At 38.5% G+C, this 144,179-nt stretch overlaps 5 protein-coding genes across 5 annotated transcripts; 3 read left to right on the top strand and 2 right to left on the bottom strand.

The window, feature by feature from the left end:
- Nucleotides 1-3,762: 3,762 nt before the first annotated feature.
- Nucleotides 3,763-17,063, top strand: SLC17A3 (solute carrier family 17 member 3; the record flags this gene model as incomplete). Its single annotated transcript, XM_079712685.1, is given in 14 exon segments — nt 3,763-3,874; nt 7,398-7,614; nt 7,800-8,052; nt 8,134-8,190; nt 8,194-8,221; nt 10,882-10,931; nt 10,935-10,968; nt 14,579-14,697; nt 14,821-14,970; nt 14,972-14,983; nt 15,262-15,409; nt 15,483-15,630; nt 15,924-16,014; nt 16,929-17,063. Coding segments are annotated over 14 exon segments (1,527 nt in total). The 5' UTR covers nt 3,763-3,789.
- Nucleotides 17,064-23,808: 6,745 nt separating this feature from the next.
- On the top strand, nt 23,809-85,200 carry SLC17A1 (solute carrier family 17 member 1; the record flags this gene model as incomplete). Its single annotated transcript, XM_079712686.1, has 12 exons — nt 23,809-23,967; nt 25,091-25,385; nt 55,333-55,505; nt 60,257-60,490; nt 60,577-60,664; nt 61,003-61,089; nt 67,207-67,325; nt 67,429-67,590; nt 68,592-68,724; nt 68,816-68,963; nt 77,412-77,502; nt 85,066-85,200. 12 exons carry the CDS (start codon nt 23,809-23,811, stop codon nt 85,198-85,200), a joined length of 1,824 nt encoding a protein of 607 aa, XP_079568812.1.
- A 17,312-nt stretch (nt 85,201-102,512) lies between these two features.
- Nucleotides 102,513-118,047, bottom strand: SLC17A4 (solute carrier family 17 member 4; the record flags this gene model as incomplete). Its single annotated transcript, XM_079712687.1, is given in 11 exon segments — nt 102,513-102,659; nt 104,016-104,106; nt 104,944-105,091; nt 105,164-105,308; nt 111,748-111,750; nt 111,754-111,909; nt 112,021-112,139; nt 114,076-114,162; nt 114,604-114,691; nt 114,773-115,006; nt 117,847-118,047. Coding segments are annotated over 11 exon segments (1,353 nt in total). The 5' UTR covers nt 117,982-118,047.
- A 17,134-nt stretch (nt 118,048-135,181) lies between these two features.
- LOC307059003 (histone H2A type 1-A-like) lies at nt 135,182-135,750 on the bottom strand (the record flags this gene model as incomplete). The annotated part of the gene is made up of 2 exons (XM_079712688.1): nt 135,182-135,595; nt 135,715-135,750. 2 exons carry the CDS (start codon nt 135,748-135,750, stop codon nt 135,182-135,184), a joined length of 450 nt encoding a protein of 149 aa, XP_079568814.1.
- Nucleotides 135,751-135,863: 113 nt separating this feature from the next.
- Nucleotides 135,864-136,244, top strand: LOC307059415 (histone H2B type 1-A-like; the record flags this gene model as incomplete). The annotated part of the gene is made up of 1 exon (XM_079713364.1): nt 135,864-136,244. One exon carries the CDS (start codon nt 135,864-135,866, stop codon nt 136,242-136,244), a length of 381 nt encoding a protein of 126 aa, XP_079569490.1.
- Between the last annotated feature and the right edge of the window lie 7,935 nt (nt 136,245-144,179).

The raw sequence follows: 144,179 nt of genomic DNA on the forward strand, positions 1-144,179 counted from the left end.
AAATAAGGTAGCTGTTAAAAAATATGTGTGCGTGTGTGTGTGTGTATACACACACATATACAAAACATATATAATATATAAATATATATGTGTAGTTTCTTTTGTATAGTCCTATGCCTTGGAGGCTAGCGGGAGTGGAATTGTATTACCCTTGCAACCTCACTGCCAGGGCATCCAGCCAGAAAACTTTCTTGAGGTCACCAACCTTCCCTGGAATTCAGATGTTCCCTTGGCAGCCACTTGCTCTCAGAACCTTCCCTTATGTGGATCCCTGTTTGTTGCCTATACTCAACCACCTGTTTAGCTGTGTGAGTGAATGCTTGTAAAATCTCCTGGGAGAATGATCTCTGTGTATTGAATATATGGTCACATCTGCTGGGACTGGGCACTCAGGTTTCCGAGACAAGGCATGCCTGGTTGTCTAGAGCAGAGATTAATAGAAAAATGGAAGTAATCTGACATTCAGAATGTTCCAGTTCAAACAGTCCCACAGCAGGGGGATGGTAAGGTCTCACAGCCACAGAGTTATATTGACTGACATCATAACAGAACATGGAAGTGAGAATAAATATCACTTATGGGAAAAGGTGTTAATAAAAACAACATATTACTGTTCAGCATTGCCAGGTTGTGCAAGACAATGCAGGTGGCCACATCTTTGTCTTTAGTAAAGTATCTCCCAAGCAATCTTTGCAATTAAAATCAGGGCAATTTCCCTAGATACAAAAGGCCTATTTTTTTCAATTGAAGTATACTTGATTTACAATGTTGTGTTAGTTTCACACTTAAAAGGCCTATTTTTGAAATGTTCTGGCCACACCAGGGAATTAGAATGCCCAGTGCCGAGATTTGAAGAGACACCTCTCCAAAGAAGATATATTGACAGCAAATAAACACATGGAAAGATGCTCAACCTCATTAGAGAAATGCAAATTAAAACCATGATGAGATATTACTATGCATCCTTTAGAATGTCTAAAACTAAAAAGACTGACCACATCAAATTGTTGAGTATGTAGAGGCTCTGGAACTGTCTCATACACTGTTAGTGAGAGTGTAAAATGGTACAACCACTTTGGAAAACAATTCAGCATTTTCTCAAAAAGTTAAACATATACTTACCATATGGTATTTATCTACTCATAGGTACCACTCATAAGTATTTATCTAAGAGAAATGAAAGCACATGTCTAAACAAATACCTGTACATGAATGTTCACAGCATCTTTATTTGTAATGGCCATGAATGGCAAACAATGCAATTTTCATCAAAAGATGAATGGATAGACAAATTGTGGTATAACCGTGCAATGAAATATTACTCAGCAATAAAAAGAAATGAAGTATTAATGTACACAACATAGATGAACTTCAAAATAATTATGCTGAGTGAAATAAGCCAGGAAAAAAGTGAGGACATACTATATGATTCCATTTCTATCAAATTGCTAGAAAATGCAAGCTAATCTATAGCACAGAAAGCAGATCTTTTGTTTCCAGGGGTAGAAGAGCAGGATGAATGGGAAGGAGCTGAGAAATGCTGCTGAGAAGGATTACAAAAGGACAGGATGAAACTTACAGAGGGTAATGTATAAGTTACTATTTTGATTGCATTGATTGTCTCATGGGTGTACATCCTTCACAACTTATGGAACTGTACACTTTAAATAAGCATAGTTCATTGTCAGTTATACCTCAATGAAGCTGTTTAAGAAAAACAATGAATAAAAATAGAGAGGAGACATCCAAAGGCCACACTCTGAACTTGACCTGCACCCAAGTAGGATAATTATAACATGAAAAGAAAATAGAATTACATTGAAATGGAGTCGTTTTAAAACCATGATTCCATAATAACTCTCTAAAAAGAAGGTATTAATGTAAGAAATGCTCATATAATGGTTATAACACAAAGAAGGATAGCATTATTAGGGCTATTTTTAAAAGTAAAATTTCAATATGTAGAGGGGAATAGACAGAAGCGTGCCCCATTGTTTAAAGTACATATGTCTTCCTACAAAGTTCGTTTATACAAAGAATGGTTGGATTTGGGTAAGGAGGGCAAGCAGTTGAGGGAAAGTGGGATCAGGAATAGGAAAGACCAATCAACCCTGATAACCCCACACTCTCACAAAGTGAGAAAGAGAAGCAACACTGCTGGCCGTGTGCCACCAGAGAGGGTCTAACTTTATATCCTAAGGGGGCAGCCTATGGCACGTGCAGTCATGAAACTTTTACTGCACTAATGAAACTTTTAATTTTTATAAATGCTAAGAAGCCATGCCTTAGTTTGCAACACTGGTTTTAGACCAGGTCTAGTTAAGTGCCAGTGTTTAAATGTTTAAGAGGATATTATTTATTGAACCAACAACTTTGATTTATTAGTGGCATAAATAGTTATATGTTTGAAACTTTTCCTTTAAGAGGTTTAACATTTAATAAATTGAGCACTAAACATAGCACAAATATTGTAATTCTACACACAGTACCATACAAAAATCCCCTTGGGTATTAAAAATCTTAATATTGTATGTAGGAAAGATGTTTTACTTCTCTTATAAGCAGAAAGGTCAAGATCTCTGTGTTAGTTTTTTTCTATACCACTGTAGACATATCATCAACTTGTGGCCAAAAATGATCAGGATTAGAATTGTATCATCTTGCATATATACACAATGGCATATTATTCAGCTATGAGAAAAAAGGATATCCTGCCTTTTGCAACAGCATGGATAGATACTGAGCACATTATGCTGAATCCGATAAGCCAGACAGAGACAGACAAATACAGTATGATATCACTTATACGTGGAATCTTTAAAATCAAACATGTAAAAAAACCACAGAGCATAAAACAGTGGTTACCAGGGGATGGAGGGTAGGGAGTAACATTGATGGTATTTAAGGGTACAAATTTGTACCAAGTACTAAAATAGCCATAGAGATTTAATGTACAGTTTATTGAACATAGGCAATAATATTGTACTAAGTATATAATGTGATAAATATCATCACAACGGCAACCATTTTACAATATATAAATGTACCAAAGTAACACGAGATGTACACCTTAAATTTACACATTACATGTCAAATTTATCCAATTAAAACTTGTATCATCTCATACAAATTTGGTCTCCAATTATTGATGACACATGTTAGCGACACTCACAATGGGTCAAACGGGGAAGCAGTGTGGGAGTCATCAGGGGTACCAGAAGCCAGGTTCTCAGGTACAGTAGAGGATGCCAGAAGGACACAGCTCCTAGGTGACCCACATCTGTAGTAGCTCCAACAACGATGGCAATAAAGAACATAGCAACCACTTGCTGAGCGCCAGGCACGTGCAGTCTATTGAATCCTTACAGATCCTTGATGAAGGTGCTGCTGCCGCGCTGTTGTTGTCATTGTTCTTATTAACAGCAGGTGGGAAACTGAAACACACAAATTTGTTCCTGGTAGCACTCAGCACATTAGGTAAATCACAAGCCTGGATTTGAACTTAGAAATGCTTAGCTCCAAATCCAGCGTTCTTAAATTGGCACACAGTGAGTACTCCAGATCCTAAATAATAAACAGTTCCGTGCCTTAGGCACAGTACACCTGTTGTATTGAGCCAAGATTAGGTAATGATCCTCCTTATACCCCATCCAGATGGAATGGCCCAGCTTCTGTTTGCCTGTTACCCACTTTTTAAATGTTTCAAAGAAGTATCATTTCTCGTGGCTGACACCTTGGATAACATATCACCCTGTAGGTGAAAAACAGTCATCAGGAGAGAAGAACGCAATGGCCACCATGACAGAATTGAGTCCCACGGCAGGGAAGTACTCCCAAGATGTACAAGGGGATGAGAAGCTCAGTCCTGGGAAAGGTAAACTCAACCTTGACTATGTGGTTTTAGGGTGGATTTTTACAATATCGTAATACAAAGAAATGAATTCATGTCTTTTAAGGTGTTTAATTGTTTTAAAAATCAAGTACTATTAATGTACAATTCTGAAAAAGTATTTTATTTTTGATGATTACCTCCTAATCTTAGTCCATATGCACTTGCGTTCTTGAAAATGCTACCAAATCGTCTACACATAGTATTGTGTATTCTGCTTGTTATTGCATGTAATATTGTAAGCATAATTGTATTGCTTAATTAAGTAAAGTATAAAAAATTATATACAGAAACCTCAAAAAATCAAGATACGAGAAAAGATGTTACTAAGCTTAATGTAACCACTGTAATTTGTTTTTATTGCCTTCCTTTACATGTGTATTTTATATAGTTCTGTGCTGTATGTATTATGTTGTATGTTTTGGACCACACATACTTTTCAATTTGCTTTATTATACAATCATTATTCTTAAAGGATACATATTATTATTCCAATATATCCAATAGATAAAATATTATTTTTCTGAAAAATCCCTGTGGTTGGATATTTAAGTTGTGGAGTTTTGGGGGGTTTTGCTTACCTATCATACAGATAGATTAATTGATAGATATAGTTATATAGATATAACATTGTATATGTTATATATAACATATCTATCTATATATCTCTCTCTCTCTCATGATATCCTGTAACATAACACTTGTCTACAGTTGGAATTATTACTTCCTCAGGGCTTTTTCCTAAGAAAAATAAAAATTTTAAGCAATGGTTATAAATACTTCATTTCCATTGACCACTATAGAGACCTTAGTTTTTAATCTGAAAAAAAGTGTGGCCACGTAGAGAATTTTGAGCAGAAAATGGCATAATCAAATTTATGGTATGACTAGAGCACTCCAAATGCTGTAATGAGAGTAGACTGGAAGTAGGAAGTCAAGTTGAAGGCTATTGCAAAAATCTAGGCAAGAGATGTTGGTAGCTAGAACCACATGGAAGAGGCTTTAAACAAAAAGATAGCAGTGGCCCTGGTGAGAAGTGGTTGAATTCTACATACATTTTGAATGTAAAGAAAGCAGTATGTTCTAGATAGATTGGATGTAGGCTGTGAAAGAAAGAAATCAAGGATAAATTGCAAAGTGTTCGGAAGAATGGAATTTCTATCACCTGAGGTGGGAAGGAATTTGGGTGGAGCAAGATTGGGACGGGGAACTTAGGAGTTTAGTTTTGGATCTATTAAGTTTGATTTGTTGATTAGTTGATCAATTGATTTTTAGTAGAGCAAAAAATGATGCATCTTAAATCAATGACTTCAATTTGACAAAAGGCAGTATTATTGTATTATATATTGAGTTTTTAAATTTTAAGACATGAGATGTTGTACCAACATTATTTTTCATATATTTTAAATAGACACGGGAAACAAATAACTTTTAAGGACACATGTAGTAGCCTGTAGGGAACGCTTAATATGCAGCAAGCACCAGACTAAGCCTTTTAAATACAGCCTCTAGTGGATCTTTCAGCAATCTCATGAGGCATTCACCCCACCCATCTGTGAGCCATTAGTCTCCTGGTTTGCTGATACTCGCTTTCTGTAGCCTTTGGCCTCTAAGATCCCAGAGCAAGTTGGGGAGATCAGAGGCCAAAGAACTGATAAATTATTAGTTGATTTGATTGACATAGGAAGTCATCACCCAGCTCCAAAAAAGAAAGGAAAACCTTTACAAAGATATTAGTTTTTAGCTCCTTGCTCTAATTACAGTACACTTACCAGTTTCTTCCAAATTCTTCCTTCCCCACTGCATTCACTGCAAAGATGTGTGTTCTACTTAAGGAGAAGAGAGTATGGTCTTGAGGGAAAGGCTCTTTTGTAAACCTCAAGGCACCTCTTTTCTTGAAGTTTTGAAGACTTCTTGATGATGCATGGTGTTGTTCTCCTCTCCTACACCATACAGCCATACAAACCCCATAGATGAGTGCACTTGGATTGTGGCAAAGGTATTCTCATGGAATCATCTGGGACAAAATAAAAGCCACCGTACACATGCAGTGCAGTGGTTAAGAGCATAGACACTTGAGCTATACTATTAGCTGACCTCTCTGCACCTGGAAAATTGGAATAGTAGTAGTAGCTGCTTCATAGGATTATTGTGAGGATTAAATGAGTTAATACTCAGTCAACATGTTACATAACCTATCAGAAACATCTGACACACCTACTGACTCCCTCCTCCCTGTAGCCCTTTTCCCCTTGGCTTCCAGGACACCACACTTTCCTGGTTTTATTCCTACCCCACTGATCATTCCTTTTCAGTTTTCATTGACAGTTTCTTCCCATGTATCCAACCTCTAAGCATTGGAAAACTGTAGAGTCAGTCCTTGGTTTTCTTCCCTATTTATTCTCATTTCCTAAATACCATGGCTTCAAGTATCATCTTGAAGGTTATTAACTCCCAATGTTTTACCTCAGCCTCTACCTCTATTCTAAACTCTAGAGTTTTATATGCAACAACATTCTCAACATCTCTTGGGTGCTTAAAAGGCATCTTTGTCTTAACTGTCCAATAATAAGCTCTTTATCACCCCACTGCCCCCAAACCTGCTTTCTCTGCAGAACTCTCTTCCTCATTGAGCATCAACTCCATTCTTCCAGCTGTTTAGAACAAGAACCTCTCTAATGCCCTTCCCTCACCCATTGGTAAAATTGAAACCAAGATTCAGTTATTCCCCTACTGCAATCTATCTGGGATCTTATCACATCTTAGTTCCTTTACTGCTACCACCCTAGTTCACAGTTCTTCACTTCTTTTCTGGATTGTTGCAATAGTTTCTTCCTGGCAATAGCTGTCTTTCCTGGAAGTACAAAAACAGATTATTTTAATTTTGTGCTCATTTCTTTTTCTGTTATTTTTTCACTTTCACTATATTTTTTCATAGTTTTTCAGTGTCAATTTTTCTCTAATGAGAAAATCTTTCTAGAGGTTTAATTTCAAAGTTTAAATGAAAGTTTGCCCTCATTGACTGAGACATATGAGAAGAATAATAAATCTATACCAATGAACAACTCCTTCAATGTTTAAAATTTACATTATATATGTATATAATATAGTACATATAATATAAATTATATAATTTAAATATGTATACTACACATATTTCACTTATATGTATATACTTACTTTTCATATATATATTCTATATATCCATATCTATATATATTTAAATATGAGTAATTTTATCAACCATAGAATACAGTAACCTAGGAATGGGAGAGACAAAATTGCAGGAAGAACAGAGCACCCCAGAGCAAGTCAGGGTCTATAAAGCTGTGGTATAAAACACCCTTTGACTCAACTCAGTCATTTTCTGCTTTTGTAATCTTTCTTTCCCAAAGCCGATAGAAGTGCCATTTAAATTGTCAGGAGATACCTTTCTGTATTATAACTTGTGAAAAATAAATGATGGTTCAATAAAGAAAGCACTAATATAATGTCATAATATTTCCAGCTCCAAGCTTATGTTCCACTCGCTATGGAATAGCCTTCATCACACATCTCTGCAACTTCATAATAATGGCACAAAATATTATCATGAACATCACCATGGCCATGGTAACCATGGCCAATGGCACAAACCATCAGTCCCAGTTTAACAGCTCCACCGAGGGGCTGCCTGTTGACTCATTTGATGACCCAAATAATTCCCCTAAAAGTCTTCCTGCGGGGTTAAGCAATGCAAGATTTAAGTTGTGTTCTTGTTTTTGCTATTTGTTTGTTTGGATATCTATTTTTTCTAGACTTTATATGTTAAAAAGTTTTAATTGAGGAAATAGTGATTTGAAAGCAAGTGGAAGATCTAAAGAGGCTTCTTAAGTTATGCAACAGCCTTCCTGTAAATGGCTTACCAAAGCATTCTCTGTTTCTTTAAGGCCCCTGTGTATGATTGGAGCCCTCAAATCCAGGGCATCATCTTTAGTTCTATCAACTATGGCATGATCCTGACACTGGCTCCCAGTGGATACCTGGCTGGAAGTGTAGGAACAAAGCGAGTGGTTGGTGCTGCTCTGTTTGGATCCTCATTTCTCATTCTCTTCACCCCTCTGGCAGCTGACCTTGGACTAGGTTTCCTCATTGCAACTCGAATACTTCAGGGCATGAGACTGGTACCCAGATATTTTATAAATATGTGCTGGATATGAATTTCTCTATAGGACCACATGTCAAGAACTCTATTTTTATTTCAGGGGTTAGGATATGGGGGTCAGTTTGCACTCTGGGAAAGATGGAGTCCTCCAAATGAATGAAGCCGACTCTGCAGCATTGCTTTCTCAGGTAAAAACATATAACGGAAATGAGTCCACTACAATCCAACCTTCTTTCACTGAGTTCTTCGACTTTTTTTATTGCAAGGTTCTTTGTCTTCTACTCAATGTCAATCAAGTATTTATAAACTAGGGGGATGGGTCCTTTGTGGCATGACTTTTAGTTATTTTCCCCAGGTTGTCATTTGTGATTTGACTTTGCTTATAATGCCTTTTGCCATTTTTTAAAAATACATTTTTATGTAGTCAAATTGATAATTCTTTTATTTTATGGTTTGAGTCATAGTTAGAAATGTTACAAAAGCATCCAACCATGGCTTTTAACGAATATGTATGGTTTCATTTTTTATATTTAAATTTTTGACATATTGGAGTTTATACTAGTGCTCAGTGTGAGGCATGAATCCAACTTAATCTTCTTTGGAATTGCTCTCAGTTGTCCTGAGAACTGCTTTCTGATAATGATCTGTCTGCACAGTGTACCTGGAAGGAATAATCTGGAGGAAGAAAGTTTCAGTTACATTGAGTCAAAATGAAAAATGGAAAGAGTAGGGCTAACAAACTGGAAATTGCCTAAGTATGGGTGCTGGGTAAGGAGAGAAGGGTAGGAGAGCCAGGGATTCTTCAAGTCCAGAAAACGAGTCACGTGCACACACATACACACCCTGCCTGACCTTATGCCTCTCTAGAGCCCTTCACAACCCTGGAGGATTAGTCTTTGTCATCAGAGCTCATATCCACTGATAGGGGAATGGAGGCTCCAGTTTGGACTAAGGAAACTCACTTTGGTTATGACAGCTGACTAAGGGATATCCTCAAATATAAATAAGGATTGGCTGGGCTTCCCTGGTGGGGCAGTGGTTGAGAGTCCGCCTGCCGATGCAGGGGACACGGGTTTGTGCCCCGGTCCAGGAAGATCCCACATGCCGTGGAGTGGCTGGGCGTCCAGAGCCTGTGCTCCGCAACGGGAGAGGCCACAGCAGTGAGAGGCCCACGTACTGCAAAAAAAAAAAAAAAAAAAAAAGATTGGTTTTCCCAAATCCTCAAACATTTGAAGGAAATCAAGAGCATGAAAGAGAGAAACCAAACTCAAAAACTGCAAGAACTAACCCAAATGAAAAAGAAATTAATAAAGGAATTGAAAGAAGATTTGAAATAATTAATAAATAACATCAGAGAGATCCACAGGAATATGTGTAGATGATATTCATTTTAAAAGAACATACTGCTATAAAAAACAGTTGTTGCTGGGACTTCCCTGGTGGCACAGTGGTTAAGAATCCACCTGCCGATGCAGGGGACACGGGTCCAAGCCCTGGTCTGATTTTTTTTTTAAACTGTGAGATCAGGAAAGCCCTTTTAAGCAAAGGAGTAAGTCTAGAAATCATTACAGAGGAAACTTACAGATCTGACCCCATGAAAACTCACAACTGCTAGATTACAAAAGACACCATAAACAAAGTTTAAACCGGGAGAATAGAATTGCAGCCAGCATGACAGACAGAGGGTTATTATTCACAACACATAAAGATTCTATAAATTGAGACAAAGTTAAACAAGTGAAAGAAACAAACAAAAAGATTATGAACAGTTCACAAAAGAAATAAAAATGAAAAAAATGTTCAACTTCACTATAAAAAGAAAAAATTATATACCGTTTTGCATTCATATTTGGAAAACTATTTAGGAGCTTTGAGGATGTCCAATGTTGTCAAGAGATGAGGAAAACAATCTTTGTTGGCAGTTTAATTTAGTATGGCCTTTTAGCAGGATACTTCAGCAGTTCTGTCAAAAAATGCACAGTCTTTGGTTTAGCAAGCCTACTTCTGATATTTTACTGTACAGAAATAAATTATGTTTAAGTTCAGAAGTGATAATTAAGTTTATGTTCATAAATAACAACTAGGTAGAATCTACAGTGACATGGAAATATTTACAAGATCAATTGTTAAATAAAAAATAAATGTCACAGGACAATAGGTACATTATGGTCCTGCTTATTTAAAATTAATAACAACTCACATACATATATATAAAAGTTGACAAGTTTATGTTAATGTTCATCTGGAAAATTTAAAAAAAACATAATAGTCTAGTTCTGAAGAAGTTGTAAAATGGATATGTGCTTCACTATATATGAGAATACTCGGTAAAGCCATGGAAATTAAAAGTGTTATTAGCACATTAGTAGACAAATCTATCTAACTTTCTGTCTACATATTACATAAATGCATTTACCAAGAGATGCATGTATGTACAGATATACATTATGTATGTGTGCAGAGAGGAAAATGTATGCAATTATACATCATATAATAAATTGTAGCTGTTGGTTAACATTCGAGTGGGGATGGATTGGGGGGCATGTGAGGGGAACCTTGGTTCTTTGCAGTAATTTACTTTTACAATAGCATATGTTATACGAATTGTGTAATTAAAAATTAAAATAGCATAAAAGGAAGCATGGTTGTCATCTGCAATGTTACTAGGGAACTGCCAGGAAAATGGGTCCTCAGAAGAGCATATGAACTCAATCACAAGTTTGAAGTTCATATATTCTACTATGCTTATCTCTTTAAGGTGATACTGCTCTGTAACATGTCATCTGTCATCCTGTAGGCATCTATCAGGTGGCAGTCCAGAGCCCCACAGCTTATTCTCTCTTTTCAGGAATGATGCTGGGAAGCTGCATTGCCATCCTCCTGGGTGGCATCATCAGTTAAGCCCTTGGGTGGCCTTTTGTCTTCTATATCTTTGGTAAGCTGCTGTCTCCCCACTCCTAGGTTTTCATATTCAGGGAGATTCTTCTGAGTATCTATCTGTGTGTATTTTTCTGGAGGAAATGAATCGAGACAGAAAGATCCTAGTAAAAGAAAATGTCTTAATATAATAGTAGGGAAGAATTAACTTATACCATCAAAGGATTTGGAAGTCCTCCTGCCTATGATGCTGTTAACCTGCCATGATGCATTATTAACACAAAGTGATTGGGCAAAATCTATTGCCCTAGCAGGCAGTAGGGGACAGACTTGCAGAGTGGTGGTTTGTGAGAGACAGAAGTATCAGAGTTGAGGAGATGGAGGTAAGAGCCCTGAGAAAGTTAGGCAGGTAGAGTTCACAGGAAAGAGTGCCTAACAGGAGACAACTGCACACAGAGAAAACCCTGGCTATCTGCAGAGTCCCCTTGATACTCACCAGAGCACTGATTAGAATACCTGTGTGGAGACATCATCTGAGGCCAGTGGGGGCGGGGGGAGGTGCCGGAAATCATTGGAAAAATTTAAAGAACAGTGTCCAGTACTTATAGAGAATCAGGGATAGTGCCTGTTTCCACAAGACAGAATGAAAAACTGTATAATTCTTGGGCCATTGGGCAGAATACTAATAAATGTCTTTCCTCAATAGTGAGAAATAATTAGCTCTAGAGGACACACTATTGTGGAGCCCTCTAACAAATGATGATGACCAGACCCAAAGGGTCAGTGTTTCCATGTAATTTAACTGTACCCCAAACAAAGCTCAAAAATATATAATAGGAATACAAAAATATTCAGCACCCAACAAGATATAATTCGTAATGTCTGGCTCAAAGCATAGGTTACCAGGTATGGACAAAGGCAGGAAAACACAATCCATAATAAGGAGAATAATCAACCAATCAAAACCAACCCAGAACTGACACAAATGTTAGAATTAGCACACAAGGATAGTTACTATAACTATAACTTTATTTGTTCAAAATTTAAGTAGACACATGCAAAATATATTTTTAAAGACCCTAAATCAAACTTCTAGAGATAAAAACTACAATATAAGGATTGAATTAATGACAGATGATACAACAGAAGAAAAGATTAATGAACTTAAAAGTAGCAATAGAAACCATCCAGAATGACCTACACAGAGAAAAAAGTAATAATAAAATTAGAACATAAGTAAGGTGTGCAGTACCCAAAGGAGAGGAGTGGGATGGGGGAACAGAAAGAAACCTTTGAAGAAATGATGGCTGAAGGTTTTCCAAGTTTGTTGGAAACTATAAACTCACAGATCCAAAAAAGTCAATGAATCTCAAGCACAGGAAATATGAAGGAAGCTGTACCAAGTTATACCATAATAAAATGGCTCAAAACCAGTGATAAAGATGAAATCTTAAAAGCAGCCAAAGTTTAAAAATAGAGAGAGAAGAACAAAGATATGATGACTGCAGCTTTCCCATCAGAAGCAATAAAATCAAGAAGGCAGTGGAACAACATCTTTCAAATACTGCAAGAAAAAATAAAAAAAATCTGTTAACATAGAATTCTAGAGACAAAGAAAACCTTTTCGAAAACAAAGGCAAAATAAGGACATTTTTAGACATACAAAAATTGAAAGAATCAGAAATTTAAATTAAAGAGAACAGTACCATTTTCAATAGCATCAAAAATATGTAACAGTGCTAAATCTGACAAAAGATGTGAAACATGCACTGAAAACTAAATTATCATGAAAATAAAAAGATCCTAGAATAGCCAATTTTGGAAATTAATGACAAAGTTGTAAGACTAACACAGCCTCATGTCAAGGTATATTATAAAATTACAGTCATCAAGACATTGTGGTATTGGCATAGAGACAAACAGATCACTGAAACAGAATAGAGTCATAAATAGACTTACACATTAATGATAAACTGATTTTGACAAAGATGCAGAAGCAATTCAATGGAGAAAGGATAGTCTTTTTAACAGATGGTGCTCAAAAAAAAAAAAAGAATTTTGATCCATATCTTGCACTCTACACAAAAACTCAAAATGAATGTTGGATATAATTGTAAGATCTGAAATTATCATTCTTTTAAAAGAAAACATATGAGAAAATCTTTGCTCTTTATTTAGGCAAAGATTTCTTAGCTATGACACCAAAGGCTTGATGCATAAAATAACAAGTTGATAGATTGGATTTCATCAAAATTAAAAACTTTTGCTCTTCAAAAGGCATTATTAGAATAATAAAGAGACAAGTTGAGACGGAGAGAAAATACTTGCAAAACACATATACAATAAGGACTTTTATCCAGAGTGTGTAAATAATTCTCAAAACTCAATAACAAAACAAAAACCCAATTTAAAAATGGGCAAAGACACCTCACTAAAGAGGATAGGGAGAGGGAAAATAAGGATGTGAAAAGGTGGTCAACTCAACATCCTTAGTCATTAGGGAAATGCAAATAAAAACAATGAGCTACCTCTGCACATCTATTAGAATGGCTAATTGTGACATAATAAGAAATATATAGATATGGTTTCTGCCACCAGTTCCTGACACAGAGCTCCTAAAACTCTTGTAATTTCATGTTGAGTGGTGGGGATGATAGGAGCATCTAAGCAGAGTTCCTAAATCCCTTGGAATTTCTTGAGTTATAGGAACATCTTTTGTCTAATGAGGTGACTCTTGGTATCCTCCTGGATATCTTCAGGCTAGAGGCCACCAGAAAGACCAAGTGGTGATTAGAAGCTTGGAACTTTTAGACCCACCCTCCATCCTCCCAGGAGGAGAGGGTGCATCAGATTGTGTTAATAATCAATTATGCCGACATGATACAGCCTCCATAAAAATCCCTAAACTATGGGGTTCTAAGAGCCTCCAGGTTGGTGAACACATCCACGTGCTGGGACGGTAGCATATCCCCAACTCCACAGGGTCAGAAACTCCTGCACTCAGGACCCTTCCAGACTTCACCCTATGTATCTCTTCATCTGGGTGTTCATCAGTATCCTTTATCATATTTTTTATAATAAGCCAGTAAACATAAATGAATATTTCCCTGACTTTTGTGAGCTGTTCCAGCAAATTATCAGACTAAAAGGGAGTTGTGGGAACCTCTGAATTTGTAGTAAAGTTGAACAGAAGTGTGGGTAATTTGAGGACTCATTACTTGCAATTAGTATCTGAAGTAGGGGGCAGCCTGTGTGACTGAGCCGTTACTCTGTAGGGTCTGTGCTAATGCCAGATAATGTCAGAACTGAGCTAAACTGTAGGATGCCAGGTTGGTGTCTGTAGAGAATTAGAGAATTTCTTAGTGTGAAAACCCCACACATTTGGTGTCAGAAGAGTTGTGAGTAGAGAAATAGTTTTCCTTTATTAGTATTAAAAAGGTTGAGATATCAAGTTTAGTGCCATTCCTAGGGTCTGTGATTTTTGTGCACACAAATAATCAAGAAATATAAAGGAATGGGTTCTAGAAAGCTGTGATATTCATGTGAATATTTTGAGAAATGGGAAGAAGATATTAAGAGCAAGAGCTTTTACCAGGAACCACACCAGAAAATATCCCAATGTAAAAGAAATTCACACAGAAGTTTACCAATTTTACCTCTGCTAGCAGGAGGTGTTGGCTGTGTCTCCTGCCTTCTCTGGCTTGTTTTGATTTATGATGACCCCATCACTCACCCATGGATAAACATCACAGAAAAAGAACACATCATATCCTCCTTGGCCCAACAGGTACACATAAAAACTCTAACCTTCTCCAGAGATCTTGTATCAGCATCTGGATTTATCAGGGTAACTAAGAACGTGTGAGCATGTCTCAGATCTTACTCTTCTAATCAGTAAATTTGTTTTCAGGTCAGCTCTTCTAAGCAGCCTCTTCCCGTCAAAGCTATGGTCAGATCTCTACCCCTCTGGTCCTTGTGTTTTTGCTGTTTCAGCCATCAATGGTTAATTAACGTCATGGTTGTATACACACCAACTTACATCAGCTCTGTGTTCAATGTATGATATCAGAGATGTGAGTATATTTCCCTCCACCCGTTTCTCCTGTTTGCATGACTCTCGAATTACTCTGCCTTCACAAATCATCCCATTTAGAAAACTTTATGTTTTATAACCAAGAGATAATGTGACAGTCATGTGAGTAGCTTTTCTGAGGGTATGATGGAAGAGGCTACTGATTTTCTTAGGAAAGTATGATTTCAGAGTTGTCGGTATGATTATTAGTGCTTTATCAATACAAGGTGTGATCTCACAGCCTTTATTATGATGGTTTACTCAAGTTTTTCCCCTCAGAGTGGCTTCCTATCTGCGCTTCCTTTTATTTTTGCCTGGGTCGTTGGCATCCTGGGAGGTTACCTGGCAGATTTCCTTCTGACCAAGAATTTTAGGCTTGTTACAGTGAGGAAAATTGTCACAGTTCTAGTTAAGAACAGGACCAAAAGCTCTGATAATTCATAAGGCATACAACAACCAAAGATGTATCTTGGTTAATTCATCTGTTCCTCGTTCCATAGGAAGTCTCCCCTCTTCAGCATCCCTTGTGGTTCTGCCATACGTTGCCTCCAGCTATATCACAGCAGTGAGCCTTCTGACGCTCTCCTGTGGACTAAGCTTGTTTAGTCAGCCAGGGATCTATACCAATGCCTTAGATATTGCTCCAAGGTAGCACTATAATTTCCACTCTCATTTTCATATTTCCTGAAAAAGATTTAGCCTGCAGCCTTCCAGGAGCCCCAGACTTTGTGAAGTTATAAATCATGGGCAAGGACCACTGATAGCCTGTGGCCATTTTTTCAAGTATGTGGGAGGAGGGTGTTGTTGATTTGTCTCAGTACCTTTCATTGAATATACACAGAGAGAGTCCTTTTTGACATAATTACTATATGATGGATTCATATGCTAAGCAGGGCTGAAGTGTCTATGGATCTAGCCTGGGACATTCCTGTCACCCACAGGCATTCCAGCTTTCTCATGGGAGCCTCGAGGGGGTTTGCACAGATATCTGCTATCCTGGCACCCACTGTCAGTGGATTTCTTCTCAGTCAGGTAAAGTTTTCTTGTTAAGGATTCTTAAAACAGTCTACTGAATCCATTCATAAAGGTAATAGCATAAAAAAATGTTTTCACATTTTGGATAATAAAATTAAATTGTGGATAACTTTGTCATGAAGATCAACTTGGCAAAGAAAAATATAAAAGAATTTCCTTCATGTCCTCAATCTTTACTTATTCTGAAACCAAAGCACTCACTAGTGATCCACTGGTAATATCCAGTCTTTGAAATCACACAGCCACATAGATGTCCTATGAGAAGATGATGAATCCATGCATATATGCAACTTGCCATGTCTTCTGCAACACTTTGAAATTTTCATTTGCATAACCATACAAAAGCAAAGAGATAATAAAATCAAATATATTTAAGTGCCTGATACATGTAGGTATTATTACAGGTATTTCATATGCAGTAATCTCATTTAAGTATTGATTCTCCTACCAATTATGAAAATGAAACATTATTATCCTCATTTCCTGATGACTAAAATCTGATAGAATATGTCTTTCCACTAAGAGGGTGTAGAATTGGAATTCTCCTAACTTAGACCTGTCTAGCTCCAAAGCCCACAATCTTCTTCTTGTAAGATTCTTCTTGCACTTCAAGAAGAAATATTATTAGCATATATATAGTCATGATTCGCACAAAAGAGAAAATGTATGGCACTTTGATAAATAGGGACAAATACAATTCTGGAGGTTAATTGCAACGGTCCTTAAGTCCATTTTATGAAGAACATTCTGACTCCATTTTGAAATTCTTTCCATCAAACTATTAAGCTGTGTTCAGGAAATGAATTTCTACACAAAAACCCACTGGTGAACATTGTCTTCTGAACTATTAATGAGTTTCATAGAGAAAGGGATGAAAGGAGTAATATTTACATGAAGTTTTGTCTCCTCAGGACCCTGAATTTGGGTGGAGGAATGTTTTCTCCTTGTCATTTACCATTAACACATTAGGACTGATCCTCTACCTTATATTTGGAAAAGCAGATGTCCAAGACTGGGCTAAAGAAAGGAAACTCACTCGTTTATGAAGGTAAAGAGAAATGATTTCATCTATGGTTATAACCAGAGAAGCACTATTTAAATTTTTTTAATTTTTATTTTATATTGGAGAATAGTTGATTTACAATTTTTTTTAATTTTTATTTTATGTTGGAGTATTAAATTTTTAATTCTATGCTATTTTTCCTTCTTAGTTACCCCACCTTGCATGGAAAGTCATTAGGCACCTTATTTCATAAACGAGAAGCCTTCAGTGACGAAAATACCAACAGAAAAAATTTTCTTTGCTGTAGCTCTTTTCAAATCTGAGATCAGTTCTTTATTTTACTCAGATTTCATTTTGAGAAAAATATAAGAGGAATGAAAATTCAAATAAAATGATAGCCAAGAACAAAGTTGTCATCTTCATAGAATTAACAATGAATTCAGAGGAGCTGCTCTATGGGAGCCAGCAGGCTAGATTCACAGTTTTTGAATCTCTAAACAGGAAACTATGTTTTGAAACTCTTAATCGAGGGCAGTAACCTCCCTAGGGCAATGATTCCTCCTATTTGTGAAAATGAATATTAATTTATATATTTCTTGGGCTGGATATTGTCCATGTGTTCCTCCCTTTGTGTGCTCCACTCTCCTGCATCCTGCTCGGGCCCCAGGAGGCTGACCTGAGTGGTTTGCCTCCTACACTTTCTTGTCCACTGCCTTCTGCTGGATTTTCAGTGGATGCAAGAGAGTGAGGACAGGGAGTATTTATCTCTAAAGTTCCTCCTCGCAGGGACTGCAGGTGGCTGATCCTTCCTGTATAGTTCACAGCTCCTAGCAGACAGCCCTCTCCACATAGTCTGGTAATTTCTCTCTTCCCATGTCCCATCAAACCTTTTTTGGCCTTTATGTTGCAAGTTCTGGCATTCTCAAGAATTATCTTGTGGTTTCCTTCCCACCTTCCCAATCCTGTGTAAATTGTCTCATTTAACACTGTTCTCAAATTACCCAGTGTAAGTCTGTTATGTTTCTCCTTCCAGGATCCAACTAATTTCAGTGGTTGTCATATATAAAGATCAAAACATGAAATAGTTCAGTATTTCTTTAAATTATAATTTGTAGGTGTCAGTGGGTCGTAACATGTTCAGAGGGGCCAAAACTATGTTCTAGGTTGCTCCCCATGGTGATCTCTACTGTGTTGAATAGAGATTATAGCCATCAAGTTATTTTGTATAGAAGTGATGTGATGGACGCTAGTTCTGAGTGAAAAATTAGGGCAAGGATATAGAAGGTCAAATTTGAATAAGCAACAGCAATTACTGAGATTTTGCATAGTCTAGAATCTAGGCCCTTGGAACACTAGAGTAAATTAGACACAGTCACTATTGTCCATTCAGATGTGGAAGACACACATAATAATACATGGCAAGTTCTTTGTCTTAGGTACAATAGCAGGGGGACATGCAGGTCATTACAGGAGACCAGATGAGGGGTTCCAATTCTAAGCTGAAGAGCACAGGGGAGATCTCCTTATGCAAGTAATTCCTGAGCTAAATTTAAACTTTTAAATCTTAAAATTTCTCAACACAAAAAAAGAAATGGTAATTATGTGACGTGGTGGAGGTGTTAGCTAACACTATGGTGGTAATCATTTTGCAATATAAGTGTTTCTAATCAACACAATGTATACCTTAAACTTATACAATGTTAAATGTCAATTATATCTAAATAAAGCCGGGGTGGCGGGGGCGGGGGCGGAGAAAAAGAATCCATTTTTTTTCTCAGTAAAATGCCTGCTGACTCTACTTGTTGAACTAAATTAAGGAGTTCCACAGTAGATACATTTTTGTTTGATGAACCCTCTTTGTTCCCATGATATTGATGTCCCAAAAGAAAAAGAAAATCCAGTTGGTGCTAATGAAACCTCTAAGTTTTCCCTGTTGGGCAGTATAACCTAAAGTCTCCATATGCTTGTAACAGCTGCAAGATCTTGATTATTAAATATATTATTAAAACATCTACCTTGAAAATGAAAGATGACTGAAAATTGAATCAGTTGATTAAAATGATTCTACCTTTAGGTGTATTATTTTTTCAAAAGTTACAGACTACACAGTGAAAGCTCCTAAAGTTTAGGATGGCAATTTTACCCTTCCTATTGCAATCAAGTTTTTAAGAGTGATTTCTGCTGTCTTTTCTGAAATCCAGAACACATACAAAAATGTTTTCCCCATCCTGTTGTTTTGTTTTTTGACTCTAATCTTCCCTAAATAGAGGAGGCACACCTGTATTGCTTAACAATAAAGAAGAAGAGGTAAAAATGGGTGCAATGATGATGATTATGAGAGAGGGAAGACATTGGATGGGATTATGGTGCTGCTTTGCCTTTGTGAGTGAAAGGTTGATCTGTGCACATAGCAGTTCATTCACGCAAGTCCACATGTCAGTGTCGTGGTGGGTTAGATGGGAGTCCATATGACAATATATTGGGTTATACAGGCCTGAATCACAGTACAATAAGGGTTGGTAACTCCATATGAGACGATACTGGGTATTAAAAGGTCCATGTGGGAGCTTACTGATGGGTTTGTAGGTCTAGATGACTATACATTGGGTGTTGTGTGATATTGTAATTTATAATAAGAATTTTATATTTGGTCTTTGTCCCTTCCTAGCTTCCTAGCTCCTAAAAACCTAGGAATGTCCCAAGTGGAGAGGTATCTTTTGTTATGTTAATGTGGTTACTTTTGGAATGTACCAAAAGATGGGGGCTGCTTGCCAAGGGAATCCAATCTGGATTAGGGGGTGGAATTTTCAGTCCCACTCCTGTGACCTTTGGGGAGGGGAGAGGGGCTGGAAGTTGAATCAATTGCCAACGGCCAATGTTTTAACCAATCATACTTACATAACAAAGCCTCCATAAAAACTCAAAGGAGTTGAGTTCAGAGAGCTTTCAGGTTGTTGAACCAGAGCATGTCCATGTGCTGGGCTCCCAACCCCATAGGGAAGAAGCTCTTGTGTTTGGGACCCTTTTGGACCTCACCGTATGTATCTCTCCATCTGCCTGTTCCTTTGTAGCCATTAATATCCTTTGTAATAAACCAATAATCCAGTAGATAATTGGCTTTCTGAGTTCTGTGAGCAACTCCAGCAAATTAATTGAAACAGAGGAGGGGATCGTAGGAGCCTCTGATTTACAGCCAATATGTCAGAAGCACAGGTAACAACCTAGGTTTATGAGGAACATCTGAAGTGGGGGCAGCCTTGTGGGTTTCAGCCCTTAAGCTGTGGGATCTGATGCTACCTCCAAGTAGACAGTGTCAGAATTGAGTTAAATTGTAAGACGCCTGGTCAGTGTCCATTGAAACTGGAGAATTGCTTAGCAGTGTGTGAAAAAAGCCCATGTTGTACCTTGTGCATATGACAGCATGCAAGAGGAAGTAAGCCCACTTGGAAGCATATCATGTTGATTTATTCATTTGTCAACACATGGGGTGTTGGTTGCATATGACAGCACATTATTTGACAGGACATGATTTCAGCACAGCCATTGTAGAATTTGTGATTTCATGAGAACTGTTCTTCCTCTTCCTTGGCTCTAGATGAACCCACAGGTATGAGTACAATAGGGCAAAAGGGTGTGTGTGTGCTGATCTCCAGTACAACCCAGTATTTGCAGCAGCCTCTGTGAGTCAGAGTATTTCAAGAAAAGGGAATTGATTTTTCTTGAGTAATAACAGTAGTGGACCTTTTCTAAAAGTTGCAGAATGGTTAAGTTTCTTGTCCAGGGTCACAACAGTGAGTAGCAGAACTGAGATTCAATCTGAGGCAGTCTGACTGAAGAATGTGTGCCTGAAACTTCTACGCTAAACTGCCCCTTAAAAGTATATTTTACTTGGATCAGGAATAGCTACTAGCTATCAAAAAATTATAAAATTTAATATAAAATATTTTATTAAATCTTCACAACCTTATGGATTAAGAAATTATTTCCATTTCCTCACAGGGAAGAGATCGAAGGGCCAGAAAGTTAAATGGCTTCCTCAAATGCTATTTGTGTTAGGGGCAAGAATTTTACAGCAGCCAAAATTCCATTGTATAGATTGATATAAATGTTAATCAAGACTGATATTTCTGTTGTTCTTCAAATACATTGTTGATGTTGCACTGAGCACTTCATCATTTTATCCTGCTGGGTTGCTATCAAAGACCGTTTACTGTGAGCTATAAGTTTCATCTGCTGGTCCCCATTAGCTCGAGTCTCACCCCAGAACTAAGTGCCCATCAACCTGCTGGTCCTTCTGCACACACATTCCATTAGTTGCTATTTCACCACCAGAGTAAACTCTGAATCAGAAAGCAGGAAGGCCACATAAGGGTAGGTCAGCCATCGAGGTCTGACTCAACCTTATGGAGGAGGTCTCTTCTCAGAAACTAGGTCTTAGAATTGTTCCAATCAAGGGCAAGAGAGTCTTACCCTTCTGCTGTTCATATGTGCTCACCTTTATCATTTCTGAATTCTTCAATTTGGGTCATTTGGGCAGAAGTGACCAGTGTCCTCCATAAAGGCTTCAGCCATCTGGCCTCCCCATTTGAGCACATACATGACCAGAGATGTGCTGACTGAGGATGGATTTTTGTTTGTATTCTGTATCCTTGCCTTCAGCCTATACACTCTGATCTCCCTTCTCATCACTCTGTGTGCAAACAATTCATTACCAGGCATACACACAGCCTCTAGTACGTCTTTCTTATAGTAGTTTTAACGTGAATTTTTTTTAACGTGAATTTTTAAGTAGGCATAATTTACATGATACAAGGAGCGAGCTTCTAAGTGTAAAACTACTGAGCTACTTTATTAAGATCAGAAATTTACAGGTGATATTCAAAAACTAATGACATGTATTGTGAAACTTTTTTTTCCCCAGGCAACACCAACCTGGGGCAGAAGTGGGGGGAAATGATTCACACTTACAGGGAAAAGATTGCACTGATCTGACTCCAGCAACAACCTGCTCCTACCAAGACTTCACCCTCCAATAAAGCTCAAATCTTTCTGAGAATCCCAGTGAGGGACTTATTATCATGAGTTTTGTATTATCATTGCTATGTCAATATTTGGTGTCAAACCAACAAGAAATTTAAAACCATTTCCAATATGTTCATTTGATTCACTCCTTTTCATTATTTGTAAATTCCATTACACACATGAGTAGTCATCGTGGATGATATAATAAGTATCCCAGGAAGCTGTTCCTATACCAGATTAGCTAGCAGTAATTTAACTCTATCCATTTTTGACCCAAACCACATAAATGTAGCCTAATTTTTAGCCCAAATTAAGTATATTCCCACTTAAGCTTTGCCTTAGCAATATTAAACCATCCCCTCCATTACTTCATCACCCATCACTAGAGGGAGTCCAACAGAATGGTGATGGATAGTGGCCTTACACAATTGTGGTTAAAACTGGTTAAAATTTTCAAACACCTAAGACTATGTGAACACATTTCTAGTGCCCTGTCCCCCTCCACCGGAAGCTTGGAAACAGCCCATGCAAATGACAGGTTCTTTTTTTTTTTTTAGTTTCTGCTTTATAACAAAGTGAATCAGTCATACATATACATCTGTTCCCACATCCCTTCCCTCTTGCTAGGTTCTTAATCTTGTCACTGAGAGTACTATAGGGATATGACTGACTGCTGAAGGCCCTGACATGGCTGTACCATGCTTCTCTGAGTCTTCAAAGTAAGCACATAATGAATATCTAGTGAACTGAACTGAAGCACCAGTGTACGCTCAGGCCACTCAGGATGGCTGTTCTCTTGCTCTCTGTACATCTCCTGCTTGACCTACACCTGCTTCACCTACACCCTACTCACAGGAACTTGTTTTCCCCCTGCCCCTTAGGCCAGAATGGCTTCCTGCTAGTTTATGAAAGGGAAACAGCTGTCCTCAATATGGTCGTTAACCTGAGGGGCTGTGAGGGACGTGCCTCAGCTGCTGGTTTCCCTGGTAACTGATGAGCCAAGCTGACATCATTCCCCCTATAAATGGTAGCCTCTCCACGCCCACCCCCTCCATGGCGAAGGCTGCTGCCATGTCCTGCAGGCTGGCCGCTGCACACAGTGGGGTGCTGCTCCAGGACCTGGTTTCAGACATGTAAGTTCCCCTGTCCAGTAAGCCATTGATGTCTCTGTCGCTGTCTCCAAGCTATTTCTTCGGTCTTGAGGCCGGGCAACTACAAGGCTCGCAGGCCTGCGGGGTGCAGACTGGTAAGTCAGCCAGAAGGCCAGGGAAACTCCTGTGAGCGCCACGATGTTGGGAAATAAGGACGAGGAATGGAAAGTTGCGGGGAAAGACGTGGCTGTCCACTCGCGTGCGGGGGCCTGTAGCAGCTGTCTGACGTGGGAGGTATCTTGCTCTCTCCATTATATTGATGATATCCTGTTAACCTCAGAGTCCCTTTCTAGTTTAAAAGTAGCAGCCCTGTGCTAATGACTCACCTGATTGCACGGAGATGGCTGGTGAATAAGCCACTGTTTGGGGTCTAGAAGAGCTATGTGTGAACTATAGGACCCCCATGGACATCAGTAGTGACCAAGGGATCCACTTTGTCGGAAATGAAGTTCAGGAATGGGCCGACAAGAATGACACACACCGGCATCTCCCCCCGCCTCACAACCCCACTGCTGCTGGGCGGTGAATGAGCTGCTTCAACAACAACTGAGACGGGAAACACGTTCCTTCAACGTGTGGACACATCCCAGGAGCGATCGTCCCAGGGCTAACGCCATGTTAACCCAGAGGTCGCTAGTCCACGCCATTCAGGTTCAACTGTTGACCACTGAAGGACCGTTGCCAACTGCTGGCCAGGACGATAACTCACTTTTGCCCTCGCCGCAGGCTCTACCCCGAGGGGAACACATTATAACATGGCCCTGGGGCTGGCAGGTGAGTCTCTGTGGTTTGGGTTTGTTGCCTCGTGGGGAAGAGGATTAGAAAGGGACTTAAGAGGTTTCACCTGTCTCCTACCCAGCCCCACCTAAGAGGACTAAGGTAATTAAGCCGGGCCCCCTACTGGAGAAGGGCACCATGACACTAACCCTGCAGTCTGTTCTATGGCCTCTCCAGTATTCGGCCCTGGCTGTGGGGACTGAGGGTAGACAGGCCGTGGGGTCCTGCAGGCCAGGACAGAAACCACGGGCAGGGGTGGTGGTATCTCAGAATGCTGTTACTGCTTGTATTTTGCTCAATGGTCATCATCTTCCCTGTATTGTACCTGTTAAACACTTTACATTTCACCCCTAGTCTGAGCAGAGGGAATCTGTTCACAGACTGGGCAACAACAGTGGCCTCACTGTGAAATGAGTTTGATGGCTGGGTCTACAGGGAGATGCCATCATGGTCCTCCTCTGGCCCCTCCATGACCCGATAAGCACCTGACTCCATAAGTTTGCCCACCTCTTGGCCTCCTGATACTCTTTAGCTGCTGATGTCTGTATTGCATTTGTGGTAGCTGGTTGCAGTTCACCTCTGTATACCTGACCCCCCATACCCCTCACTCCTCAAAGTCTGAGGGGACAATGCGGAAGGTGGGGGGGCAAGATTGTAAGGGTCATGCGGGGTGTATAGGGGTGGAGTATATGGAGGCTGCTCAAGATGGCTGTTCTCTTGCTCTCTGCCCATCCCCTGCTCATCCAGTGCCTGCTTCACCTACACCCTACTCACATGACTGACCTTCCTACATACTTGCCCCGGCCCCAGCTAATGATTGTTCTAGCTTTAAATCAGGACATCTCCATCATAATAAGTTAACAAAGGGGCCGTGAGGGGTGTGCCCCTTTGCTGGTTTTCCTGGTAACTGATGAACCAACCTGACATCAATTCCCCACATGAACATGCTTTCCCCTTTGCCCCTTAGGCCAGAATGGCTCCACCTGCTAGTTTATTAAAGGGAAACATCTGCCCTCCTGATGGCTGTTAACCTGAGGGGCTGGGAGGAAAGTGCCCCCACTCCTGGTTTCCCTTGGTAGCTGATGAGCCAACGTGATGTCAAATCCCCTATAAATGGTAGCCTCCACCTCCCCGCCCCACCCCCGCATCGAAGACTGCTGTCATGTCCTGCCTGCCTTTCGCCCCACATGGTGCCACTCCAGGACCTTGCTTCAAACATGTAAGATTCCCTATCCATTACTCCATTGATGTCTCTGTCACTGACTCCAGGCTCTTTCCTCGGTCTCGAGGATGGGCAAGTACAGGGCCTGCAGGCCTGAGGGGTGCAGCCCAGCCAGTGTCTTCCAATCGTCCTATTCCACTTCATCATATGAGTTTCCAAGCAGAACTACCTTGTGCACTATGTCTTCAAGAAGGTCTGGTAAAATTGCTCCTTTAGTTTTTACCTGCAAACCCCTCGGAACCCTCTTCCCTCAAAGTCTGAGGGGCTGAACCACACTCACTTTTTCTCTCCCAGTAATTGCCTCTCTTTATTTCCTATGCAATTGTTACTGAATCAGCAATATTGAAATTGTGTGCCTGCCTTCATCATCCCTTTGGGTCAGGTTTTTTCCCAATTTTCCTCATTCCCAGGGGGTCTTTAGTCACTTATGAAGAGATTCCCACCGGATTCCTCCATAAACCAAGCATATTTGGATTTTACTGATTATTATCAATAAAAACAGCTTAGGTTCATCCTGAGACAATCTCTACCTTAGCTGTATGTGTGCTTAAAAAAAAAAATCAATGTAGAGTTTCTTTCCCATCAAAAATTAAGAAGTCTTTCAATTAGTAAGTAACTGCAGTACACATTCTCAGTTCCCTTTGCCAGAACTACATACCAATTTGCAGTGAGATTTCATTCCCAACACCTGGCACCTATTTGCCTTATTGGGTTATAGGAGCCTGTTTTGCCTGCCGGCATGAATGTGCCTGGGAATTTATGTCCTCCTGGGAACAGGAAGCCAATAATTCATCACCATAGAGATATAAATACTCCAGCTCCCTTGCTCCTACTGGGGACATCTCTGAGGCAAAACCTACACTGTCTCCCAAACTCCTAAGAATTGATCTGGACCTTACTCGATATCCCTTCTAGATCTTCTCTTCTCCTGGGAATGTGTCCTAACAGATCATTTTCACAGGAATCCTCATTTCAGGATCTGGTTCTTGAGAATTTGATCTAAGACAGTTGTTTCTGCAAGGGAACCTAGGATGCAGACTCTCAGGGTAGACTTCTGGAGTTAAATCACTCATAGGCCAGATGGCACAAGGACCCTCTTGATGTTAGTAAGGACAGTGGTAATAATCCTGGCCTACTGTAGCAGTATGATTACTAAGACCCTCTCCTGTGGAACACTAGGATGGGAAATAGGATACTGGTGAAAGGACATGCACTGGCTTTGTTAATACTTCTAGTGTTGAGAGCTATGGGGAAATAGCAATTATAACAACTTCGAAGCTGGCTCTTTGATGGTCAGTACCACTGAGGGACTCAAGCAGGAGAATTACATCAGAGCATGATATGAAAGTCAGAAAATCTCCCTGGCAGCATTTAAGGATACCACAATCTCCAATAGCCAGAAGGAAGACCTGTTCTGAAGATCAGACTCAGGATTTGATGGTCAGACTAGCAGAAACACAAAGAAGACTGGATTTAAAGGCACAAAAATTATCTTATACTAAAGACAAGTTTTGGGTAAACCTGAAACTTATCCTGCAGGAGTTGCCATACCTGGTGCTGGCAGATAACAGCCTGTTTGTCTGAAGACCACATAGAAAGCACAGTTGATACAGATGCCTTGCAAGAAAAAGCTTACTTGGTCAGTTTCTGTTATAGTTTCCTCTAATATCTGACAAATAATAAACCTAATGCTAGACAAATAACTAGGTCAGGTCTTAGTATGTCCTAACTGGTATAGTACTGGTCCCACTAAGGGAGGGAAGGGATTTTTCACCAATAAAGTGTCAGGAATAAGGAGAGTGTGTCTGGAATACGGGATCAGGGTTTGGGGGCAGAATGTAAGACTGGATAAGGGAGACTTTGTCAATATGGGGATACAATGCTGTGACTCAGGACTTAACGTTATATAAGCCTAAATGGGATGCCTGAAATGGTCCACTCGTGGAAAATTAGTAACTCAAAAGCAATACTGCATGCCAGGTGGAATGGCAGAGAGTAATGCCATTTTAAATGATTTATAGGATGCTAGGATGATGGCCTCTATCATATTCCCATTCAACTCACCATTTTGTGGCCCCAGCAAAAATGGATTGTAACAGAAGATGAAGGATTACCATACACTTAATCCAATGGTAGTCTTAATTGTGTGTGTTGTGCCAGATGACATATTTTTAATAGAACAACTTTATTTTCAGCATGTATAGAAGTCCTAGTTCCCAGAAGAGAGGAATGCTTCCAGGAACGGGCTTAGTAAGGCTTCCAATAAGCCTAAAACTATGAATACTGACTTGTCATGTTGGTATCCTCTTGCTGGTAGACCGAGAGTGAAAGGAAGAAATCGCGGGCTTCCCTGGTGGTGCAGTGGTTGGGAGTCCGCCTGCCGATGCAGGGGACACGGGTTCGTGCCCCGGTCCGGGAAGATCCCACATGCCGCGGAGAGGCTGGGCCCGTGACCCATGGCCGCTGGGCCTGCGCGTCCAGAGCCTGTGCTCCGCAACGGGAGAGGCCACAACAGTGAGAGGCCTGCGTACCACAAAAAAAAAAAAAAAAAAAGAAAAGAAAAGTTGCCATACTGGCCAGGAGTATTTAACCCTGATCATTATGAGATGGTTGGTTGCTACCACATAATAGGGACAGGGACAAGTATGTCCAGAGCTCAGGGAATCCCACGTCCATTTTAACTATGAAAAGGTAATTACAGCACCTACATCAAAGTTATGACATCAAACCTTCAGAGATGAAGTACTGGGTTACCCCACTCTGCAGGCAACCCAAAGCAGCAAAAGTGTTGGCCAAGAGAGGAGACCTGTAATGGGTAGATGAAGAAAGATCATGAATATCAGTTAAGTCCCTGGGGCTGATTACAGCAGCAGGGGTATAAATGTTTCATTAATCTTTTCTTCCTGAAGAATCAGTGCTATGAACTTAATGTGAAGAGAGAATGGAACTGAAGAGTGTGAAGGATAACAGAAGCTGTTGGTGCCCTGCCCTTATCTCCTGGGGTCCTTTATATTTTGGAGCACACCAATTCCCCTTGTGCCTTCACTGGCAACAGCCAGCACACCCATCACTTGGTTTGAGGGCTGTCCTTGGGCTGCTGGAACCTACTTGATCTGTGCTCACTGAAAGGTAAAATTGTCTGGGGAGTGAGGACCTCTCAGAGGCAGCCCTTAGCCAGGGATTAATGGGTGCTGGCATATACATACTCCAACTCCTTTAGCTTTGGTTAGGAAAACTCTGAGGTATGGTCAAGGCTGTGCCCACTGCTCCCTCGCAGAATGAACCCAAAATTGCCTTCCTCCAGATTTAGCTTGTTACCGCACACTTATTTGCTCTCCTTTCTTTTTCTGCCCACTTCTCTCCTTCCCTGCTGTTTTCATTGTTTTTCTGAAAATACTGCCTATTAAATCACTTTTACAGGAATCTTAATGTCAAGGTCTGCTTCTAGGAGAGGCAACAAATTTATTTTGGTAATAATATTAGTGTTATTTTGATGTTAATATGGGTATATTATAATAAAGCAAGAAAAGTAATTATATTAACTAAGACGTTCAACATAAGGGGAAAATGCAAGAGTATAAAATTAACGAACTTTAAAAGAAATCACTCTAACATTCAATTTGAATTGGAAATATTAGAATTTATGATTTTTCTCTTAAAAACTGTTTCCAAATTCTTCCACTGAAAAGGCCTAGATGCAATGAACACCCCAGTGCCCAGTGTGTGGTCTCCAAATGTTATTTCTTTCTGAAAGGAACCAGCACTCCTTAAAGTCCAGGTCTGGGAAGAGAAAATATTTGGGGACCCTAGAATATAATTTGTGCTAGAAAATAAGGAAGCTAACCAAGATCATTAGGGTCATGCCATAATGACATAGAAGCCAGCTTGAAGGGACTCTTGTTGGCCAAAGAGGAGACAATCTGAGAATCAAAATAGAGTAAGGACTGTGACGGATTGAAACACATCAAATTCCATGAGGTCATAATTTTACTTGGTCATCTTTGCTAAGGCACTAAATTATTATTCTGGAATTTTATAAAGTATTTATCCTGACTTTCCTATTAAATCTGTATTTAAGGGTAACCAAATATTTGATTAGGTATAATTCCTGTTTTGTAGAAAATTCCAGCTCATAAATGAAGGCATGATAGAATTACAAAATCACCATTTTGCAACTTCTAATGAAATAACAGTTCTAGGTAACATTAACAACAGCTAAAATCACAGGTGAAAGGTTAAATACTTTATTAGTGGATAAGTCAGAGAATATCTGAACCCCCTGATCAGTCTTATGAAAAGTGAGACAACCTGCTATGGTGAAAACATCCAGCACCCCTACGAAGTATTCTTGTCCTGAATCTAACCAAGTCTCTCTATATACTTAGTAGTTCCCAGGATTAAGGGCATAAAGAAATATATCAAATGACACAGGAAGCAATTAGCCAAATCAATTATGAGTCATTCTGCAAATGACTCTTGTATTATTGTTGTTTTAAATAACAGCAAGTAGAAAATAGGGGGAGGAATTGTTATGAAATTAAAGAGAGCCGAGAGCCATAACAATTTTTTTTTTTTTTTTTTTTTTTTTTTTTTTTTATTTTTTTTTTTTTTTATTTTTATTTTTTGCTTTATCACAAATTTAATCAGTTATATGTATACATATGTTCCCATATCCCCTCCCTTTTGCGTCTCCCTCCCACCCTCCCTATCCCACCCCTCCAGGCGGTCACAAAGCACCGAGCTGATCTCCCTGTGCTATGAGGCTGCTTCCCACTAGCTATCTACCTTACGTTTGGTAGTGTATATATGTCCATGCCGCTCTTTCACTTTGTCACAGCTTACCCTTCCCCCTCCCCATATCCTCAAGTCCATTCTCTAGTAGGTCTGTGTCTTTATTCCTGTCTTACCCCTATGTTCTTCATGACCTTTTTTTTTTCTTAAATTCCATATATATGTGTCAGCATACAGTATTTGTCTTTCTCTTTCTGACTTACTTCACTCTGTATGACAGACTCTAGGTCCATCCACCTCATTACAAATAGTTCAATTTCATTTCCTTTTATGGCTGAGTAATATTCCATTGTATGTATGTGCCACATCTTCTTTACCCATTCATCCGATGATGGACACTTAGGTTGTTTCCATCTCCGGGCTATTGTAAATAGGGCTGCTATGAACATTTTGGTACATGTCTCTTTTTGAATTATGGTTTTCTCAGGGTATATGCCCAGTAGTGGGATTGCAGGGTCATATGGTAGTTCTATTTGTAGTTTTTTAAGGAACCTCCATACCGTTCTCCATAGTGGCTGTACCAATTCACATTCCCACCAGCAGTGCAAGAGTGTTCCCTTTTTTCCACACCCTCTCCAGCATTTATTGTTTCTAGATTTTTTGATGATGGCCATTCTGACTGGCGTGAGATGATATCTCATTGTAGTTTTGATTTGCATTTCTCTAATTAGTAAAGATGTTGAGCATCCTTTCATGTGTTTGTTGGCAGTCTGTATATCTTCTGTGGAGAAATGTCTATTTAGGTCTTCTGCCCATTTTTGGATTGGGTTGTTTGTTTTTTTGTTATTGAGCTGCATGAGCTGCTTATAAATTTTGGAGATTAATCCTTTGTCAGTTGCTTCATTTGCAAATATTTTCTCCCACTCTGAGGGTTGTCTTTTGGTCTTGTTTATGGTTTCCTTTGCTGTGCAAAAGCTTTTAAGTTTCATTAGGTCCCATGTGTTTATTTTTGTCTTTATTTCCATTTCTCTAGGAGGTGGGTCAAAAAGGATCTTGCTGTGATTTATGTCATAGAGTGTTCTGCCTATGTTTTCCTCTAAGAGTTTGATAGTGTCTGGCCTTACATTTAGGTCTTTAATCCATTTTGAGCTTATTTTTGTGTATGGTGTTAGGGAGTGATCGAATCTCATACTTTTACATGTCCCTGTCCAGTTTTCCCAACACCACTTATTGAAGAGACTGTCCTTTCTCCACTGTACATTCCTGCCTCCTTTATCAAAGATAAGGTGACCATATGTCCGTGGGTTTATCTCTGGGCTTTCTATCCTGTTCCATTGATCTATCTTTCTGTTTCTGTGCCAGTACCATACTGTCTTGATTACTGCAGCTTTGTAGTATAGTCTGAAGTCAGGGAGCCTGATTCCTCCAGCCCCATTTTTCGTTCTCAAGATTGCTTTGGCTATTCGGGGTCTTTTGTGTTTCCATACAAATTGTGAAATTTTTTGTTCTAGTTCTGTGAAAAATGCCAGTGGTATTTTGATAGGGATTACATTGAATCTGTAGATTGCTTTGGGTAGTAGAGTCATTTTCACAATGTTGATTCTTCCAATCCAAGAACATGGTACATCTCTCCATCTATTTGTATCATCTTTAATTTCTTTCATCAGTGTCTTATAATTTTCTGCATACAGGTCTTTTGTCTCCTTAGGTAGGTTTATTCCTAGATATTTTATTCTTTTTGTTGCAATGGTAAATGGGAGTGTTTCCTTGATTTCACTTTCAGATTTTTCATCATTAGTATATAGGAATGCCAGAGATTTCTGTGCATTAATTTTGTATCCTGCAACTTTACCAAATTCATTGATTAGCTCTAGTAGTTTTCTGGTAGCATCTTTAGGATTCTCTATGTATAGTATCATGTCATCTGCAAACAGTGACAGCTTTACTTCTTCTTTTCCAATTTGGATTCCTTTTATTTGCTTTTCTTCTCTGATTGCTGTGGCTAAAACTTCCAAAACTATGTTGAATAAGAGTGGTGAGAGTGGGCAACCTTGTCTTGTTCCTGATCTTAGTGGAAATGGTTTCAGTTTTTCACCATTGAGGACGATGCTGGCTGTGGGTTTGTCATATATGGCCTTTATTATGTTGAGGAAAGTTCCCTCTATGCCTACTTTCTGCAGGGTTTTTATCATGAATGGGTGTTGAATTTTGTCGAAAGCTTTCTCTGCATCTATTGAGATGATCATATGGTTTTTCTCCTTCAATTTGTTAATATGGTGTATCACGTTGATTGATTTGCGTATATTGAAGAATCCTTGCATTCCTGGGATAAACCCCACTTGATCATGGTGTATGATCCTTTTAATGTGCTGTTGGATTCTGTTTGCTAGTATTTTGTTGAGGATTTTTGCATCTATGTTCATCAGTGATATTGGCCTGTAGTTTTCTTTCTTTGTGACATCCTTGTCTGGTTTTGGTATCAAGGTGATGGTGGCCTCGTAGAATGAGTTTGGGAGTGTTCCTCCCTCTGCTATATTTTGGAAGAGTTTGAGAAGGATAGGCGTTAGCTCTTCTCTAAATGCTTGATAGAATTCGCCTGTGAAGCCATCTGGTCCTGGGCTTTTGTTTGTTGGAAGATTTTTTATCACAGTTTCAATTTCAGTGCTTGTGATTGGTCTGTTCATATGTTCTATTTCTTCCTGATTCAGTCTTGGCAGGTTGTGCATTTCTAAGAATTTGTCCATTTCTTCCAGGTTGTCCATTTTATTGGCATAGAGTTGCTTATAGTAATCTCTCACGATCTTTTGTATTTCTGCAGTGTCAGTTGTTACTTCTCCTTTTTCATTTCTAATTCTATTGATTTGAGTCTTCTCCCTTTTTTTCTTGATGAGTCTGGCTAATGGTTTATCAATTTTGTTTATCTTCTCAAAGAACCAGCTTTTAGTTTTATTGATCTTTGCTATTGTTTCCTTCATTTCTTTTTCATTTATTTCTGATCTGATTTTTATGATTTCTTTCCTTCTGCTAACTTTGGGATGTTTTTGTTCTTCTTTCTCTAATTGCTTTAGGTGCAAGGTTAGGTTGTTTAGTCGAGATATTTCCTGTTTCTTAAGGTGGGATTGTATTGCTATAAACTTCCCTCTTAGAACTGCTTTTGCTGCATCCCATAGGTTTTGGGTCGTCGTGTCTCCATTGTCATTTGTTTCTAGGTATTTTTTTATTTCCTCTTTGATTTCTTCAGTGATCACTTCGTTATTAAGTAATGTATTGTTTAGCCTCCATGTGTTTGTATTTTTTATAGCTCTTTTCCTGTAATTGATATCTAGTCTCATAGCATTGTGGTCGGAAAAGATACTTGATACAATTTCAATTTTCTTAAATTTACCAAGGCTTGATTTGTGACCCAAGATATGATCTATCCTGGAGAATGTTCCATGAGCACTTGAGAAAAATGTGTATTCTGTTGTTTTTGGATGGAATGTCCTATAAATATCAATTAAGTCCATCTTGTTTAATGTATCATTTAAAGCTTGTGTTTCCTTATTTATTTTCATTTTGGATGATCTGTCCATTGGTGAAAGTGGGGTGTTAAAGTCCCCTACTATGATTGTGTTACTGTCGATTTCTCCTTTTATGGCTGTTAGTGTTTGCCTTATGTATTGAGGTGCTCCTATGTTGGGTGCATAAATATTTACAATTGTTATATCTTCTTCTTGGATCGATCCCTTGATCATTATGTAGTGTCCTTCTTTGTCTCTTCTAGTAGTCTTTATTTTAAAGTCTATTTTGTCTGATATGAGAATTGCTACTCCAGCTTTCTTTTGGTTTCCATTTGCATGGAATATCTTTTTCCATCCCCTTACTTTCAGTCTGTATGTGTCTCTAGGTCTGAAGTGGGTCTCTTGTAGACAGCATATATATGGGTCTTGTTTTTGTATCCATTCAGCCAATCTGTGTCTTTTGGTGGGAGCGTTTAGTCCATTTACATTTAAGGTAATTATCGATATGTATGTTCCTATTCCCATTTTCTTAATTGTTTTGGGTTCGTTATTGTAGGTCTTTTCCTTCTGTTGTGTTTCTTGCCTAGAGAAGTTCCTTTAGCATTTGTTGTAAAGCTGGTTTGGTGGTGCTGAACTCTCTCAGCTTTTGCTTGTCTGTAAAGGTTTTAATTTCTCCATCAAATCTGAATGAGATCCTTGCTGGGTAGAGTAATCTTGGTTGCAGGTTTCTCTCCTTCATCACTTTAATTATGTCCTGCCACTCCCTTCTGGCTTGTAGAGTTTCTGCTGAGAGATCAGCTGTTATCCTGATGGGGATTCCCTTGTGTGTTATTTGTTGTTTTTCCCTTGCTGCTTTTAATATGATTTCTTTGTGTTTAATTTTTGACAGTTTGATTAATATGTGTCTTGGCGTATTTCTCCTTGGATTTATTCTGTATGGGACTCTCTGTGCTTCTTGGACTTGATTAACTATTTCCTTTCCCATATTAGGGAAGTTTTCAACTATAATCTCTTCAAATATTTTCTCAGTCCCTTTCTTTTTCTCTTCTTCTTCTGGAACCCCTATAATTCGAATGTTGGTGCGTTTAATGTTGTCCCAGAGGTCTCTGAGACTGTCCTCTGTTCTTTTCATTCTTTTCTCTTTATTTTGCTCTGCATTAGTTATTTCCACTATTTTATCTTCCACCTCACTTATCCGTTCTTCTGCCTCAGTTATTCTGCTATTGATCCCATCTAGAGTATTTTTCATTTCATTTATTGTGTTTTTAATCGATGCTTGATTCATCTTTAGTTCTACTAGGTCCTTGTTAACTGTTTCTTGCATTTTGTCTATTCTATTTCCAAGATTTTGGATCATCTTTACTATCATTATTCTGAATTCTTTTTCAGATAGACTGCCTATTACCTCTTCATTTGTTAGGTCTGGTGGGTTTTTATCTTGCTCCTTCTCCTGCTGTGTGTTTTTCTGTCTTCTCATTTTGCTTATGTTACTGTGTTTGGGGTCTCCTTTTTGCCGGCTGCAGGTTCGTAGTTCCTGTTGTTTTTGGTGTCTGTCCCCAGTGGCTAAGGTTGGTTTAGTGGGTTGTGTAGGTTTCCTGGTCGAGGGGACTAGTGCCTGTGTTCTGGTGGATGAGGCTGGATCTTGTCTTTCTGGTGGGCAGGTCCACGTCTGGTGGTGTGTTTTGGGGTGTCTGCAGACTTTTTATGATTTTAGGCCACCTCTCTGCTAATGGGTGGCGTTGTGTTCCTGTCTTGCTAGTTGTTTGGCATAGGGTGTCCAGCACTGTAGCTTGCTGGTCGTTGAGTGAAGCTGGGTGCTGGTGTTGAGATGGAGATCTCTGGAAGATTTTCGCCGTTTGATATTATGTGGAGCTGGGAGGTCTCTTGTGGACCAGTGTCCTGAAGTTGGCTCTCCCACCTCAGAGGCACAGTACTGACTCCTGGCTCCTCAATTTGGGATGATTTGTTGTCTATTCATGTATTCCACAGATGCAGGGTACATCAAGTTGATTGTGGAGCTTTAATCCGCTGCTTCTGAGGCTGCTGGGAGAGGTTTCCCTTTCTCTTCTTTGTTCTCACAGCTCCCGGGTCTCAGCTTTGGATTTGGCCCCGCCTCTGCGTGTAGGTCGCCGGAGGGCGTCTGTTCTTCGCTCAGACAGGAAAGGGTTAAAGGAGCAGCCTCTTCGGGAACTCTGGCTCACTCAGGCCGGGCGGGAGGGAGGGGCACGGAGTTCGGGGCGAGCCTGCAGCGGCAGAGGTCGGCGTGACGTTGCACCAGCCCGAGGCGCGCCGTGCGTTCTCCCAGGGAAGCCGCCCCTGGATCCCGGGACCCCGGCAGTGGCGGGCTGCTCAGGCTCCCGGAAGGGCGGTGTGGACAGTGACCTGCGCTCGCACACGGGCTTCTTGGCGGCGGCAGCAGCAGCCCCAGCGTCCCACGCCCGTCACTGGGCTCCGCGCTTTCAGTCGCGACTCGCGCCCGTCTGTGGAGCCCCTTTAAGCAGCGCTCTTAATCCCCTCTCCTCGCGCAGCAGGAAACCAAGAGGGAAGAACAAGTCTCTTGCCTCTTCGGCAGCTCCAGAGTTTTCCCGGACTCCCTCCCGGCTAGCTGTGGCACATTAGCCCCCTTCAGGCTGAGTTCTCGCCGCCAGCCCCAGTCCTCTCCCTGCGCTCTGACCGAAGCCCAAGCCTCAGCTTCCAGCGCCGCCCGCCCCGGCGGGCGAGCAGACAAGCCTCTCGGGCTGGTGAGTGCCGCTCGGCACCGATCCTCTGTGCGGGAATCTCTCCGCTTTGCCCTACCCAGGTATGTGGGGAGTTTCTTGCCTTTTGGGAGGTCTGGGGTCTTCTGCCAGCGTTCAGTAGGTGTTCTGTAGGAGTTGTTCCACGTGTAGCTGTATTTCTGGTGTATCCGTGAGGAGGAAGGTGATCTCCGCGTCTTACTCTTCCGCCATCTTACCCGGAAGTCAGCCATAACAATTAAGTGTCATATGTGGATCTTGTTTGGATCTTCATTTAAATAAATCAAGTATAAATGGATAACCTTGAAGCAATTAGGAAAATTTTCATAATGACTGGATATTAGATGATATTAAGGAGTTATTTATTTATTAGATGTGCTGATGGCATATTACGTTTTCAAAAGTCCCAATGAACTATGTAGTCATGCTGTACTTTTTGCAGGAGAAATGACATGATATAATACAGAAAACAACCTTTGGGTATATGGAAACTCGAATGGCCAATTATTGAAAATTGTGGAAACTGGTTAAGGGGTACATGGTTATATTAGACTGGTCTACTTTTTTTTTTTTATATTTGAAACTTTCCATAATAAAACGTTAAACTTAAAAACTTAATAAGGAAAACACAGAATCCAGTTCTAGAATCCAGAAGTAATTTCAAAGGGTATGACAGAGCAGTGTAAAGCTTTGGGGCCAGCAAATAGAATGATGGTTCCCTCCTGGGTAATCAGTACCTAGAACTGGGGATATTGACACCAGATAGGAAGGTTGTTTGCTTAAAACATGGACATTAAACAGCTGCTGACCTGGGACTTTCAATCAATAAAAGGGCCCCTTCCCAGAAAATGTCAGAAATTGCCAGCCTTCGTGTCAGACGGGACAAACAGCACAAACATCCTGGAATAGCCAGATGAAAATCAGCAGAACCTAGACTTCAGAAAAAGAAAAAAAAAATCCAGCTGTATATGACAAGACATCAAAGTCTCTTGGGCAAATGGGTTAAGGTTTTCAACATTTAAAAAAACTTTTTATTAGAGTATAGTTGATTTACAATGTTGTGTTATTTTCAGGTGTACAACAAAGTGAATCAGTTATACATATACATATATCCACTTTTTTTAGATTCTTTTCCCATACAGTTCATTACAGAGTATTGAGTAGAGTTCCCCGTGCTATACAGTAGGTCCTTATTAGATATCTATGTTATATATAGTAGCGAGTATATGTCAATCCCAATCTCGCAATTTATCCCTCACCCCCTTGCCCCCTGGTAACCATAAATTTGTTTTCTACATCTGTGACTCTACTTCTGTTTCAACATTTCTTTAGAGAGAAAATAACTTGTTTAATTTATAGAGCATCTTCTATGTGCCAAACATTTATTGGGCACTTTAAAAGCACAATAAAAAATTTTTTTAATGCTTAAGTATGTAAGAAACTATAGTGCAAAATTTTTTATTTAAGGGTTTAGATGTCCCTATCTGCTCAGTAGTTTGCCTTCAAAGAGTTCCAAGGTAAAATGCTCCCAAGTACTGCTATAGATAGGAGGCTGAATCAGCAGAACTTACAGTCAATGCAGGAGAAGCCACAAGGGAATTCATACTCTTCAGAGGACACACCTCAATAAAATGTACCTCATTCTGAGTAGCTTGAATATCAAACAGATGTGACCTTTGGAAGAGATGACGAAAGGAGTGTGGGGGGAGGAGGGATGAGATGGAAGGAGAGGAAGGGAAGAGGAAAAGAGGAGAGGCAGAAGGGAAAGGAGGGAAGAAGGAAGGATGGAAAGGAGGGAGGGAAGAGGGGGAAAAAGCCAATAGGTCATTTATAAGGCATTTAGAAAGCCATAGCATTCCTGTCAAAATAGTACTGTACACACAGAGCCATCCTCAATAGAAAAATCCTGGAAACTCTTATGGGGCAGGCAGGTTCTACTTCCTGGTAGAGACAGAGACTGGTGGTGTCTGTCATGGTCATGAAATTACTGGCAGATTTCTAGGAGGTTTCTGGTCCACTGGATGACTTTAAGACTTGCACTCCTCCCCTGAAGATTCAAGGCAAGAATGTAAGTGAAGTTAAAAATTAAGTTTTCAAACTTTGACCTAGGGAGATCAAAAGATATGAAGAATTTAAATGGCTGAAATTAGCAAATCCAGTAATTCAGTATTTTTAAAAGTTGAGAGGAAAGTCTTCACAGGGGAAGAAGGAATCGCTTTTCTGTCCTGAATCAGGTTCGTGACTATATGCTTATCTGCTATTCATTAAATGAAATTTACAATTAATTAATTCCCCAGAAGGATTAATCAGGAGGGCTCCTTTGTTAGAGATCTGATCAAAGGTATTTAGCAATCTGGGGGGAAAATATGTATTTTCGCAAGTTTTTCACAAGGGAAAGAAAAAAAATTCGTAGGGATGAATGTGAGCTGGACGGTTATGTGGATAGACAAGGAAAGAGAAGAGTGTATTGTGGTGGATGGTGCTTGTGTATTTGTGAGTGGTGTGTATGTGGTGGAGAGTACATGTGTGTTCATGATTGTATGTGATGGTGGTGGTGTGTGTGTGTGTGTACTGAAAAAAACAGCAGCCAGACATTCCAATGTGTAATAATGGTAGTTGACAAACTGCTCATTTAAATACACTTTGCAAATCCAATCTTAGGAATCTTAAGTGTCTTTTGAGCATCTGCTGTCATATATGCTGATATGGTCAAAACTCTTTGTTTGATTCACCCACTTTTCTGAGCTTCCTACCAACAAAGGCAGACCTGGCAGCAGGAGTCCTTTTGTCCAAGGTAGTAGGGAGAATGACTTGCCTCTCCTTATAAGGGTGCTATTAAAAAGCAGATCTTTAATTCTATGAAGATATAAGAAAAATAAAGGAATTTATTTCACCTTTAATTCCTTTTCTGACATCTTTCCTTTCTATTTGTACATCCAAGTTTCTGACCTTTAGCAATCTCCTTCTGTCTGCAAAACTTCTTTTCATATTCCCTGCAGGGTAGGTTTCCTGGCAATAAATTCCCTCAGGTTTTTTGTGTTTCATAGTCTTTATTTCTCTTTCACTTTTTTTTTTAATTCATTCACATTCTTGCATGTAGCTCAAGTTTCTTTTCTTTTTTTTTAACATCTTTATTGGAGTATAATTGCTTTACAGTGTTGTGTTAGTTTCTGCTGTATGACAAAGTGAATCAGCTATACGTATACATACATCCCCATATCCCCTCCCTCTTATGTCTCCCTCCCAACCTCCCTATCCCACTCTTCTAGGTGGTCCCAAAGCACCGAGCTGATCTTCCTTTTTTCAGAACTTTTTTTTTTTTTTAGATTCCATATATATGTGTTAGCATATGGTATTTGTTTTTCTCTTTCTGACTTACTTCACTCTGTATGACAGACTCTAGGTCCATCCACCTCACTACAAATAATTCAATTTCATTTCTTTTTATGGCTGAGTAATATTCCATTGTATATATGTGCCACATCTTCTTTATCCATCCATCTGTTGATGGACACTTAGGTTGTTTCCATGTCCTGGCTATTGTAAATAGTGCTGCAATGAACATTTTGATACATGACTCTTTTTGAATTATGGTTTTCTCAGGGTTTATGCCCAGTATTGGGATTGCTAGGTCGTATGGTAGTTCTTTTTTTAGTTTTTTAAGGAACCTCCATAATGTTCTCCATAGTGGCTGTATCAGTTTACATTCCCACCAACAGTGCAACAGGGTTCCCTTTTCTCTGTAGTCTCTCCAGCATTTATTGTTTGTAGATTTTCTGATGATGGCCATTCTGACCAGTGTGAGGTGATACCTCACTGCAGTTTTGATTTGCATTTCTCTAATGATTAGTGATGTTGAGCATCCTTTCATGTGATTGTTGGCAATCTGTATATCTTCTTTGGAGAAACGTCTATTTAGGTCTTCTGTCCATTTTTGGATTGCATTGTTTGTTTTTTTGATATTGAGCTGCATGTGCTGCTTGTAAATTTTGGAGATTAATCCTTTGTCAGTTGCTTCATTTGCAAATATATTCTCCCATTCTGAGGGTTGTCTTTTGTCTTGTTTATAGTTTCCTTTGCTGTGCAAAAGCTTTTAAGTTTCATTAGGTCCCATTTGTTTATTTTTGTTTTTATTTCCATTCCTCTAGGAGGTGGGTCAAAAAAGATCTTGCTGTGATTTGTCATAGAGTGTTTTGCCTATGTTTTCCTCTAAGAGTTTTATAGTATCTGGCCTTATATCTAGGTCTTTAATCCATTTTGAGTTTATTTTTGTGTATGGTGTTAGGGAGTGTTCTAATTTCATTCTTTTACATGTGGCTGCCCAGTTTTGCCAGCACCACTTATTGAAGAGGCTGTCTTTTCTCCACTGTATATTCTTGCCTCCTTTATCAAAGATAAGGTGACCGTATGTGCATGGGTTTATCTCTGGGCTTTCTATCCTGTTCCATTGATCTATATTTCTGTTTCTGTGCCAGTACCATACTGTCTTGATTACTGTAGCTTTGTAGTATAGTCTCAAGTCTGGGAGCCTGATTCCTCGAGCTCCGTTTTTCTTTCTCAAGATTGCTTTGGCTATTCAGGGTCTTTTGTGTTTCCATACAAATTGTGAAATTTTTTGTTCTAGTTCTGTGAAAAATGCCTTTGGTAGTTTGATAGGGATTGCATTGAATCTGTAGATTGCTTTGGGTATTACAGTCATTTTCACAATGTTGATTCTTCCAATCCAAGAACATGGTATATCTCTCCATCTGTTTGTATCATCTTTAATTTCTTTCATCAGTGTCTTCTAGTTTTCTGCATACAGGTCTTTTGTCTCCCTAGGTAGGTTTATTCCTAGGTATTTTATTCTTTTTGTTGCAATAGTAAATGGGAGTGTTTTCTTAATTTCACTTTCAGATTTTTCATCATTAGTGTATAGGAATGCAAGAGATTTCTGTGCATTCATTTTGTATCCTGCTACTTTACCAAATTCACTGATTAGCTCTAGTAGTTTTCTGGTAGCATCTTTAGGATTCTCTATGTATAGTATCATGTCATCTGCAAACAGTGACAGTTTTACTTCTTTTTCACTTTTGAGGGATATCTTCACTGGATTTAGAATTATAGTTTGGTAGGATCTGTTTGTTTTCTATATTTTCCAGGTTTTCTGTATATTTAGTAATCAACAAATATATCATAAAAATGAAATGTGAAAGCAAGAACGTGATAGAGTTGAAAGGGTATGGTATGACAAAGCAAATTTCCCTTGGATTAATGTTTTAAATCAGAGAGGAGTGCTAGATGGATTTTGCGCAGTTCCTCCCTAAGTTATGCTGACATCAGTGTGTTTTGCACTTGCAGTGGATAGAGAACAAACCCTTCAGCGAGAAGAGAAGCAACCAGAACACCCTTATGTAAATGGATAACCAGGTCCCTCCCAGGAAAGGTAGGAATTATTCTCTGTTCTGTCACATAGGTCTTCTCCTTCTCAAATATGACACCATAGATTCCATGTGAGAGGCCTTTGTCCATAAAAGTATGTATGGGGTCTTAGAAATGTTCAGGAAAGGAGGTGAAAGAAAAAGAAAAGAAAAAATAGAATCCTGCTATGGTTTTCCATTAGAAAAACCCTAAATAAAAGAATCCTTGTACCTATATTGTTCACACTTTGTTATTTTGATTCTTATACAGTTGTCAGTTTATCACTTGGTGCAGAATATCAGAAAGAGGTGCACTATTTTTGTTTTATCTCAAGGAGAAAGAGACAGATCCATGGATGCAAGTGAGGCGGGATGAATGTTCTTGAGTCAAGGCACCCTTGCATATCAACAGGTGGATATTTACAGAATATTTTTTTAGACTAACTGTTTATCTCAAGCAGGGCAGGGGAAAAACAATAAGGAATTACTACTATCAGATTAGTGTTAGGTTCATGTCATGGGGGACAGAATTCTAGAAGAGAGGGTGGGCAACAGATTGCATATTCTTTCAATTTATATAAATGTTAGTGGGCTATTAAATTTTATATTTCTTGTATCAATTTTGATACTTTTATATTGTTCCTTTGAATTTGAATCTATATTCAAATTTATACATGAACATATAAAAGATATAAACATAAGATATAAGCATATATACATATATGTATATAATTGATTTCTGCCTTTATGCTTAACATTTCCTCCCTTTTAGGTTCTTTGGGTTTGTCCCTTTGTTCATTTTTCAAGTCTTTGAGTTCTCTCTTCTTTTCTGATAAATATGTTTAGGAATGTACAATTTGCTCTAACTTTCCATGAGTTTGACATATAGTATCTTACCATTTTTCAGTCCCAAGCACTTTAGAACACCCCTTGTGATTTTTTTTGATTTATTTTTTTTTACATCTTTATTGGAGTATAATTGCTTTACAATGGTTTGATTTTTAAATTTTTTATTGAAGTATAGTTGATTTACAATGTGCTGATTTCTGCTGATTTTTGCTGATTTCACAGCAAAGTGACTCAGTTATACACATATGTATATTACACATAAATATACATATACACATATATATATTCTTTTCTAATTTCGTATGATTTCTTTAATTCAAGACTTATTTAGAAGTAAAGCATGCTCTTCCTGGAGCAACATAGAGGAAAACAAAACACAAAAGAGCACCCCTAAGTGACCATGACAAGCCCTCCTCCATACATGGTGAGGATTAGGTTGTTTAGAAAGCTTTGGAGCAAGTCATCTTGGTGTATGCGTGTACATGCGTGATTTGAGATGTTTTTCAGGTGACCCAAGACCAGTGAGTTTAAAATGAAAGGAAGGGCTCGGTAATGATTAAATTTCTGAGGCGTTCTTTTCTTTCTTCTGCTGAGTTCCAAGGTTCAAACAGGGCAAAAATTTTTGCCTGTCTCCCTGGAAAGTCAGGAGGCAGTGTATTTACCCTTCACTGCCTCAGTAAGTCTTTGGCATCTAAACGTTTAGGGAAGGGGTCTCTTACTAGACCTTCCCACTGCCAGGGCTTAGGTGTCTGACTCCTGTTGTCCCCATTCCCTGGGAATCCAGGAAAACCCCTGAGATAAAATGTCTTCAGGGTAAAATCTGCCTTAACGATTAGTTTATGCCCTGAAGACTGTCTTCACAAAATCTTTGGCCTGAATATTTCATCTTTCCTGCCAGATCATCCACACTTTCAAGGAAATGTTATTTTAAATATATTTTATCTAATATTCTTATCTGTTTACAAAGGGAATCAGTCCAGAAAACTTATTTTCCGGGCACTAATGTTTCTCTTTTCACTTAATATATCTAAATAGTATCCCACATTTATACCTAAAGAGCTTCCTCATCCTTTTTTTAGAGTTGCATATGAATTTGGTATGAATATATTATAATTTATTTAACTAATTATTGATTTATCTAATTTGTTTAAAATCTTTTACTGTTGTTTCAAACAATTCTTCAAAAATGGATAATGATATAAAATTCAATTCAGTGAGATTACTGAAAAAATATTTATGCAACTAAATAAAATAGCCTCAAATATATAAAAGCAAAATTAACAGTACGTTAAAAAGATACAAAAATCCTAATAAAATATTAGCAAAACAAATTGAAGAATTTATAAAAACATTTTAAAAAATCATGAATACTAAGTCCAGCTTAACCTAGGAAAAGAAGAATAGTTTTATATTAGAAAGTAGATAACTGTCATTCAACACAAATTAATTTAAAGAGGAAAACTGTATGATGATCTCAATAGATATACAAAAATATCTTTATGAAATTAACATTCATTCCCAATGAACACTATTAGGTAACTAGGAATATGTGATGGACAGAACTCTAAGATGACCCCTTTGCACTCTTGGGTGGAACCAAAGTGCAAAGGACAAAGCAGAGAGCTCAGAGGACAGAGCCAAGAGCCGCGGGGATTAACCCCAGGCCTTGAGAAAGATCCAGCATTTGTCTAGCTGAACTTCAAAACTCTTATGGATCAATGACTCCTTTTTACTCTCCATTTTTACCCTTTGGAACTAGAATGTCTGTATCAGTTATTCTGTGCCTGTCCCACCACTGTACAGTGGAAGTTTTGGGGGCATGTAACTTGTGTCCTTAGTTTCACAAGTCCACAGATAGATACTGCACCGAGGGTGGTTTACTTTTAGAAGCCTCATCCACACCTGTTTTAGATGATCTGGATCATGAGATTTTGGAAATTTGAGCTAATGAGATTTTGATGAGGCTTTGGACTTGATGCTATAATGAGATGAGACCTTTAGGAACCTTGGGAATGGGGTGAGTATGTTTTGCATACGGGATGAACATGGATCTTCCAGGACCAGATGGTGAACTGAAGTAGGCAGAATTCTAAGCCTGCCCACAAGATCCTGGCCCCTGGTATACATACACCTTCCTCCAGTTTTTTAAGCAAACACTAACCTAGGTGCTGCTTGAAGGGATTTTGCACATCTAATCATGGTCCCTAATCAGCTGATCTTAAAATAGGGAAATTATCCAGGTAGGACTGATCTAATCATGAGAGCTCTTTAAATCTGTGTCTAGAGGTCAGAGAGCAGTTAGAGAGGTTCAAAGCATGAGAGGGATTAAACATAAGAGAGATTCTACCTTGCTGGCTTTGGGGATGGAGGGGGCCATGTGAGAAGGAATGTGCACAGCCTCTTAAAACTAGCAGCTCTTAGCTGACAGCCAGCAGAAAAATGGCAACTTTTGTACTACAACCATGGAAAACTGAATTCTTCCAATAGTCTGAATGAGCTTGGAAATAGATCCTTCCTTAGAACCCATCTTGGCTGATCCCTTGCTTTTAGCCTTTGAGACCAGGAGTGGAATATCCAACCACATCATGCTAAAACTTCTGACCTACAGAACTATGAGCTAATAAATATGTGTTGTTTTAAGCCATTAAGTTTGTGAAATTTTTTTGCACAGGAATAGAAAATGAATACACTTCATAAAGCATATCTACAACAGAAACTTCAACAAACATTATCCAAAATGTAGAAACATTAGAATCACTCTGTGTAAATCAGGAGCAATGGCATAAAACCAGGATGCTTGATGCAATCAATAATACACTGGTGCTTCTGATCCAGTGAGACCATGAAATTAAAGACAGGAGGATAGGAAAAGAAGAAATAAAATCGTCATTATTTGCACACACCCTACATAGAAGACCTCCTTAAATTAGCAGATGAACTTTTAGAAACAATACTAACTTTGGCTAGCTAGCTGGATATAATGTCAATATTTAAAAGTCAAATTTATTTCTTTATACCAACCACAGACAATTTAAAAACATAATCTCCATTGGGTTGTAACAATGTAGGTTCACTCCTCTTTTCTTTCAGGCTGGCCAACAAATGTGCTTTTGGATCTATGCCAATCTGACATGTCATCGTAGTTTCTCTCTCTACACAAATGTTTTTGGTGTGTGTGGGGCCATTATCCTGCTTACCACACATCCCATAACAGTTATTTGACTTATAACAAGTTCAACCCACAATAACAAATTCTACTTAATTTAAGTTATAATTTTATTTCTAGAAATCTAATTGGCACAAACTTTTCTGGAACATATTTATTACTTAGACATTAAACCACATAATTTCCTACAGATTGTTTTCTTTCTTCCCTCCTTCTGTCTTTTCTTTTTTTGTACCTCCTTAACCTATTTTTTGTACCACCCCCCTCACTGCTGGCAACCACTAATCTGTTCTCTGTACATACGAGCTTGATTTCTTTTTTTTTTAAGATTCCACATATAAGAGAGATCATGCAGTATTTGTCTTTCTCTGTCTGACCTATTTAACTTAGTGTTAATGTCCTTGAGGTCCATCCGTGTTGTTCCAAATGGCAAGATTTCATTCTTTTTAAATAAAAACACTAATTCAGAAAGATACATGTACCCAATGTTCATAGCAGCATTATTTACAATTACAAAGATATGGAGGCAAACTAAATGTCCATCAACAGATGAATGGATAAAGAAGATGTAGTATATATGTACAATGGAATATTATTCATCCATTAAAAAATCAAATTCTGCCATTTGTAACAACAAGGATGGACCTAAAGGGTATTATGCTTAGTGAAATAAGCCAGACAAAGACAAATATTCTATATTACCACTTATATATGGAATCTAAAGAATAAAACAAATTAATAAATATAACTAAACAGAAACAGACTCACAGATATAGATAACAAACTAGTGGTTACCCGGTGGGAAGAGGGAAGGGGGGAAGGGGCCAGATAGGGTTAGGAGATTAAGAGATACAAACTACCATGTATAAAATAAATAAGCAACAAGGATATATTGTACAGTACAAGGAAGTATAGCCATTATTTTGTAAAAACTTTAAAAGGAGTATAATTTTAAAATATTGAATTACTGTGATGTATACCTGAAACTAAAATAATATTATAAATCAACTATACTTCAATTAAAAGAATTTTATTCTTTTTTAAGGTTTACTAATCTTCCATCATATATCTATAACCACATTTTCCTTATCTATTCATCCATCAGTATATACTTAGGTTGTTTCCATATCTTGGTTATTGGAAACAATGCTGCAATGTACATGGGGGTATAGATACATTTTCAAGTTAGTGTTTTCATTTTCCTTGAATAAGTACCCAGAAATGGAATTGCTGGATCATACAGTAGTTTTTTTTTTCTTTTCTGTAATTTAATTTTATTTTTTTTTAATTTCATTTTATTTTTTTAATACAGCATGTTCTTATTAGTTATCTATTTTATACATATTAGTGTATACATGTCAATCCCAATCTCCCAATTCATCCCACCACCACGACCCCCGCACATTCCATGTTCCCTCCTTGTGTCCATACGTTTGTTCTCTACATCTGTGTCTCTATTTCTGCCTTGCAAACCAGGTCATCTGTACCATTTTTCTAGATTCCACATATATTTGTTAATATACAATATTTATTCTTCTCTTTCTGACTTACTTCACTCTGTATGACAGTATCTAGGTCCATCCACGTCTCTACAAATTACCAAATTTCATTCCTTTTTATGGCTGAGTAATATTACATTGTATATATGTAACACATCTTCTTTATCCATCTGTCTGTCAATGGGCATTTAGGTTGCTTCCATGACCTGACTATTGTAAATAGTGCTGCGGTGAACATTGGGGTGCATGTGTCTTTTTGAATTATGGTTATCTCTGGGTATATGCCCAGTAGTGGGATTGTTGGGTCATATGGTAATTCTATTTTTAGGTTTTTAAAGAACCTCCATACTGTTCTCCATAGTGGCTGTATCATTTACATTCCCACCAACAGTACAAGAGGGTTCCCTTTTCTGCACACCCTCTCCAGCATTTTATTGTTTGTAGAGTTTTTGATGATGGCCGTTCTGACTGGTGTGAGGTGATACCTCATCGTAGTTTTGATTTGCATTTCTCCAATAATTAGTCATGTTGAACAGCTTTTCATGTGCCTCTTGGTCATCTGTATGTCTTCTTTGGAGAAATGTCTATTTAGGTCTTCTGCCCATTTTTTGACTGGATTTTTTTTTAATATTGAGCTGCATGAGCTGTTTATATATTTTGGAGGTTAATCCTTCACCTGTTGATTTGTTTGCAAGTATTTTCTCCCATTCTGAGGGTTGTCTTTTTTTCCTGCTTAGTTTCCTTCGCTGTACAATATCTTTTAGTTTCATTAGGTCCCGTTTTTTAATTTTTGTTTTTATTTCCATTATTCTAGGAGGTGGATCAAAAAAGATCTTGCTCTGATTTATGTCAAAGAGTGTTCTTCCCATGTTTTCCTCTAATTTTATAGTGTCCGGTCTTACATTTAGGTCTTTAATCCATTTTGAGTTTATTTTTGTGTATGGTATTACGGAGTATTCTAATTTCATTCTTTTACATGTGGCTGTCCAGTTTTCAGAACACCATTATTGAATATTTTAATATTTATTGAGGTATAATTATATAAAATAAAATATGGATCTTAAGTGTATATTTAGATGTGTTTTTGGGGTTTTTTTTTTTTTTTTTTGCAGTACATGGGCCTCTCACTGTTGTGGCCTCTCCCGCTGTGGAGCACAGGCTCTTGACGTGCAGGCTCAGCAGCCATGGCTCACGGGCCCAGCCACTCCGCGGCCTGCGGGATCCTCCTGGACTGGTGCATGAACCCGTGTCCCCTGCGTCGGCAGGTGGACTCCCAACCACTGCGCCACCAGGGAAGCCCTAGATGTGTTCTTTGTTAATTTTTGAATTTTATTTTATTTATATTTTTATACAGAAGGTTCTTATTATCATCAATTTTATACACATCAGTGTATACGTGTCAATCCCAATCGCCCAATTCAGCACACCACCATCCCCACCCCACCATGGCTTGCCCCCCTTGGTGTCTATACACTTGTTCTCTACATCTGTGTCTCAACTTCTGCCCTGCAAACCGGTTCATCTGTGCCATTTTTCTAGGTTCCACATATATCTGTTAATATACGATATTTATTTTTCTTTTTCTGACTTAATTCACTCTGTATGATAGTCTCTAGATGCATCCACGTCTCAACAAATGACTCAATTTCGTTCCTTTTTAAGGCTGAGTAATATTCCATTGTATATATGTACCACATCTTCTTTATCCATTCATCTGTCGATGGGCATTTAGGTGGCTTCCATGATATGGCTATTGTAAATAGTGCTGCAATGAACATTCGGGTGTATGTGTCTTTTTGAATTATGACTTTCTCTGGGTATATGCCCAGTAGTGGGATTGCTGGATCATATGGTAATTCTATTTTTAGTTTTTTAAGGAACCTGCATAATGTTCTCCATAGTGGCTATATCAATTTACATTCCCACCAACAGTGCAACAGGGTTCCCTTTTCTCCACACCCTCTCCAACATTTGTTGTTTTGTAGATTTTCTGATGATGCCCATTCTAACTGGTGTGAGGTGATACCTCATTGTAGTTTTGATTTGCATTTCTTTGATAATTAGTGATGTTGAGCAGCTTTTCATGTGCTTCTTGGCCATCTGTATGTCTTCTTTGGAGATATGTCTATTTATGTCTTCTGCCCATTTTTGGATTGGGTTGTTTGTATCTTTAATATTGAGCTGCATGAGCTGTTTATGTATTTTGGAGATTAATCCTTGGTCCATTGATTCATTTGCAAATATTTTCTCCCCTTCTAAGCGTTGTCTTTTCGTCTTGTTTATGGTTTCCTTTGCTGTGCAGAAGCTTTGAAGTTTCATTAGGTCCCATTTGTTTATTTTTGTTTTTATTTCCATTACTCTAGGAGGTGGATCAAAAAAAGATCTTGCTGTGATTTATGTCAAAGAGTGTTCTTCCAATGTTTTCCTCTAAGAGTTTTATAGTGTCCAGTCTTACATTTAGGTCTCAATCCATTTTGAGTTTATTTTTGTGTATGGTGTTAGGGAGTGTTCTAATTTCATTCTTTTACATGTAGCTGTCCAGTTTTCCCAGCACCACTTATTGAAGAGACTGTCTTTTCTCCATTGTATATCCTTGCCTCCTTTGTCATAGATTAGTTGACCATATGTGTGTGGGTTTACTTCTGGGCTTTCTATCTTTTTCCATTGATCTATGTTTCTGTTTTTGTGCCAGTACCCTATTGTCTTGATTACTGTAGCTTTGTAGTATAGTCTGAAGTCAGGAAGTCTGATTCCGCCAGCTCCGCGTTTTTCCCTCAAGACTGCTTTGGCTATTTGGGGTCTTTTGTGTCTCCATACACATTTTAAGATTTTTTGTTCTAGTTCTGTAAAAAATGCCATTGATAATTTGATAGGGATTGCAATGAATCTTTAGATTGCTTTGGGTAGTACAGTCATTTTCACAATGTTGATTCTTCCAATCCAAGAACATGGTATATCTCTTCATCTGTTGGTAGCATGTTTAATTTGTTTCATCAGTGTCTTATAGTTTTCTGCATACAGGTCTTTTGTCTCCCTAAGTAGGTTTATTCCTAGGTATTTTATTCTTTTTGTTGTAATGGTAAATGGTAGTGTTTCCTTAATTTCTTTCAGATTTTTTTTATCATTAGTGTATAGGAATGCCAGAGATTTCAGTGCATTAATTTTGTTTCCTGCAACTTTACCAAATTCATTGATTGGCTCTAGTAGTTTTCTGGTGGCATTTTTAGGTTTCTCCATATATAGTATCATGTCATCCGCAAACACTGACAGTTTTACTTCTTCTTTTCCAATTTGTATTACTTTTATTTCTTTTACTTCTCTGATTGTGATGGCTAGGACTTCCAAAACTATGTTGAATAATAGTGGTGAGAGTGGACATTCTTTGCTTGTTCCAGATCTTAGAGGAAATGCTTTCAGTTTTTCACCATTGAGAATGATGTTTGCTGTGTGTTTGTCATATATGGCCTTTATTATGTTGAAGTAGGTTCCCTGAAAGCCCACTTTCTGGAGAGTTTTTATCATAAATGGGTGTTGAATTTTGTCAAAAGTTGTTTCTGCATCTGTTGAGAGGATCATATCATTTTTCTTCTTCAATTTGTTAATATGGTGTACCACATTGATTGATTTGCTTATATTGAAGAATCCTTGCATCCCTGGGATAAATCCCACTTGATCATGGTATATGATCCTTTTAATGTGTTGTTGGATTCTGTTTGCTAGTATTTTGTTGAGGATTTTTGCATCTATATTCATCAGTGATATTGGTCTGTACTTTTCTTTTTTTGTAGTATCTTTGTCTGATTTTGGTATCAGGGTGATAGTGGCCTCATAGAATGAGTTTGGGAGTGTTTCTTCCTCTGCAATTTTTTGGAAGAGTTTTGAGAAGGATGAGTGTTAGTTCTTCTCTAAATGTTTGATAGAATTCACCCGTGAAGCCATTTCATCCTGGACTTTTGTTTGTTGGAAGATTTTTAATCACAGTTTCAATTTCATTCCTTGTGATTGGTCTGTTCATATTTTCTATTTCTTCCTAGTTCGGTCTTGGAAGGTTATACCTTTCTAAGAATTTGTCCATTTCTTCCAGCTTGTCCATTTTGTTGACATAGAGTTGCTTGTAGAAATCTCTTATGATGCTTTGTATTTCTGCAGTGTCTGGTGTAACTTCTCCTTTTTCATTTCTAATTTTATTGATTTGAGTCCTCTCCCTCTTTTTCTTGATGAGTCTGGCTAATGGTTTTTCAATTTTGTTTATCTTCTCAAAGAACCAGCTTTTAGTTTTATTGATCTTTGCTATTGTTTTCTTTGTTTTTATTTCATTTATTTCTGCTCTGATCTTTATGATTTCTTTCCTTCTGCTAACTTTGGGTTCTGTTTGTTCTTCTTTTTCTAGTTCCTTTAGGTGTAAGGTTAGATTGTTTGAGATTTTTCTTGTTTCTTGAGGTAGGCTTGTATAGCTGTAAACTTCCCTCTTAGAACTGCTTTTGCCACATCCCATAGGTTTTGGATCGTCGTGTTTTCATTGTCATTTTTCTCTAGGTATTTTTTGATTTCCTCTTTGATTTCTTCAGTGATTTCTTGGTTATTTAGTAACGTATTGTTTAGCCTCCATGTGGTTGTATTTTTTTCCCTGAAATTGATTTCTAATCTCATAGCATTGTAGTCAGAAAAGATGCTTGATATGATTTCAATTTTCTTAAATTTACTGAGGTTTGATTTATGACCCAAGATGTGATCTATCCTGTAGAATGTTCCATGCACACTTGAGAAGAAAGTGTAATCTGCAGTTTTTGGATGGAATGTCCTATCAATATCAATTAAATCTATCTGGTCTATTGTGTCATTTAAAGCTTCTGTTTCCTTATTTGTTTTCATTTTGGGTGATCTGTCCATTGGTGTATGTGAGGTGTTAAAGTCTCCCACTATTTTGTTACTGTCAATTTCCTCTTTTAGAGCTGTTAGTATCTGCCTTATGTATTGAGGTGCTCCTATGTTGGGTGCATATATAATTGTTGTATCGTCTTATTTGATTGAACCCTTGATCACTATGTAGTGTCCTTCCTTGTCTCTTGTAACATTCTATTTTAAAGTCTATTTTATCTGATATGAATATTGCTACTGCAGCTTTCTTTTGATTTCCATTTGCATGGGATATCTTTTTGCATCCTCTCACTTTCAGTCTGTATGTGTCCCTTAGGTCTGAAGTGGGTCTCTTGTAGAGAGCATATATATGGGTCTTCTTTTTATATCCATTCAACAAGCCTGTGTCTTTTGTTTGGAGCATGCAATCCATTCACCTTTAAGGTAATTATTGATATGTATGTCCTATGACCATTTTCTTAATTGTTTTGGGTTTGTTTTTGTAGGTCCTTTTCTTCTCTTGTGTTTCCCACTTAGAGAAGTTCCTTTAGCATTTGTTGTAGAGCTGGTTTGGTGGTGCTGAATTCTCTTAGCTTTTGCTTGTCTGTAAAGCTTTTGATCTCTCCATCAAATCTGAATGAGATCCTTGCTGGGTAGAGTAATCTTGGCTGTAGGTTCTTCTTTTCATTACTTTAAGTATACCATGCCACTCTCTTCAGGCTTGTAAAGTTTCTGCTGAGAAATCAGCTGTTAACCTTGTGGGAGTTCCCTTGTATGTTATTTGTCGCTTTTCCCTTGCTGCTTTCAATAAGTTTTCTTTGTCTTTAATTTTTGCCAATTTGATTACTATGTGTCTTGGCATGTTTCTCCTTGGGTTTATCTGGTATGGGGCTTGCTGCACTTCCTGGACTTGGGTAGCTATTTCCTTTCCCATGTTAGGGACGTTTTCGACTATAATCTCTTCAAATATTTTCTCTGGTCCTTTCTCTCTCTCTTCTCCTTCTGGTACCCCTATAATGCGAATGTTATTGCGTTTATTGTTGTCCCATTGGTCTCTTAGGCTGTCTTCATTTCTTTTTATTCTTTTTTCTTTATTCTCTTCCACAGCAGTGAATTCCAACATTCTGTCTTCTGGGTCACTGATCCATTCTTCTGCCTCAGTTATTCTGTTATTGATTCCTTCTAGTGTAGTTTTCATTTCAGTTATTGTATTGTTCATCTTTGTTCTTTAATTCTTCTAGGTCTTTGTTAAACATTTCTTGAGTCTTCTCGATCTTTGCCTCCATTCTTTTTCCAAGGTTCTGGATCATCTTCACTATCATTATTCTGAATTCTTTTTCTGGAAGGTTGCCTGTCTCCAGTTCATTTAGTTGTGTTTCTGAGGTTTTATCTTGTTCCTTCATCTTGTACATAGCCCTCTGCCTTTTCATCTTCACTATCTTCCTGTGAGTGTGGTTTTTGTTCCACAGGCAGCAGGATTGTTGTTATTCTTGCTTCTGCTGTCTGCCTTCTGGTGGGTGAGGCTATCTAAGAGGCTTGTGTAAGTTTCCTGATGGGAGGGACTGGTGGTGGGTAGAGCTGGCTGTTGCTCTGGTGGGCAGAGCTCAGTAAAACTTTAATCTGCTTGACTGTTGATGGATGGGGCTGAGTTCCCTCCCTGTTGGTTGTTTGGCCTGAGGCAACCCAACACTGGAGTTTACCTGGGCTCTTCATTGGGGCTAATGACAGACTCTGGCAGTGCTCAGGCCAAGGAGTACTTCCCAGAACTTCTGCTGCCAGTGTCCTTTTCCCCACAGTGAGCCAAAGCCACTCCCTGCCTCTGCAGGAAACCCTCCAACACTAGCAGGTAGCTCTGGTTCATTCTCCCCTGGGGTCACTGCTCCTTCCCCTGGGTCCCGATGCGCACACTACTTTGTGTGTGCCCTCCAAGAGTGGAGTCTCTGTTTCCTCCAGTCCTGTCAGTGTCCTGCAATCAAATCCCACTAGCCTTCAAAGTCTGATTCTCTAGGAATTCATGCTCCCGTTGTCAGACTCCCAGGTCGGGATGGCTGACGTGGGGCTCAGAACCTTCACTCCAGTGGGTGGACTTCTGTGGTATAAGTGTTCTGCAGTGTGTGAGTCACCCAACTGGCAGTTATGGGATTTGATTTTACAGTGATTGCGCCCCTCCTACCATCTCATTGTGGCTTCTCCTTTGTCTTTGGATGTGGGGTATTTTTTTTTGGTGAGTTCCAGTGTCTTCCTATCAATGACTGTCCAGCAACTAGTTTTGATACTGGTGTTCTCACAAGAGGGAGTGAGAGTACGTACTTCTACTCCACCATCTTGGTTCCCCTCCCAATGCCAATTGTGGTTGTGGTTGTTGTTGCTATTGGATAATCTTAGATGTGTTTTGAAAAATGTATAAACTTACAAACAAGACTCATAGAACACTAGATTAAAGTCCCTTCCTGTCCTTTTGCCCTCCTCACCAAGAGGGAATTGTTTTTGTAATATCTAACCATATAAATTAATTTTGCCCATTTTTGAAATTCATAGAAATAGTATGCATAAAAATAGTATGCACTCTTTGGTGTCTAGCTTCTTCAGCTGAGCGTATTTTTGTTGAGATTCATCCAGATTGTTGAGTGTATCAGTGTTGCCTTACTTTATATTTCTGAGTAATATCCATTGTACTAATACACTATGGTATGTTCATCCATTCCAAATATCCATCTATTTTGAATAAAGCTACTATAAACATTTCAGTACAAGCCTTTTGTAGGCACATTTTTATTTCTCTTGAGAAAGTGCCGTTTGTTGAAAAGACTGTACTTGCCTCCATTGATTTGCATTAGTGTATTTATTCAAAAGCATATTATTATTTATACTCCTCTCTTTCTGGACTCCCTACTTTCTCTATTGATGAATTTGTTTGGCCTTACACCAACACTACACTGATTACTCTAGCTTGAAACTACTTCAAATACATTACATTTTTTTAAGTGCTGTTTTTCTCTGCAATTTGCACATATGAGTTTCTCAACCAGACTAGTCATATAAGTTTTGAGAATAAAGCAGTTTACTTGAGGGAAGGTCTTTTTTGTTGTTCAGGGGACTTACTTCCAAGAGTAACTCAGGGTATTTGTAAATGGTCCCTTTAAAATAGACATGAGCCAAAGTACTTCAAGGACTGGCTCAATTTTCTGGGACATCCTATTAGGGATTATATTTTAGGGGGTATGAAATTATAAGATCAATCCCACATCTTCTTATTGTGTCATAACTTCTCAAAAGCCAGTTAGTACAATAAAAATTTTAATTAATGTATAGGGGTCCAAATTTCTAAGTGGCACTTCCTAAAGTTAAAATATGTTTTTACCTCAGATGTGTTAATGATGGATACTTTCTGTTCTACATTCCAGTTCCAAATTTTTGTTCCGTTCGTTATGGAATTGCTCTCTTACTGCTCCTCTGTAATGTTATAATAATGTCACAGCGTGTGTGTATGAGCCTCACAATGATAGCCATGGTGAACAGCACAGAGCCACATGGTTTGTCCAACACCTCCACAAAGGAGCCACAGGATTACTTAAAGGTATATCAAAAATATTATAGACAGTCATAAGTTTAAAATCCTATCTTGCTAACTAATTTGTGGAGAGGTTGAATGTTATCATAATTGATATGACAGTAATTATTAAAGAAAGAAGCTCAAGTCTTGATCTGCCTTGCCACTAGTAACCTAAATAAACATGTCCCACAACTAAAATATGTCTCAGTATTTGTAAAGGGCAAGAGAAGTTTGGACAGGAGAAAAAAGGAAAGCATCTTAAATGAGAAGTAGAAGTCAAGACACTTTTTCTTTCTTATTTACATTTTTAATGTACAGTACATTTACATGTTTCATTAATTTCATCTATGGAAGGTAATGAGTTGATACCTGTCAAAAGATGTAGTACAGAAAAAAATGAAAATAGGTGGGAAAAATATTTTCCACTATACTCTTCCTATGTCCCTTTATGAATACACAGGCAAATAAGAAAATATTTTCTTATTATCACCCCTATTTACTTTAAAAATAACACTATATGAAGTGTACTGCACCCTGATTTTTTTTAACATAAGCATCAGAACCAGGCTCAGATTTGACACATATGTAGGAATTCCTAGACAGGGAATTTAAAATAGCTATAATTAATATGTCAAGGGCTCTAATGGGAAAAAAGTGACAACATACAATACCACATAGGTAATGTTAGCAGAGAGATGGATATTATTAGAAAGCATAAAAAAGAAATAGTAGAAATCATGGCAACTGTAACAGGTATAAAGAATGCCTTGATGGGCTTATAAGTAATCTCAACACAGCTGAGGAAAGGATCAATGAAATTGAATATAAGTCAATAGGAACTTCCCAAGCTGAAATGAAAGAGAATTTAATAAATAAATAAACAAACAAACAGAACATCTTAGAACTGTGGACAATACCAAAAGTTGTAACATATGCATGACTAGAACACCAGGAAGAGTAGGAGAAAATGGGAAGAAGAAATATTTGAAAAATTAATGGCTGAGAACTTTTTGAAATTTATGGCAGACACCAAGCCACAAATCCAAGAAGCTCAGAGAACATCAAACAGGATAAATACTAAAAAGAAAAATAATCAACAAGAACAACCACCCAGACATACATATTTAAATTGCAGAAAACTAAGACAAAGAGAACATCTTGAATGAAGCTAGAGGAAAGAATCACCTACAGAGGAACAAGGATAAGAATTATGGAAGACTTCTTATCAGACACCACTCAAACATGAAGAGAGAAATGAATTCTTTAAAGTATTGAAAGAAAAAAAAAAAGGACACCTGCCAAACTAGAATTCTGTATCCAATGAAATTACCTCAGAAGTCAAAGAGAATAAAGATATTTTCAAGCAAAGAAAAACTGAGGGAGCTATATTAATTTCAGACAGAGCAGAATTTATACCAAGGAAGATTATCAGAGATCAAGAGGACACTGTCTAATGATAAAGGGGTCAATTCTCCAAGAAGACATAATAATCCTAACCATGTAAGTCTCTAGCAACAATCCTAAACATGTATGTCTCTAACAAAGCAGCAAAATACAGAAGGCTAAAACTGCTAGAACTAAAAGGAGAAAAGACAAATATAAAATTGGTAACTGTTTTCTATTTGTTACATCTGTTCTTTGTTACCTTTCTTTTTTCCACTCCTTTTCTTGCCTTATCTTGGTATAACTGAGCATTTTATATGATTCAATTTTATTTCTTCTCTTGATGTATCATTTATACTTTAAAAAACTGTTTTAGTAGTTGCCCTAGGGTTTACAATATACATTTTTTAATAATAGAAATCCACCATCAAATAACACTTTACTGCTTCATGTGTAGTGCAGGCACTTTATAACAGAGTATTCTTAATTCCTCTCTCCCATCTTTTGTGACACTGCTGCTATTCATTTCCCTTATCCATATGATATAAATACCCAATACAGAATTACATTATTGCTTTAAACAAGTATGTATCTTTTGCATCAATTCAAAATAAAATAATTTACACCTTCATTTATTCTTTCTTCATGCTCTTCTTTTTTAAATGTAGATCCAAGTTTCTGAACTATATAATTTTCCTTCTGCATAAAGAACTTTTGCTGGTTTTACCAAAACTTCTTCTGGTTTTATATCTAATAAATCTTTGCCTAGCCCAAAGTAAAAGTATCTGTTATGTTTTCTTCTAGAAGTTTTATAATTTCAGGTTTTACATTTAAATATGATTCATTTTTTTCAATTTTTGTATATGTTGTGTTGAAGATCCTTTTTTACATATGTGTATACACTGTTCTGGCATCATTTGTTGAAAAGACTTCTTTCTCCACTGAATTGTCTTTTAAGTTTGGCAAAAAATCAATAGTTATAGGAATAATGCTACCTACCTGATTTTAAGACTTTGTTATAAAGCTACAGTAATCAAGACAGTGTGTTATTAGCATAAAGACAGAAAAATAATCATTGAAATAGAACAGAGTGTCCAGAAATAGACTCACACACATATGAACTACTGATTTTTTTCATGATCCACAAAAGAACAAACAAACAAAATTGGACTTCACCAAAATTAAAAAAACACTGTTAAAAGACTGAAAAGACAAACCAGAGACAGTGGTAATTTTTTGAAAATCATATCTAGTAAAGGAAGTTAATAAAAACTCAATAATAAATGAAACAAACAATGCAGCACAAAAATGGAGAAAAGATGTGAATAGACACTTCATCAAAGATGATACATGGATGGCAAATACATGAAAATATGCTCCACCTCATTAGTCATTAGACATAAACTAAACCCACAAAGGTATATGACTACACACCAATTCAAATGGCCAAAATTATAAAGATTGGACATAAGTGTTGTAAGAATGTGGAGGAACTGGAAGTCTCCTACACTGCTGGTGATAATTCACAATGGTACAACCAGTTTAAGCATACAGCTATCGTATGATCCAGCCATTCCACTGCTCCTAAAGAGAAATGAAAACATGTGTCCATATAGAGATGTATATATAGATTCTCATTGTAGCTTTATTTGTAATAGCCAAAAATTGGAAACAACCAACATGTTCATCAATAGGTGAATGAATGCACAAACTATGGCCCATCCATAAAATGGAGTACTGCTTAGTACTAAAAAGGGATAGGGGGCTTCCCTGGTGGTGCAGTGGTTGAGAGTCCGCCTGCCGATGCAGGGGACGCGGGTTTGTGCCCCGGTCCAGGAGGATCCCACAAGCCGCGGAGCGGCTGGGCCCGTGAGCCGTGGCCGCTGAGCCTGCGCGTCTGGAGCCTGTGCTCCGCAATGGGAGAAAGGCCACAACAGTGAGAGGCCCACGTACCGAAAAAAGAAAAAATGGGCAGAGGATCTGAATAGACATTTTTCCAGAAAAGACGTACAAATTGTCAACAGGCACATGAGAGGGTGCCCAACATCATCAGGGAAATGCAAATCAAACCCACAAGGTATCACCTCATACCTGTCAACATGGATATTATCAAAAAGACAAGAAATATCAAGTGTTGACTAAGATGTGGAGAGAAGGGAACCCTAGTGCACTGATGGTATAATGTAAATTAGTGCAGTCACTATGGAAAACAATATGAAGGTTCTTCAAAAACTTAAAAATTAAATTACCATATCCAGCAATTCTAGTTCCAGGTATTTATCCTAAGAAAATAAAAACACTAACTTGAAAAAATATCTACACCCCCATGTTCATTGCAGCATTATTTACAACAGCCTAAGGATCCATCCAAGGATGAATGGATAATGCAAATGCACTGTATATATACAATGGAATATTATTCAGTCATAAAAAGTAAGAAATCTTGCCATTTGTGACAACATGAATGGACCTTGAGTGTATTATGCTAAGTGAAATAAATCAGACTAAGAAAGACAAATACTATACGGTCTTGTTTATGTGTGGAATCTAAACAAACAAATGAAACTGAGCTCCTGGTTACAGAGAATAGGCTCCTCGTTGCCAGTAGCAGGGGGTCGGGGGAGGGTGGTGTTGGGCAAAATGGGTAAAGACAGTTAAAAAGTGCAGAACTTCCAGCTATAAAATAAGTTATGGGGGGACCTCCCTGGTGGTCCAGTGGTTAAGACTTTGCCTTCCAATGAGAGGGTGTGGTTTCAATCCCTGGTTGGGGAGCTAAGATCCCATGTGGCTGGTGGCCAAAAAAACAAAACAGAAGCAGTGTTGTAACAAATTCAATAAAAACTTTTTAAAAATGGTCCACATCAAAATAAATCTTTAAAAAAATTGTTATGGGGGTGTAGCATATAGCATGGTGACTATAGTCAATGATACTGTATTGTATAGTTGAAAGTTGCTAAGAGAGTAGATCTTAAAAGTTTTCATGACAACTATATATATGGTGATGAATGTTAACTAGACTTGTGATCATTTCTCAATATAGACAAATATCAAATCATTATGTTGTACACCTGAAACTAATATAATATGCCAATTATATTTAAAATTTTTTTAAAAAGCAAATATTAAACATCTATGCTGTGACAGGTATGGGTGGTACAAATGATGCCCTTGACTGCAAAGACTTTTCGTTATAGTTGAGGGTACCAATGATAAAATGTAATTACACACAGATAATGATGTTATTAGGAATAAAGAAGTCCCATAATAGAGGATATTAGGCAGAGGGCAGCTATTTTACATGGGGTAAGCTGGAAGACCAGTTTTCCCATATTCCTGAACATCATAGAAAATCATCTGCAGAGTGGCTAGATGTGTCTCCTTTTTCCTTTCAGAACCCTGTGTATAACTGGAGCACTGAAATCCAGGGAATCATGTTAAGTTCCATCTTCTACGGTGTACTCATCAGCCAAATTCCTGCTGGATATTTATCTGGAATATACTCCTTAAAGAGAATGGTTGGTTCTGCATTGTTCCACAGCTCTCTGTTTACTCTGCTCATCCCATTGGCAGCTGAATTTGGAGAAGCTTTGGTCATCATATGCCGAGTAATCCAGGGACTATTCCAGGTATTAAGATAATACAAAAACTGAACCAAGAATTTAAATTCACAGAAAGTGTCAGAGATCCAACTTTCTAATCATTCTTCTTTCAGGGGATAGCATTAACAACTCAGCAAGTAGTATGGATCAAGTGGGCTCCTCCCTTGGAACAAGTCCGACTTACCTCTCTGAGTTTATCAGGTAATGATTAGGGGCCTAGAATGTTTAATCTTGTCATCTCATTGTAGCATGTGCTGCCCTAGAGCCGTAAGAAACGTGTATGTTTTGAACTGTCAAGGGCTTTGCAAACCATCCTCACTTTAAAGATATGGAAATTGTCTGGGATGGAGAAGAGACTTGCTTATCTCAAACAACAGAGAAAAGAGAGAAAAGCAAATATTTTATTATTTTCTTCTGTTCGGTGTTACATGTTATACAAATATTTCACTATAAATTGTTCACTGCTACCATGAGACTACATTATTTCTACTTCCAGATGCCTGCATTCATTGGGGGTGTTCTTTGTGCCTTCTGATTAGGACTTCTACTAGGACCCTGTGTTGTCCTACTTATAACAGGATTCATCTGTGACTCCCTGGGATGGCCTTTGGTCTTTTATATTTTTGGTGAGTCTCTTTCTATAAAAATCCCAGTCATTATTCAGAATTTTTAAAACTTAAAAATAAAAATGGAATACCGTAGTTTATATGAAGTTAGCAATGTTAAAAATCATAAATCCCATTGAAGAAAAAAGATCAGTCAACATTCATGAATTTCTTATTATAAGCAAGACATCATGCTCAGAACTATACATGCATTACTGTATATAATTTCACAGTTCTACAACATCGATGCTACAGATACATATCCCTTACATGAAACTCTTGGGGAAAGGGATGATCAGAATAGATCAAAGATTATATGAGTATACTATTTATACTTAACATCCCAAGCAAAATTTAGAGCATCATCTCATAATCAAACACATTAATTTCTGAAGTGAAACATTAAATTCTCATAAATTGGAATAAATGAAAAACTATAAAGGATTGGGGTTTCTAAATAAGTTAGAAAATCACTTTTGGCTTTCAAATCTTGGTCTCAGATTTGTGGATAAGGGACTGTGGATGGGTGCTACTGTGCTTGTTTGATATGTAAGGAAAAGTACAGAGACTTAATTCAGAAAGATCTACTACAAAGTGATTCTTTCAAATGGCAAATAAAGATGTGGCAGAATCAAATGGATAGAGCAGTAATCAGGTGCTAGCAAAATGGAAGCTAATACCATCCCCAGGTCCAAAAGGGCAAGCAAGGGTGTAGTCGATGGGAATCTACTAGGAGAGAGTCCTATAGAAATGGCTGCTTTGAGAGGACCCATGACTTTTCATAAAAGAGCTATAGACTGATGCAATGCTAGGAAAGATGATAACTAGAGAAAAAGACACCCTAATTTCATTCAGCTCTCTCTCATCTTCTGCTCAAGCTTTCTGCTTCCTAAATCTATCTGGAAAGCAGAGAACATAGGGGCCGGTTGATATTCATTCAAGTCAGCCATCTGTGGCCAAAGCAGGGTAAAGAAGGGCGGAGAGTGGATCTAGAGGGACAAACAGGGAACCCCCAATACCCACAGTGAGCAAATGGCAGAGGCATGTCTTCCATCCTCATAATTTCATTGTTCTTCATCACTGCATTAGTCATCAGTAGTAAGTAATGGTCAGTATAGTGATATTACACAAACCCCATGTCAGGAAAGGGCTGGAAGACTTGGAACTGTCTAACCTGGTGAAATGAAAACTTGAGCAGGCATGCCTTGCAGGACTCTCATGTAAGAGAAATGCATACCTGCTCTGCATTACAAAACTAAAACTAATACACTGGAAATTATAGGGAGGTGAAGTTTCAGCTCCATGTAAGAAAAACTTTTCAATAATTAACGCTGCCCAACATTGCTGATCAAAATTTGGGTGAGCTCCAATATTCATGGTGTATTCATATTTCAACGTCATATACATGTATACAGCAACATTTGTCATTTGTAATTCTCATGGGTGGCTCTATGAAGCGCAAAGAAAGGGACTGTGCATTATACTATGATAACAGCTTTACCGTGAATTGCCCCATCTGCTTTTTCTTATCACTTAGAATAGGGGAAGAGTGCCATCACTTAGATGGCAGCAGTATAGGGATTTAGGTGTTACCTCCACAACTCTTACAATGAGTCATACAGTGCCCATAGATGTGAAATAACCTGCCCAAGTTAGTGGCAGATGCAAACTAAAACCAGGATGTTTTGTGGTTCAATTTGAATGCTCTTCTCAATAAAGTTAAATAAATCTAATCAATACTATTTTAAAGAACAAAATAATACCTGCTTTTAAGCAACTGTTAATTGCTGGGGAAAATTACCATACAGAACAATTTGAACCATACACTCACGTTTGTACTTAAAAGGGCCTGACTGTCCTGCCATGTTTCTCTCCATAAATACTATTTCAAACTTCTCAAAACTACTCTCCTCAAATCTCTAAAATGGCTCCCTTTCCCTGATGTCTCTTTCAAGTTACCTCCCTTTTAAGAGTCAAAATTATTGAACAACCTGTCTACACCCACTGCCCCCATTTCCTAGCCACCCACTGTCTCCTCAACTTATATCTGACTAAGTGTCTGATCCATTCTACTATCAAGAGAGCCCTTGCCAAGATCACTTATGGCTTCCATCAGAGCTAGAGCTGCTCTGAAGCCCAGGCAGGAGGGGCCTTGCCTTGGATTCTACATTGTAGTGAGCCCATTCTGGACCCCCTCCAGCCAAGCCTTCTTCATAGGGTAGAAGTCTATGGCATCAAAATTAGAGGCTCATCAGAGCCCATGACCTTCCTTCTAATGATCACTCCCAGAATTTTTTGCTCATATACAACCAAGGCTTTTTCAGAACTGGCAGGACTCTTCCCCACATTCACTGAATTGAGGCTGGGCCGGGAGGTGACAGGTAAAACTATTTACAGAGAATGTAAATGGAGCATGATGGGGAAGCCAAGAATTTCTATACAGAGCCATTCAAAACCCCTAGTCGTGTGGGACTGGATCTGGGTGGGAACAGAAGAGGTCAAGTCCCAGATCAGTGACCAGGGATTTGTGACCAGTGGAATCTAAGAATTCTAAATTTAAACCCTTCTCCCCGGGTCATTTTCTTTCCTCTGGCTTCTTTCAAAATTTTCTCTCTTTTATTTTCTGCAGTTTGAATATGATATGCCTACATGTAAATTGATTGATTGATTGATTGATATTCATCCTTTTTGTGTTCTCTGAGCTTCCTCTATCTGTGGTTTTGTGTCTATCATTACTTTGGGGAAATTCTCAGTAATTATTGCTTCAAATATTTCTTCTGTTCCTTTCTCTTCTCTTTCTGATATTCCCATTACACGTATACTACACTATTGTAATTGTCCCACAATTCTTGGATATTCTGTTCTTTTTTATTCTTTTACTCTATTTGCAATTCAGGTTTCGAAGTTTCTATGGACATTTCTTGAAGCTCAGTGATTTTTCCTCGACCGTGTCTAGTCTCTTAATGAGCTCGTTAAAGGCATTCTTCACTTCTGTTACAGTGTTTTTGATTTCTAGCATTTTCTTTTGAATCCTTATTAGCGTTTCCATCTCTCTACTTACATTACTCATGTTTTTGTATGTTGTCTGCTTTTTCCATAAGCATTTTAATCATAGTTGTTTTAAATTCTAGATCTGATCATTCCAACACCTCTGCTGTGTCTCAGTCTGGATCTGATGCTTGCTCTGTCTCTTCAAACTACATTTTTTGTCTGTTAGCGTGCCTCATGTTTTTCTTGTTGAAAGCTAACAAGATATACCAGGTAAAAGGAACTGAAAAAAATAGCCCTTTAGTGTGAGGTTTTATGTTTCTCTGGCTAGGGGTTAGGCTGTGCTTACTGTGTGCTATAGTTATAAGTTTCAGAGGCTACAGCTTCCTCTGGTGTCTTTGTTTTTGTCTTTCCTTGTCCTTGAGTTTCTCTAGAGACTTCTTAAATGTGCAGTTCTTCTAGGTGGATTCCCAATAACGTGCAGAACACTTTTGATGTGGTGGTAAGGTGTGTACATGGGGAGACAGTGTTCTATAGTCCTGTGATTAGGTATCAGTATTTTAGTGAGCCTCTGCCCCAAACTTGACCTTCACAAGTCCTTCTCAGTTTTTTTTTTTCCCCTCCTTAAGTGAGACAGGAGGAAGGGGCTGGAATTGGATATTTCCCTTCCCTTAAGTTGGTTAGGCTCTGGCAAAACAGTTTCCCTTTGAGCAGTTTTTGTTAAGAACAGAATGCTCTAGACATAATTCAAAATAGCTACTTTTCCCTTCCTCTCCTGGAAGGATGGAGGGATTTTTCTTTTATATTCACTGTGAGAACCTGGTAGGTGTTCTGGAGGTAAAACTCACAGAAGTGTGAGGGGTCTTCTTAAGACTGGGCCCCCTATCCCCAGACTTTTCATCTCTCAAACTTGTCTACACTGAACCTAAAGCAAGCCATCAATTGCTAGGTTTTTCTACCCTAGAACTGACTGGTTCCAATGGAGTTTTCTGTTTCTGGGCTTCTGTTCTGGGAAATTGTAATTCTCTGTATCTGCCTGTCTGTCTCTCTAGAGACAGGAAGGCAGTGGTTTGCCCTGTGACCTCAATTCTCTGATGGATCAAAGAAGAGTTATTGAATTTTAGTTTGTTCAGCATTTTCCTTGTTGTAAGGATGGGAGTGATAACTTCTAAACTCCTTATATGCCTCCCAAATGCTGGCCAAGCTCCATGACCATAAATCAAGTGTAAGATTTTCAGTCCACATTTGACCTGAACTCTCAATCATATTCAACAATACCATTCTTTCCCTCATGCCTTTGCCTCTGACTCCATGCACTGAACCTCAGTGACTGGACATTTCCTTCTCATCTCAGTCTCTCTGACCCTGTTCTTCTTGCAATGGACTTCATCCTTCTGGCCATTCCCTCTCAGTCTCCTTTGCAGACTTCCCCTCTTCTACTTGCCATTAACTGTTGTCTTTCTTCAAAGCTTCTCTCCAGCCTCCTCCTCTAGGGCTATTTTCCCTCCCTAGACAATATAATCCATGCTTCAGTGTCAGTTACCACTTACTAATCATGTGTCCCTGGGTAAGCAAGCAGATCGTTCTGAGCATCAGTTTTCTTATTTTGAAAAAGAGCTAATAGTATCAAATGTATTTTCTGAGGGTTAAGTACAATAATATAGAGAAATATATGTATTGCATGTGTATTTATTAGGTGCTCACTTTTCTTCATTTACATTTTGCCTTGGGTTTGGGCTCTCAGGTCACAGAATGTGGTGGAAATGGTATATTGTCAAAGTATTCTTTTAATGTTGTCTTAAAGTGTGTTGTAAACATCTGAGATCTTACAGTGGCTCCAGGTTTCCACATGGTCTGATCTCATTACCTCTCATACTCATTGATTTCCACCCTCACCTTTCTCCCTGCCCAGTGACACTGGCCTCATAACTCTGGGCTTTGGTACTTATTTCTCCCTCTGCCTGGAGTGTCTGTGCCCCATCCACATCCTAGCCTTCCCTGAACATGGTACTCCTTCCTTCCTCCCCCCATAACTCTTCTCCATAGCTCTTTTCGCTGACATTTACTACCTTTTATTTAACTACTTTTCATTATCTTTGTCTCATCCATTAGAAACTAAAGTCTGTGAAGGCAGGGCTTTGTCTGTTTTATTCACTGTTGTATTCCCAGGACCTAGAATGGTTCATGGTACATAATGGACATTTAACCAATATTTGTCAGATGAATGAATGCAATTCTGGAAGCCTGACTACTGAGTACTACATACTCCCTGTTCTAACAGAGGATTCCTTATGATCAGATCATTAGTATAAAAAACTGAAAAACAACAAATAATTTGACAAACTCTTATGGGACTTGGACAATCCCTAAGGCCTAGTCTGCATCTTAGGAGCATAGCTAAGGCCTAGCTCTCAAAACCGGGTGATTGGGGCTCCCCTGGTGGCGCGGTGGTTGAGAATCTGCCTGCTAATGCAGGGGACGCAGGTTCGAGCCCTGGTCTGGGAGGATCCCACATGCCGCGGAGCAACTAGTCCTGTGAACCACAACTACTGTGGGTCTGGAGCCTGTGCTCTGCAACAAGAGAGGCCGCGATAGTGAGAGGCCTGCGCACCGCGATGAAGAGTGGCCCCCGCTTGCCACAACTAGAGAAAGCCCTCGCACAGAAATGAAGGCCCAACACAACAAAAATAAATTAATTAATAAACTCCTACCCCCAACATCTTTAAAATAAGATTGATTTAAAAGTAAGATTTAACTTTAAAAAACAAACAAACAAGCAAAAAATACTGGGTGATTATCAAGCCCTGTGTGGGCTCAGCTATGCCATACTCTCACAGTAGAACACATTAGGAATCTGTAGAGATGATGACCTAAGAGCAGGGAGGCCCAGCTGTCTTGAGTGGAGAAAAATAGAGGCTAGGAGATCAGGAGAGGCCAGAGGGTTTACCACCATTTCTGTAAAATTCATTCTGTCGAGAGAGGCAGCTATGGATACAGAGAAAACTATCAAAATGTGAGCTTTGTTGCAAAGTTCCAAAAAAGAAAAGAGGAGGTCTAGGTTCTCAGACAAATAATGAAAAATGCCAGTTTGGAAAAGAAACTCACTATAGACAGAAGCAATTCCAATTCTAACTTGTCCTGTTCCAATAGGTGTTTGTGGTTGTGCCTTAAGTCTTCTCTGGTTCGTTCTGTTTTATGAGGACCCAAAGGACCACCCGTGTATAAGCAAAAGTGAGAAGGAATACATCACGTCCGCCCTCACCCAGCAGGTAAAACACGCATGCTCCACTTTGGTATCTCCCAGATTCTGTGCCAAATAAAATGTGCTCCATCTTGTCCTAATGTGCTAACGATTAATGGGTTCCTTTCCAGGTCAGTTCAAGTGCACCATCTCTGCCCATCAAGGCTATGCTTAAGTCTCCTCCACTCTGGGTCATTTCCCTCTGTAATTTTGCTTTTTTCTGGGCAAATAGCTTCCTGAGTCTGTATACACCAATGTTTATCAACTCCAAGTTTCATATTAATGTAAAAGAGGTAAGTACACCTTCTGTTCTTCACTTTATGAAGGACTTTGCACCCATTTCCTTTTCTCCCATGACTCTAGTCCTAGGTCTTGCCCACCCCTATCATACTTAGCTGATGTTCTTTACCTGGAGATGTCACTGTTTCCAATTATTAGGTCAACATTGCCCAGAACAAAAGGTGTACACATGGTGTCTAGCATTCCCACAACAATACACACTCACCCACATTCCCACAGATTCCCTATCTCCCATTCCCTGTATAATCACCCTTATGTATTCCTTAAGGCTCAACACCATTGTTCCCTGCAGGGTCGGATCCTTTCCTGAAAGTCAGTTGGCCAGGCTCTACCACCCTTTCCAGCTCATACCAATCCTCTCCCCTGGGGAAAGGCAAAGAGTCCTGGGTTGTGAACCCATGACTCACAGCTTTCTCTGAAAGGACTGGAACTTTCATTGGTTGTCTGACTTGGAGAATTACTGATGTCTGGAACCTTCTGTTGTTTGATGCCATAGTAACCAGAAAAGACTCTAGAAATGGAGTCTGGGCTTGCCATTTTGAGACATTCTATAATGAACTTCCAGTAACCCAGCCTAGTGACCAGTGTAACAGTGAGGTCACTTAAGCTCTCTAAGATTCAATTTTATCTTCCATGAGATCATGGATTTGCTGCAAGGATTAACAGCAGCTGGTCCACAATAAGCACCATATACATGTTTTCAATTGTTATCTCTATCATTTTCCCCACAGACAGCATTTCCTATTCCCAACATAGTTTTCCTCTCTACCATCTAGGACTTTCAGGTCCCAACAGAAAATTAGGCAGATTGTGATGACTGTTTCTGACGTCAAAATGATTTTTCTCTTTCTCTTGGGTAGTGTGTCCCCAGAAGTAACTCTGGGATTGTACGTTGATGGTTTTCTATATGACAATACAAATTTTTAGATACTGAATTTCAGTGTAGGGATTATCCTGTTCCTCATACTCACTCACAATAACATTCCCTCCTCAGAATGGGCTGCTGTCTTCCCTCCCCCATTTGTTTGCCTGGATTTTTGCTATCCTAGCAGGTCATATGGCAGACGTCTTCCTGTCCAGGAATATTCTCAGCCTACTCACCATCCGGAAACTCTTCACCTTGCTAGGTAAGAAAAAGCCAGGACATTCAAGCACTTTGGGGTATTTCACCCCCTTCTTTGGGATGCACCTGACTGTGTTGTCTGAATCACTCCCCAGGACTTCTCCTGCCTGCCCTCTTCAGCCTGTGCCTGCTTTACCTGAGTTCCAGCTTCCATGGCACTATGATTTTCCTGATACTTGCTAATGCAACAGGAAGCTTTTGTATGGGTGGAATATTAATAAATGTCTTGGATATTGCTCCCAGGTAAGGTTTTAAAAATCTCTTTCTTTCTTGTATCCAAGTTCTCAAAGTTTTAAGATTTCAAGTATTTTGGAACTGATGGTCAGCAGGTCAAAAGTTCTGAAGAAGCATCTATATAGGTCAGACATATAACTTAAATAATATTTATATACCAAATGATATATGCAAATGTATGCAACTCTCACATGTGTATGAAGAAGTATAGTCCAGTGATCAGGAGAACAGATTCTAGAGTCAGACTATTGGGTTTCATGACCATTTTCCTCAAACAAAATACTTACTTTCTCAACACCTGTTTCTCACCTATAAAATGGGAGTAATAAGAAAATGCTTACCTCATAAAGTTATCCTCACAAGAGGATTAAACAAGTTAATATAGTCAAGTACATAGAATAGTGCCTGGAACATAGCAAACATGTATAAGGGTTAACTGATCCATTAAAATTGTTATTATACCATGTTTATATATTATTACTCATGAAGAAAAGCCATCAGTTAGTAATATTTATTTTGTAACTAAGGAAACTGAGTTTCAGATACTTAATTGTCAGCCTAAGATCTCATCACTGGCTTGGAAATTAGGTAGGATTTTAATCCAGATCTCTGTGACAAAGAACTTTTCCTCTTTTTACTATGTATTGCCTTTTTTTAGATATAATAAGTGTGACTAATGGAAGCAGTTCTGTCATTTGCACAACTCCAGGGGACACTCTTCACATTGTACTTTATAGGGCTAGCACTCTCTGGAGAACATAGATCCAATATGAACAGAATTCTTTGAAGTTTTGTAAAGCAGTGACCTGGGGTAGAGAGGCAAAAATAAACCAAGAGTAATCTACTTTGTCACAATTCTGTAAAGAATGTTGCCCATCAGATCTACACTAGGTGAAGGCCAGAATAATGAAGACATGTATCCATTTGATTTATTGAGTTCTGAGACCCTCCTTAAAAATGCCTGCATACGCGTCCGGAGCCTGTGCTCCGCAGCGGGAGAGGCCACAACAGTGGGAGGCCCGCATACCGCAAAAAAAAAAAAAAAAAAAAAAAAAAAAAAAAAATGCCTGCATGTATTCTGGTTACTTGGAATTATATAAAGACATAAATGGATTATTTGATATAGAATACACAATGCCACCTGAGCCATATGCACTCTGAAAAACAGGTAAATTAAGAATGTATATACAAATAGATAAAGGAAATTATAAATAGCTACCATTTACTGAGTATTTTTTATGTGCCTGTTATGCCCCAGTGTGAGATAATATTGTCCACATAGTGTGGATAAGGAAACAAAAGACCTGGGAAATGAATGTATGTAAAGTCACATGATTAGTAATAAGTAGAGGGAAGGTTCATACCTAGAATGTCTGCCTCCAGAGCCGTCTAGATGTAGTCAATGCCTCACTAGTGTTATTTACCAGTACCTGGTCACTAAGATGGGAAATATCTCAGCCAGCAATGGCTTGGATAACATAGAACTTGACCTGAATTGCATCATTCTAATGGGCCCAAATACCATGTTAGCCAGGTAATTTTGTAGCATCAGAGAAGATATACTAATAGACAATTTGGAAATATTCTTAGTCTCTTAAGCTAATTCATCCTCAATATTTAGGGCGTATGTGCATTATGTCACAAACATATTAATTTATAATGCTTAAACTTTTTAATGGTTGGGGATGAAACTTATTCCTAATATTCCTAACCATATACTTCCCTTGCCTATTAAAAAGAGTCCCCTTAGAGGATAAATTACTCAACTGTCCTTTTAGGGGAATTTGGTCTTTGCTAGAACTGAGGAATAGGGCAAGTGATTATATTTTTTGAGCATAACAAAGGCGTCAAGGAAGAAGAGGAGACACAGATGTGGTTCTGTGAGAATACTGTTTGGGAAATGAAATTGAGTGAGACAGAGAAGACCTGGGAATGTAGTGACCATCTCTTTGGTGGGTAGCATGAGTAGAAAAGCACAGAGGATTCTAAAGATGCTGTGTGATACATTAAGCAGGCACTGTCATCCCCTTGACATTCTTAAAGGGAGGCTCCAAAATTTTTTTAATTGCTTTTAATTATTTTTGACTGATGGATGGGTCATGCACCCTTGAATTTCCCCCCATGTGGGACTGAAGTATAGTTCAGGTATCTGAATCTTATTTACGTTCTACTAAATCATTATTACACCAAAATATAAAATCAATTAAATTGAAAGTCGACTTCAGCAGCTATTTACCCTTCCAAAATGCTTTTACCATGGGTTATTGCAGCTGAAGAATAAGCAGTTTTAGAGCTAATAGCTTTCCAGGAAACTGTCCTGCATTAAAACAATCTCAAGGTTGTTTTCATTCCCCATATCAAATACCTACTGTTTGGGATTTGGGTGGCATGAGGTATGGAGCATATAAAGTTCTCACCTTGCTACTCTCAGATTAGTGAACTGCTCCATACTTTGGATGTGTAATGATTTTCAGAGTAATTGTCCTAGCACTCAGGACTCTTGACACTGGGGATTTTGTTTATATCTCTAATTATGAAATGAAAGCGCCTCTTTCAGTAAAAATAGGTTAAATCCTTTCCCACTACCACAGCATGCCAAAGACTTCTGAATCTGAAAAGAGAGCATAGTCATTAAAGGTGCTATAGTTACTGAATATATAATAGGATAAATACAAAGAACTCCACACCTAGACTTGTTATTGCAAAACTGTGAAAAAAGAGAGAACTCTTTTAAAAACAGCTGTATACAAAAGACACATTACTTTCAAAGGAGCAATAGTAATACTGACAACTGCCTTCTCAACAGAAACTATGAAAGCTAGAAGCCAACTCCTAACATGTTACAAAAAAAAAAAAATCATTGTTAACCTAGAAGTCTTTGTCCAGCAAACATTTCCTTCAAGAATTAAGGTAATATAAAAACATTTTTCAGACAAACTGGGAATTGATCCACAGCAGACCTCCAGTGAAAGAATTATTAAATGGGAATTCTTCAGGCAGAAGTAAAATAATCACAGATGAAACATAGAGGTATAGAAACAAATGAAGAGAGACAGAGAGGAAAAATATTAGAGTAAATCCAGTAATTACTGAATTCACAAAACAAAAACAATAATACCCTATAGGGTATAAAATATATAAATTAAAATGCCTAACAATAAATAGCACATAAGATGAGAGGGTATAAGTGAATTTAAGTCTCCCAAGGTATTTTCATTAATGGGAATTTTTTAAATATTAATTTATATTAGAGCATAATAAGTTGAGGATACATGTCTTAATCTCTAAGGTAACTACTGAGGGATAATAAAAGTACAAAGGGAATGATATTTTTAAAAAATTAATGAAAAAGAAATCAAGTGAAATTATAAAGGAAGATAGGATAGAAGGGAAAAAAATAGAATGATGATCATTTTAAGTCAAATGTGTCAGAAAAACATGAAATATAAAAGAACTAATTCTTCCAAATTTTAAGTTAACCTTGATTGAAATAAAAGCAAAAACAAAATGTAGTAGATTAAAAGTAAAATAAAGGAAACTAGATCAGCCAATGTAGACATTAAGACAAGATACATTACTAGAGATAAAGAAGGATATTTTATAATTATTTTAATACACTAGAAAATATTTCTATGCATCTAACATTTTACAACCATAAAGCAAAATTTGAGAAAACTGGTAAACCTCCTCATGGGATTGAGCAGCTTATGTATGACTGATATTCTGGCTGGGAAAAACTGGAAAAGTCCAGATAAAATACCATGAGTATTCACTAAAAGGTATCAGACAGCAGCAGAAGCCAGTAGGACCAAAGACATCAGAGGCTAGCACCTCTGAGAGGTGAGCTGACAATCCCCACCATTTTTTCCTTGGGGCTATTTGCCAATTCTGGAAATTGGCAAAAGGCTGATAATCCAACTTTGGCCCTGGTAGAAACCTGCAGCTCTGGACATAGAAATTAGCCAAGCATTTGTCAGTTGCACAGGGCTAGAGTGGCAAAATTGGAAAGTAAGAGAACTTAAACACAAAGTCAGTTTCTCTCCTTGAGATGTTTTTTGAATTCTGAAGTTCAATAGGGTAAGGGGCAAAAAAAAATCTAAGCTCAAAATCAATAAGAAACATGGCAGAATTTCCCATACCATCTGTGCTAAGGAGACAAGCTCTACCAGGGCCTGGTGGGACCCAGCTGAGTATACCAAGCTCTCTATTTAACACCATGGAGGGCTATATTCAAGGAACAGGGGGTACCAGAGGTAAACTGAGTCTTATCAAAATTGAAGCCTAGCCTCATCTCATTTCATTCCCTACTTAGGTTAGAGTGTTCAATTTCCTCCCCTCCAAATCTATCTATGAGAGAAAAGAGTAAATCTTTTCTGGCAAAGTACAATATATTCTAAAATCTATAGCTTCTTTATTTAATGTCCATCATTAAATAAAAATTACTAGGCATGCCAAGGGACAGGGCCATTTGATTAATAACCATAAAATGCCCTTAGAAATAGTCATACAAATGATATAGATATTAAAGTTATCAGGTAAGGGCTTACCTGGTGGTGCAGTGGTTAAGAATCTGCCTTCCAATGCAGGGGACACAGGTTCGATCCCTGGTCCAGGGAGATCCCACACACCGTGGAGCAACTAAGCCTGTGTGCCACAACTACTGAGCCCGCATGCCACAACTACTGAAGCCCGTGAGCCTAGAACCCATGCCCTGTAACAAGAGAAGCCACCACAATGAGAAGCCCCCACTCGCTGCAACTAGAGAAAGCCCACATGCAGCAATGAAGACCCAATGCAGCCAAAAATAAATAAATGTAAAAAAAGAAACTCTCAGATCTTTATTATAAATAAATAAAAATAAAGTTATCAGGCAAAATGAACTTCAAAATATCTATGATAATATACCCAAGAAACCAGGGAGAAAGCTGAAGAAAATAGATGAAAAGATAAACAATTGACCAGCACTGGAATCTATAAAAACAATCAAATGGAAATTCTAGAACTGAAAAATAAAATGTCTGAAATTAAGATCTTCATAGATAGGTTTAATGACAAATTAGCCACAAGAGAAGATAGATTGGTAAACTGGAAAACATCATTAACAAAATCCAAATTGAAACATATAGAGAAAAAAATAGAAAATACAGAAATTAGCAGAAATGCAGAATTAAGTGAAAAGGCTAACAAATCTGTACTTAAGTCTCAGAAGGAAAAAACAGATAAAATGTGACATAAGCAGTATTTTAACAGAAAACAGCCCCAAATAGCTCAAAAGTAATAAAAGACCATAAGCCACACATGCACAAAGCTCTGCAAATTTAAATCAAGATACAATGTAAATTTATATATATATATTATATATATAGTAAGAATGCTGAAAGTCAAAGATAAAGACAAAAATCTTAAAAGGACTAGAGAGAAAAGACATGCTACTTTCAAGTAGCAAGAATAAGCCTGACATCTGACTTTTCAACAGAAACTATGAAAGCCAGAAGATAATGAAATGAGTTCTATAAAATGCTGAAAAATAAATGCCAACCTAGAATTTTATGCCTAGTGAAAATATTCTTCAAGAATCAAAGCAAAATAAAAATGTTTTCAGACAGGCAAACAGAGAAATTTTCATCAGCAGATTTTCACTAAAAGAAATATTAAAAGGAATTTTTCAGTCAGAAATTATCCCTGATAAAACCTGAAAATGCAAGACAGACTGAGGAGCAATAGGGGGTAAATATGTGTGTTAGGAGACCATTGATCTTTAAAACAACAGAGAGTATCTTTTGAGTTGAAATGCATATAGAAATAAAATACACTAAAGAATGAAAATACAGGATGAACTAATGCAAAGAACTAAAAATTCTCATATTCTGGCATTATAATGAAAATAGTAAAAGTATAATTCATAATAAACTTAAGTAAAGTGCATGTTATATCTTCAGTGCTGGAAAGAATAGTGAAATAATGTCATAGAAGGAAAAATGAATTGAAAATGGATTAATCTAAAAGAAAAAAAGTGCAATGAGAAAGGGTAGGTCAAATAGAAAATAAATAGTGAGCAGGTAATCACAAGTACATTAGTAATTATATTAAATTAATATGGATGAAATACTCCAAGTAAGTATCAAGATTTTCAAGCTCAATAAAAAAGGAAATGCAGCTCTATGCTGCAAATAAAAGACAAATTAAACATGAAGATACAGAAAGGATGAAATAAAAGAATGGGTAAAGATATGCCAAACAAATATTAACCCAAAGAAACCTGGAATAACTATGTTAATATCAAATAAAGTAGACTTTAATTCATGAAACATTATTAGAAATAGTGATATTTCATAATGGTAAAGAGAAAAATATCAGAATTCTACTTCTTTTGGAACCCAATCTTACAGCTTTAATTTATACTCATCAGGAATTGAGCAAACTCAAAGAACTAGACAAATTTACAATGAAAGAAGAGACTTTCACACACTTCTTTCAATAGCTTATACCAAAAAAGAGGTAGACAAAAAGTAAGGATATGGATGATTAAACAACAACAACAACAATGAACAGAGTTGACCTAATTGACATATGTAGAACACTGCACTCAATAAGGAGAGAATTCACATTCTTTTCGGTTGCCCATGGGACATTTTTTCTTAAATTAACAGTATGCTGGATCATAAAGCAAGCTGCAATTCATTTTAAATGACTAAAATCATTCAGAATACATTCTTTAATCACTGTGAAATTAAGGTTGCTATCAAAAGCAAAAGATAGGTAACTCCTATTGCTTTGAAATTAATGTTTAGGTTAAAGAAGAAATCGCATTTGAAATTAGAAAACATTTTAAATTACAATGAAATATGACATATCAAAGCATGTGGGATGCATTTAAAATCATGCCCAGAGAAATGTATAGCTTTAAACATATATACTGAAAAACAATTAAGTCTTAATATCAATAATCATGTTTGTATCTCAGGTATTATAGGTAGGGAAAAAAAGCAGCAAATTAAACCCAAAGAAAGTAGAAGGAAAGAAATTATGAAGAGTAGGACAAAAAAATGATATGTAAAGCCAACAATATCAAAAGTTGCTTCTTTGAAAATTAATAAAATCAGTGAAATAAAGAAGATTGATCAAGAAAAAGGGAAAAATTATCAATATAAGTGATGAAAAAGGGTACATTGTAATAATTCTTAGCACATAATAAAGAAAATAACAGAATATTATAAACAAGATAATACCAAGAAATCTGACAAGTTAGGTGAAATTGAAAAGTTCCACAACACATAGACAGAGTCATAAAATAAAATTGTAAGTATTTTCTGTGGTGGAAGGTGATTATGAAGGCAAAAGTAACAAGGGCTCCTAAAGGCATAAGTGGCCCTATTACCACTGAAAACCCAGGGGTTCTATTGCTAAAATGAAAAAGGAAACAATGAATACTGGAGACAAGTGATGGTTTCTGCCCCAATCTGCACCTGTGGCTGCTCGTAACCATAAATCTTCTTCACACATTAAAAGACACTGTCCAGCTCCCCTCAAAAAGAGACAACTCAAATTTCCACCATGTGACTGCATACAGCTCCACAATCCAGGGACTCTAGGTCCAGATGTGATGCTTCTCTGACCCAGGACCCATAAACTGATAAACTATACACCCCCTCCCATATTTAACAGGTAAAGGCAGAGTAAGAATGGAATAGACCCAAGGAAATAAAATAAGTGACAGAGCAAAACAAACAAAAAGCCCTCACTCTCATAAAAGACAAGAATTGAAAACAGAGAACATTTAATGGTGAAATCTGTTGGGCAGGAAAGGCACAGACTCCCTGTCCTGGAGTGAACTAATTTCTTGATTAGACATGGATTCTGTTCTGCAAGAGGCACTTCCTTGTTCTTTATGGCTGATGGATTTGATCCCTACTTTATCTATTATTCTCTGTGGCTTCCCTGCTTTTGTAGCTCCACTTTCTGCTGAAGTTGGTTTTGGTGCTCAGGAATGGCCAATCACAGTTGCTTGTAAACAAGTTTCTGGTTTCCTTGCCTGAATAATGGGAGCAATCACTGGGGCCAGTAGTTCTGGGACTGTGAGAATAGGTCAGGTGAACAGAGACCTTCAATTTTGTATTAATCCCAAACCTGTTCCTATTACCAACACACATCACCTTTGGAATTTCTCAACTGTATTTATAGATTTCCTAACTCTGCTGGCTTTCACTCTAATATGGCCTAATTTTCTCAATATATTAATATTCTTTACTGCTAAAGCCAATCTATCTGGCTCTGCTGTGCAACCAGAAAGTTACTTATATCCATGTACTTTTTCAGACATTTTTAATGGAATTTGAATAGTGGAAATGGGAAATTTAGGAAGTCAACAGTTATCTCTCTTAAATCTCATTTCATTAGATTTTTCTTGCAGCACTTGCATTACTTTACATCTGTGTATTGTCATTCATTTTTGTATAGATATTATGGATTTCTTAAAGGATTTACAAATGTAATTGGACTAACAGGAGGACTAATTGCTTCCACTGTGACTGGAGTGATCCTTAGTCAGGTAAGGAACACCCAGACATGGGTAGTTATTTTTCTCATATTAACTGTACAGAAAAAGAAAGTGTAAGGCATACAAAAAGTTGCAGAGGAGACATCAGCAAGAGGTGAGTTATGAGTTTTTGTGTCATATTAAACTTGGCATTTCCTCCAAACTTACAGAGGATACAAGTTCTTTCTTGCTATATGTCAATTAGTTGTGCTGGTAACTCTTTAATCATTGGTTATTGAAACAGAAGTGGACCTCTGTGATTTTTAACAATTAATGTGTGCCTTTATCAAAACAGGTAGTTGACTGGGTGAATGGTAATATAAGTAAGAAGATATAGTTTTATCAGGAAAGGAATGAAAAATCAGGAACAAATACAATTTTTAAATGATCAAAAGAAACAATTCTATGAAGGCTGGCTTCTGTTCCTATGGATGAGGTTACCTGAAATTCTCCTCTTAAAAATACTTAAAATGCCTTATCTGGTGCTGAAGGAAAATAACTGCTAGTCTAGAATTCTACAATACATCAAAAAAAAATCCATCATAAAAAATGAAGTTTAAACTCATCCATTTTCAAACAGAAACAGAGAATTCATCAGAAGTAGGCTAGCACTGAGAAAAAAAGCTAGTTTTTTAGGGAGAAATAAAATTATCCCAGATGGTAGATTGGAGATACAGAAAGGAAAAGAGGCAACAGAAATGATCAATATGTGGATGATTCTACAGGAATATTGTATAAATTGATAGTATTATGTAAAGAAGCCCCAGTTCTCAAAGCTGGTTACCTAGTGGAGGCAAAACCACTATCATCACCCAGGTGATAACTGGAAACACGTGCACGTTCCTCAACCATCACATTTATTCTGACTTTTCTTCTTAAGCCACAGATAATTTACCCACTAACCATTAATACTAAGTTTCTTTATTATTTGTTAGATTAGTTCATCTTTGACCAGGATTTATTTATCTGTTATGATGACTCTGTTCTAATACACCTGAACATGCTTTCTCCAACACACTATATGCAAATGGCTGTACAATCTCTGCCAACATATTTTGATGAATTCTGTGGTCCCAGAATCTAATAATATATATTCAAAAAATTTTTAAATGCCTTATCAAATTTTAACAATCATGTTAAATGCATGCCTGATCTTGAAAAAAAAAATAAGGGAAAATTTCAGAGATTGAACATGAAGGAAGAGCTTGATTCCAGAGAGGTAAATGACCATCAAAGCCACTGGCTGCCTTGGAGAAACTGCCCATCCTGGGTGTTATAATGGACACCCAGTTATAATGGACAAACAAAGCATAAGAGATAATATCCCAAAACCACTCATAAAAGAAGAGTTAGAATTAAAATGCTGATATTTATCTGTAACCACTAAGGACTACAACCTCACACCACTACTACCATGTAGCTCATATATAAACTTGGAGGAAAGTTTTGGAGGAAAATCTCCAAGCTGAGAGGTAACAGTGTTCAGGCAAATACTCCAATTGCTCCTTGTCCCACAACTTTGGCCAAGAAGAGACAATTTGTACTCACCATGGCCAAATTTCCCATAGAGAGGAGCCCCCCCCCACCATCATGTGCTAGGACTTATGGTATCAGAAAGGCTAGAAACATCATTATAACCATGGAAGCTCCCTGATCAGAGAGGTAGGCTTATTAAAAAAGAACTCCAGGAGACCAGGGTGTGTTTTCTCCCCCTGAGCATGGAGCTCACTCAGCCTGTTCTTCCAATTAACTCATTCAGACTTGCTGAGCTGACTTCCCCCAAAGGTGGCAGGAAACATGGCTCCAGAACTGTCCAAAGTTGTCTCTGCCCAGTGAGGAAACTTATCTATTTCAACCTCGGCTACAAAGGGAGAGGAAAAACTGAATATAGACTCTTCTGAACGTTTGAAACAATAAACCAATCTTCACAATGGTTTGAGGCCCTAATTCAAATTCTATTGTGTCCAAATGCCATAAGCCAAGAATTGAATTGCTAGTAGTCCACAGATGCCTAGTAAAAGTAAATAATTTTTTTTTTTCTGGAGAAACTCTAAATTCATATTCCAGAATTTCCTTAGGCATAAAGTTTTGGTGAATATGATTTTACAATCAATCAAAAATTATAAAATGCTTGAGGAAATAATGTGTTATGTGAGAGATGAATAAAAACCACCGAATCAGATCCTCAGAGATATTGGACATATATGTATATATTTAAAGAAGTAAAAGAAAGGATTGAAAATATAAAATATAAATAAGAAAAAATATATAAATATAAACTTAAGAAACATAAGTTTAGGGCTTCCCTGGTGGGGCAGTGGTTGAGAATCTGCCTGCCAATGCAGGGGACATGGGTTCAAGCCCTGGTCTGGGAAGATCCCATATGCTGCAGAGCAACTAGGTCCATGAGCCACAACTACTGAGCCTGCGCGTCTGGAGCTTGTGCTGCACAGCAAGAGAGGCTGCGACAGTGAGAGGCCCACACACCGCGATGAAGAGTGGCCCCTGCTCACCGCGACTAGAGAAAGCCCTTGCACAGAAACGAAGACCCAACACAGCCAAAATAAATAAATAAATAAATAGCGTTCCCTTTAAAAAAAGAAAGAAACATAAGTTTAGACAAAGAACTAAATCTAACCTCTGGCACTTAAAAATATAAAAATTAAAAATTCAGATTAAGTATAGCTAATAAGAGAATTAGTGAGGCTTCTGTCTCCATTAATGGGAGGCTAAGTAATTTGGACCAATTCTCTTAAGAAAGACAATTTAAAAGCCTGAAAAAATGTATAAACGTACATGCACAACAATTTTACTCCTTCCATAAGGGAGTCAACAGACATCCAAAGTCCCACCTAGTTATGGCATCAAGTTCAAAGTGCAGAATGTATCACCCTTTACTGGGGGATGATGCATAATGGCCCTCTATATCTGGAATTACATGCTCCATAATGCTGTATACAATGGTAGCATAGCAATCCAATAGCTGCAATAAATACTTCCTTTCAGAAAAGGAGAATTGGAAAAGAAACAGCAATCATTTGTCCTTAGTAATGCTGACACACTTCTAGGCAGACATTTTGAGAGTCAGATCCTGATGAATGTTTGAATGTTCTTCAGTCAGGCTCTGAAACAGATGAAGGTAGGGACTGGAGGGTCTTTGGAGTGGTCTCCCTTGATTAGTGTGTTTGGCATAGAGGAAGGTGAGTGAATCCAATGTTTGTGGAGAAGAGGGCAGGCTGGAAAGTAACTATTGCAGATACAATAAATTTTTTGGTTCTCCTCTTGGGCATTTCCCCACTTCCTTGAAGTTAGATATATTTATAAAAAACCAAATCCCTGCCACTAAAAGCCACTAGGAATTGCGGGGGGGGGGGGGGGTGCAGTGGGTATTGGTTACTGTAGTATAACCTACTCTATCTTGACTGGTCAGGAGGATCTATCCTCCTGACCACATGAATCACCACATGAATGAATCACATTAAGAAAAAAATTATAGAAAATACAAAATATGTGGACTCAGTGAGAAGGCCCAACATACATTTAACTGGAGTTCCAGAAAACAGAATAGGGCAGAAGTTAAATTTGAAGAGAAAATGATTGTTTCCTAGTTTTTCAGAAATATAGCAATTCACATCTTTAAGAAGTCCATTAATGACAAGTAAGATAAACAAAAGAAATCCACAGTTGCACACCTCATAGAGAATTTACAGAAAAGTAAAGAGAAAAAGAAAGTCATACAAGCAGTAAGAGAAATAAGAAAGGCTGCCTTCAAATGAACAACAGGTAAACTAATCTCTGACTCTTCATCCATAAAAAAGGAAGCCCAGAAGACAGTAGGATGATATCTTCAGTATACTAAATGAAAAGAACTGCCAACTTAAATCTGTAAACTCAGTGAAAATATTTTTTTAAAGGAGAAAACATATTTCAAGCAAACAAAAATCAAGGAAGTTCAATTCATTAATGGGCATTTAAAGAATGTTTTTAAGCATAAGAAAGTTGGAGGTACAAATAGGAATGAAAAAGAGTAAAAGTGGTGTGTGCAAATCCACTTATTTACTTATTTGTTTTATTGTACAAAATAATAAAAGTGTCTTGTGGAGTTTTAAAAAAAACTACATGTATAGAATGAATGAAGTAGAGTAGACAGTAACAATAGTAAATTAATCAGGAGAGGATAAATGGAATAAATTATTCCAAAGACTTCATGTTCTCTTGCCATAGGATAAAAGTATTAATAGAGTTTGGTGCACCAAGGATACATGTTGTAATTTCTAGGGTAGTAATTTTTAAAACACAGAAAAATGTGTATAAATTTCAAAGTAACTGGAAAATGAAATAAAAACACTTTCTTTAATAAAAGAGGGCAAGACACAAGAGAAAAAGCAATATAGACCAGGAGTTGTCAATGTAAAGTCAACAAAATAAGTAGGTAAATTAAGATACATCACTATTTATTCAGAGACTACAGAATTATTCTCCAGCTTTCATTTTTAAATTGCATAACTGTGTGTGTATGTGTGTGTGTGTTAAAATAAAAACCACATAACATAAATTTACCCTCTTAACAAATTTTGAGTGTACATTACAATATTGTATAGTTAGTATTGTTAACTATATGCACATCATTGTATAATAGATCTTTAGAATTTTGTCATCTTGCATGATTGAAGCTCTATACCCACTGAACAAGAACTCCCTGTTTCCCCTCCTCCTGGACCCTCTAATTTTTTAATACATAAAGATTAGTATTAAAGTTGGGGGGTATGTGTATTAAAATTCCAAGACATAAAGTGTGGAACTTTCAAACCAGGAGAGAGGGGAAAACATGGAATAAAAAAATTTTTTAAAAAGGAAGCAAAAGCCCCTCAATGTGAAAGAAGGTAAGAAATGGTGTGGGGGTTGGGGGAGGACTATAGGTAGAAGACAGGACAAATTAAAAGCACAAAGACAGATGGTAGAAATAAATCCAAATATACCAAAGATCGCAATAAATATAGATGGACTAAACTCTGCAATTAAAGGACACATTTTGTAAGACTAAAAACAAAAGCCATTCATATGCTATTTATATATAAAATACATACCTAAAATAAAGACGTAGAAACATTGAAAGTTGTAAGGACAGCATAAAAAATGAAGTAAACATTAACCAACAAAAGATGATATTATTATATTATCAGGAAAAAAGTTTTTTCTTTAAGCAAAAATACTAGAAACAATGAGAATCAGCTACTTAGTAGTTTACAGTGTATATTTCCCCAGCAAAACTATCTTGTTCAAGTCTTAGGTCACCTACTTATAAGATATGTGACCTGGAAACATTTCTTAATCGAAGTCTCAGTGTCTCCAGGTGTAAATGGCTAAGATGACATAGAAACTTCATGGGGTTAAGGTAATTACCAAATCAGATCATGTATGCAAGTATCAGATGTTTATGTGTTCAATGCATAACAGCTATAAGTATTTTTAGTCTCATATACTTTTAATTCAGGAAAAATAAAAGTGTGTTTGCTATCCTATTGTTTAGCATTCTGAAAATGTTAGCAAACACAAATGTCAAGAAAACTTAATTACGGATATATACAATGTAAGTGTAGACGAAAAATATAACATTATGTACAGAGAATGTAATTGTCTTCCTGGGGAAAAAAAATTAAAGTTAGGTAGCATACTGTGGAAAAATCTAAAGCACAGTATCAACCAATATTGCAAAATACCTATGGGTATTTTGAAAATTGTACAAAGTCCATATGAAATCCAAATTGTACAAAGTCCATATGAAATCCAAATTGTACAAAGTCCAAAAAGTTGCTGCACACCTATTGAGCAACATCAGTGAAAATATTAGACGGGAGAGGCATGTCAAGTTTCTAGGTTGGAAATGTATAATATCTCTTATATGTGGAATCTAGAAAAATGGCAGAGATTAACTTATTTGCAAAGGAGAAATAGATCTACAGATGTAGAAGACAAACTTATGGTTACCAAGGGGGAAGGGGATGGTAGGATGAATTGGGCTATTGGGATTGACATATATACACTACTATATATAAAATAGATAACTAATGAGAACCTACTGTATAGCACAGGGAACTCTACTCAGTGCTCTATGGTGACCTAAATGGGAAGGAAATCTAAAAAAGAGTGGATATATGATTCACTTTGCTGTACAGCAGAAACTAACACAACATTGTAAAGCAACTATACTCCAATAAAAATTAATTTTAAAAAAGTTTCTAGGTTGGACTTCAATTCCAAATCACAATAGATTCTATTAACTTGAAATTACCACAAGCTTTATTATTTATCATTAAATTTCTAAGCACATCTTGGTTTTTTCCTCCACTTTCTGTTTGCCTACTACCTGTCAAATTTGTCAAATTTGGCATGTTTGATTATAGAAATCACTATAATTAAATATATTTAATGTCTAGTTTGTCAGGAAACCTTGTTTTACTTTTTCAGTGTCTACTCAATTATATTTTAAATGAAATTGATGATGATTTAATAATGGTCAAGTTCTGAAAAGAATACATTCTATATAATAAAGTTTCATTTCAAACCAGAAGGAATGGATTGATTTTTTTAAAAACATAGTGGCAAGCCCACCTGAAAAATACAATTACACTCTGTTCTCATATTTACCCCCAAGTTAATTCTAGGTGATTAAAAAATGTAAATGAAGAAAGGAAACAATAAAGATACTAACGTAAAATAGGAGTTAATAATTATTTAAGCTTTAGACAGGACATCCTTGAAAAGCATGGCACCAGAGACCAAAACCCAGTCACAATGCATTTTACATTTAACTACATAAAATTTAACCTCAGCTGATGAAAAAGTAAAGGGCAAAGTGGTAAAGAAAATCTGAAACATAACTGAAATTTAATGTCATCTTTGAATATGGATTCCAAAAATAAATTATCTGTGCACAGAATCCACCAACATATTAAAATATATATGACACTATGATTAAGTAGGCCATTTTCTGTGAAAGTAAAAGTGACTCTATCAATAAAATCTGTTAATGAAACTGATCATATTAATAGGCTGAAAGAGAAAATGTGTCAACAATTTTTATAAATAAGGAAAGCATATTTGACAAATCTTATTCAAAAGCATTGCTGTATATGTAATTAACCACCAATATATTCAAATTTATAGCAACAAAAAGTGAAAAACAACTTTAAAGAAATAAGGGATGCTTTTGTAAATTTTATAAATCTAAACTCTGGATTACTAATCAGTCAGTAACAGTTATGATATAGTTAAATATTTCCTGATATGCAAACATGTTTATGAGATATTTCTAAATGAAAAACCATATGCATTCTTGGCTTTAGCACTATATACATACAATGTCCTTTTTATACATGAAAAATTATATATACATAAATCTAAATCAAAACGTGGAAAGATAAATAATGATTATCTTTGTAGAGTGAAATGGCTTTTTTTGTGCCTTATGATAGTGTTTTGCTGTGTTTTAGTGACATGTGTTGTGCCTATATTAATTTTAATATTACATTTTAAATGTTACAAAACACAATTTTTTGCACTTTAATTCCTCAGGATCAAGACTCTCCCTGGCTTAAAATCTTCTTCATGATGGTAGCCAATAATGTGATAAGCCTAATCTTCTACCTTATATTTGCTAAAGCAGAAATTCAAGACTGGGCTAAAGAAACACAAAACACTTATCTCTGAAGGTAAGAAGTGATCCGATTAAGGGCAGATTTTGAAGCTGGGGATGCAGGAAAGAGAGGAGCTAAAGATGGCCCCTGAGCAAACTGTGGTGTTGCTGACTGAGATGGGAAAAAATAAGGGGTGCAGGTTTGAGGGAGAAGAGGGAGCCATGTAAAGTCTGAAACTATTTGACATCCTGATGAGATGGCATGCAGCCCAGCGGATATACCAGTCTAGAACTCTTTAGAGATACTGGGGCTAGAGATATAAGTTTGTGAGTCTGGGCCTCTCTAACATCTAAAGGTGAGGAAGAGAGGGGGATGCTTACAAGGGAAACTGGGAAGGGCCTTTGGTGAAGTAGGAAAGACAGTTGAAGAATGTGGTGTCTAAGAAGAAAAGTGAAAAAGGTGGGAATGTGTACTTGTGGCAAATGCTATCAAGGGGTCAAATTATATAAGGTCTGTGAATTTATTAATGGGTCTGGCAAGAGGTACTTTAAAGGCGATCCTGACTAGAGTGGTTTTCAAATGAATGATGGAGACAAAGCATCCATTAAAGTTCAAAGGGGAATCTGATATTGTGCTTTTCTTCTCTAAACTCTCTCAGTGGTAAATAAATAAGTAGGAAAAAACATATTTTTGTAGAAGTAGTTCAGCTAGTACACAAATAAGAATTGGTAGATGTAGAAAATCCCCATTTTGCAAACCCCAGTGAATTAAGGGATCTAGGGTTGAGCATCAGTGGCTGATATCACAAAGAGAGACATAGAGACATTGTGTACATCCTGGCGAAAAAACACACCACCACCAAGGTCTTGCTAAAAAGATCAAACTGAATGTGATCAAGCCTCAGGATACAGCTACTGTTTTCTAATAAATACAGAAAATAGAGAAAATGATGAACTAAATCCTAAGGATATCATCAGCAAATCTAAACTGTCTTATAATTGTCTTTAACAAATGAATTATAAGGAAAAAGAAGAGTGATGGATGGGGAGTCTCTAATTCAAAGAGACTTAAAAGACATACAAAATGTTTAAAAACTGGCAAAACTAAAGTCTACAGTGATACATATGTGGGTAATAAATCTACAAAGACATGCACAGAAGACATTACACTAAATGTCAGGATAGTCATTACCTGTAGGGGGAGGGAGAGGTTGTGATTAGGAGAGACCACATGGAAAACTGCTGGGATCCTGGTGATAGTCTGTTTTTCATATCCAAATTTATGATTAAAAGAGTGTTCATTAGGTGGAGACTTGAGGGTTCTCTATATAGAGTACCATGTCATCTTCAAATGATGACAGTTTTACCTCTTCCCTTCTGATTTGGATACATTTTATTTCTTTTTCTTGTCTGATTGCTATGGCTAAGGAAGTGGAGACAGCAAGAATAGACAGCCCTATAAAGGAGAGCTGAGAAATGGCATGGTACAGCAGGGAGTTTTTTATATGTTTGTTGTTTTAGAATTGATGTAATAGTATATAAACTGATGGTATAATCTAATAGTGAGGTTTCACAACGTTGGAGAGAAAATGCACATGCAGAATTAAACTACTTGATTTACCAGGACTCAGGCATACTATGAGACTCAGGTTGAAGCAACAGCTGAGGCCCTGTCCATAGGGAACTTAAAGAGCATGGCACAGAGGATGGAGGTGTGTCTCGGTGGGCACTTGCAGTAGAGCTCTCCTTGAAGACTGTGAGCTTCTGCAAGGTACAGCCTAATGGCTTCACCCACTGAAAATCATCCCAGGTCTGCACCCAGGTCCCCTCTTCCTCTCCCTAAAAAACCATCATGATAGAGAGAGAGAGAGAGGGAGGGGCAGGCTGGTGAAGGGGCTCTGACCACCATGCACATGTGTACATCCACAGAAAAAAAAAAGGGGGAGCAGTGCACCAGGCTGTAGAAGTCTGGAGAGTTCTGCCTTTCTTGGTCGGGAAGTGCTGCTGCTACTGATAACAGCAATTTTATAGGCAAAGAAAGTATTTGTGCTCAAGTAAACTTTTATTACACAAATTATGTACATATTTTAAAATGGTGTGTATGATTCCTCATTAAAAAAAAAAAAAAGTCCAGAGGGGATGAAATCCAAGCACAGTGCAGAGGCTGGCCTTGGATACAAACCCAGAGTTTACCCATAGTAGCTGAGAGAAAGTAGGGTTTATGGATACAGACTTGGTAGGTCAACACATAGGTTGGCATTTTGTCTGTGCAATAAACAGTGAGGTTTTCACTTAAACTGTCCTCACTTCTTTTCATTCTTTTTTCTTTTTCTCTGTTCAGCGGCAGTGATTTCTCCTACTCTGTCTTCCAGCTCACTGATCTGTTCCTCTGTATCATTTAGTCTACTATTGATTCCTTCTAGTATATTCTTCATTTCAGTTATTGTATTTTTCATCTCTGTTTGGTTGTTCTTTTATATTTTCTAACTCTTTGTTGAAAACTTCTAATTTCTCATTCTGTGCATCCATTCTTCTCCCGAGTTCTTTCATCGTCTTTATGATCATTACTCTGAACTCTTTCTCAGATAGATTGCCTATCTCCACTTCACTTAGTTCTTCTTCTGGGGTTTTATCTTGTTCCTTCAGCTGGGACATGTTCTTCTGCCACCTCATTTTGTCTCAGTTGCTATTAGTATTTTTATGTATGTAGTTGGTTAGTTATATTTCTCAACCTTGGAGAAGTGGCCTTCTGTAGAAGAAGTCCTATGCATTCTTGCAGCATACTCCTCTCTTGTCACCCAAGGTATAAGCTTTAGGGATTCCCCCTAAAAGGGCTGTGTGTTGTGGTCCTTCTGTTATGGCAGTCTGTCTATGTGGGTGGTCTGGTAGACTTGGTTGGCCCCTGACCCGGCTGGTTGCCAGGCCTTGCCTTGTGTGGATGCTGTTGCCTAGTAGGGCCTGGTCACAGGTGGCTGACTGCAGAGCCCCTCACAGGGCCCCAGGGTTAGTGCTGGCTCACTGGTGGGTAGAGTAAGGGTCCAGAAGGCTCCAGTGCTGTTCCCCCCCACCATTGGTGGGTGAAGCCAGGTCCTAGTGTTAGTTATGGACTACTGGCAGGCAGAGCCAGGTCCTGGAGTCTGGCTGCAGGGCCCAGGGATCCCAGAGCTGCTTTCAGATTGCTGGGAGAAGGGGTGGGGTTCCTGACAGTTGCATATGAGGTCCTTCATGTCCCTGTGTTGTCCTGCTAGTGGACAGGGCTGGGGCCCAGCTGGTCCCAGGGTAGGGTGTGGCCTGCTACGAGTGTGCTGTGTGGCGCTCAGGCTGTGGGACTGTGGTTTTCCTGCGTCTGGTGTCTGCCCCCTGGTGGGTGAGGCTGATCTGGAAGCTAGTGCAGGCTTCCTGGAGGGCAGGGTCAGTGCCTGCCCACTGGTGGGAGGAGCTGGACCTTGGTCTTCTGGTGGGCAGGGCTGTGTGTAGACGCCATGTCTAGAGGCAGCTTTGGGCTCAGGAAGTTTTTAGGCAGCCTGTATGCTGATGGATGGGGTTGTGTCCCCACCCAGTTAGTTGTTTGGTCTGAGGCATCCCAGCATTCCAGACTGTTGGGTGGGGCCAGGTCTTGGTGCTAACAAGCCAGAGAGAGGATCCCACACAGTGGCACCCACCAGCATCAGTGGCTCCCAAATATGTATGCCACCAGTGTCTGTGTCCCCAGGGTGAGCCGCAGCTGCCCCTCACCTCTCCAGGAGACTCTCCAAGACCAGCAGGTAAGTCTGGCCCAGGCTTGTATCAAATTACTGCTTGTGGGCTTCCCTGGTGGCGCAGTGGTAGCGAGTCCGCCTGCCGATGCAGGGGACACGGGTTCGTGCCCCGGTCCGGGAAGATCCCACATGCCGCGGAGCTGCTGGGCCCGTGAGCCATGGCCGCTGAGCCTGCACGTCCGGAGCCTGTGCTCCGCAACGGGAGAGACCACAACAGTGAGAGGCCCGCGTACCGCAAAAAAAAAAAAAAAGAAAAAAAAAAATTACTGCTTGTGCCCTGGGTCCTGGTGCATGTGAGGTTTTGTGTGCATCCCTTAAGAGTGAAGCCGTGAAGCTTCTATTTCCCGCAGTCCATTGGGACTCCTGAAATTAAGACCCACAGGCCTTCAAAGCCAAATGCTCTGGGGGCTTGTCTTCCTGGTGTAGGACCCCCAGGCTGGGGAACCTGATGTGGGGCTCAGAACTCTCCTATGGGGAAACCTCTGTACTATAATTATTCTCCAGTGTGTGGGTTGACCACCTGAGCATATAGGACTTGATTATATTGTGAGTCCTCCCCTCCTACCCATCTCATTGTGGTTCTTCTTTCTGCCTTTAGTTGTAGATCTTTTTCTGGTAGGTTTCAGTCATTTTCATAGATGATTATTCTGCAAGTAGTGATTCTGATGTGTTTGTGAGAGGAGGTGAGCTCAGGGTCTTTCTACTCTCACATCTTGACCAATCTCCAAGGTTTTTACTTAAGAGACAGGAGTTGAGAGAAATGGAAAAAAAAGGAATCCACATTGGAAAAGGGTAAAATTACCCTTATGAGTTGATGATATGATTGTTTACCTAGAAAATATAACTGGGTTGGCTGGAAAGCTACAGAAACATTAAGTGCACGCAGTAAGTTTCCTGACTAACCTATTAATACGGAAAATTTTTTTCATGTTAAACAATAACTAGTTAGCAAATTTATTGAAAGAAATGATCCAAATGATGGTTGGAGGGAAATCTGATATGATCAGTCAAAAATTTACTTGACTCAGTTTGCCAGCACCAAGACATTTCCAAAATGGTGCACTCACAAAAATTCACCAGAATGCATTTATGCTCAAGATTGCTGATTAGAAATGACAAAAATCTGGATCTGGAATTAATGTCTATCAGTGGCGTCTTTGTTAATAAATTTTGTAAGTGAATGGAATATAACCAGCAGCTGAAAAATATGGGATCTCATACAAATATTTTAATATAGAAATTACTGAGGCCACTCTTATGAATAAGCACATAACAACACTAGGAAATATTCCATAGGTGTTAGCAAAAGTTCATCTTCTATTTCTAAGGTACAGAGTTGGGCACAGCTATGGAAGCAATCACACTACTTTATTCAGACCCTATAAATCTTACTTGTTTCTATATATTTGACCTATTTAAATACTAAAAGTTTTTAGTTTAGTTTTATACTAAAGTTTTCCATGATTGTTATTTCTATTCATTTCTGTTTATGTCCAAGCAGTCATTATTAAATATTCTTATGTTATATTACAATTTCAAAAAGATTTTGACAAGTATATCTTAATTGAAAATTTAATTTTGATTTTGTAAAGTTATCAACCTTTTCCATTTTTTGATGTTTACTCAATTGACTTTCTGATATTGATATTGAATCCTCAAATTTTATGCGTGTGCGTGCTTGTTTTAGATTCCCGGGAATACTTTTTCATAGCCTTTAAATTCCGCCTTTCTGAGTCATTTCATTTAGTATGTGTTTCTTACAAAGGGTATATATTTGGGTTCAATAATTTCACCCATTCTGAGAGTTGTCTCCTATGTTAGCTGAGCTTAACCCAACTGCATTCATTATGTTTACAAATATACTTCATTTTCTGTCATTTTATTTTATATTCCCTTAAAAAAAAGTCCTCCTCCTCCTGCCCCCTTGCCTGCCTCTAATAATTTGGAAGGTTTATGGAATATTGTAAGTTTGGGTTGTGCTTACACTCTAATGAAATCTTTGAAAATGTGTTCATTTTCCATTACCATGCTACATTATTCTCCTGCCTTCTTTTCCTCCAAAATAGTTAACATACTCGACTTTTCTAATTACTTTTCTCTGGCTGGGACCAATTCTTCCTGAGCTTGTAATTCCCCAAGCATGGTGTGGGTAGAATTTCCTCAGTTCTCCTGTTTACCTGGTCGCTGTTTCCATCTTCCCATCAGTCTGCAGCTGGAGGTCTGGGAGTTTGAATCCACTTTTCAGACCCTAGGCAAGAGGACAGCTCAGGGAACACCAGCCCGGGTAATGGAGTAGTTCCGGGGATGTTTTCCTTAGCTTTGCTTTTTGTTTTGATGTGCTGATGGTTGTTTCTTCAGTCATCTGCGTCTTCAGGGCTGTCAGCCATAATCAGCGGTATTTTTCCCTGTCAGTCAAAGTGAAACACTGTTGCAAAGGTGATCAATCCCAGCTTCCCATCTTTATTTAAGATATTGGGGGAAAACAAGAAAGGGCTGAGTCACAGCCACGTGTTTCTCCTCCAGCCCAGAAGCCATTGCCAAAGTGCCTGGGATGCCAGAATTGCAAGGGTCCACCTGGTTCCCAGATGCCCTGGCCCTGGGGCATTACCCTCTCTTACTTCCAGAGGAATGTACCAAACTTTTGAGTCTGGTAGGCATCGTGAGTTGATTTCCAATGTCACTTTTTCATTTGATCCCCATTGTTTTGAATTTAGCAAATAGTCCTTGTTGTTTTTGGCATGGTGTAGTGCTCTAGTCTTTGTAATTTTCTGATTTTGCTTCTTTGAATTTATTTCAGTGGGTTCCAGATATAGTAGTTGTGTAAAGGGACATGCATTCTGCCTGTGAAAGTTTTAGAGCAAGGCTTCTCAACTTTTTTGTGATGGACCTCAATTCACAATATGATGCCCAGAACTCTAAAGGAGAAAAGTTATAGTGAAATAGGTATCAAGATATTTAAAAAACATGTTTATGATCATATATTTGCTCCTTTATTAATTCATTAAATAATGAGAACTAATTACAGGTCTAATAGAACCATTGTAATTTCAAAACAGTGTTGTGCAAAACAGCATATTTTGCGATATTGGTAATAACTGTAATGACACAAGAAGATATCTGTGATTTCTTATGCTGTCAGTCATCAGTACTGCTAATATTACTGTGGTTTTGTTGCCTACATTCATAATAGATAGAAATGTTAAATTTCAGCCAGAGGTTGGGGATATAAAGACGTAATTTTTTTCTATAAAGTTTGCAGATCCCAGATTAAGACCCCCTGCTTTCTAATATTCAACCAGATAAAAAATAATAATTTTAAAGCATTTTTATAAGTGCTGAGAAGAGAGCTACATCATCAGGACTTCTATTCCTAAAGGAGATTTATGTTTTGTTGTGTGTGGTAGGGTGTGTGGGGAGGGAGGTATAGGGAGAGAAGATGAATGATATCTATAGTTTAAAAGTTAAGACAATTCCAGGTACTAATAGCCCATAAAGAATATGAAAGAGGGTAAAATGATAGAGTCCAGGAGAGCTGCTTTAGTTGCAAATATAAGACGTGACATTTGTGTTGAGACTTCAGTGATGAGAAGGAGAGCCTCATGACAATCAGGGGAAAGAGTGCTCTGAGCATCAAAAATAACCGAGGGAAGGACCTAGAGATGGGAATGAGCTCAGTCTACCTAAGAGGGAGAGCAGAGGGCAGTGTGGTTGGAATCTAGTGAGTGACGGGAAGTGAGATTGGGAACTAGTTAAGGGCCAGATCCTGTACAGCTTGAAGATCATGGTAAGAGCTTGGTCTGAATTTAATTCTATTTATAATTGGATCAATTAAATGCTTTTGAGGAGGGAGGTGACTTGCCTAATTAATGCTGTATAGAGATCCTCTGTCTACCTTCTAGAAAAGGGCCTCTAGGAAAACAAGAGTGGAGGCAGGGAGACCAGACTGAGGCTGTTTCAGAAGTTCATATCAAAGATGTTTGTGGTGTGGGCTAAGATGGAAGCAGAAGGAATGGTGAGAAGAAGTTAGATGTAGACTCTGCAGGTAGAGCTGGGCAGACGTGGCAGGGAGATTATGGATTGTGCAGGAGAGAGAAGAAACAAGGATGGGACCTAGATTTTGGGTTTAACAGCTAAGTGAATGAGGAAGTACATTACACAGAGCTCTCAGCATTTCATTCACGGTGTGTTGTCATACTCGCCTTTGCCACCTAACTGTTTTCCATAGCGGCAGTACCATTTTACATTTCCACAAGCAATGTGTGAGGGTTCCAATTCTCTGCATCCTTGCATTTGTTATTTCCTGTTTTTTGCTTTATTATAGCCATCTTATTGGGTTTGAAGTGGTTTTGATTTGTGTTTCTCTAATGATTTCTTTTAACATCTTTATTGGAGTATAATTGCTTTACAATGTTCTGTTTCTGCTGTAAAGCAAAGTGAATCAGCTATATACATATATCCCAATATCCCCTCCATCTCGTGTCTCCCTCCCACCCTCCCTATCCCACCCCTCTAGGTGGTCACAGAGCACCAAGCTGATCTCCCTGTGATATGTGGCTGCTTCCCACTAGCTATCTATTTTACATTTGGGAGTGTATATATGTAAATGCCACTCTCTCACTTCATCCAAGCTTACCATTCCCCCTCCTGATGTCCTGAAGTCCATTCTCTATGCCTGTATCTTTATTCCTGTCCTGCCCCTAGGTTCTTCAAACCATTTTTTTTTTAGACTCCATATAAATGTGTTAGTTAGCATACGGTATTTGTTTTTCTCTTTCTGACTTACTTCACTCTGTATGACAGACTCTAGGTCCATCCACCTCACTACAAATAACTCAATTTCATTTCTTTTTACAGCTGAGTAATATTCCATTGTATATATGTGCCACATCTTCTTTCTCCATTCATCTGTCACTGGACACTTAGGTTGTTTCCATACCCTGGCTATTGTAAATAGAGCTGCAATGAACATTGTGGTACATGACACTTTTTGAATTACGGTTTTTTCAGGGTTTATGCCCAGTACTGGAATTGCTAGGTCATATGGTAGTTTTATTTTTAGTTTTTTAAGAAACCTCCTTACTGTTCTCCATAGTTGCTGTATCAATTTACTTTCCCACCAACAGTGCAAGAAGGTACCCTTTTCTCCACACCCTCTCCAGCATTTATTGTTTGTATATTTTTTGATGATGGTCATTCAGACTTGTGTGAGGTGATACCTCATTGTAGTTTTGATTTGCATTTCTCCAATGATTAGTGATGTTGAGCATCCTTTCATGTGTTTGTTGGCAATCTGTATATCTTCTTTGGAGAAATGTCCATTTAAGTTTTCTGCACATTTTTGGATTGGGTTGCTTGTTTTCTTGATATTGAGCTGCATGTGCTGCTTGTAGATTGTGGAGATGAATCCTTTGTCAGTTGCTTCATTTGCACATATTTTCTCCCATTCTCAGAGTTGTCTTTTCATCTTGTTTATAGTTTCCTTTGCTGTGCAAAAGATTTTAAGTTTCATTAGGTCCCATTTGATTATTTTTGTTTATATTTCCATTTCTCTAGGAGATGGGTCTAAAAGGCTCTTGCTGTGAATTATGTCATAGAGTGTTCTACCTATGTTTTCTTCTAAGAGTTTGATAATGTCTGGCCTTACATTTAGGTCTTTAATCGATTTTGAGTTTATTTTTGTGTATGGTGTTAGGGAGTGTTCTAATTTCATTCTTTTACATGTAGCTGTCCAGTTTTCCCAGCACCACTAATTGAAGAGGCTGTCTTTTCTCCGTTGTATATTCAGGTCTCCTTTATCAAAAATAAGGTGATCATAGGTGCATGTGTTTATCTCTGGGCTTTCTATCCTGTTCCATTGATCTATATTTCTGTTTTTGTGCCAGTATCATACTGTCTTGATTGCTGTAGCTTTGTAGTATAGTCTGAAGTCTGGGAGCCTGATTCCTCGAGCTCCATTTTTCTTTCTCAAGATTGCTTTGGCTATTCAGGGTCTTTTGTGTTTCCATACAAATTGTGAAATTTTTGTTCTAGTTCTGTGAAAAATGCCATTGGTAGTTTGATAAGGATTGCATTGAATCTGTAGATTGCTTTGGGTAGTATAGCCATTTTCACAGTATTGATTCTTCCAATCCAAGAATATGGTATATCTCTCCATCTGTTTGTGTCATCTTTAATTTCTTTCATCAGTGTCTTCTAGTTTTCTGCATACAGGTCTTTTGTCTCCTGAGGTAGGTTTATTCCTAGTTATTTTATTCTTTTTTTTTTTTTTTTTTTGCGGTACGTGGGCCTCTCACTGCTGTGGCCTCTCCCGTTGTGGAGCACAGACTTTGGACGCACAGGCTCAGTGGCCATGGCTCACGGGCCCAGCCGCTCCGCGGCATGTGGGATCTTGCCAGACCGGGGCACGAACCCGTGTCCCCTGCATCGGCAGATGGACTCTCACCCACTGCACCACCAGAGAAGCCCTATTTTATTCTTTTATTTGCAATGGTAAATGGGAATGTTTCCTTAATTTCTCTTTCAGATTTTTCATCATTAGTGTATAGGAATGCAAGAGATTTCTGTGCATTCATTTTGTATCCTGCTACTTTACCAAATTCATTAATTAGTTCTAGTAGTTTTCTGGTGGCATCATTAGGATTCACTATGTATAGAATCAGTTCATCTGTAAACAGTGACAGCTTTACTTCTTCTTTTCTGATTTGGATTCCTTTTATTTCTTTTTCTTCTCTGATTGCTGTTGCTAAAACTTCCAAAACTATGTGGAATAATAGTGATGAGAGTGGACAACCTTGTCTTCTTCCTGATCTTAGTGGAAACGGTTTCAGTTTTTCACCATTGAGAATGATGTTGGCTGTGGGTTTGCAATATATGGGCTTTATTATGTTGAGGTAAGTTCCCTCCATGCCTAGTTTCTGGAGGGTTTTTATCATAAATCAGTGTTAGATTTTGTTGAAAGCTTTTTCTGAATCTATTGAGATGATCACATGGTTTTTCACCTTCATTTTGTTAATATAGTTTATCACATTGATTGATTTTCATATATTGAAGAATCCTTGCATTCCTGGGATAAATCCCACTTAATCCTGGTGTATGATCCTTTTAATGTGCTGTTGGATTCTGTTTTCTAGTATTTTGTTGAGGATTTTTGCATCTATGTTCATCAGTGATATTGGCCTGTAGTTTTCTTTCTTTGTGATATCTTTGTCTAGTTTTGGTATCAGGGTTATGGTGGCCTCATAGAATGAGTTTGGGAGTGTTCCTCCCTCTGCTATATTTTGGAAGAGAAGAGTTTGAGAAGGATAATTGTTATCTCTTCTTTAAATGTTTGATAGAATTCACCTGTGAAGCCATCTGGTCCTGGGCTTTTGTTTGTTGGAAGATTTTTAATCACAGTCTCAATTTCAGTGCTTGTGATTTGTCTGTTTATATTTTCTATTTCTTCCTGGTTCAGTCTTAGAAGGTTGTGCTTTTCTAAGAATTTGCCCATTTCTTCCAGGTTGTCCAATTTATTGGCATATAGTTGCTTGTAGTAATCTGTCATGATCCTTTGTATTTCTGCAGTGTCAGTTGTTACTTCTCCTTTTTCATTTCTACTTCTGTTGATTTGAGTCTTCTCCCTTTTTTGCTTGATGAGTCTGGCTGATCAATTTTTTTTTATCAAAGATCCAGCTTTTAGTTTTATTGATCTTTGCTATTGTTTCTTTCATGTCTTTTTCATTTATTTCTGATCTGATCTTTATGATTTCTTTCCTTTTGCTAACTTTGGGGGGCGTTTGTTCTTCTTTCTCTAATTGCTTTACGTTTAAAGTTAGGTTTTTTATTTGCAATGTTTCTTGTTTCTTGAGGTAGGATTTTATTGCTGTAAACGTTCCTCTAAGAACTGCTTTTGCTGCATCCCATAGGATTTGGATCATTGTGTTTTCATTGTCATTTGTTTCTAGGTATTTTTTGATTTACTCTTTGATTTCTTCAGTGATCTCTTGGTTATTTAGCAGTGTATTGTTTAACCTCCATGTGTTTGTATTTTTTACAGATTTTTTTCCTGTAATTGATATCTAGTCTCATAGCATTGTGATTGGAAAAGACTTGATATGATTTCAGTTTTCTTAAATTTATCAAGGCTTGATTTGTGACCCAAGATATGATCTATCCTGGAGAATGTTCCATGAGCACTCGAGAAGAAAGTGTATTCTGTTATTTTTGGATAGAATGTCCTATAATTATCAATTAAGTCCATCTTGTTTAATGTGTCATTTAAAGCTTGTGTTTCTTTATTTATTTTCATTTTGGATGCTCTGTCCATTGGTGAAAGTGGGGTGTTAGGGTCCCCTACCATGATTGTGTTAACGTTGATTTCCCTTTTTATGGCTGTTAGCATTTGCCTTATGTATTGAGGTGCTCCTGTGTTGGGTGCATAAATATTTGCAATTGTTATATCTTCTTCTTGGATTGATCCCTTGATTATTATGTAGTGTCTTTCTTTGTCTCTTGTAATACTCTTTATTTTAAAGTCTATTTTGTCTGATATAAGAATTGCTGCTCCAGCCTTCTTCTGATTTCCATTTGCATGGAATATCTTTTTCCATCCCCTCACTTTCAGTCTGTATGTGTCCCTAGGTCTGAAGTGGGTGTCTTGTAGACAGCATATATACGGGTCTTGTGTTTGTATCCTTTCGGCCAGTCTGTCTTTTGGTTGGAGCATTTTATCCATTTACATTTAAGGTAATTATTGATATGTACATTCCTATGACCATTTTTTTAATTGTTTTGGGTTTGTTATTGTAGGTCTTTTTCTTCTCCTGTGTTTCCTGCCTAGAGAAGTTCCTTTAGCATTTGGCGTAAAGCTGGTTTGGTGGTGCTGAATTCTCTTAGCTTTTGCTGTCTGTAAAGGTTTTAATTTCTCCGTTTAATCTGAATGAGATCCTTGCTGGGTAGAGTAATCTTGCTTGTAGTTTTTCCCCTTTCATCACTTTAAATATGTCCTGCCACTCCCTTCTGGCTTGTAGAGTTTCTGCTGAAAGATCAGCTGTTAACCTTATGTGGATTCCCTCATATGTTATTTGTTGTTTTCCCTTGCTGCTTTCAATATTTTTTTCTTTGTATTTTATTTTTCATAGTTTGATTAATATGTGTCTTGGCGTGTTTCTCCTTGGATTTATCCTGTATGGGACTCTCTGTGTTTCCTGGACTTGATTAACTATTTCCTTTCCCATATTAGGGAAGTTTTCAACTATAATCTCTTCAAATATTTTCTAAGTCCCTTTCTTTTTCTCTTCTTCTTCTGGGACCCCTATAATTCGAATGTTTAATGTTGAATGTTGTCCCAGAGGTCTCTGAGACTGCCCTCAATTATTTTCACTCTTTTTTCTTTATTCTGCTTTGTGGTAGTTATTTCCACTATTTTATCTTCCAGGTCACTTATCTGTTCTTCTGCCTCAGTTATTCTGCTATTGATTCCTTCTAGAGAATTTTTAATTTCATTTATTGTGTTATTCACCATTGTTTGTTTGCTCTTTAGTTCTTCTAGGTCCTTGTCAAAAGTTTCTTGTATTTTCTCCATTCTATTTCCAAGATTTTGGATCATCTTTACCATTATTAGTCTGAATTCTTTTTTAGGTAGACTGCCTATTTCCTCTTCATTTGTTTGGCCTGGTGGGTTTTTACTTTGCTCCTTCATCTGCTGTGCATTTCTCTGTCTTCTCATTTTGTTTAACTTATTGTCTTTGGGGTCTCCTTTTCACAGGCTGCAGGTTCATACTTTCCATTGTTTTTGGTGTCTGCCCCCAGTGGGTAAGGTTGTTTCAGTGGGTTGTGTAGGTTTCCTGGTGGAGCAGACTGGTGCCTGTGTTCTGGTGGATGAGGCTGGATCTTGTCTTTCTGGTGGGCAGGACCACATCTGGTTGTGTGTTTTGGGGTGTCTGTGAACTTATTATGATTTTAGGCAGCCTCTCTGCTAATGGGTTGGGTTTTGTTCCTGTCCTGCTAGTTGTTTGACATGGGGTGTCCAGCACTGGAGGTTGCTGGTTGTTGAGTGGAGCTGGGTCTTAGCATTGAGTTGGAGATCTCTGGGAGAGCTCTCGCTGATTGATATTACATGGGGTCAGGATGTCTCTGGTGGTCCAGTGTTCTGAACTCGGTTCTCCCACTTCAAGGTTCAGGCCTGATACCCAGCCAGAGCACCAAGACCCTGTCAGCCACACAGCATACCTCCTCACTGAGCCCAGGAATGGTTGATCTCTGCTAGGTGACCTGATCCAAGTTGTCCTGATGCCTCTCTTACCCAAACTCAGAGGCAGAGCACCACTTGGATGAGCATGGGAAGGAAAGTCATGCAGACCAAGCCCTGACCTTTGCTACAGCCTTCACAGCAAGTCCTGGGGCCTGGGCAGTGCTGGTTCAGAAGTGGCTCATTTTAATACGCTCTGGCCTAAAGTTACAGCTGGTTTCTAGAAAGGGGACAAAAAACACCACCTCCCTAATGATTAATGATGGTGAGCATCTTTTCATTGCATATTGGTCATTTTTATATCTTCTTCAAAAAAATGTTTATTCAAGTTTTGCCCATTTTTTAATTGGGTTGTTTGTCTTTTTGTTGTTGAGTTTATGTATTCTATATATAAGACCCTTATCAGATATGTGGCTTGCACATACTTTCTGCCATTCGGAAGTTGTCTTTTCACTTTCTTCAGAGTGTTCTTTGCCACACAAAAGTTTTTAATATTTATGAAGTCTACTTTATCAGTTTTTTCTTTTTTCCTTAAGCTTTTGGTGTTATATCTAAGAAACCATTGCCAAGTCTGAGGTTGTGAAGGATTTACCCCTATGTTCTCTTCAAAGAATTTTATTATTTTAGCTCTTATATTCAGATCTTTGATCTATTTTTATCTAGTTTAATTTTTGTAAATGGTGTGAACTATAGGTCCAGATTCATTCTTTAGAATGTAGCTATCCAGTTATCTCAGGACAAGTTGTTAAAAAGACTATTCTTTCCCCATTGAATGGTCTTGGCATGTTTGTCAAAAATCAGTTAACCATAGACACTTTGGTTTATTTCTGGACTCAGTTTGATTCCACTGGCCTATATATTTATCCTTATGCTAGTACAACTCTGCCTTGATTTCTGTTGCTTTGTAGAGAGCTTTGAAGTGTGAGTCCTCCAACTTGGTTCTTCTTTTTCAAGAATGTTTTGGCTATTCTGGATCCCTTGCAATTCTGTATTAATTTTGGAATCAGCTTGTCAATTTCCACAGCAAAATTGCTGGGATTCTGATAGAAATTGCATTAAATCTATGGCTCAATTTCAGGAGTTTTGCCATTTTAACAGTATTGAAGTCTTCCACTCCATGAACGTCAATTCTTTTCATTCATTTAAATCTTCTCTCATTTCTTTCAACAATGTTTTATACTTTTCAGAGTATAAGTCTTACATTTCTATTGTTAATTTTATTCCTAAATTTATTCTTTTTTATGCTACTTTAAATGAAATTAGTTTAATTTTTGGATTGTCCGTTGCAAGTATATAGAAATATGACTGATTTATGTATATCAATCTTGTATCCTGAAACCTTGCTGAACTCATCTATTAGTTCAAATAGTTTAGTGGTTCTTTACAATTTCTATATAGAAGATTATGCCATCTGTGAATATAGTTTTATTTCTTTTCTTCCAGCCTACGTGCCTTTTATTTCTTTTTCTTGCCTAGATGCCCTGCCTAGAACCTCTACTAGGATGTTGAATAGAAATGGCAAGAGTGGACATCCTTGTCTTGTTCTTGATCTTATAGGGAAAACACACATTTAAAATTTTTTTCAAAGCCTTTCTCTAACTCCACTCTCCTGAGGCTTTTACTTTTATGTAATCCTAAATTGTTTTAGAACCATATGACTTTTTAAAAATCACATCCTGAGCAATATCTGTGAGGTACCCTAACACCTCATGTTGGAATTTCATGTCTGTTATATATGGCCACCTACAGCAAGTCTTCGATGTAACATCATACACCCTGTTACAGAATTAGTCACCGTAAATTTGCCCAGATACAGGCCATCCTAGAAAAGAGGAAACAGATAAATCTTTATTTCTTCCCATGGACTATGTGCACTTAAAGCAGTGACATTTTGGTGAGAGATGTCAACTTGTTTCTCAGTCTTGGGTGAAATACCTGTGTTGCATATCATTTTCCCTCCTGTGCATAAAATGCATCATGGTTGCTTACGTTAAAGGAATGTTTATATTCAGCTAACACATAGAAACACATGTGGGGGTACTTACTGGTAGTTATTAGGCAACGTAAGTAACTGTTTCTACTGGGAAACCCAGAAAATGTCTGTTTGTATGAATGGCATGTTTTAGTGTGCGTTCCTTATCATTGCCCCAGATAGGCTCCTGTACTGATACCCGAATTAAGCACCTTGGCCACTTCCCCTTTCTGGGTTTTGGAGAACATTACATCAGATGCTTTGATCTGGACACCTGCTAACCAGATGAAGCTGGGTTTCAGTCCAGTTTTCCAGATAGCACTGTCCTAATTGCCACAGGTTTTGGTAGCTTGTTCTTTGAAAGGACTGGGAATGCTTCTGAGCATAACCAGAGTGTGTGGTTGGTGGAGGATCACAAAAAGAAGTTTATTTTCATTTTCTTAGTGACAAATATTTACAAAGAATGGGAATTTGGTCAAGTACAAAAAGTGTGCCTTGTGAATGCTGTGGATAAAATGTATTCCTCTTAGGGAGAGCAGCAATATCAAACTACCTGAGTCCCAAACCCCAGGAGTGTGCAGTGTTTTTATTTTCAGGATACAGCATAGGTATAGAGCAAATGGTGGGTGGTTTCATACCACGTGCTTGGACCTAGCAAGATATAGGAATTGTTCAGACCTCTTACTCAGAGACTTCTGAGAGTAAGAACGAGTAAGGAGGATGAAATTGCACCGTTTCTATGTCAAGAGATGAGAAGTGTAACAAATGCCTAGGATAAACTAATTGGGACAAAGAAAACAACTTGAAAAAATATACTAAGCCAGACTATTCCTTCGAACTGTTGTAAAGCTTTCTTATATCCACTGGATATCAGGACTCAGTGACATTTATGTGTGCTTTTTTCTTTCTCTACAAAACTTAGTGTAAAACAGAGCACTAGGAGAGCCTGGGACTGAACTCCTTATTGAGGGGGAGAGGGACCAGCACACAAGCTGGGACTGAGGGGCAGTCACCAGCCCAAGGAAGAAGATGGCATGGAGATTCCTAGGAGGGCAGACCCCGCCCCCACCCCCTGCCACCACGCACACCCTGTGGGCATCTCTTTTGTCCATGTATTGTTTGTAACAAGTAACACATCTGAATTTTAAATTTGGGTTTATTTGTCTTCCACTCTGCATTAGTTGCCTTATAAATGATTGTTAAATAAACCGAGAACAAGCACAAGAAGATAAAATTTTATTCTAAGACTTTATGAAAGAGCCTTCCCATAATTTGCAAGTCTCACTCCTTCATGTCCTAGGTGTATGGGCCAGTGGAAAATCTGAGATTTCTGTACTTTAAGGACAGCCCACTTTGGGGTAGAACTGTAAGTCAGGGGAATGTCCATGCGGGCAAACAGTGAACAACTAAGCACCGGCATCTAATTCGTCACTCGGTTTGCTCATAAGCGGGTACACATCTACCTTTAGCCCAGTCCTGCACCTCTGCTTGGCCGAAGATGAGGTAGAAAAACAGGCCTGCTATGTTCACAGCAGCTGAAAGCAAGAAGACATTCCTCCAACCGAACTCTGAATTCTGGAAGCAGGAAACTACAAGTTATTAACAGTCTCCTAGTTCTTGTCCCTCCTGGTTCAGAAAGGTTTTGGCACCGTGTTCTACTGCCCTCATCCCCAACTCTGCCCCGCATTATATGTTCCTGGTTTTTCTTAGAATATGCAGGTACATTTCCAGTGCCCTGGCCTTTCCCTCTGCTGGAATATTCCTCCCCTCAAGTGGTCATTTCTCTCGCCCGTGTACTTGCTTCCCATAAATATTACTTTTTCAATGAGACTTCCTCGGCCACCCTACTTAAAACTGAAATCCCACCCCCTCTTATGTGCCCTATTCTCCTCTCCTGCCCTACTCTTTTCTTAGCGCTTACCACCAATCACTATACCATGTTTTCGTTTAGTTTGTTAGTTTTCTATCGGTTTCTTTCCTACCAACTTCACAAGGGCAGGGACTTCTGTTTGTTTTATTCACTCAAACAGTGCATGGCACATGCTAATGTTCATTGCATATATGTCGAATGAATGAAGAGATAAATGAGTGAGTGAGTGAGTAATAAGGGAAATGAACAGTTTGAGAATTTCCATTTTAAACATTGTGTTAGTCAGTGGCTGAAAGAGAACTGAAGCTTCAAAAAAAAAAAAAAAAAAGGACTTGGTGTCAAAAAGAATACCCTCTCTTTGTTATTCTCCATTCATTTTCCTGGCTTACTGGTGAAAACCACAAGAAACTTAAAGAATGATAGTCGTGTGAATGTCATATGCATGTTTCTTCACATAAAGTCTGTATCAGTCTGATTCTTATGAAATTGTCATCACATGAATTTGTTTATTCTGACAAGTTTAAATGCATCTCCCAAGATGGAAGGCTGTATGAATGTAAAAACACTATGTAAGCAATACTGAGCAGAGGAATTTCTGTACTAACCACTGATGAGCATACCTGTAATGTACAGGTTGCTCCTTCGCTCTGTCATTCACTCATCCACTCAGCATCTCGTTCATTTGTTCTATAAATATTTGTTGGGTTCCTACATAGGGTGACTAACTCTTTCCAGATTGCCTGGAACTTTTAAGGTTTTAGTGTTGAAAGTCCCATATCCCAGGAAACCCCTCAGCCCCAGCCAATCAGAATGGTTGGCCATTCTATACTTCACAAGAAAGGTCATGATTATTGCTAGAAAACGTGATGATTAGCATGAGAAGCTCATTCTAAGAACTCATAAAGCATAAACCCATACAATAGAGCATTCTCCTTCACTCCATACCCTGAACATGTGGTAATTTTTCTGCATGAGCTGAGCCTAGGGTCAGAATGAGAGGCTGGATGATCTTTTGAGGTGACTGTTGTGAATATCATAATCATCAGAACATTTGACCTTACCTGACTGATGAAAAATCCGGCAACTGTGGGAGAGATGGCTCCCGCTATGTAAGAAAAGATTTGTGATAGTCCCCTGAGTAAGGCACTGTACCTGCAAGAGAGAAAGTGTGAGAAAACAATATTCCTCTGTTAGCAAAGGGTTAATCTCAGCTGATCTGTTGCAACTCTATGATTATCTCTGGGGATTGCTAGAGTTGTGTTGACCCTTAGTCAAACCTGAATGAAATGTACTGACTAGCGATGAGTATAATCCAGTGCTAGGATCTGGGATTTCCAAGGGGTAACCCGCACTAACTTGTCAACATTCATTATACAAAATGTACAGATTGATGGTTGGCAGCTGGTTTATATGTTCTCTTGTCTTCTGCTATGGAGCCTGATCTTTCAGACTTGCTTTTAGGTATAAAAGACCTCCCATTGGATGAGACATTGGCTTCCCTGAGACCAAGGTATCTCCCATGTAATTTGGTGGTTCACTACCTGAAGATGAAATGTGTCCTATTGACTGTGAATGGTCCATGGATGGTCCCTGGGAGCTATATTTGGAAGTCTCAGCCATCTGATATTTACCTATATCAGAGGTGAATGTTTCTCCTGCTATCCTGTATCCTCTACCTTTATTAAAGCCTTACATGAGCACGCCCTCTGAAGTTTACAAGTCCTTTCAGTGATCCAGCCCTATGTAACTGCTGCATTCCCCAACAGAAAGAAATTGGTATGAGTCTCCCACAGTTGAACTGTGAGTGTGGCCACTGACTTCTCCTGTTTTCATCTGGAAAAACTAAGTTCACAGAGGTTGGCTAGCTTTGGGTCCCTTCCAGGAATTATTTGGATGTACGGCTCGTGCTGAAATTTCCTGTGACCCATTGCATGTGTCACATTTTACCTATGTGTCAGAGCAGGTTTAGGGATGATCACAGGTCCCTACCGAGGAGCAATATCGATGAAGTTGACAAGGGCTCCTGATTGGCTGAGGCTTTTGGTGGAAGAAGACAGTATCAAGAAGGCCATGGTGGCACTGAAGCTGGATCTGACCCAGAAAAGGGACATGAAGAACGCAGATGGGAGGAGAACCCCTGGGGCAGGAGAACAAACACAGTGAATAGGAAGCTGCCCTGAGCATCCCACATCCACCACCCCATGTCTACCTTGGTTCTTGCCTATGGCAGTGAAGAGTCTCCTGATGGTATTGAGTCTGAGGATTTTTCTGGAGAGGAGAAAATCTGCCAGTAGACCTCCAGGGACAATGCAGATACAGGCAGAAACAAACAGCAGGGCTGACAGCATCCCACTCTGAGAACCAGAGCTGAGGTGAGGTGCATGCCTCACTACACCCACCATGACACAAATTGATCCCTGGGTGGACTGTCTACATCTATAGCTTTTCTTTTATATACACATCACCTTTAATATGAATTTCTGGAATGAGCCAATATAATTTTAGTGCCTGAGGAAAAATATGCATACAGTTCAATTTGAAAAAAAAAATGGACCAATGCTGTCTTCAAATATAAGGATCATGTAGAAATAGATATTAAAAAGAACAAAACCCAGTAGAAAAATAGTCAAAGGATATGAATGGACCATTTACAGAAAAAGAAAAATAAGTGATTTCTAAGCATATTAAAAGGTATCCACCCTCATAATAGTAAAACTACTGTGAGATACCATTTTATCAAACTGCCAAAAGTGCAACAGTTTTTTGAGATGATCTGTGGTGATGCCGGGGGAATCAGGCACTTCCAAATATTATCAATGCCCAATGGAGGGCAATTTGACAATAAAAATAAAAGTTTATAGATAGATCAAGATAGTGGAGTAAGAGGACGTGGAGCTCACCTCCCCCCATGAAACATCAAAAATACATCTACATGTGGAGCAGTTCTCACTGAAAACAAACTGGAGACTGGCAGAAAGACTCTTATACAACCAAGTCTGTAAGAAAGTTTCGCATGTAATTGGGTAGGAAGGGAGAGAAGTGATCAGATTGGGACCTACACCCCTGGGAGGGTACACAGAAGAGGAGGGGGAATTACACAGGCTCAGAGATCCTCCCTGGGGAGTGAGTGGGGAGAACCACTGAGCACTACGCCCTAGGGTCTGGCACCAGGAGGACAAGTCTCTTTAGCTGATTCGAAAAACTGGGATTGATAGCAGGACTATAAAAAAACAAGACTCCGCTCATGAAGAGCATGCACACACTGGCTTACTCCCAAAAAAAAGGCAGAGGAAGCAGATTGAAACTGATAGGGACTCTGGCTGGTTTCCCACCACTGCCTAACACACACCCCAGTCTGAGCAGAGCACCTGCTCCAGCCCCTCTTGCTCCCAGTGCAGCTCCACACTGGAGAGAGGGCTGCCATGGCTGAGAGGAGTATGCAGTTGTGAGGGAAAGAGGTAGCTCAGACTTAGCACAGCATCTGGACATTGTTTGTGCCTACAAAGGCAGAAGATCAGGAGCTGTCCAGGACTCCAACTAGTGCCGGCACTACCACAGTCTGCATTCCAACCCATACCAAGCACCCACTCCAGCTCCTCTTTCTCCAGCACTGTTCCCCTCTGGGTGAGTGTGCCTGTGCTGGGAGCGGGGAGAGCACACACTTAGAGGGAATGGAGCCAGATCAGACCAAACCTCAGGTCTTCTGACCCAGCAACGTGAAACCCACTTCCACCCTGATAGTGTGGTGTTGGCCACCAAACCGAGGAGAAGCCCTGGCTCACAACTGGCTCTTGCTCTAGCCCTTCTACCTCCATCCCTACCTCCTACCCTGGTGATAGCTGCCAGCACACCATGGGGGAAGAGTGACTTATGCTCAACATCAGATGTAGCTGTGCCACCAAAGACACTGGGCACATACAGACTGCACAGGGGTGCTTCCACACACGGACACTCCTTCAATTCCAGGATAGCTAAATGTTTCACCTAATTTCATAGAGACAGAGAAAGTTAAGCAAAATGAAAAGATAGAGAAATTTAATTCAAAGGAAAGAACAAGAGAAAACCCCTGAAAAAACAAGTAATGAAACAGAAATAATGTACCAGATAAGAGTTCAAAGTATTAGTAATAAGAATGCTAACTAAATTAAAGAGTAGATGAACACAGTGATAATTTTAATAAGGAAATAGAAAACATAAAAAGGAGCCAGCCAGAACCACAGAATACAATAACTGAAATGAAAAACACAGTAAAAGGAATTAACAGCTGACCAGGTGATACAAAAGAATGCATATGTGATCTAGAAGATAGAATAATGGAAATTGCCCAATCAGAGCTGCAAAAAGAAAAACAGAAGAGTTTAAGAGATCTCTAGGATAACATTAAGCAAACCATGATTTGCACTATAGGAGTCCCAGAAGGAGAAGAGAGAGAGAGACAGGTCAAAAATGTATTTGATAAAATTATGGCTGAAAACTTCCCAAACCTGCAGAAAGAAACAGATATCCAGATACAGGAAGCACAGAGGGTCCCAAACAAGATGAACCTAAACAGACCTACACCAAGACATATCATAATTAAAATGGAAAAATTAAAGATAAAAAGAGAATTCTAAAGGCAGCAAGAGAAAAACAGTCATATACAAGGGAACCCCCATAAGACTATCAGCTGATTTTTCTGCAGAAACTTTGCAGGCCAGAGGTAGTCTCATGATATATTTAAAGTGCCGAAAAGGAAAATCCTGCAACTAGGATACTCTACCCAGCAAGATGATCATTTAGAATTGAAGAAAAGATGAAGAACTTCTCAGACAAGCAAAAACTAAAAGAGTTAATCAATACCAAACCTACCCAAAAAGTAATGTTAAAGGGTCATCTCTAAGCGGAAAAGAAAAGGCTTCAACAAGAAGTAAGAATCTATAGGAAAGCAAAAATCCCACTAGTAAAGGAAAATAGACAGTAAAGACTGTGGATCAACCACTTAAATAGGCTAGCATGAAGATTAAAAGACAAAAAATTGTAAAATCAACTATAAATACAATTAACAGTGAAGGGATGAACATGAAGATGTAAAATATGACATCAAAACATGGAGGAGGGGAGTAAAAAATGTAGATCTTTTAGAATGTGTTTGAACTTAAATGACTACCAGTTTAAAACAAGTAGATATAATAAATATACATGAACCTCATACTAACCACAAATTAGAAACCTACAATAGATACAAAAAAAACGAGAGAAAGGAACACAAGGATACCACTTAAAAAATCATCAAACCACAAGGGAATAAACTAAAAGAAAAATAAAGGAACAGAAAAGAACTATAAAAACAGTCAGAAAACAAGAAACAAAATGACAATAAGTACATACCTACCAATAATCACTTAAAATGTCAATGGACTAAATGCTCTAATCAAAAGACATAAGGTGGGGCTTCCCTGGTGACGCAGTGGTTGAGAGTCCGCCTGCCGATGCAGAGGGCACGGGTTCGTGCCCCGGTCCAGGAGGATCCCACATGCCGCAGAGTGGCTGGGCCCGTGAGCCATGGCCGCTGAGCCTGTGCATCCAGAGCCTGTTCTCCGCAACGGGAGAGGCCACAACAGTGAGAGGCCTGCATACCGCAAAAAAAAAAAAAAAAAAAAAAAAAGACATAAGGTGGCTAATTGGATTAAAAAATAAGACCCATCTGTATGCTGCCCACAAAGACTCACTTCAGAGCTAAAAACACATACAGATTGAAAGTGAGGGGATGGAAAAAGACATTTCATGCAAATGGAAATGACAAAAAATGGGGGTAGCAATACTCATATCAGACAAAATAGACTTTAAAACAAAGTTTATAACAAAGGACAAAGAAGGGCATTATATAATGATAAAGGGATCAATACAAGAAGATATAGCACTGTCTAACATATATGGACCTAATATAGGAGCACCTAAATGTATAAAGCAAATATTAACAGACATAAAGGGAGAAATTGACAATGATACAATAATAGTAGGAGACTTTAATACCTCACTTACATCAATGGACAGATAATTCAGACAGAAAATCAATAAGGAAACAGTGGTCTTAAATGACACAACAGACCAGTTGGACTTACAGGACATTCCATCCAAAACCAGTAGAATACACATTCGTTTCAAGTGCACATGGAATGTTCTCCAGAATGGATCACATGCCAGGTTACAAAACAGTTTCAACAAACTTAAGAGGATAGCAATTATATCTGGCATTTGTTCCAAACACAATGGTATGAAACTAGAAATCAATTATAGGAAGAAAAATGGGAAAAACAAAAACATGTGGAGACTAAAGAACATGCTACTTAAAAAAAAAGGGGGGGTCAATGAAGACATCAAAGAGGACATAAGAAATACCTTGAGACAAATGAAAATGGAAACACAGTACTCCAAAATCTATGGGATGCAGCAAAAGCAGTTAGGTTATGGCAGTATAGGCCTTCCTTAAGAAACAAGAAAAATCTCAAAATCTGATATTTGAAAGAGAACCAAAAAAGCCCAAAGTCAGCAGAAGGAAGGAAATAATAAAAATCAGAGAGGAAATAAATAAAACGTAGACCAAAAATAAATAAATAGCTATAGAAAAGATCAGTGAAACCAAGACTTGGTTTTCTGAAACGGTAAACAAACTTGATAAACCTTTAGCCAAGATCATCAAGAAGAAAAGAGAGAGGATCCAAATAAACAAAATAAGAAATGAAAGAGGAAAAATACCACCCAATACCACAGAGATACAAAAAAAATCATAACAGAATACTGTGAAGAGTTATATGTCAACAATTTGGACAACCTAGAAGAAATAGATAATTTCTAGAAACATACAAGACTGAACCAAAAATAGACAATCTGAACAGACCAATCACTGGTAGTGAAATTGAATTCATAATTTTAAAAATAACTCCCAGTAACAAAAGTACCGGACCAAATGGCTTCACAAGGGAGTTCTACCAAACATTAAAGAAGAGCTCATACCTATCTTTCTCAAACTATTCCAAAAAATGGGAGGGGGGGAATACTCCCCGATTCATTCTATGAGACCACCAGTACCCTATACCAAAATCAGACAAAGACACTACAAAAAAGAAAATTATAGGCCAATATCTCTGATGAATATAGAAGCAAATATCCTCAACAAAATATTAGCAAACCAAATTCAACAATATATAAAAAGGATCATACCCCCATGATAAAGTGATTTATTCCAGGAAGGCAAGGATGTTTCAATGTTCACAAATCAATCAATGTGAGACATCATATTAACAAAAGGAAGGATGAAAATCACATAATCATCTCAATAGATGCAGAAAAAAGCATGTGACAAAACTTAATACCCATTCATGATAAAAACTTCCATCAAAATTGGAACATAACATAATAAAGGCTGAGAAAACAAGGCAGATTTGGGACAGGAATGAGAGTAAGATTTTTCACTCTTTTACCTTTTTATATATTTTTTAAAATGTTGATCCCTGTTTTTCCCAATTCAACTCCTAAATTAAATTGCCATTAAAGAAAATGCAAGGAAAGGAGGTCATTCTTTGCTGTATGTAACCCAGTGAAAAGGATCTCACTGTCAACTGGTCTGAGATGTTTATTTTACAGATGAGTAAACCAAGGCCATCAAGGTAATGTGAGTTACTGAGAAAAATACCCTGAGAGCAATGGGAGTCCAGATCTCTTGACTTCTCAAGCTGGGAAAACTCTACTGTCTGTTCTCAACTTGTCCTAATCATTCCCTCATCCTCCTCTTCCTCAGCCTTGGCCTCTGAGGATAAAGAGCCTACCCTGCTTCACGCCAGGGACCGATCACTTCCAACAGCCAGCCTCAGGATGTCTAGATCTCAGCACTGGCATTCTGCTTGTCTGGCCCTCCTGTCCCTGATTCCCTGGCCTGAGATTCTGGTTTGATTGCCCACTGCTGCCCACCCCACTCCTTTGGGAAGACCCATAGCTACTCTATCCTTGGGCTTTCTGATATCAGTACCTCCAGCCTGCTTGCATGCATGCTCCCCAGACTCTGACCTCTGCTAAGAAGGTCAGTTCTCTGTTGACCACTCAGCGTGTTTTCACCAGATGAGCCCAGTCAACATGAGAGAACTGTTTTTTGAATACAAAGGACAAGAATAAAACACTAATTCAATGACCTAGTGAACTGTCACTAATAAGCTAGGAGATGATATACTCTTCACCAATTTTGAGACATTCATTGGGCAGCAATTGACAGGCTCCTCTCAGCCAATCAGAGCATCTGTTCATTTTTTGAAAAATCAGAGAGATGTACACATATGTGCACTTTTCTTTATATATGTTATACTTGAATAAAATGTTTTTCTAAAAAGACATTGTCCACAAGTTTTTGGTATAAGTCCTATTTAGGACTTTATGTCCTATTAATGTCTTATTTTCAGCATATGTTGTTTATGCTTCTCTGTCACAGCTTTCTTGAAGGCAGACTTTGTTTCGTTAATGCTTTATTATTTATGCTGCCAGCAGAATGTCTTGTTTGCAAATGTTGATTGGACTGAACATAAAATTTCTGCATAAGTTCCTTAAAAAATATGATATTCTATGAATGACAAGTTGACCGTTGACCTAGAGCCATACCACTCTGCCCCCAATAAGCAGTAGGACACATTGAATTGAATCAGAATTCAAATGAATCAGGTTGCGTTTCCTACATGAAGATCCTTGGCCTAAGCCCATGACCATAGGAGAAAGAAAGGATTATATATGAAGCAACAGAAGAGCAGAATGAGTTTTCTCCGTACTTACATCTCAGATGTTAGCTTGAAGTACAGAGTTGATGTATGTTGGTAGGTATGACCTGATGACAAAATAATGCCAGTATTCACTGAAATAAAAGACGAGAATGCTCCAAAGCGGTAGGGATTTGATCATAGCCTTAATGGGAAGAGACCAGCATGGTGGAGAATCCTGGAAGAAAGTACATATAAATATCCCCTCCATCTAAAGACCAGAACTTTGCTCTACTGAACTCTTCACCACTGAGACATAGGGAAATGGCAGAGGAGTTCCCCAGTGCCCCTCCTGAGCCAGTGAACAGATGATGTATTCCTTCTCACTAGTGCTGATAAACGGATGATTCACGGGGTCATCATAAATGAGAGCAAACCAGAGAAAAGAACAGATGCAGCCAATACCACCTAAAAAAACCGAGGATCTACTTAGCACAGGACTGGAGTTCTATAAGTTTGATTCTGCCCTGAGATGATTCCTGTGGTTAACAGAATGGCCCCCATACTCCACTCCTTCCTGCATCTATCCCTTGCATAACCCTATCATAGGTAGAGAGTACTTCCTCACCACTTGACTTTGGTCTTGGCCATGTAACTTTCTTTTGCCAATGACATGGGGCAGTTCAGAGCCTAGGCTTTAAGAAGTACTGCATTTTTTCACTTGTCCTCTTGAGTCTTATCAATTGGTATAGGAACAACATGCTCCAGCTCACCCATTGTCCAAGACAGATGAGAGACACAGAGAGCAGAGCTGCCTAGCTGTCCCACAAAACTAAGAGACTCAACATTTGTTGTTTAAAATCACTGAGTTTGGGGAGGTTTTGAAATGCACCAATAATAACGCTGTAAGTTGTTGTTAAAAGTTATTAGTGTGTTTGCCCCATGTGCTTCAAAATGCCCTCACTGTTGAAGTACCAGTCAGCATCCCTCCTGCTAGTCATGCTTCTGCAAAGTTTATGTCTTCATTAAATCTTTTCTTATCTATCTCTAACATTTAAGAGTTAGCAGCAGTATATATGTGCCACTGATTGCCCAGATAATTTCTGGATATGGAATGAAATTCATCCTCAGCAAAGAAATTTCTCTAATATACACATTATTACAGTGTTGGACAACTCAGCATTATTAGTATTGAGTGGAAATATGATTCATCTTAAAATTCCCTTTTTAGAATCTTAAAGACTTGAATTCTCTTCACTTGTTAGCTTGTTGTTTATACGGTCTTTCACAAATATAGAACAGCCACCATACACCAGGCATTTTGCTAGATTTTGAGAATATAAGAATACAAAGACATAATTTTGTCATCAAGGAACTTAAAAGCAAGTGGTGAGTGAGAAATATGAAAATTAGCACTGTTGCACATTGAGGATAGAGGATATTAACACTGATTCAACAAATATTTAGTGAGTTCTTATTTTATACACATTGCTTACATTTTCTCAAAACCAGGAACACAGTAAGCCTCTCTCATTCCTTAAAAATTTTGTAACCTGCCCTTTTGAAGTTTCCATGACATACCCTTTGAAGGGTGATATGCTATAGTAATCAATCTTCATACACTTTTTTTTCTAGCAGATGTATTGGCCTGATGCTATAAGAATCCTGGATCTAAGAGTATTATCCTCTAATGAAAACACCAGTGGGATTTACTGGTCCCACTGGAATCAGGCAGTTTGCAGATGGGATTCCAGAGAATGTTTCAAAAATCAAACAGATACAAACATTAGCTGAAAGCATCTGGGAAGATCCCACCCAGGGCTGGGTAAAGGCAAAATTACGAAGCAGTAGAATATTGTCTCTGAAGCTCTCTGATCTTTGGAAACTTCCACAGCATCTCTCTGTCTATTATGTCCAATCCTAAACCTCACATGATCTGCTCTGACCTGCAGCCTTTACTGGTTGATTCTCTATTCCAATCAGTATTTTACCTATGATTAGGTCACGTTCCCACAATTTTCTGGTTGTAGTAATAATAGGAGAATTTAAAAGAATGTATTAAATAAATAGCTTAACTAAAAATATAATCCTACCAAGATTACAATTTCAGCATCTTATGAAAGAAATCCTTCTGAGATCCTTTGTGGGTTCAACTTAGAAGCAGGACGGAATGTTACAATGCCTTTAAAGTTATCAGGTTATTCTAGCTGTACACTCAGGATATTGAAACTTAAATATCATTTGCAAGATTCGCAACCTGATTAGCTCTGAACATTATCAACTTTAGTTATATATTTATATCTACTAGGATTTGGTTAACCATAAATGACTTATATCACAGAAATCATGCCCAGCAATCTCTGTCATAAAACAAGATTCTGAGATTTGAAAAGCACAAATTCACCACAGATATAAAAGATATAAGGCCATCCTATGGTCTGGCAGAGGTGACCACCAACCAGGAGGATGATGAAGGAGCCCAGCACTGACCCTAAACAGAAGATGTGAGGATATTCTGGGTGAGAAGGTCAGACTTGGGACCCTCTGTGCTTCCTGCAGATTGACTTGATCACAAAACTAAGTTGCAACCCAGGCTACCTAGGTTCAGATTCTGCTCCTACCCTCAGTAGCTGTGTGCTTTTGGACAAGTTATTAGTCTATTTGTGTCTCAATTTCCCTTATGTGTGAAAAGGAAGTAATTATATATAACTTAGTTGGAAGATTGTTCTGCGACTAAAAGGAAATTAAAAGCATTTGCAAGGATGTTTGGTGTCCAGTAAACATTTGGTTATGATCAAGAAAGACAGTATAGGGTAATGCTTTAGAGCAAGGAGACAGTGTAGTTAGGATGTAAGGTTTGGCTTCTGTTGATAGGCCATGGCAGAGTACTCTTGGACAGTGCACATAAGGTGACAATTAAGTTATCAGTTACCTGATACAGCAATGGTGATGAGTTGACTCCTTTCTGTTCGTGGAGTCCATCTGGCCCAGATTGAACACTGACTTGTTAATAACATAACCTGAAAAAAAAGTTGATTCTTGGCTATCTGAGGTCATTTTGGAACCTATATTCTACTCGTAGTTAGAAAACATCTTGGTACCTGGACAATGCCTTGGATGATCTGTAGGACAATGAGCAAAGTCACTCCAGTATCAGCTGCTAGTGGAGTGAAGAGGGTCAGGACTGAGGTTATAAACATACCAGCACCAGCCAAGTACTTGGTTCCAAATATTTCAGCCAGATAGCCACTGGGGATTGGAGCCAAGAATGAGCCATAGTTGAGTGAGCTAAAGATGATTCCCTGGATTTCAGGACTCCAGTCATACATAGCAGCCTAGATGACAAAGAGAAACTCACTGTTTATCTTTGACTAGAGAGTTGACAATTTTTATCTTGAGGACTTGAGATACAAGAAAATAATTGGCAGTTCTCTTTCCTTTTATTTCTCTCCGGTTCCTCCAATCTATCAATTTTATCAAGAAAACCTAAATATATGCCCAATATACTCTTTCCCCTTTCACAGTTTCCCCAGCTACATAATTAACTGACCAATTAAAATAGAGCCTGTAAAGACAGAAAACCCATAAAGAAGAAAGCATCATAGGCAAGGTAATAAAAAAATATGTGAAGGAAGAAAGAGAAAGTAGACATAAATTTGTGAAACTTATTTTGTGGTGATTTTCATCATTGTGGGGGAAGAATTTACCTCCACTAAATGGTAAAATTCTGTTTCCTTCATTCTAATTTTAGTCCCCAGTCACACTTATAGACACTAAGTCAGAATAAAATCTCAGATACATGTTATGTTCTTGTGTAATATAGTTCCTTGAACATAGTAGATGCTCAATACACTAAGTCCCCTACATACGTACCTTCAAGTTGCAAACTTTCAAAGATGCGAAGGTGCATTTGCATGTCCAGTCACGTAAGTTAGTTCACATGCCTGGCGTACATTGTCATGTGCGTGTATCCTCTACAGTTGGTTGTGCTTTTGTGTACTTTACTCTATAGAGTACAGTAGTACAGTATCTTTACTTCAAACCCAGGATGTTTGGAAGCGAGCGTAAAAGCAGTGGTGATGTAGCTGGTACTGCTAAGAAGCACCAAGAGATGATGATGGAAACAAAAGTGAAAAATAATTAACAGAATGGAGCGAGGCAAAAAGGAGGTAGGCATCACTCGTTCTTATGACATGAATCATTCAACCATCAGCACGATTCTAAAGAACAAGGACAAGATTGTGGAACATGTGAAGTCTGCTGTGCTCATGATGTCAACAATAATATTGAAGAAGCATAGAAAAATGATGGAGGAGATGCAGAAACTGCTCAGTGTGTGGATGCAAGATCAGCATCAGCATTGAGTCCCATTCAGCTTAATGCTGAGTCAAGAGAAAGCTAAAAGCCTTTATGAATACTTGAAGAAGAAACACGATGAAGAATCAGAGGGCGCATCTTTTAATGCCAGCCATGGCTGGTTTCATTGGTTCAAGGCTAGAGCCAACCTTCACAATGTAAAAGTAAGTGGCAAATGCAGATACATTAACTGCCCAGAAATTTCCTGAAATGCTTCAAGAAATTATAGATGAAAGTGTGTATTTACCCAAAGAGGTTTTTAATGTGGATGAGACAGGACTGTACTGGAAGAGGTTGCCAGACCAAAGTTACATCAGCAAGGAGGAAAAATTGATGCCAGGCTATAAAGCAGCAAAGGATAGGTTAACTCTGTTGTTTGGTAGCAATGCTTCCGGCTATATGAAGCCGAAGTCTCTCTTAGTTTATCATTCAGAGAACCCGAGAGCCCTTAAAAACATAGCCAAGGGCTCTCTTCCTGTTGTGTGGAAGAATAACCCCAATGCCTGGGTTACACAGGCTATTTTCCAGGACTGGTTTTTCCACCACTTTACCCCAGAGGCAGAGAAATATTGCTTGGAGAAGGATGTCCCATTCAACATTCTTTTGCTGCTCGACAATGCTCCATGCCAACCCCATTCATGGACGACTTTCATCCCAACGTCAAAGTAGTGCATCTGCCGCTGAATACTATGCCGTGCATCCATCCAACCTATGAACCAGGAAGTTATAGCGACTTTCAAGAAATATTATTTACGTCACACTTTTCCTCAGTTAGTAAAGATGAGTGATGAATCAGGAACAACCTTGCAACAATTTTGGAAGGACTATAACATCTACAAGGCCATAAAAAACATTGACTTTGCTTGGAGTGAGGTTACGGCCATCACCATGAATGGGGTTTGGAAGAACCTTTGCTTGCAGTTTGTTCACAATTTTCGTGGATTTGAGAAGGTGGATGAGGAGTCCAAAGAGGTCTTCAGCAACTTAGTGACCCTCAGCGAGAAGATGGAGCTAGATCTGCAAGAGGATGACTTCATTGAATCCTTGCTGTGCAACACGAGGAGCTTACTAATGAAGACCTGGTGGAATTGGAGGCCCAGAGAAAGAACAAAGAGAGACAAGGGGAAGAAGAAGTAACTGTAGAACCGAAGGGATTCATGATGCAAGAAATAGCAAGGGGGTTTCTTTATTTGAGGAGGCACTGTTCGTTTTTGAGGCACAGGACCCAAACATAGAACTGTACACGAAGGTTGCAGCAGCCGTTCCGAATGCAATCTGGTGTTACCATGTCATCTATGATGAGAAAAAAAGAGCTACTACCCAGACATCCTGGATCATTTTTTCAAGAGAGTAGAATTGAATCCAGCAAGGAACCAGAACCTGTGCCATCAACATCAGGCATTAGTGAAATTGCAGCTTGCCCTCTGTCTTCTATTGCTGACGATCCTTCAGCTCTACCATCTCCCACCTCCTCTCCCTCCTCCAGCCAGTAACTCTTCTTGCCTGTTTACTCGATGCCAGCCCCTGTATGCCAGCTGTTGTACTGTACTACTGTACTTTTCAAAGTACTGTACTGTAAGATTAAAAATGTTTTATTTTTTGTTTGTTTGTTATGTATTATTTGTGCAAAAAGTATTATAAACCTATTACAGTACAGTACCATAGAGCCAATTGTGTTAGTTGGGTACCTAGGCTTTGTTGGACTTACGAATGAGCTCTCGGAGCAGAACTCGCTCGTATGTAGGGGACTTACTGTACATAACTTTTTAGGTCCAAACATTTGAGCCAAAGAAAGGATCCAGAGTCTCATTAGACTTACGACTGCCTTAAATTCGTTCAGAGTTTCATTGCAGTTGTCATGGAAGTCAGTGGGCGGCCTCTCTGTGGAGGCACTGGCTGGGCTGGGTGGAGCTGTGTTGTTCACCATAGCTGGCAAGGCAATGCTCATGTTCATTTGTTGGGTGGAAATCAAAAAATTACAGAGATGCACAATAAGGGCCAGCCCATGTCAGACTGAACAAAAGCCTGAGAAAAGAGGGTACAAAAAGTCCTACATTCAGGGTGCTTTTCTCCCACCCTTCCTAAGTCTGGAAGTGGGAGAAGATTGCAGTCTGTCTGTGAAGCAAAAATAGAGAGCAGATGTGACTTTGTAGGTGTCTGGGAGTACAGGGGGTGGATAATTCCCTCAGAAGCATTACTTAAGCAGAGACTTAAAGGATGTACGGAACTGGCCAGAGCAAACATTAAGAAAGAGTTTTCCAGGCAGGGTCCTGGGATAAGCTGATGACAGCAGGAATGGAAAGAAGTGAATTTAGAGAAAGAATTAGCTGGAAGCTGTAATTGATTGGATATGGACAGTAAGAGAGAGAAGTTGTTGGAAATGATTCCCAAGTACCCCACTTGGGCAGCTGTGATGGCTTTTGGTACCATATGTAACCAGGAACATGGCAGATTTCATATGTTTGGGGGCTGGGAGGAGATGAGGTTTGAAAGGAAGGTTAGGTTAGACTATAGAAGTATTTAAACATCATCTTGGTATTATAATCTAGGCTCGCAAAAAGTTTCCCAGTGATCCATGGGAACTCTGGGGTTATCCCTGGGGTTGAGTCCCGATAGATTAGTTTGACAACAGCTGGCAGGATTGAGTGATTATCCCTGGAGAGAAATCTCAGAGGTATAATGTGTGATCACTGTCCTCAAGGCATGTGGGTGCCCCATTTCCTGGCTCCTGCAAGGGAGCAAACATAGTTGGAGTGGCCAGCACTGTTCCCTCCTGTGTAGCAATATTCTTGTTAAGTTCCAGGAATTGGTTTAATTCTGGGAACATTTAGTTGACTCTCCTCTCCCCATCCACAAAATTTACACTAGAATTTTGACCAATATCATATTGATATGGCAGATTAAATTAAGAGGGATTGCCATATTTATAGTATTGACTTCTCTCAGCCAAGAACAGGCATGGTTCCCCCATGTATTCAAGTCTTTTTCTCTGTCCCAAGGTGGAATTTTATAATTATCTTCAGTTAAGTCACACACAGGTTTTTAAAGTACTTTTTGTTGGTTCCATAACTGTGTCCTTTTCCCTACCATTTTCATCTTGTTTTTCCCCCTTAGGTTTAGATAAGAAAGCTAAACACATACACACGTTATGTGCAAATAATGGAAAAAATAGGTGATTCTTTTTGCCGTTTGTAACACGTACTCTATTCTCTTGGGTAATTTTATTCACTGGCAGTTTCTAAACAATGGTAAATAGGAATGGAGAGAGTGGGCACTCCTGCCATATCTGAATCTACTGGGAATACTTGTCACATTACACCATTAGGTATGTTGCTGGTGTTGGTGGCTCTTGTACTTTTATGGCATTAAGCTATCCCATTTTGCTTTTTTATTTTTATGGGAATGTAATGAGTTTGATCAAATGTATTTTCATCATAGAACCAGACTGCTGGATCTGCTCTCTTTACAGCTGTGTGTTCTTGGGCAACTGACTTAACTCTCTGTGGCTTCAGTATTTCACCTGTAAAGTGGGGTTAATAATAGAGCCTCAAGGTGCTGTGATGAAATTTGAATAAGCTTATGTAAGTTCATCATAGTTATTATTAATAATATTCAACTAGCCTTATATTTTTGGAATGATCTCTTCTTACTAGGCTGTTTTAGTAAAAACACATGATTTATTTTCCTAATATTTTAGCTAGAATTTTACATTAGCATATATAATTGAGCTTAATTTGTAGTTTGTGAATGTGTGTGTATGTGTATGTGATTTTTTGCCATGCTAGCTTTGTAAAGAAAGGAAGTTTTAAGCTTTCCATTTCAGTCTGTGATCTGAAGTATTTTAGGTACATAGTCATTTTCTTTTTTCTTAATACATTTTTGTTTTAGAACAGTTTTAGACTTACAGAATTACTGAGTTCCTGTACACCTCACACCCAGTTTCCCCTATTATTAACATCTTATATTAGTATGGCACATTTGTCCCAATTAATGAACCTACATTAATGTATTATTATTAGCTAAAGCCGATTCTTCATTCAGACTTCTTACTTTTCACCTAATATAGTTTTTTCTGTTCCAGAATACCATTCAGGATACCATAGTATGTTTAATCATCACATCTCCTTGGGATCCTTTTGGCTATGACAGTTTCTCAGCCTTTCCTTGTTTTCGATGACTTTGACAATTCTGAAGAGTATCAGTCACATATATTTTGTAGTGTGTCCTTTCGACTGGGATTTGTCTGATGTTTTTCTCGTGATTAGACTCAGATAGTGTGTTTTTGAGAGGTTGACCATAGGGGTAAACTGCCATTCTCATCACATCATATCAAGGATACATGCTATCAATGTGATCTATCACTGCTATTAACCTTGATCACCTGGCTTGAGATAGTATTTGCTAGGTTTCTTAACTGTGAAGTTATTCTTTTTTTCGCCCTTTTCATGCTGTGCTCTGAAAGAAGTCACATGCACAGTCCACATTTAAGGAGTAAGGAGCTATATTTTACCTTCTTAAGGTGGGTATCTACAAAAATTATTTGGATTTCTCCTGCATAGGAAACATAAGCATTTTCTGCTCCTTAAAAATCTCATAGAATTTTTCTAGTGAATCTACCAGGACACAAATCATTTGTTTTGTTAAAAGGGATAACTTTTGGACAACTTTCTCACCTTATTACACAGTTTTTTTGACATGTACAATTTTTCTGAATTTAAACTTATAGTTTCATAGAAAATCATGTACTCTATCTATTTCCCCATAATTAGTACCTTATACATTTTAAATGCTTCTGTCTCCCTTTTCCCCATGATTGCTTGTATTTAATCTCTTTGATCAATCTGAATAGTGAATTGTTTGTTTTATTGCTGTGAATGGAATCTTCTTTACCAAAGAATCAGCTCTTATATATTTTTTCCATTTCAATTCCCTTCATGATTTGATTTTACATTTTTTCTACATTTGAGTTGTCTACTTTGTTTCTAAACATACTTTCCTTGAAGTTGTAAACTCAGCAAACTGATGCTTAATTAAGTTGCTTTTATTTATTTTTGTACAATCTTTGTTTTCTTCCCTTCTTCACACCCATTATCTTTTTTTTTTTTTTTTTTTTTTTTTTTTTTTTTTTTTTTTGCGGTACGCGGGCCTCTCACCGTCGCGGCCTCTCCCGTTGCGGAGCACAGGATCCAGACGCGCAGGCTCAGCGGCCATGGCTCACGGGCCCAGCCGCTCCGCGGCATGCGGGATCCTCCCCGACCGGGGCACGAACCCGTGTCCCCCGCATCGGCAGGCGGACTCCCAACCACTGTGCCACCAGGGAAGCCCCACCCATTATCTTTTGATCCACTGCTTTACTACCCCTCTGCTTTTTCCATGACTGAGTCAAGCCTCAGCTCTGCATTGCTGATTTGATTTTGTATAGTGATAATTTCTTTCCTTGCTACTACTAGTTGTTTTCATTTTGAAGTGACATTTTCTTTAGTTTTCTTTCTCATCTTTTCCTGTTGATTCCTGTTGATCCAGTGTACTTCATACACTGTAAGCTTTTTTAATTATTATTATTCTTGAGAACTTGGAGAAATTGGAAATGAAAATATTCTTCAATTTCCCCAGATAAAATAAGCACAGCACTGTAATATAATGGTTAATAATCAGACCACTCTGGTTTGAATCAGATAGCACCTGGATGACTTAAATGAGTTACTCAGTCCCTCTGTGCTTGAGTTCTTGCTCCTGTAAAGTGGAGATGATGCTGGTAGTACCTTCCTTGAAGGACTATTGTGAGGATTCAATGAATTAATCCATACAAAGTGCTTAGAATAGTGCCTGATAGGCATGCCCTCATTATACAATGATCTCTCTTTTATTTAACATATTTGTTTCCTTTTTTTTGTGCTGAAGTGTTTACATAGGTCCCTTGGGGGTCCTACCCCCACCCCCAGTCTTGGACTGTAAAAGCCAATCAGGTGCTGACTTTGTTCCCATGTGTTGTAACCCTTGCAGTGGGCCACCTTGGCTTGTTGGAGTCCTCTTGTCATGTGCTGGTAATAGGGTGTATGTGTGTGGGCAAGAGGCAGCCGGTGGGAGGATGGCATCTTGGAACTCTTTCACCAATACAAGGGAAACTATCTATTCTTCCACTTTAATTCTGCAATGACATCCCCCAAATTTCCAAGTTAATTTCTGCAGTCATGCATGTTTTCCTCTGCTCTGTTGCACTGGCCCCAAGATGCTAAGCGGCAGATGTTTAGAAAGACTGATGAGCTGTCGAGAGGAAACCATCAGGATGTGGGCACAGAGAAGCTTCACCCACCATATCCTAGCACTGAAGACCTCACCTTGCCTGTGGTCCACCAGCCTCAAGACACTGACGCTCTAAGCTGGGGAGCATCAGCTGGGGCTTCCCAGTGCCCTCCCCTTTCTTCCTATAACATTGGGCCATGCTCCAAGGATGAGAGTTTTGTCTGCTCTTGGCATCCTTTCAATTCATCCAAATTGTATTAAATCTATCAACAAGCCTTAGAGTTTGTAGTGTGTAGTAGGAAAAATTCCCAAGTTTTAACATTTCTCAAACTGTTGTGCTTGTTTTACTGGTTTCTGTGACTTTCAGAAAGGAATATTATTGCAGATTCATCTTTAGGTGACATTCCTAACATAGGCCAGGGTGTATTTACCTCCGTGCAGGCTTTTGATAGGGAGCAAGGAAGCCATGCCCAATATTGTTTATTAATTCTCACTGCCATCTCTACTCTTCTCAGTTCTTCACAGTAACAGACAAATACTTGGAAACTATAATCCTCAACCTACACGCAAACAGAGTTCTAATAATGAGGGCATTCGGGCAGGATTTGGAAGGCTGAACACAGTGAGAAGCCACTGTGCCACGGAGGCCGCTACAGGCAGGAGTATGAGGATCGGTGATGGTAGATGTGGGGTTTTTGCCTGGGCCTTGTGTGAATCCCCCTGAAAATTGCATACTATGTGCTACACAGGATCGCTAGTGGTTTCCCATCCAACCTATACTTCAGTATTTCCTGAAAGTGACTAACTTGACTTTTGCTTCCCCAGCCTCCCAAACTCTGTGGACTATTTCCATCCCCTATAAAAAACCTCTTTTTCTCTGGAATTATAAAGTGGCTTCCATTTATTTGATTGAACCCAGGCAGAAGCTCAAGGGCCCCTGGGAGAAAAGGGATAGGAAGGTCAAGATGATATCTGTCACTGAACACAGGCAGAAGCTCAGGGGCCCCTGGGAGAAAAGGGATAGGAAGATCAAGATGATATCTGTCCGGGCCTTCCTGGTGGCACAGTGGTTGATAGTCCGCCTGCCGACGCAGGGGACACGGGTTCGTGCCCTGGTCTGGGAAGATCCCACGTGCCGCAGAGCGGCTGGGCCCGTGAGCCATGGCCACTGAGCCTGTGCATCCAGAGCCCGTGCTCTGCAACGGAAGAGGCCACAGCAGTGAGAGGCCCTCATACCAGAAAAAAAATAAATAAATAAAAAAGGTCCACATCAAAATAAAATAATAAATACATAGTTCCAAAGATAGTAAGAGATATCCCCATGGATGTGATGAAAAGTTAGAGGTATGAGCTTACTCTTCAGAGACCTTGGGCCTGGGTACGAGGCATCAATTTCACTGATGCAGGGGCTTGAGACCCAGGTCCCTATTGGGATGAAGGATAAAGCCTTAGACTCATGTTAGGAAGGCAGTTATAATAGAGATCTTAAGATAGAGCCAGAAGCCTCAAGTAGGTTCAGAACTGAGTTGGAGGCTCTGCCCTTTGCAACAAGTGAGACAGTGACAACTCTCATCTACATTGTCCTGAGCCTCTTCTGAAAATTACAAAAATTCATAACTATGTTATGGGTAGTTAGGGGTTAGAATTCACACTGTCTTCACTATCTGAGAACTCTTCCTCCGCTGAAAAACTGAAGTAAGAATTGGGCCTAGCCTGATTTGCTCAACAGAGTTCACACAGAACTACTGAAGATGAAGTTCCTCTTAATATTACCTCAAGATCCAAAATTATAAACACTCAAAGAAGTGATCATCCAAAGCAAGTCCTTAGACTCAACACACAGCAGGATTAAACTGCTGAAAACTTCAAAAAAAAAATAGAATGCACTGATAAAAACATTATATAAGCATGCTTAAAATCATTGAAGAAATAAAAGATAGACTCTAAAACATAAGAAGATACCAAAAAGAACAGGCAGATTTAAGAAAGACACTGCTTGAAATACAAAAGACAGATTTAGGCATTGAAATTGGAAACTAGGTGACTAGGCATAGCTAATGAAAGAATTAGTGAAGTAGAAGATAGAACTAAGTAAATTATATCAAATAAGGCTGAGTGAGATAATGAGGTATGATAGCAAAGTTAAGAGATCTGGAAAATGCAGTGAAAAGGTCCAACATATGTTGAATAAGACTTCTAGGAGGAGAAGATAAAGAGAATTGAGGACAGGCAATACTTTTAAAAATAATGAATAGGATTCCTTCACAATAGATGAAACACAAGATTTCTCAGATTCAAGAATTACAAAGAGTGTCAAGCCAAAGAAATGAAATGAAATTTACACCTAGACATATCATAAGGCTGCAGTATATGTATACTGCTTTTTGTATACTGCAGGATCAAAAAGCACAGGCCTTATTTATAATAGATGCCATTAAAGGTCATTGACAGGGGCTTCCCTGGTGGCGCAGTGGTTGAAAATCTGCCTGCCAATGCAGGGGACACAAGTTTGAGCCCTGGTCTGGGAAGATCCCACATGCCGCGGAGCAACTAGCCCCGTGAGCCACAGTTACTGAGCCTGCGCGTCTGGAGCCTGTGCTCCGCAACAAGAGAGGCCGCGATAGTGAGAGGCCCGCGCACCGCGATGAGGAGTGGCCCCCACTTGCCGCAACTAGAGAAAGCCCTCGCACAGAAACGAAGAGCCAACACAGCAATCAATCAATCAATCAATCAATAAAATTTAAAAAAAAAAAAAGGTCATTGACAAAAGGGGGGAAATCCATTTCAGTATGATATCAGACATGGGAGAGGTGTTTTTTAAACTTCTTCAAAATAATTTTAAACAGACAAAATATAGGAAAATGGGTAAAGAGCAGGTAACTATCAGAAGAATAGATAAATACAGATGAAGAACGAACAGTGGGAAATGCAGTCTGCCTTACTATAAAGGAAGGCCATGGATATCAAAAGAACAATATCATACTATCTCTTACCCATCAACCTTCATAAATATTTAAAAGACTTTTATCACCAAGTTTAGGCAGAAGTGTGAGTAATAAGCTGTTATTTATGGTGGTCAAACTGCATTCCTTCTACCTGATATTGCTGCTTCATGGTGTCTGCACAGCCGCACAGAGTATGTCCCAAGACACTCCTTGTAGCAGCAATATTTGTAAAAGTAAAAAATCAGGAACAACTAATGATCATTAATATTTAAATAGTTAAGTAAAGTACATGTAAATTTTAGAATATAGCAGTCAAAAAGAATTAATTGGGTCTATATTAAAAAGCATATAAAGATTTAACAGACATTAGGTGGAAAAAGTACATTGTAGAATAGTAAGTATAAGATTATAAGTAAAACATACATATACATAATATTCCATTACGTAATTTATGTGTTATAAATGAATAGAAAATTTACAATGCTGAGAGAGTGACAGCTCTCATCTACATTGTCCTGAGCTCTGGTTTTAAAATTAAGATGCATGAATCTGGTAACACTGGTCATCTGTATATAAGGGAAGGCAGAGGACCACTCCCTTGGGGAGGGATGGCCACGGGGGATTTAATTCTATCTATGGTGTTTAAATGTGTTACAGCAATAATGTATTTGTGAATTATTACTGTGATTAAAAAAAGTTTACAGTTGCAACAACAGAAAGCTGTCACAAAAACTGGGGTCACAGTGTGTGGAATCTTTCATCCTGACACCTACAGAAATTGTGTGCACCTGTGTACATGTGCAGTAATGTGTCTAAGTGTAAATGGACGTTCAAATAGCACTCTTCTGACTCCAACTTGAATGAACATATCCTATTCTGAGAGGAAAACAATACATGTTGCCTTCATTCCAAAACGATGGGAAAGACTGGAGAAGGAGGAGGCTGCTGAGCCCACTTCAAGGGCACAAACTGACTGACATGAAGAAGCTGAGAGCGTTTCTTTAGAGGTAGTTGCTGGTACGCTCCGTCTCTTATTCACCCTGCCTTCATGAAAGAGGGCAAGTGGGTGCCGCCCCTCACCTCAAGTCAAACGATAGCTGCTGCCTGCAAAGGGGTCACCCAGAGATTGACTTATGTCCCCTGGAGGTTGTGTGTGTGCATGCCGGTGTGTATGTGTGAGAGAGAGAAGGGGACTGATGAGTGACACAGGCCTCAGAATCTAAGGCCATGGGGCTGTGACTCTTGGCCTGAGGCTGCAGAGCAGAGAAGGGCCCACAGCACACCGAGAGGTCATGAAACCTCCCACAGCAGCAGGTGCAAAGACTCCTGGACAGAGACCTGCAGGTTCTTTCTGAACCAGATACGAATGATTCAGGAGAGGTCCAATTTACAGCCTTTTAAAATCCTGCCCAAGAGAACTGTCTCGAGGGGCCACATACCCCTCGAAATCTACTTTTAGATAAAATTTGGAGTTTTATGCTTTTCATCAGACTGCAACTATTAATTATAACATGAGATTATTTGGAGGCTGAAAATAACCAATGGACTTTTCACTCTCTGAAAGTGATCAGAAAAGTTATGGGGCTGAGCAGATATAAAGGGAAGTGAGGGCAGGGCAGGAGTTGCTGGTAAAATAAAATTTCTAATTTCTCTCTATAGAGTACTACTTTTATTAACATAAAACAAGTATATATCTGATTCTTTGAAGATTTGTTTTTAAGTATAAGTGCAAACATTGCATAATGTCTGTGCATGTCACAACTACAGTTGGTAGTGGTTAACTAACAGAACAGTTGCCTAGTTACGTCATTCAAAAGCACAGATGTTGGAGACCAAGGAGCCCTCCAGTCCACACTGAAATTCAGAAACAAACTGAAAGTTGAATTGAAATCCAAATCATTGTTCATTGGCAAAATAGAGTGGCTCTGCTAACTGAGAAGAAACTTGTCACAAGAAGGGACTGAATATCCTGCTGTATAAGTAATTTGCTTATCATGTCTGTCTACACCTTAGGGCAATTAGTTTAATTGACAGAGTTATTAGCAGTCACAGAAGTGAAGACATAGCTTTCAGAGTAACATTTTCCCCCAAGGGTTACACCTATAAGGACTCTTCTAGTGTACCAGTGCCTAAGAGTTCACTGACCACTTGTCCCTTCATTGATTCAGTAAATATTTGTTGATCCAATAAGTGGAATGTTCTGCTACCTTAGCCCTTTCTCTTGCATTTGTGACTGAAGGACTCAATTCTCATTAAATTTCCTCTCTCTATACTTATTATTACAGAAGCACTTGCTAGTTTTTCTGGCAACCAGCAATAATGCCAGCGTACTGTCCACACCAGCATCCCTTACCCTATATCAGCTTTGTCCCAACTTCTACTGCCTTGTTAACTCCAGCAAAGTCTCCAGGAGGGGCACAAAATGAAAAGAAAGAGGAATGACATTTGCTATGAAGAAAATGAGAGTAGCGGTGACAGTGACTTAGTAACTAGCATCTGGAGAAGAGGGCAACTACTTTGCCAAATCTAACTACTTTACCTGGTTGTGTGAGAAAGTTACATGTGAGCTGAAATGGGAATGATGAGAAAGAGGCAGCTCTGAGCAAGAACATTCCAGGCAAAGGAACCAGCAAGTTTCTCCAACGTAGCCAGTGCAGAGTGAGTGAGGTTAATGGTGGGAGATGAGATCAAAGTGGTGGTCAGGGCCACACCATGAAGGGTCCTATGGGGTGGATAAGGGGACTGGATTTCCCTTGGATGCTGTGGGGTGCATGGTCTACAAGGCACAAGACTAGGAACCAAGAAACTGGAGAAGAGGCTGTCTTAGTCACCTATTCAAGGGTTGATGGTGTCTGGGCTAGGCTGTGTCGTGGTGCAAAAGTTTCCCCCAAAGGTAACATCTTGCAAAATTTAGTACAATATCACAACCAGGATATTGCTATTGATTTAATCAGGATATAGAATATCGCCATCACCGCAAGGATCCCTCATGTTGCCTTTTTATAGCCACAGATACTTCTCTGCTACCACCTCCTCAACTCTTGGGCCACTAGTATATTCTCTGTTTCTTATGTCGTTTCAAGAATGTACTATAAATTGAATTTATAGTAGGTAATCTTTTGGAGTTGGCTTTTTTTTTAATAGACTTTATTTTTTAGAGCAGTTTTAGGTTTAAAGCAGAAAAATTGTGCAGAAAGTACAGCGACTTCTCATGTACCTCCTCTTCTTCTACATTAGTGTGGTACATTTGTTACAGTTAATGAACCACTATTGATATGTTATTATTAAAGTCTATAGTTTGTGTTAGGATTCACTCTTTGTGTTGTAAAGTTCTGTGGGTTTTGACAAATGCATAATGTCTTGTATCTACCTTATAGTATCATACAGCGTGGTTTCCCTGCCCTAAAACTCCTGTGTGTTCCACCTGTTCATCCCTGCCCCCTCACACCACCAAACCCTGGCAGCTGCTGGCCTTTTTACTATCTCTATCGTTTTACCTTTTCCATGATATGATTAGTTGGACTCATACAGTATGTAGTCTTTTCAGACTGGCTTCTTTCACTTAGCAGTATGCATTTAAGATTCCTCCATGCCTTTCCATGGCTTGATAGTTCATTTCTTTTTATCACTGAATAATACTCCATTGTATGGGTGTAACATAGTTTATTTATCCATTCACCGGTTGAACAACACCTTGGTTGTTTCCAGTTTTTGGCAATTGTGCATAAAGCTGCTATAAACATTTTGTGTGTATGTGTGTGAATGTACATATAAACTCATTTGGATAAATACCTAGGAGCACTATTACTGGATCAAATAGCCAATGCTTACTATTGTAAGAAACTGTGTCTTCCAAAGTGGCCATATCATTTTGTGTTACAAACAGCAATGAATGGGTGTTCCTGTTGCTTCATCTCCTACTTAGCATTTCATATTGTCATATTGTGTTTTGGATTTTGGTCATTCTAATAGGTGTGAGATAATAGTGGTATCTCATTGTGGTTTTAATTTGCAGTTCCCTAATAAAATATGGTATTAAATAGCTTTTCATGTGCTTATTTGCTATCTGTATACCCTTTTTGGTGAAATGTCCCTTCATGCTTTTGCCCATTTTCTAATTGGATTCTTTAACATTTTCTAACTGTTGAATTTTGGAAGTTCTTTATATATTCTAGATACTAGCCCTTTATCAAATATGTATTTTGCAACTATTTTCTTTGAACCTGTATCTTGTCTTTTCATCCTCTTAACAGAGTGTATTTCTTATGGTCACCATAACAGATTTTCACAAACTGGGTAGTTTAAAACAACAGAAATTTGTTCTCATGTAATATTGGCAGGACGAAGTCCAAAATCAGGTGCTGGCACAATTGGTTCTTTCTGGATGCTCTGAGAGATAAGTTGTCCCATGCTTCCCTTCTAGTTTCTGGTGGCTTCCAGGAATCTTTTGTGTTGCTTGATTTGTAGCTGCATCTCTTCAATCTCTGTTTTCATCTGCCATGCAATCTTCTCTTCTGTGTGTCTTCTCTTCTGTCTCTTATAAGAATACTTGTTACTGGATTTAGGCCCTACTGGGGCCCTTGAGATGATCTGAGATCCTGAATAACCCAGAATGAACACAGATACCAACTAGAATCCAAGCAGAACCTGAAAGGTTGGGATTAAGGAGAATCAGAAGAAAGGTATCAGGAATGAAATGACTTATATCACACAGGATTTATTTTTTATATTTATTTATGGTAACAAGAGGAGAGACTGTTCATTTGGGAAAACCTAAATTTTGCTGCCAGATTTTTTTAAGGGGGAAACTGTGATCTAATATCACTATTATATTTCAGTGAATGCAGCAAGCTTATCTCTTATTTCCAGCATCATGTTATTTGGGTGCCTTTAGTATATGATGGTCATATATTATTGGTTGATTAACACACTGATGAGTTTAGTTGGACCATGTAAGAAAGTAAAGTTCAAGATGGAAAAGACAAGAGGGTGTCACTTTTATTTCTCCTGGGTAGAAAGGGCTTGGAGGCAAACTTAGTTAAATGTGATCCAGGTCTGATAAAATTTCAAGATTTTAGATGACTCATTGGGTAAGAGAAGGAACCACGAGTGACAGACTGACGTTATCTCATTGCCCTCATATGGATTCTGGCAGTAGAGGTAAGGATTGAAAAGGTGACTGCATGGAATGGATCCCCACCCGGAAAGGATGACCCCGTCAGAATGTTCTGATGATCCACAAATACTCTCAAAGGGCCAGACATACTCCTTTTTTGGTGTTAAATTTGTCTTTTAATTACCTTATATCATTAGAAGAAGGAGGAAAATTCCATCCCTTAACTAAATTTCATCCTTCTCCTCTGCCTCTCTCTCACTTATTCTGTATTTATCTCAGTGGTACACCATGATTAAAAGCAAGGCCATTTTCATTTCAGTACTAAAAAAAGTACTGAGACGAAGGACCCAGATTAATGACCAAACACATTTCATTGACAGTGGTGCTGGACAGAGGGTTTTCATTGTGCCAAGTTGAAAGCTGTCCCTTGAATTTGCCAGACAAATGTGCTTGCAAGTGAAACACGTAGTTGAAATATATTAAGGAAAAATAGGGGAGACATTAAAAGTAACCTGAATAACTCTGAGAACAGAAAGAAAAGCTACTGGGACTAAGTCCTTAGAGAGGGGAGCCACAGAATTTCTTTTTTTCTGATGTTGCCTTCATTTTCTTAATTTGTTCTAAGAACAAGAGATTAGCCACTGACAGCTCTGGATTAATTTTCTGAAGTCTTCAGATTGCCCTGCACCTGTACAAATGCGTCCCTTCAATTTCCAGGTCTGAGAATCCCAGGAAAGATTGGGTGGCATTCCCACTCTTTGAATGAATATTTTGGCCCAGAAGTGCAGTTTCTTTATTGACTAAACCTGTGTGCCTCATGAGCTGCTTGGATCAGCCATTCCTATCATTTCAGCGTTCCAAACAGCAAATCATGAACCATTTATGAAATAGGATGCTCAAGAGAACAGTTGAGCAAAACGGAATAATTAAGAACAGTGATCTCAGAATCCTTCCACAGTGGCATATTGTTTATGAAAACTTTTATTTGTATGCATGTGTATTTCTGAGTGTGATTTTGCTCATATAGTAAAGCGGATTTCTTAATGTGTTGTAGTAAAAAAAAAAAAAAGAAAAGAAAAACTCACTGTACTGCATTGAATATAAATTTGTGTATTTGAATTCTGTCAGTGCTGCTGATGCTTGTGTAACTCATTACTCACAGCAGCAAGGCAGTTTCCCGTGTTTTGCGTAATAGACTGCATTAGAGCATGATTGCTCACTTAACCCCTGGGCTCCTCATTTACCCATTTAGATAGTAATCAGATGTACTTATTTCCCCTTCTGGGCTTCAGCATCAAGCCTCATTTATCCTGTTTCTCCTGATTTCATTTGTCTTTAACCCCCCTTCTTCTCCCCAATTTTTCCATAGTCTGATTCCAGTGGAATATTACAATTCTTTTACTAAGTGTTTGGTATGGCTTTCTGAAATTATAAATGAAAAACTGCTATCAATCACCAAAAAGTCCGATTTTATTTTACTTATTAAAATGGCTTCTCATATAACAGTTTGCATGAACTGAGGATAAAAGATTAACACCAGCATTTAAAAAAATTCTTTTTTAATTTTTATTCTATTTTGAAGTGTAGTTGATTAACAAATGTTATGTTAGTTTTCAGTGTACAGCATAGTGATTGAGTTATACGTGTATCTATTCTTTTTCAAGTTCTTTTCCCATTTAGGTTATTACAGAATATTGAGCAGAGTTCCCTGTGACATACAGTAGGTCCTTGCTGGTTACCTATTTTAAATATAGCAGTGTGTATATGTCAGTCCTCAACTCCCAATCTATCCCTCTCCCCTACTCTCCCCCTCTCCCCCCTCCCCCGTAACCATAACTTCATTCTCTAATTCTGTGAGTCTGTTTCTGTTTTGTAAATAAATTCATTTATATCATTTTCTTCTGGATTTCACATGTAAGAGATATCATATGATGTTTGTCTTTCTCTGTCCGACTTACTGCACTTAGTATGATAATCTCCAGGTCCATCCATGTTGCTGCATATGGCATGATTTCATCTTTTTAATGGCTAATATTCCGCTGTATATATGTACCACATCTTCTTTATCCATTCATCTGTTGATGGACATTTAGGTTGCTTCCATGTCTTGGCTATTGTAAATAGTGCTTCAGTGAACACTGGGGTGCATGTATCTTTTTGAATTATGGTTTCCTCTGGATATATGCCCAGGACTGGGATTGCTGGATCATACGGTAGCTCTATTTTCAGTGTTTTAAGGAACCTCCATACTGTTCTCCATAGTGGCTGTATCAATTTACATTCCCACCAACAGTGTAGAATGTACTGTTGGTGGGAATGTAAACCAACCTTTTCTCCACACCCTCTCCAGCACTGATTATTTCTAGACTTTCTGATGATGGCCATTCTGACTGATGTAAGGTAATATATCATTGTAGTTTTGATTTGTATTTCTCTAATAATTAGCAATGTTGAGCATATTTTCATGTACCTCTTGGCCATCTGTATATCTTCTTTGGAGAAATGTCTATTTAGGTCTTCTGCCCATTTTTTGCTTGGGTTGTTTGGTTTTTTGATATTGAGCAGCATGAGCTGTTTGTAAATTATGGAGATTAATCCCTTGTCGGTCGTATTGTTTGCAAATATTTTCTCCCATTCTCTGGGTTGTTTTTTCGTTTTGTTTATGGTTTCCTTTGCTGTGCAAAAGCTTTTGAGTTCAATTAGGTGCCATTTATTTATATTTTTATTTCCATTACTCTAGGAGATGAATCAAAAAAGATATTGCTGCGATTTATGTCAAACAGTGTTTTCTGCCTATGTTTTCCTCTAAGTTTTTTAGTATCCAGTCCTACATTTAAGGCCTTTAATCCATTTTGAGTTTATTTTTGTGTATGGTGTTAAAGAATGTTCTAATTTCAACACCAGCATTTTGAGGTAGCTATAATTAATATTACATTGAATATAAATGACTCATTGAAATGCTATTTTTTTTTTGAAACTTGATCACAGCTCCTTTTCTGAAAGATGGCTCTGAAGAGAACTGTTGATTTCCAATATAATTATTTCCCAGTTAATTGTGAAGCATTACCCTGCAGATGTTACTTGCACCTAATTTTATTTTCCTTCTGTTACAGCAGAATCCTTTTAATATTTCTAAATGATTTGTCTAACATAGTCCAGAATAGTATTAAAATATAAGAAAAAGTCTGCTAACAGTAACTACTATTATTCCACTAAGAAACAAAAACTATCCAACTAAACATACTAGCAAATGTTAAGCATCTTCTGAGTTTAACAAGACTATTTTCCCCTTTGGCTTTATAAAGTGAATTTTTGCTTTCACTCAACATTGAAACCACCTCACATTCTTAGATCCCCATTTGTCATTGTTTGGTAATTATTTAATGGGCTGCCAAAGTTAGTTTACACTTAATGGAGATTTATGCGTTATTTAAAACTTATATTGCACTACACGTAGTAGCATGTTTTCATTAGATTTTACATTTCTTCAAAAATATACATTTTTTCATAATCTGGAACCACTTCCTTAGCCATAGATTTCTCTTTTCCTTATATATCTAAGAGGATGGTAGCTCATCGATGACTCTTTTTCCTATTTATCTTAGTCCTCACTGCTTTCTAGGTTCAATTTAAGCAATTTATATTTTTCCAGAAACTCTTACATTTCATCAGTATTTTTAAATGTGTTAACAGAGCTTTTCTAAAACTATGTTTTTGTAATTTTAGAACACTTCAATTCTATACATAGGTTTGTGTATACGTTTATAGACAAGTGTTCAAAATTTAACTTGGCAACTGTTTAAGGAATTTTTAAATTATAAACATGTAGATTTTTGTTCTCTGTTGTGTTTGGAAATTGATGCTTTCATTTTCGTACAAAAATTTTGTGTTTGGCTGCTTTCTTATCTGTCAGTCGTCTCTGTGGGTGTTTACTCATAGGCAGTGCTAAAGGATCAACAAAGTATTTTGCTTCATTTTCAGTGGTTACATCTGTTGAATTCAGTGCCTACTATTCCTGAATAATTGGTGGTAGAAAGCTGCCTTGTCACATTACTTACCCACTCTAATATTGATAGTATTTTACCATAAAAATGGTATGTCTTGAGATTTATCCTACACACTATCAACCTGTTTGCTGTTTTTCACATAATTAGCTGTCAAGTATGTCTTTTATCTTTTGGCTTAACATGTCATGATTAGAGATTTCTGGATATGGAACCGTCCTAGAACTCTTGGAAATCCCTTGCTAGAGGGCACTTGAGAGAACAAGAAGCCGTGATGCATGCTGATTTGCTAGCTGCTTGGCTGACATTTTGTAGACATGCTCTCCAAACATGAGTTAAGCCAAAAGCTGCAACTTCACAAGTCTTTCTTTGCTTCTAATCCATTCATTTAGTCTAACTTTATCCTCTCTAAAGATCATGCATCTTAATTCTTTTTCTTGGGAATTGTGTTCATTGTCAGAACAATCCTAAATTTGCTCCTTTCCCCAAGGAGAATGACATCTCCTCCAACCCCATCCCCATCCCGCCAGGAGCCCGCTAGAATGTTTGCTCTATCTACTCTGAAATGTAAAAAATTTATACCCAAGTTCACGACTTCTGTTGTAAAAATTTTTATGAAGTTAAACTTTCAGAGGTGTCACCGGAGCTAGATACTTTTCAGAGTCCAGAGTTCTATTAGCGTTAGGAGTTGTGGTGAGTTCTTTTTTGGTGCCACTCAGTCACTGCTTTGTAGTCTTTGTAAACCTAAGCTGTTTCTCAGTAATTATGAGCGGCTTTGGTTTCAGTTTGGGGCTTTTCTCCTTTAGACGTTCAGGTTACTCACTTGGCTTTACAACTTGTGAAGTGTTACTTGCACTGGACCTTGTGGTGGTGGCTCCCGGTCTTTTGGGGCAGCAGCACCGCCTGGATGTTGGGTAGGACGCCACCTTGCGCGATGGTCACACCGCCCAGCAGCTTGTTGAGCTCTTTGTCATTACGGATGGCCGGTTGCAGGTGACACGGGATGATGCTCATCTTCTTCTCGTCACGGGCCCCACTGCCCGCCAGCTCCAGGACCTCGGCCGTCAGGTACTCTAGCACCGCTGCCAGGTAAACCAGTGCACGGGCCCCAATCTGCTCGACGTAACTGCCCTTGTGGAGAAGGTGGTGGACTCGGCCCACAGGAAACTGCAGGCCGACTCTGGACGAACGAGATTTGGCCTTAGTACGTGCCTTACCACCCTGATTGCCACATCCAGACACTACTACAAGAATAGTGATCTGTTATAACGGAAACAAACACGGTTAGGGTAGGTACAGGGTCTATTTATAGTCTCACGGTGGGTTGTGATTTACTATTTGATTGGCTGATACCCTTATATCCAATCAGAGAACCATACTGGAATCACCTCATTTACATACACGCCACTACCCATTATCCAATCAGATGTGAGCTGCCCAATACGTCATCTGAGCTCTGAGCATATAAATGTCACGCTTCAGAGGATCAACTGCCGCTGGTTTGCTGTTTTAGAGCTGTAGGTTAACCATGCCGGAGCAGAGTTCTAAAAGCAGTGCTAGTTCCGTGAAAGGCTTTAAGAAAGCCGTGACTAAAACTCAGAAAAAGGAGAAGAAGCGCAAGAGATGTCGCAAGGAGAGCTATTCAGTTTATATCTATAAAGTACTGAAACAAGTTCACCCGGATACTGGTATTTCTTCAAAGGCTATGAACATTATGAATTCTTTCGTTACTGATATATTCGAGCGCATTGCAGAGGAGGCGTCTCGTCTGGTGCATTACAGCAAGCGTTCGACTATCACATCCAGGGAGATCCAGACAGCAGTGCACTTGCTGCTTCCTGGGGAATTGGCCAAGCACGCAGTGTCCGAGGGCACCAAGGCTGTCACTAAATATAGTAGTTCCAAGTAAAGAGATTCAGCCACCAAACGACTTCTGTAACCCAAAGGCTCTTTTAAGAGCCACTTAACTTTCTAGAGAGTTGTAGGCTTTTTTTTTTTTTTTTTTTTTTTTTTTTTTGTGGTACATGGGCCTCACTGTTGCAGCCTCTCCCGTTGCAGAGCACAGGCTCCGGACGCACAGGCTCAGCAGCCATGGCTCACGGGCCCAGCTGCTCTGCAGCATGTGGGATCATCCCGGACCGGGTCACGAACCCCTGTATTGGCAGGCGGACTCTCAACCACTGCGCCACCAGGGAAGCCCGAGTTGTAGGCTTTTTACTTGGCTGCTCAGTGTATGTGGGCAGGCTTACTCTTAGAGTGAGCTATAGCTGTTATGCTAGTAACTTTGTCAGATTCACTTTGCTGTCTTTAGTGTGGTTAAGAAATACGTACATAACTCGTCCGTCTCACGTGACTATTAACCAGAATGATTTCCGGTGAAATCCCGGATCTCTTAAGCATATTAAAGAGTAGAGCTCTCTTGAGTTGAAGAGAGCTCCTTTAAGTCTGTCTTCAGAGAGGGTGGGCCGAGTGCCATGAGAAACGTGGCTTGCTCTTCTCTGGGGTATGTCCTGTTGTTTTAAGTACTTTCTATCAAGAGACTGAAAGAGAACTGAAGCTGTGGAAAGACAAAGAACATAGGCAAGTTCAGCATGGGAGTGTTAAGGCTGTTTTGCTTCCAGTCTACATTTTCTGTAGTGTGTGAAAATTCTTCCTATGGATCAGGTTAGGTGCCCTACAGCTGCTGAGATTTCGAGTCCAATAATTCCTTGGTCTGGTGATGTCATCTGTACATTATTGGGGTGTCTAAACTAGGCTGTTTGTTAAAAACAGCTTTATATTGGAGTGTGGAGGTCTTGCCATATCAAGTAATCCATATTGGAGTCAAGCAATCTGGCTAACCACAACCGACTGGCAAACAGAAGTAACACTGACTGAATTTTTGGGGGGCGTTACTTTTCTTCCAAGTTATAATAGGATCACTTGCATTTTGTTTTATGAGAGGATCATTAAATTGGTGTTTGTGTCCTATATTACTGGACTCCAACACTAACATGTTCCAAATTGGGTCATAGGGTGTTTATCAAGTCAAGGGACTTTGGGTGCAAGATCTACTCTGTCACGATCGTCTGGACTCTTAGCAGACAAGCATTAAAAAGTGACAAATGACACTGAAATTAACATTTAAAAAGATGAAATTATTACTACTTCCCACAAACCAGTAGTTTAGCTGGACTCAATTCGTTAATTTATATTTTTCATTCTTCCCTTTTAAAAACAAGAATTCGTGCTCATGTGTGTCTGCCTTACAGTTAAAAAATACTTTAGTATCATTTGGTAGAATATGTGTACTAAAACCCCACAGGAAAAAAAAAAAGTGCCCTACATTTCTGCACAGAAACAGCCCCTACAAGAACCTCTGAATATCTTAACTGGGAATCATCCAAGGAGTTAACAGATGGGGCATCTGTGCCACATTGTCTGGGAGGGGAGGCATCATCTCCAAGCAGGGGTCCCAGCTGCCCTCATAAGATCTTGTGAAACAGCAGATGTCTGTATAGCTCCCAAATCCTTGTCAACTCTTGAGTTGAAAAGCATGCAGTTTTTCCACGCTGGTTTTGTCCTTAGCAGCATGTGTTTAGATTCACCCATTTTGTTATGTGAATTAAGAGCTTGTTCCTTTTAATGGTTGACTAGTATTCCATTGTATGGATAAACCACAGTTTGTCTATCCGTTCATCTAATGAAGGGATCTTAGTTGCTTCCACTTTTTAGCTGTTATGAATGAATTCATAACTATTCACATGCAGGTTTTTGTGTGGACATAAGTTTTCAAATCAGTTGGGTAAGTATTACCAGGAGCACAGTTGCTGGATGGTAGGCTCAAGAGTATGTTTAGCTTTATAAGAAACTGTCAAACTGTCTTCCAAAGTGGCTGTGCCATTTTGCATTACTACCAACAATGAATGAGTGTTCCTGTTGCTCCATATCCTCCTCAGCATTTGGTAATGTACAATATTTTGGATGTTATCCATTCTAATCGATGTTTAATATCTCATTGTTTTAATTTGCATTTTCCTAATAAATGATATTGAGGATCTTTTGGTATGCTAATTTACCATCTGTAAATTTTTTTGGTGAAGTGTCTGTCCAGTTCTTTTGCCCATTCTTTTTTTTTTTTTTTTTTTTTGCGGTACGCGGGCCTCTCACTGTTGTGGCCTCTCCCGTTGCGGAGCACAGGCTCCGGATGCGTAGGCTCAGCGGCCATGGCTCACGGGCCCAGCCGCTTCACGGCATGTGGGATCCTCCCGGACCGGGGCACGAACCCGTGTCCCCTGCATCGGCAGGCAGACTCTCAACCACTGCGCCACCAGGGAAGCCCTTGCCCATTCTTTAATTGGGTTATTTTCTTATTGTTTAGTTATAAGCATTCTTTTTTCTATTTTCTTGGACACAAGTCCTGTTTCAGATAAGTGATTTGAAAATATTTTCTCCTAGTCTGTGGTCTATTTTTACAGTATCCTAGCAGACGTTTTTAATTTCACAAATGTCTGGTAGAAATATAATGCAAGCCACAAATACTGATCACATATGTCACGTTAAACGTTCCAGTACCCACATAGCATTAAAAAAAGTGAAATTAATTTTAATCATATATTTTGTTTAGTCCAGTTTATCTAAAATGTCAATGTGTAATAAGGGTTAAATTATAATAATTTACATTTTTAAAAATTAGGACTTTGAAATTCAATGTGTATTTTATACTTACAGCATATCTCATGCAACATTTCAAGTGCTCAGTAACCACATCTGGCTAGTGGCCACCATATTGGACACTGTAGCACTAAACTCTTTCTCTAGGCAACCTAAGTCATACCCTTGCTCTAAATACCTACAGCAGATGATTCACGAATTATATCTGCAGTCCAGGGCTCTCCATGAACTGCAGACCAGTAACTGCTTACTTAATATCACCATCCTGATGGTGCTCATCCATCTCTAAAAATTTCTCTCCACAAGGGTTTCCAATGTATCCTGACAGACCTGTTTTCATATTCCAATGTTCCCTATATCCATGGGGCCACCCCAATCACATGGTCGTCCAAGCCAGAAATGTATTTTTTCCTTGATAGTACCTCTGTTCAACCTCCATTTCAATCTTTTGACAACATATGGAGATTTTATTTCCTAAATATTTTATTATTATCTGACTTCTTTTGTCATCTCCACTGCCAACATTTTTGTCCAAGCCCCCATCATCTCTCACCTGGGTTACTGTCTCTAACTAGACTCACTGCTCCTAGTGTTTTCTTTCTAAAATCCACTCTCCACACAACTGACAAAGTAATCTTAGATAAGAAAAATATTGTCACTAACCATTAACTGAAAGTTAGTATTTCTTTCAGTTTTGAATATAGCAAATAGACCAGTCACATTATCTATACCTGTGACTTTATTGCCAATGAAAACCATAGTTACAGTCCTAGCACTTAACCATGGTTACAGATATATCAAGATATTGTTTATGCTCATCCCAACCTCAGAATATTATAATTTTGATCTTGCTATTTGAAGCACAAAGAAGCACAGATATTACTGTATTAAACAATATTTTTAAAACTGTTTCAACCTGGCATTGTTTTATTATTAAAATTCATATTTTACTTTATGTATTTAGAAATTTATTTTAAGAAGATGTGTATAGGATCAACTAGACTTTCAAAGAAATCCATAATACAGTAAAAGCTAAGAACCCCTGTTTAAGGATTCCAGAAAATACCTTACATATAAAGTAGACTAGAGACAGATGATATAAAAATCAGATGGCAGAATTCCACTAATAATCCAGTTGGGAGCAGATAACTGAATATTCCTTGGCTGTTAGATTGATTCCTTCATCAAGGATGCCAATTCTACAGCCACAGGATACTGGGGTTACTAGGGTATCCCACTCAATTCATGCATGTGCGTCTGCTGGACACATGCATCTTGATTATTATTGTTTTTATCACTGAAACAATTTCTCACATTACTTCTGCTAACCATCAGCCCTCTAGTGTGATTGGAGATGAAGAGCTAAAGAACTTGTAGTGGGTGAAAAGAACTTGTAGTGGGTCAAATGATGACTAACCTCTTCTGGAGAGTGAATTCCTCATTAGAAAAGTCCATTTATTAGTTTCCTAGGGCTGCTGCAACAAGTTACCAAAAACTGGTTGGCGTAAAACAGAAATATATTCTTGCACTGTTTTGGAGGCCAAGAAGTCCAAAATCACAGTGTCAGTAGAGTTGATTCCTTGTGGAGGCGCTGAGGGAGAATCTATTCTATGCCTCTTACCTGGCTTCTGGTGGCAGCTGGCAATCTTCGGTGTTCCTTGGCTTGCAGCTGCATCACTCCAATCTCTGCCTGCCTCAGTTTTCATATGGTCCTCTACTTTGAATCTCTGATGCCCCTCTCCCTTCTCTTATAAGCATACCCTAAATCCAGGATGATCTCATTTCAAGATTCTTAACTACACCCTATTTCCAAACAAGGGTCACATTCATAGGTGCCAGGGGTTAAGACTTGGACATGTTCTTTTTCAGGACACTCAACCTACTACACTTCACAGATCCTAAGGTTTAGCTTAACATTGACTCACACAAAATTTACCTCACACTATCTGGATAGAAGTATTTTAGAGTAAATTACAGACAATACAAAGCTTTCCTTAGGCACCTTATTATCTCTCTCATTCATAATCAGCTGAAATGACCTTGTGTGTTTATATCTGCCTCACTAAAGTAGAAAGGAAACAGTGAGAGTAAGGACCTCCTCTCTTACACACACAAACACACACACTCTCTTTCTCTCTCTCTCTCTCTATCAGTGAATGTTTGAAGAGTGAAGGAAAGGGAAAGAATTTTTTAAAACCTTTTTGGAAAACAAAATAAGGAAAAATAACAAAATGCAGCCACTTGTCTATGACCAGCCCTGCACTGAAGAGCTAGCAATGTCCACCTGCCGGAACGATGCAGTAAGGACTTGGTGTGATCTAGCTCCCTCTGGCCCTGCTACTTGGGAGGGTTTCCCTTGCCCTGTAGACCTCAGAGACCCATCTGAGATGAGAATAGAAAGTCTCTTTTTTGAGGGCTACACCAGCTCTCTTTCTCCTTTTCTGAATTCAGAGGCACTGTGGTGGCTTTTGGGTAATTACAGCATCTGGGTTTCTAAACAGGCCTAGTTGCTCTGCCCTTTTTCCAGCCCTCATCTTACTGGCATCCATTATGTTCTCTGTTCTGTGGCACAACAAAACCACAGCCTAGAATCAGGGAAAGACAGCAAATATCTCTCCTGCTTCCATGGCAAATCTCAATTGGTAACCATTGCAATGATTTTAGGGTGAAGTTAACAGCCAGATGTAGCTTAGGGAGGGTAGCACCTAAAGGATCTGCTTTTCCCAGTTCCCAAACCAAACCTTATCATATTTAAAGCAGAGTCCTAACTTTGCTGTGGCCCTTTTCTCAGAAAATTCTGTCTTGCCAGTCCTTTATGACTTAGGGATTGAGATGTGGGTGGACAAACAGCACCTTTCTTAAACACTTTAACCTAAAAAAACCAAAAACAAAAACCTGTGTTTTCTCTGCTTTCATGAATTGTCTTGGACTAAAGCTTTACTCTTATTTCTCTGACATTATTAAAGTCTTTGAAGGTTGCAAACCCATCCCAACGTCCTGTGTTTGTCCCTCCTAGTTCCGTAAAGCTGGGTCCTTGGTCTGCATTTGGTCTGCATCTCTGATGGAAGGAGAATTTGACCAACTGCTTTGCTGGTCGATAACAGTGATTTCCAGGTTCCCAATAGGAAGTGAAGGAATCTGCTTTTCCTAGCATCTCTCTCACATTAATGAAAATTCAGAATATATACAGAACTTGTGGGAATAAAGTGAAGCATGGCTCAAAGGAAAAATGATAGATTTAAATGCTGCTTACATTAATAAATTAGAAAGTGTAAATGCAGGCAGTCCTTCAGGTAGTGTGAAATCTTAAAAGTGACTATGCAAAGCAGTCTTAATAATCAATGGGAAAAATCATGATTGTTCCATGATCTTTAAAATTTTTATCAAAACATTAAAAACTCACCATCTATCATAAATATAAAGGGAAGTGAAAAACTAATATTAAGAACATTGTAATTTTAAATATTAAAACAATGAGAATTAGTGTCATTTCTTTTTTAAAAACTTACCAAAAGTAGTTGAATGGTGCTTGATTTTTTTTCTTATCATGTAACTTATGATACAGAGTGAGTGTCCTTCCTATGCTTTGGTGAATTGTCGTGTTACTTTCTAAGTTTGGATTAGCTTCCAACATTTTATCCTTTGCATTTTTAATGCCATGAAATATCTCTGAGAATTCATTTAATATGAAGTATTTTGCCAGTGTCACTTTCTTTGGAACTTCTTCCTTTTCATCACAACCATTTTCTACATTTATATCAGTTGGCCTTCACTAAGTTCCTCTGGTTTGCATAGCTAGTCTCTTCATAGCAACAGTGTCAACATTTCCCCGGTCAACTATTACTTCAATAACTCTATTTACCTTCAATTCAAATTCTGCTTCCAGGGTTATTACTTTTTCTTGTCTTGCTGTACTTTCATCTTTTTGGCCAAATCCCTCTTGACTATTGATTTTTGTCATGTGAGTTTATCACTGGAAGACAAGGAGGCAACTAAACTACATACTTTCTCTTTTTGAATGAAGTGAATAACGTGCAGTAACCATGCCAACAAATTTTGGCCAACAAATTTTAAAATAAGTGACACGATTAGGTCACTGATCACAGTGTGTATGTGTTATTTGTGCAGTGACTTGTGAACTAAAAGAGCCAGCAGTGAATTTTGTAGTTTATGCAATGACTCACCATGCAATGACGTTTGAACTGTGTTTTGGGGCAAGTGGTGTTATTTAACTAAACTGTGGTAACTGAAATTATTTATATCAAAACTGTGCAATGTAAAGGTTGTCGCTATAAAGTTAGCATCCCACTAAAGAAGCTAGGAAAAACAAAAATAAAGTGAACTACTGGAAGCAGAAAGGCTAAATAATGGAAAATGGGGAAAAAATAATTAGGAAAAAGAAATCAGTAAAACTAAATTCAAGAGTAAAGAAATAGCAAATAAACAAACACAGTTAAAAAATAAAAGATTAACCAATAACCATTGTGGTTTGTGAAAAATCAGAAGACACAAGTACAAAATTTAGAATAATAAAGGAGCTGTAGTTACAAACACAGTGGAGGTTAAAATCATTAGAGACCAATTTGCTGATCTCTAAGAGAATATCGTTAAATAATTGTCTTGAAAAATATAATTTACCAAAACATTACAAATTATTAGCAACTCTAAATAGAAAAATTTCATTAAAGAAAAATAAAGATAATTGTCAAAGAACTGTCATCTGAAAAAGGGCACCAAGTACAAACTGTTTAAAAAGGAAGTTTACCAAAGTTTTAAAGAAAAGGGAATTCCAATGCTGTGCAAACAGTTCCAGAGTATTAAAAGGACATCTATCCTCCATATTATTTTTATGAATTGAATAAAAATTTGTACCAGAACCTGAACATGATTGCACACACAAAAAAGGGAAAAGAGATCAATTTAATTTATAATATTGAAGTATAAATTGTAAATGATCCATTGGCAACCAGAGATCGACAGAACATTAAATGAGTAACATATGATGCCCAAGCAGGGGGTTATATAAAAAAATGCAAAGATAACTCTTAAGAAGTTTATTTAAGTAACTCATCATAATATACATAAAGAGGGAAGGCCTATGCTCATTCTTCAGAGATGCTCAAAAGGCATTTTATAAATTTCAACATGCATTCTTAACAATTCTCAATAAAGCAGACATAGAATTCTTCAT

Source organism: Hyperoodon ampullatus (genome assembly GCF_949752795.1).
Source record: "Hyperoodon ampullatus genome assembly, chromosome: 10".
Lineage (NCBI taxonomy): Eukaryota > Metazoa > Chordata > Mammalia > Artiodactyla > Ziphiidae > Hyperoodon > Hyperoodon ampullatus.